This window comes from Eumetopias jubatus, unplaced genomic scaffold (genome assembly GCF_037043125.1).
Source record: "Eumetopias jubatus isolate StellerSeaLion01/CBP00866 unplaced genomic scaffold, mEumJub1_p1.0 scaffold_4, whole genome shotgun sequence".
In the NCBI taxonomy this organism is placed as follows: Eukaryota; Metazoa; Chordata; class Mammalia; order Carnivora; family Otariidae; genus Eumetopias; species Eumetopias jubatus.
The window spans coordinates 95,704,923-95,829,399 of NW_028274810.1; the positions used below are offsets into that span (position 1 = coordinate 95,704,923).

Genomic DNA, 124,477 nt, shown 5'->3' on the forward strand with positions numbered 1-124,477 from the left:
GAGACTGGGAGCAGGGCTCTGTCTCATTACTTTCTGGGTCTCCAGCACCCAGCATGATGCTTGGTGCATAGTAGGGACTCAGTAATTCCTACAAAATGCGCAAGTTGGAGATGGAGGTCTTAAGTAGTTGCGTAGGCAAATCACGTAGAAGTAGTGATGGGTAGTGAGCTGTAAAGGGATTGGGCTTTGGAGTCAGACCTCCTTGAATTTGGATCTTGGCTCTCCCACTAATTAGCTCTGTGAGCTTGAGCAAGTCATGGGATCTCTCTGTACCTTGGGTTTTCTCCTGAGGAGACAAAGAAACAGTCAACTCCTCCCAGGTTGCTCTGAAGGCTGCGGGCAGGTAATGCAAATTATGGTCCCTTGGCGGGCTGGTGGGGACTGGAGCCCACAGTCAGCCGCTGGGCTACGTGCCCTACCATCTGTTCAGTGCACTCAACAAGTGGGGAAACTGAGCACAGACAATAACTTGCTCAAGGTCACAATGTTAGTAAATGAGCTTCATTCAAACAGGTGGCCTGGCTCCAGGCAACTCTACTGAACGGGCCAAGTGTGTAGGGAAATGTTTAAAAACCCAGGGGGAGCAGACTGGGCCACATTATAGCCACATAAATTCCCCTCCTCTCAGGCCCCAAGCCTGTGTCCACTTGGGCCACACAGGGCCCAGCCTCCCAGACCTGGCTATGACAACATCGTCTGGGTCTTAATCCCCTCCTGCTCCGGGGGCCTGAACTGACACTGTCTAAGCTGGTTGGTTCCCATGGTTTGCCAAATCAGCAAGGGCTCCAGAGTGAGGGGTGGGCCATGGAGGGGGCTCGAGGCTCCTTGAACCCAGCCTTGAAGGTCAGAGCTCCTTCTCGGACAGAGAGGGGGAAATCCTGGCGTCAGTCAGGTCCCTGAGGGCCCTGAGACTTCCCCAAGCCCTCGGCTGCTGGCCCAGGCTGAGCCCCTGTTCAAACACCTCACTGATCCCGTCCCCCAGCTTGAGCCCCCATCCCCACCAGGAGCCCCCACCCTTGGCTTCATCTACTCAGCAACCCCAGTCCCTGAGACCCCTCCTTTACCCCCAGCTGGCCTCGCTACTTCTCTCTTAGCCAAGGTGGGTTTACGGTGACTGTGTAGGCCTCTTACTTGTAGGGGCCCTTGTGAGGGTTGCTGGGAGTTACAGAGTGTTCTGGGAGGGGAGGCAGCCAGATCGCACTCAGGAAGCATTTTCCATTAAGTGCTCCTGGCATGCTGCCCAGGGAGATGTCAGAAGAAGGAACCCAAGTCTCTAGGCCTCCAGCAATTTGTTATGCTTTTCTTTATCGTTCTATCACTATTCATTTAATACAGATTTTGTATTCTTTTTCCTAAGGGGGGCCCTTAAAATTGGACTGGCCCTGCTCTTACTCCTTCACAACACATCTCCACTGATGGCCGGACCATCTTGCTAGAGCAGCGTGTGATGTTCAAGGGCTCCTACACAGCCCCTCAGGGGCTCCTGTTGCTTTCCGCGGCGGGGGGGAGAATGCCAAGCCCTCCTGTGACCCTGGGTGATCTGGCCACAGCCAGCCTCCGTGACAATGTCTCCCACTGCTGGGACTCTCACCCCCTCTGCTCAGCCACGCAGACCTTTCTTTAGCCCCTCGGGCGGCGCAGCGCCTGGGCTTCCCCACCACTCCCTTGGTCTGGGAACTCCCCCCGAATGTTCAGGATTCCAGGTCAACAGCTCTTTGTCAGTGAGGCCTCCCTGAGCCCCACACCTCATCAAACCTCATAACACCTGGCCTTCCCGCCAATGCTGACCGCACCTGCGAGACGGTCCTGCTCTGCCCCAGATGCCTCCCACCTCATTCACCAGGTTTTCAGGCCAAAAAGCTAAGAGCCCTGGGTTCTTCTCATTCTCTCATACCCACATCTAATTAATTGATCAGGAAGCCCTATGAACTCATCACAATACATCCATACCCATCCAGCCATGTCCACCCATCCAATCCAATCCATCCACTTCTGGCTACCTCCATGGCTACCATCTTGGTCCAAGCCCTGGGTTATTCCCAGGGTTATTATCATCTCATGTGGGTAATTCCAAATGCTCCTAAACTGGTTTTCTGTCTCTGCACTATTCTATAAACAGCAAGGAGAGGAATCCTTTAAAAATGTAAGTCACATTATGTCACTCCCTTGTACAAACTCTCTGCTACCCGTCACGACCCTCACTGTGGCCCTGAGTGAGCTGGTCCCTGCCCACCTCTGCGACCTCATTCCTGCCACTCCATCCTCTCTGATACTCCAGCCACACTAAATTTCTGGCTGTTTCTACAATACTCTCAGCTTGTTGCCACCTCAGGGCCTTGGCCCGGGCTCTTCTCTCAGCCAGGGATGTTCTTCCCTCAGAATCTGCTTGGCTTGCTCCCTCAGTCCATTCAAAGAAGCCCTCGGTGGAAGGCAGCTTCAAAGATGGCCCCCAAGGTTCCACACCTTCTGCCCTGCCCTTGTGTAATCCCTCCTCTCAAGGGTGGGCAAGACTCAGGGATTTGCTTCTAATCCATGGAATACAGCAAAAACAATGGGTGTTGCTTTTTCACATCGGGCTACAAAAGGATTGTGACCTCTGTCCTGCTGTCTTCTTTCTCTGTCCCTCCCTGGCTTGCTCTAAGGGAAGCCAGCTTCCATGTTGTGAGCTGTCTATGGAGAGGCCTATGTGTCAGGGAACTAAGGACACCCCCAGCCAACAGCCAGAGAGGAACCGAGACTCTCGGTCCAGTAGCCCACAAGAAACTGAACCCTGCCGACAACCATGTGAGTGAGCTTGGAAGTGGATCCTACCCCAGTCAAGCCTTAAGATGACACCAGAGCCTTGGCCAACAACTTGACTTGGTCTGTGAGGAGAACCTGAGCCAGAGGACCCTTCCAGGCTGGGGGACCCAAAGCACAGAAAGACAGTAGGGGCGCCTGGGTGGCTCCGTCGGTTAAGCGTCTGACTCTTGATTTCAGCTCAGGTCATGATCTCAGGGTCGTGAGATGGAGCACCATGTTGGGCTGGGTATGGAGCCTGCTTGAGATTCTCTCTCTCCCTCTCCACACTACCCCCCCACCCCCCCACCCCCGCTCAAGCACATGCACTCTCTCCCCAAAAAAAAAAAAAACAAAAAAGAGGGAGACAATAAGTATCTGTTGTTTTAAGCTGCTAAGTTTTGGGGCCACTTGTTACGTGGCTGTGACTAACAAATACCCTCTCCTTAGCCTGCTGGACCCAACCCACTCTATCCCCTTACCCAGCTTTATGTTTCTTTATAGCACAGTTGTTACTTCTGCATCTTTTCTGGCCCAGAGCCTGCTGGCCCCTGCGGATGTTCAGTAATTACTTGTGAATGAGCAAACAGGGGAAGGCATGCAAGATGCCCAAAGGGACAATGCCATAGCTCAGAAGAGCCAGAAGTAGGGGGCTCAGGAGGGAGGAGGCTGGCTCACCGCAATCCCAGCTGCCCTGGAGGTTAGTTACCATCCTCTCTTAGCAGAGACTGGGAGTCCTGGTCTCCCACCTCTTCAGAAGGATGCTGGTCCAGGCCCAGGATTCGGGCCTCTTATAGTCCCTGTAGGAGAATGAGTCCCAGCTGCATACCCCATTCCAGACTGTACCTTCTGGATTTCCTCTGCTCTCTGGACTTCAGGCCTGTTTTTCTTTGTTTGGTATGGAGATTTGCTAAATGCCTCACTTAGAGTGATCTAATTTTTATACCCTTGTCAGACTTTTCACAAAAATAATTTAATAGATAAGAAAAGAATTCTATTCCAACCCATGCGGCCCAATTTTTGTTTGGAAATGGTCCCCACGTCCATAAAAAGGAAAGGACCGCCAAATCCAATCCCCTCCCAGCCCTATCCCCACCGGATCCCAGGCTGTTGGGGGCCAGGAGGCCAGGGAACCTTCCAGCAAAAACATCGGGCCCGAATCGGACCCTGGTGCCTGGGTCTGGCAAGGGCTGGCCGTGTGCCCAGCTAACTGAGCCATTTCCTCCCAGACTGGGGCAAGTTTCCTGCCCAGAGGGAACTGAACACACTCCCAGGCGGAGCAGGGGCTGGGTCCTGGATTGGGAGAAGGGGCAACCACAGGCATTTCCCCCACCTCAGCTACTTTGGAGCTGAGAGGCCCTCCTGGGGGTAGAGCGTGGAGAACAAGGGATCAGAGATTGGGCTTGAGCTGTCACTGGGCGGCCATTTCTGAAGGAGCTGAAACCACCCTGTCCAGCCTTGGGGCCAGCCTGCCGCCGTGTCCCAGGTGTGCCCTGGGGTGGGGAACAGAGAATCCTACACCAGACTCTGTCTGCTTCCAGAAGAAGTATCCTCCGGGTGAGCACGGTGGCCTTTGCTGAGAAGCAGGGCTTGCCAGAGCCTGGAATCCTCCAAGAAACTTCTCGCCTCACCTCCTTCCTGGTGTGTCCTCGGTCACTCCCAGACAACCTGACCCTCGTAGCCCCCTGGACACCCCCTAGCTAGCAGTCTTCTTTGCCCTGTGGGGCCCCTCCTCGGAAAGGGCCCTCATTCCCTGTGGGCCCGGTGCCCAGGCCAGGAAAACATGGCTGTGATGGAACCTCAGGCTACTCTGCTCGCAAGGTGGCTGGAACCACATTCCAGAAACTTCCAGGAATGGACCTGCCATATTTTTTTATATGCACCTCTGTTGGTTTCCGTGGCCCCAGCTCTTCAACAAGAAGAAGGTAGCAGGAAGCATGCAAAGCACTTGAGCTTTGGGGGTCAGGCCACCCGGGCTCCAGTCTTGGCTTTGCCCCTAACTAGCTCCGTGACCTTGAGCAAATTACATAACCTCTCTGGGCTTGTTTCTGAATCTGTTAAAAAGGGATAACAGTACCTGTCTCTGCGGCTGATGTCAGAACAAAAAGAGATCATAAAAGTGTTTGGCAGGTGGTAAGCATCCTATACATGGCCATTTTTCTTCTGACTGGCTCAGAGAGTGGCAGCGACTCACCCAATGGCACACAGCAAAGTAAGGAGAGGAGCTGGTACCCAACCTTTTCCCAGAAACTCAGTGGCCTCCCTGGGCTGGGCCCTGCAGGGGAGTCAGGGCTGAACGAGGCTGAGCTAGCAAGGACCCTCATGGTCTTAGACAGCCTAGGATGGGGTGGAGCACGGACACCGTCCACCCACAACTGCAAGTGGGTGCTAGACCACGAGTCCATGCCACTGAATCCTCAGCCACCTCAATATTGAACTCCTAAACCCCAGGGGACCCAGCCCGCATGTATCCCCGGAACCTGCCCCAGCCAGAAGGGCTGTGTGGCCCCAGAAAAGCCTCTTTCCCTCTCTGTGTGTTCATGATTCTAAGCACAGGTTGAGAAAAATCATCTTTATTGTTGTTCATGGAGGAGGAGAGGGAGGCCAGTAAAGGGGGGCCATTCTGAGGATGCAATTCTCCCCTATTCCCCAACTCCCCTGGGAAAGGGGGGGGTCTGAGGGGGCTGTATCCATTGTCCATCCTGAGAAAAACAGGGCTTCACCCACTGGCCTCCAGGTGCCCCCCTTCTGAGGTCCCTAGCCCCAAGCCTTCGCCTCCCTGCAGGAGCCCCCAGCGCCCACCTTTCACTCCTGGTGGGGCTGGCCCCTCTGCTGCGGGGCAGTGTCCTGGAGTCAAGGCCTCCAGATGAGCCTGGGTGGGCCTAAGACGGACTTCAAGTCCTTGCTCAGGCAGGTCAGGAGGGGGCTGTGTCCTGGGGCTGGGCAGCTGCTGAGGGCTGGGGCTGGGACTGCCTTGGAGCTGACCCCGAAGGCCTCCGGGATGGAAAATCCTGAGGGAAGGTGGGGAGGCAAAGATGGAGGACACCACTCAGTTCCCCCATCCTCTGGTGGGGGACTTCAGGCCTCCGATTACCCAGGCCCTTCCTCCCACTCGGGACCTCTGAGGGGTCAAAGGTTAACACTAGGAGGAAGAGGGGATTTCAGCTCCTTCTGCCCCCACCCCAAGAGAGGTCACCCCAGCTCTTTGTAAACTTGGGGCGTGCTGAGGCTCCTCGCGCAGTCTGGGGCAGGGCTCAGTGTCCGGGGGACGCTCGGGGTGGAGTGCCCACCTGTATCCGGCACAGGTCCAGCAGAGTGCGGCTGCCTGCCAGGCACCAGAGCTCACCCAGCAGGGACAGGAGGACCCCCAGGAGGTCCAGCCAGCAGCCCACGGTCAGCAGCAGCACGAAGAGGCCACCCATGCGCACCAGCAACGTCTGGACCTGGCTCTGCAGGCCGGGGTGTTGCCGCTGTTCCTCTGGGGGGAGGGGGTGCTTGTCACCACCTGCCGCCACGCCTGGGGCCCCAGGTCACTCTCCCCTGCTGACAACCTGCAGTGGCTTCTCAGCTGCCGGCCAGCCTGGCTGATGAGGGCTCCCCATCAGGCCCCCATGAAACTGGCCAGCCTCATCCCCTCCCCATTCCCTCCGGGTGACAGCCACACTCAACTTTTTCCAGTTCGACAACGTCGTGCCTTCTCTCACCTCTGGGCTTTGGCATGTGTGGTTTCCCCTGCCGGGACCTCCTTGCCCCCACCCCCCACCTCTCCCAGGGGCTCCTACTTATCCTTCAAAACCCAATTCAAGCTCCATCTCCTCAGGGCTCCCGCCGCACGCCACACCCTTCCCTGAGCTGTTCCCTATGGCTTCTGTCACTAGACTGGGTGCCCTGGGATGGCGGGGAGGGGGGCGGTGTCTAAACAGGGCTGACCTCCCCAGGGCCTAGCGTGATGATGCTGTGCCCAGGTCCCCAGCTGTGGCCCTCACCCTGCATGTAGATGACCAGCAGGGTGTAGCAGATGATGAGCGGCATCCAGAAGCGCACGGCGTCCGAGGTGGTCGGGAAGTCCCGGTTGACGAGGGCCACGGCTGCCAGGTCGCCCACAGCGAAGGCCACGGCCAGGGCGCGGGCCAGCAGCCGGGGGAGGCCGTGAGCGCCAGCCAGCAGGCCCAGGCAGAGCCCGCAGCAGCGCAGGCCGCTGTGCAGCTCGTCGTAGAGCTGGCAGACGTGGCGGCAGAGGCGCCGGGCACCCGCGCTGAGCAGGGTGGCCAGCCAGAGGCCCAGCAGCAGGTTCAGGGTGCGGTGAGGGGCGCCCTCTTGCAGGAAGCTCAGGCCGCAGGTCAGCCCACAGCCCAGTGAGTACTGGCTCAGCAGGTACAGCTGCAGCCTCTCCCTCTCGGAGCCCTGTGCAGGGGGGAGGTGGGGGGAGGGAAGGAAGCGGAAGAGGGGCCGCAGTGGCGGGGGGGGGGGGGGGGGGGGGGGAGGGGGGCTGCCTCTCTCACAGGGGCGGGGGATGGGCCCAGGCGGCTGTGAAGGCACACAGACCACTCTGTAGGAGGCTGGAGCCAGAAGGAACCTTGGGAATCGTCCCCAGAGAAGGAATACTGCCTTCGGGTCAAGCCCTTCCTGGGACCATTTCTTTCTGCCTGATCTCCTCACGATTGTTTCTTTCTGAAGGTTGGTGGTTCGGAGCCTTGAAGACCTGGGTTCAAATCCTCACTCTACTTCTTGCTGGTTGACCTGGGACAAGCCGCTCACCCTCTCTGAGCCTTAGTGCCCCCATCACAGCAGAGCTTTACCCCCTATGATTGTGAGGATGCGCAAGATGACGCCCCCAAAGTATCTGGCACGGCGCCTGGCGCGTGGGGAGCTCCACAGCCCGGAGCTGCCACCGCCGTCTTCTTGGCCTGGGGCTTTGGGCCACTGTGGGCCGGCGGGGACTGGGCTCCCAACCCCCGGAGGCAATCTGCACTCTCCAGTCTCAGCCTTACAGGAAGGGGGTGGTGAGGAGACAGAGTGCTCCAGCTGGGCCCAGGTTCCTGTGTTCTAGGGGGAAAACTAGGGCCCAGGGCTGGGTCGTGACTCACCTCCTCTGGAAGCCTTACCTTACCCAGGGAGAGCAGTGAGGAGACAGCCCGGAGGGAGAACTCAAGCACCACCAGGGCGGCCACCCGGGCCCCCAGGATGGTCAGGATTAGGGCCAGCCCCGCCAGGTGCACCATCTCCAGCAAGGCCCACTGGGCCTGCAGCCGCTGCTTCTCCTGCCGCCGCTCGGAGTTGCTGTCGGGCAGAGCGGGCGTGGGCAGGGTCAGAACCACCAGCCTGGGCCCAGGCAGCGGACCCCGTGCCCCCAGAAACGCACCCTGGGGACGGGGTTCTCTTCCTTCCAGCCCTCCCCCACGGAGGCCGGAGTCAGCTCAGGGCCCAGGGCCCAGGGAGGGGCCGGGAGTGGGCTGGGTTGGCAGTCACTCACTTGGCACAGTTCACAAAGAAGTAGACCTTCAGGAGGCTGTTCAGGACCGAGACTCCACTGGCCCCGATGAGGCCTGAGGGGCAGGAGGGAGGGCAAGCGAGTTTGGCAGGGTGAGAGGTGGTGCGAGACCCACGTGGGGGGTCCACCCTGCGGGGGGCCCAGAGCTGCGCGGGATGAGGAGGCGGCGCTCACCCTGAAGGACAGAGTCGAGGAGGCCGGAGCCCCACCGGAGGGAAGGGAAGCTGGGGAGCCAGGAGGGGAGGGATGGCAGGGAGAACATGGCTGCCGGGATCAGCCCCGGCCTCAGGCCAGGTCTGCACCAGAGAGACCGACGTCATGGGGCAAAGGTGTCAGTGGAGGGAGGGGAGGGGCGGGGAGGGGTCAGAAGTCCGGGAGGGGAGGGGTCAGAAGGGGGGAGCGGAGGGGAGGACAGGGGAGGGCCCGGGAGGGGAGGCAGGGGTCTCACACCTTCAGGGCTGCAGGGTTATGGGCCCAGGGAGCCAACCTGCTGCTCAGGGGCTCCACATCTGGGCAGCATGACACGGGGCGGGCATCTCCAGCACTGGTCTCTGGCCTCTGTCCGCGCTCAAGTTGGGGGCCCACTTTTTCAGGCTCGGCTAGGGCTTGCCCCACAGGGCCTTCGTGAAGCCCCAGGTGTCGCTGTTGCCCCAGCCCCCAGCCTGGCAACTGGGCTCTGCCCCCTCAGCCCCAGTTCTGGAAGGCGGGGCTCTGTGTCCCCACAGCCTGAGGCTCAGCATCCTCAGCCTGAGGTCTGGAGGGAGGGCATCTATCCCCCAACAGCCTGAGGTTGAGATCCGGGTCTGGGTCCTCTCCCTCAGCCGCGGGGCAGCCTTCCTTGACGGCCCTCCCCGTGTCCACTAGGTGGCAGGCCTCCGACGGGTTGGATGCGGTGGGGTGCCACTGGCCTGCCCCAAAACTTGTGGATCCTCCTTTCCCAACTGAGGAGAGCAAGCCAAGGGTGGGGGTTCACGGGTGGGGGAGACTGAGGCTGCCAGCAGAAGGGAGTCGTGGAAATAAACAAAATAGAAAACTTTATTGGTTTGGAGTGTGCGTTGGGGAGCCGTGCCCTTGGAACGGCAGACGTGGGGTGTGGCGGCTCAGGCTGCTGGACCTGGGCCAGTCCTGCCCCTTCCAGGTACTCGGTGTCCATCTCTGAAGCACAAAGGTCAGCGCGAGCCTTAGGAACATACTCAGTGGGGGGGTGTGGCTGCAGCTTGGGGAAAGGGCCCGGGGTGAGGACACCTTAAGCAAGTCACTTCCCTGCCCCGGGCCTCAGCCTCCTCATCTGAAGAATGGGCATCACAAGAGCTCCCTTTCAGAATGGTCATGAGGATTTGTGCAAACGCCACCAGTGCTGGGCATCTAGGAGGCCCTCAGTAAAAGCTCTCAGCTGATGTTACAGGCTGAATTAGGCCCCCCCTCCCCCACATTCATATACTGAAGTTCTAACCCCCAGTCTGTGACTGTCCTTGAAGACGAGGTCTCTACAGAGGTAATTAAGTTAAAATGAGGACATTAGGGTGGGTGCTAATCCAACACGACTAGTCTCCCTATTAGAAGAGATTCGGACACAGGCACAGAAGGAAGACCGTGTGAGGACCCAGGGCCACCAAGGACAGAGGCCTCAGAGAAACCAACCCTGCTGACACCTTGATCTTGGACTTCCAGCCTCCAGACTGTGAGACAAGATCTGTTGTTTGAACCCCTGGTCTGAGGCGCTTTTTATGGCAGCCTGAGCTCATGACGCAGGTGTGACATGACAGCCTCCTGGTGCATCCTGGAGCCTCCCCATGAGTAGTGACACTCGGGGCCTTCCAGCCCCCAGGGTCCTGGCTCCTGCCAGGGGCACCAGTCTGCACTGGGCAGAGCTAAGAGCCAGCCCTGGTTCCATCCTTTCAAAGCTGTGTGGCTTTGGTCAAAGCACTTTACCTTGCTGAGCCTCAGCTTCCTCTTGGTACGAGAGGATTTCACTGTCTCGTACTGTTCGAGGACTAAGCAAGCGGATGCATGTGAGCGACCCGGCTCGTGGTGACGGTTATGCCCCGGAGCGGTTATTGTAATCATGGGTAAGGTCCTGGGATGAGGTAACCCAGGCAGGGAGGGAAGAGAACTTGCAGGAGAACAGAGTGGCTGGTGATCCAGAGCAGAGGCTCAGGCCCTGAATGGGCCAGGGGTCGCGGTTGACCAGAGCTGTCCACACTCTCCTCGGACGTGTGGCAGGGTCTGGGCCTGTGGCCTGCTCTGAGACGGCCATTCCCAGCCGGAGCGGGCCGTCGCTTCCTGCCAGGTCCCGGGCTGTGTCAGGATACGGCGATGAGGGATGCCGCCTAGGTGCCCTGGCGCTGGCCCCGCGCGGCCAGTTTCCGGAGCTCATCCCAGAAGAGCATGCTGAGGATGGTGTGGGGGCCCAGGCGCAGGTAGGCCGGGCCCAGACCCTTGTAGAGTGCCAGGGGGCCCTCCTGCCGCCAGATCTTCACCAGGCAGTCGGCAAGTCCACCATACAGCCGGCCCTGGGGACAGACACAGGGCGGAGGTCACTGCGGGGTCATGGAGCCCTGGCGACCACAAGCGGGTGTGTCTGTGTGTAGGGGCCTCTGCGGCACGTCAGTAGACAGACTCTCCCCAAGCTGGCAACTTACAGAAAGGTGGCCCTTTAGGCTGTGACATTTATGAAGAGACCTCTTCCTCCAGGCAGCCACAGCCCATGCCCCGGGGCCGAGCTTTGGCTAGTGGCACATGAGTGGATTTCGTCCCGAGCTCAGCCTTTGGAGGGCACCTTTGTGTTGAGCACAACCCGCGCCAGGGTACGGGGTGGCCCGTGTGTGTCTGCCGGGCCGTGAGTCCAGCCTGGATTCCTGGCCAGGTTCCTGCACTCAGCAGCTGGGTGACCTCAGGCACGGCACTAGATCTCCCTGACCTTCCGTTTCCTCATCAGGAAAATGAAGGTGGTTGTGAGGCTAGAACAAAATGCAGGTGTGAACATGCTTAGCCCGTGCCCGGGACATGGGTGCTCGGCAAACAAGCCGAATCAACGTGTTGGTGTGTGTGTCACACGTCTGCATGTCTCTGGCTCCGTGTGTGTGTGTATGTGTGTGTGTGTGCGCGCGCGCGCTGGGGCGTGCTCTCCAGCTCCCCACATTCTCCCACACCCTCCCCTGCTCACTCTGCCGGCTCCATCCACGGGCTGATTGTACAGCCGTGTGCTGACCACGTCGAAGGGAGTCATGACGGCAGCCACGGCGACACTGCTGATCATGCCTCCAGCCAAGGCTACCAGCCAGCTGTCTTCCGGGAGCCACTGTGGGGACGGGACAGACTCTGACCCCTGCAGGTGCCCACCTTCCCCTCCCAGCACTTGGGGGCCGGAAGAGCTGGGGGTAAGGGGGCAGACCAGGCCCCTCCAGCCATTGCCCCGGCCCAGCTCCTTCACAGTTCAGGGCTCACTGCCAGGCCGGTCCCCACCCCTGCTGGGCACAGGGGCAGAGCCGGGGTCCTCAGCTTTCTTCGGGTCCCTGTCCGTCCCCTCCCCCTGGGCTTCCCTAGGTGGGGGTCCAGCTGGAGATGTCGGGGTGTGATGAGGGCCCGCACAGGGAGGAAGGAGGCAAATGGCTCTGACTTTGTTGTGTCTGTGGGCAGACTCAGGTGTCCCTGACTCACCTGCTGCTCCTGCACCCAGGCCTTGGCAGAGGCAAAGGTGGCCAGCTGGGCCGCTGAGCCAACCATGACTCTGGGCACGGCCCCACCCACGCCCCGCCACAGCCCTGCCAGGCCCTGCTGCCGCCAGACGGTCTCCAAGGCACCCAGAACGCTCTGTCGGGGAGAAGAGGGGCACCGGGTCACTGGGCAGCCCCTCCAGCCCACCCGGCCTGGGGGGCTCTGGGGAGTGACAGTTCCTACCTGGTGATGGTGCTGGTGCCCCACGGCCATCGCGGCCACCGTCTGGGCCTGCAGCTGCGTTTTGACCTGTGAGAGCGGATGTGACGGAGGACTGGACGAGCTGTACCCCGACGTCCAGGCCTCCAGGAGCCCACACCCCCAGCTTAGGGGGCGTGGGGAATAGGGTTGGGGGGGGGATCTGAGGTCAGCCTGGGTCTGCATTTGACCTTCTCCGGGCCTCTCTGCTCCGCTGGACAAGCTGTTCTGACTATGGGATCATGACTATTCCTCCTCCAGCCTAGGACGCGGGGGCCTCGCTTATTCTTAACTTGCTCAGCCACACAGGAAGACAGGCCACCACGCTGGGTTTGAGCCAGCACCGGTCCTGCCACCCTCTGCCCTCCCCCGCAACCCCGGCCCAGGTCCAGTGGAGCAGGGACCCCAGGAGAAGGAGCATGGGGGCAAGACCCCTGTGGCTTGGGCCCAGGGGCGGATTCCAATCCCCGGGCAGGGGATGTGCCTGGAGCGGCCCCACCCGGCCTGGCCCACCCGACCTGGTACCAGAGTCAGCCTGGAAGGCTCCAGAGCCCCCGAGGGAGCTGGGTCATGGGTCATGGGGTGGTGGAGGATGGGGACAAGGCACTCACCAAGTAAGCAGGGCTCCCCACAAAGGCTCCCAGTGCCCCAGCCACGGCGCCCGCGACCACGGTGCCACCAGGCTGCTGGGTGAGGCCAGCCTGGCCTGCCAGGCTGTAGCAGTAGAAGCGGACGCCATTCATCAGGCCCTGGTAAAGAAGGCCGGCGGCCAGCCCCTTCTGCAGGCCACACAGCCCGTCCGCACGGACCACAGCTGCTACGGAGCCCAAAAAGCCCCTGTAGGGCCGTGGGTAGGTGCCGCGGGCCTGCAGCTCCCCCTGCAGCTGCAGCCTCGTCTTCACCACCTCTAGGGGATTGGTGAAGACGCAGGCCAGGCAACAGGCCGAGGCCCCCAGCACCAGGTCCACAGCTGGGGCAACTGTCTCCATGGCCTCTGCTCCTGAGGCCGGCCGTGCCTGGGTCAGGGACATGGGCACAGGCCCTGGGGTGGTGGCGCTTAGGCTGCCCGCACCCCTGCACGGCCACAGGGCTGGGGACCAAGGGGGCCTGGGGCCATGTCTGGAGGGCAGAGGTCCCAGTCGGGTAGGCCGGTGGCTCCTGGTCTATCTTGGGAGTCCACCTGCTCTGCTCAGCCACCAGGGCTGGCGGAGCCTGGGACACGTCCCCCCTGGCTCTGACCAATCCCAGCCGTCGCTGTTGTCCGCACCTCCCGGCAGGGGTGTGCCTAGACCCTGGGATCTGGGGAAAAGGTCACCTGGGGCAGGAGGGAGATTGGGGGGCGGGGAGAAGCTGCCAATCAGCTGAGACACCTCCTCCTGCTTTTCTGGTCTTCCGGTCGTCCCTCTGGCCCCAGGGCAAAGGGCTGGTGGCCCTGGCCCCACCTCTGGTCTAGCCAGTCCTGCGGCAGCTCAGAGCCCTAGGCCCAGGGGCGACCGCCGGGGAAGGCTCCTGAAACCGCGTGCCCAGGCAATGCAGCAGCTGTCCGCAGCCACCCTGCACCGTCCTTGTGGCTCCCCTTTCCCGGCCTCAGTCTTCCAGTCTGGCTCCCACGGTCTATGGTCCCACTGTCAGGGAGAGCAGAGGGGGCGAAGGGCTCCTCGAGCCCTGTGAAACTGATTTTGAATCCCAGGCTCTGCCATCTATCATGTGTGACCCTGGGCAATCACTTCCTCTCTCGTAGCTTCAGTCTGTTTGTAAAATGGGCATATCAATACCTACCCCAGAGGATTTCTGGAGGACTAGAGGTGTGTGAAGAACATGCCTGGCACAGGGCTTCACCGGTAAAAGATGGTTCACATTCCCCACCCCCACCCGCCCCCACTTCTGGCTCCTTTCACCCCGTCCCTACCTCCCAGGACTTCAGGACCCTTGAGCCATGTGTCTCAAGGAGTGGCCCGTGGCTTCGGTCACTCACCCCATGGGGACTTGCCCCCCCCCGCCCCCGTCCTGCCCCAGTCATGGAGGGAGCCCCTTCTGGGCTGTAGGTTTCCAGAGGAGAGGCCCTGGCATGGAAATGGCCCTTTGTCAGAAGGGACCTCACACCCCTGGGAGCCAGCACCACCTTGCCCTCCTTGGCCTCTGTCCCCAGGGCAGCTCCCTCCTGCCACGGACAGCCCGCATCACCCAAGTCCTAGTCAGAACCAGAGGCAGAGCCACCCTGTCTGGAACCCACCTCGATAGCCTCCATGCCCACCCTTCCCAGCACCCACCCCTTTCCTCCCAGGTGTGAGGGCCTGGAGGTGGCAGTGCAGGGTGCTTGAGCGCCTCAGGGCACCTTCCCCTTCACCACCTGCGCCTGGTAAGCCTGGCAGTACCCTCTGGCCAGGCCCCAGGGCAGCAGCTCAACAAGAAGTCTGGGGACAGCTTGGACTCTCCTGAGTTTATCCCAAATGGCTGGCCCTCGTCCCCAGAGCTGGGGAGGCTGGCTGTGGACTGCCTTGCCCTGGCCGTGCAGACAGGGGACTAGCGGGGTGGCTTCCCCTCCCCTGGGCACTGCAGGAAATAGGGAGAGAAAAGGTCAGGCCAAGAAACCCTCAGGGCCTGAGCTCCAGAGAGCAGCATGGGGGCAGCGGGTGATCGGGCGCCCAGTGTCAGCACTGCACAGCTGACGGAAGAAAATCAGGGAATGAATGGCCGAGGGGCTTTAGAGGGGGGCTGGAGATCCCCCACCTCCCGCCTGGTCACAAAGGGCCCGTGACAAGTCTTGGCAATATAACATGTCTATTTTATTTAAAAAAAAAAAAAACAACCCCAAACCCAGACCATCTGACCTCTTCCCCCAGAGGGCCCGACTCCAGCCAAGCAGGGGATGGTCAGGAGGCCCACCCTGGGACGCCAGGCTGGGGGCTTTGCTCCTCTCCAGGCCCTCCTCCCTCCCCTTTGCTCCCGGCAGAAGGACATGGCCTGCCTCCCGGGTCCTCCTGGATCCGCTGGGCACTGCGGGTTGGGAAGAGGCAGGGGCCGAGGACATGCAGGGCCTCCGAGCAGCCAGGGAGGGGCCGCCCAGCCTACCCCCCCTGCCCCCCCCCGCCCGGTCCCCAGCGGGGGGGTGGGGGGGGCCCTCGCAAGGCAGACAGCAGTGTGCCTGGGGATGGAGTTGGTGAGGAGGGAGCATGCACGGAGGCCTGAGCGTCCAGGTTCCCTGCACAGCCAGCTAAGTGGTCAAAAGTGAACGAGGACGGTGGGGCGCCGGTCCGGAGCCCCGACCCAGGGGAGGAAGGGGGGACTCCTGCTCTCTCAGTCCTTCGCTCCTCCTCAGAGTTGCCATGACCCTCGTCGCTACCCGGAAGAGAGGCATATGCATCTGCATGTGCCGTGCGTACGCAGAGCCCATAGGGCTCAGACCCTCTGCCCCAGCGCCCTCCGGTCACCACTGGCCGGGCGGGATGCCCGAGAGCGTGGAGCACCCGCTCTGCATCCCTGGGAGGGGAGAGACCCTGTCTCGAGCCCCGGCCGATGCTTCTGCCCCCCAGGGCGGGAGTGGGCTATGAACACGGTTGGAAGCCTGGGCCGGAGCGAGGACAGCAGGTGCTGCTCGGCAGGCCTCTCTCGGCCCCCCGGGGTGCCGGCTGGCTCTGCCTCAGCACCAGGGGTCCCGGGAGGCTCTGCCCCGGCAGAGGCTGTCGCTCCGCTGCCAGGCACTGTGGATGAGGCTCAGGGCATCCTCGAACTTCTTGTGGGAGGCTTCCTGGATGGCCTTGTGGGGGAGGTCCACCTGTGTGGGGGTACGGAGGGAATCTGTGAGGGCTGCGGCCGGGACCCCACTCTTCCGGGGAGCCGTGGGAACCCCAGAGTCACCCCCACACCATGGGACCAAGGTCAGGAGCGGCGTTTCCTGGGTTCGACTATCAGCTGTAGCCTCAGGTGCACGGAGCTGCTGGTACAGTGCTGTCCCCAGGCCCCTGACTCCAGCCTCTGTACCGTGCAGGGCACCCTTCCCCAGGGAGTGGCTCCATTCACTCCTCGGGGCCCTGGGCGGCCAGGTACCTGGTAGATGGTTTTCCACCCCGAGCTCAGTGCAGACAGGAATCGGTCCAGTTCAGATGTGCAGCTCAAGTAGATGACCCAGGGGGGGAGGGGCTGCTGGCTGTCGGGGGAAAACTCCTGGGGAGAGCAGGTCCCCAGGTGAGCAGATGCAGCGCCCCTCCTGCAGGGCCTGCTCCCCCCTCCGGCCCAGCTCACCAAGACACAGTACTCCTTGCCCGGTTCAGTGGCCACGGCACTGATGTCAGCCAGCTTGGCCGTGCCCAGGGAGCGGAAGAAGCTGGTCTGGCAGTCCTCGTGGCACGTGAAGAGGCGGTCCTCGGTAATCACTAGGCAGCAGGGGATGCAGGGGCTGGGAGTTACCCCCTGGGGGATGACCTGAAGGGCATTGGCAGAGGGGAGGGGAGAGGCAAGCTGGCGCTCTTCCGGGCTGGCCAGCACCAGCATCCCCCCGCTCCGGCCCGGCCAGCCATCAGACGGGCTCCACCCACCTCAGAAGCGGAGGCGGGGACAGGGGTGACAGTGGTGGCCCTGAGCACTCGGGTCCGCCCCTGGACCCCCCTGCCCTGGTCCTCACGGGCTGCTCCCCGAGCGTGTGGGTTTGGGGAAGGGGCCCCCGGGGATCCTGAACGGGGCCAGGCGGCCGGATGGACGGCGCAGGCCGGAGGCGCTCACCCCTTTGGACACAGCCTGGCAGAGGTGCTGCATCCAGTCGGCCATGGCGGCCTCGCTATCGGCGCTCAGCTCCAGGCACGGCCGGCCGGCAAGGATGACCTGGAAGGCGTGGGGCCGATCCGTGGTGCTGGCTCTCCGACAGCCACCGCACTGCTCCCCCCTGGGCCAGAGGAGGAGGGTGAGAGAGGGGCAAGGAGGGGGCGGGGGCGGCCGAGGCAGGCGGACGCGGCGGGCCTGCACCCGCGGTCCTGGAGGCGGGGGGGCACCAGAAGGCGGTGTGGACCCCTTGGGCTCTCGGGAGAGGCTTACAGCGGCTGGCCAGGCCCACCCCTTTCTGTGGAACAACTTCTGTCTCCAGAATTGCCAAGACCCTTCCAGCTGCGTTAGCCTGGCCGGGCGAGGGGTGAGAACGGGCCCCTAGCTCTGGCCCTCTCAGGATCAGGGCACATTCACTCACACTCCCTCTCTGGGCCCGAGGCTGTCCCCAGGCATGTGTGTGTCCGTCTTCTGTCAGGTCGGGAGCTTCCCAGGGGAGGGACCCCCTCCCCGGCCTGACCAGATCCTCTCCTGGCAAGGAGTTCCTCTTGCTTCCCTGAGCAGGAAGCCGTCCCTCCTCCCCTTGCTCGGGGTGCTTTAGCCCTCAGAGCCCAGCAGACCCCCGGGTACCAGTCAGGCTGCCGGACCGGGGGGGGGCTGAGTGGGGTGGGCTGAACTGACGCACAAGAGGGGGTGTCAGCTCAAGCCAGGGAGGACAGGAGCCCTGCGCCGCAGGCTCAGCCAGAGTCCCCACCTTCGGGCGGCGATGCCAGGCCCCACACCTGCCCAGCCCCCCATCGCCAGGACACTCACCCCATGTTCACCGAGATCAGGGGGGTGACATCAGTGCGGTCGGGATACTGATAGAGGATCCCGTTGCTGCAGGGGCACAACATAGCAGGGGTGAGGCCTGTCTCAGGAACTGGGGGCCAGGTGGAACCCAGATCCCAGGGACGCCCCGCAAGCTGGGGCCTCATGCCCCAGAGGCCAAGGGGCCATCTTCTGTGAAATGGAGGGTGAAGAAGGAACCAGAGGCATAGGAGGGCACGCTAGCCCCTCAGCAGACCCGGGACAGTGAGAGCCTTGGCCACAGCCCAGCCCAGACCTACATCTGTTGCCCCAGATTTCCTTAGGCCCCGAAGATGGCTGGCTTTACACAGAAGCTCTAATATCCCCAGGCAGGTCGACTCTAAAACCCTTGTGGGGGTGGGAGGAGGCCTCCTCGGGCTTCTCTCCTCAATGGCTGGCCCAACAAGCTCCAGGCTGAGCCTGAGGCCGACGCTGCGGGGGTGCCCACCTGAGTACCACGAAGCAAGTCTTCCAGTGCTCTTTGCCCAAGTAGGAGGTGCCCGCCTTGTAATGCAGCATGCCTTCTTTGGTGATGGTGCCCTCAGGGGGTGAGCAGTGGCAGGGGATGGGACCCAGGGATTCATCCATGGGGTCCTCCCAGTGGACAAGCCCATAGAAGTGCACGGTGACAGCAGTGGCCTGGGAGGGGCAACAGACAGAGCGGTGAGGTCTGGGCCCGGCTCACTGATGGCCCAGCACCAGGATCGGCCACTGAGGAAGCAAGGACATGCCCTAGTGGGGCGGGGGACAGGACCCAGGGGTAGGAGAGCCCCGCCCGGGTGGGGGTCGGACAAGCGCTAAAGACCTCTATTTGCCCTGCCTGACCTCACCTTGACACCACAGCTGGCCTCTCGGGGACGATCCCTCCTCTCCACTCCTGGCACTTACCTCACACTTAGACTCCTGGGCCACAAATTTGGCCAGTGCTAGCTTCTCCATGGTGGCATCAGTCAGGACGCTGGGGTAAGGTGGTTCCCGGCAGCCTCTGATCATGGCAGACTTCAAAGAAGCCAAGAAGAACCTGCACAGGGAGTGGGGTTTGCTGTCAGAGGCCCGGTGGGGGGCCACCCCTCAACTGGACGGGATCCTGGCCTGGAGAGGGTCACAGAAACTTCGGGGAGGGAGCTCAGGGCAGCAGGTGGGGCAGTGACATGCAGCAGGCTGAGGGAGCCATTCCCAGTGGCCCTGGGGGCCTGGGGTTGCCGGTGAGGGCAGACCAGATACGCTGGTGCGGATGGGACCCGAGTCAGGATAATGACACCATCTTATTACGGGTCATTTCTGTATGCACTCTGTGGCCCCCGTTTCTTTTTTCTTGTTCTAAAGATTTTACTTATTTATTTGACAGAGACACAGCGAGAGAGGGAACACAAGCAGGGGGAGTGGGAGAGGGAGAAGCGATGCGTGGCTCGATCCCAGGACCCTGGGATCATGACCTGAGCCAAAGCCAGACGCTTAACGACTGAGCCACCCAGGCACTCCTGTGGCCCCCCTTTCTTTCCTTTAGTAACTCATGCCAGCCCCCTTCCTCTCTGGCGGCCACCTAGGGTCTCGGGTCCCCTGAGCTGAGGACAAGAGTCCATCAGTGTGCGTGTACACCCCCCGCAGGTTCCAGGGGGAACACATTTGTTCGCCACTTCTTTGTATCCTACTGCCCACCCCCACCCCACCCCCCCACCCCCCCGCCCCCCCGCCCGCCCCGGCCCAGGGCTGGGGAGTCCAAGCCGCTCTCCAGTCCCATGCAAACGGGAAGGGGGCGGGGGGCGTGTCACTCACTCGGCCAGGGCCCCGTCGGCCGTGTCCAGCAGGAACTGCTTCCTGCGGTTGGTGCACACCAGCTTCACGGTCTGCTGCCCGAGGCCCACCTGCCAGAAGCAGTACCTTCACATGTGCACGGGCCTTGGCTGCTCCCTCGAGGAGGCAGCCGTGGCCGCAATGAGGGCTGGCTGGGGAGGGAGGAAGCACACCCCGGAGTCGCCCAAGGCAAAGCCCCAGAGGCCCGGGACCCTGGCATGAGTTAGGTAGGGACGGTCAGAAATATGGTGGATGGAGAGGCGTCCTCAGACTCGGTTCTTCTCCCCAGCATCAGTGTGGACGCTGCTCTGAGAGAGAAGCTGATGCCTGAGCCCGGGGGTGGTGGGGCCCAGGCGGGGACACGCCGGCGGGAGGCCGAGGAGCCCTGGCCTAGGGTATATGCCAACTGCCGAGCCTGCACTCACCGACACATAGTCAAGTTCATTGTAAGAAACGGCCTCTTCCACCAGGTATGGCTTCTCCGTAGCCCCTGAGACAGGAGACCCCAATGCCTATGACTCACAGTGGCCTCTTTTCCCTCCCCCTGCCCCGTTTTCTAAGACCCGGCCTCCACACCGCGGAGGAGAATGACACGGGGTGCTGTGGCTCCTGGGATGGCGAGCGGCCGAGAGCCGGGGGTGGGGGGGGCGGTGCAGGGAAAGGGAGGGCGGCGGGCCTCATGCTCACGCTGCCCCCAGCAGTGGCCCTGGCCGGGCCCGGGGTTGGGGGGGGCGGCGGGCACCTTTCCGGAGCAGGTAGACGTAGCAGTCCGTGAGCAGCACGTACAGCAGCTGCAGGTTGCCCTCCATGTGCCCAGTACTCATCCGGATCATCTGAGGGGCCGCGACAGAGGAGGGTCAGGCCCCCCCGGCCCCTGCCCGCCCCACCCCGGGCTGCACGCTTTCCCGCTTGCCCTGGAGTTCCTGGGACTGACCTTGAAGAGCTGCTCTTCGTTTTCTCGAAACACATGGATCATCAGCAGGAGTAAGTGATTGTTGTCTACTCTGTGAGAGGGACAAGTGCGGGGGGGTGTCAGGCGAGGGCAAGGGTAGTAGGTGACACAGACCCACACGGCCACACAGGCACCCAGACGGAGCACAGCTGTTGTGCCTCTGCCCCTGACCGGGGGCCAAAGTGTGTGTGTGGGGGGGGGGCGGGGGGGAGACTTACACCCCATCCCACCTCCCAGCCCAGGCTGGTCCTTCCGGGAGTTACGCTTCGTTTATTTGGAGGACAGACACCCACTGTCACCGGTTTTTGAGGTGAGCCCTGCTCACCTGAACTCTGCCGAGTGGGTCATCTCGGATGGGCTCCCCTGCCCCTCATCAACCCCAGAGTCCTCCGCGCTGCTCAGACACGGGCTGGGCTGGTCTCGCTTGAGCTGGCAAAGAGTCTCGTGGGTCCCAGGCTCTGGCTCTGGCACAGGCCCCTCCCCGACCAGGGGCAACGCAGCGTCCACCTCCCGGGTCTCCGGCTCCCGGGGCTCCCTGGGGGCGTCCTCTAGGGGCCCAGGCGTCTGTCCCTCTCTTCCTCCTCCTCTCTCTTCTTGGCCAGCAGTCGCAGGGCTACCAGGAACATGCAGCGGTTGGCCAGGCCCTGCAGGGTCATGGTGGCTGCCACCTGATGTAAGAGTGCTTGGACTCTCGACGGTAAAGCGGTAGAAGTCCATTGGGGCTGGAAGCCCCTCACTAAAGTCGCAAAATGGCGGCTTCTCCGGGGCTTCCCCGGGAGAGCCGGTCCGAAAGGACTGGTCTGGGGACTGGACATGGGAGCACCAGGTGCTGGGGTCCAGCTGCCCGTTGAGCTGGTCAATCACCTTACTCAGGGGCCGCCCCAAGCGCTCCATGGAGGTGTCCTTCATTTCGGGGATAAGCAAGCCTATCTGGCCAGGCTCTGAGAGCTCGCTGCTCTCCGCTGTGCTGCTGGGCCCCTCTCCCTCCTCCTGGGGGGAAGTAAAGTTCGCGTCTGGGGAGGCCCGCCCCAGGCCTGGGCTGCTGACCAGGCTGTCACCATCCCCCCGCCGGGCACAGGTGTCCTGGGTCGAGGAGGAGTGAAGTGGACCAGCTTCCTCATCCGACCTCGTCTTCTTCTTCTTGCCAGTTTTCTTCTTCTTGGTGACCCTGGGACAGTGGTGATGGGGAGACATTTACCACCTGAGTGCCGCAGTACCGGAGAATTAGGCGGGCTGGGTCCAAAGGGGTGATCCTGGGCGTGTGACCTCTGAGGGCACAGCGGGAGCTTCGGCGGTCCTGGGTGATGGGTGGGAGGCCCTAGGCCGGGGGGCGGGGGCGGCAAGAGCAGCTCAGGCCCTGAGGTACCCCCGCTGCTGGCAGAGGTGGGGACCCGAGGAACCCCTGAGCAGGTCCTGTGACTTCTAGCTGACGACAACTGTGCTAGCTGCGTACTGGGGACAAGCACGGGCCATGGTCGGTCACGGCGCCTCTACTTAGCCGTCCCCTTGGGTATGCTGTGAGCTGACCTCACTTCCCATCAGGTATCACTGTGGATAATTCAACCAGAAGTGCACTCAAAGTCTTCTGGGCTCAAACTTCCTTGGTGGCAAGTTGGCTGGGATGGGCCTGGCAAGGTGACCCCAGGTCTGAGCCATTTAAGCGGCTCAGGCCTTGAACCAGTCTGCAGGGTGGGACCCCTGACCCCTGCCTCGGGCCAGTAAGCCTCGGAGGGTACAACATGCACATCTTCTTCTTCGGCGCTTATAGTCTGAGGGGCAGGAGTCAGAGCAAGTCAGGGAGCCCAGGAGGCTCTGGGCCAAGAGCTCAATCTGTCTTGCGCCACCTCCTTCCCTTCTTTTTTTTTTTTTTTTTAAGATTTTATTTATTTGTTTGTCAGAGAGAGAGAGAGGCAGGCAGAGGGAGATGCAGGCTCCCTGCAGAGCAGGGAGCCCCGTGTGGGGCTCGATCCCAGGACCCTGGGGTCATGACCTGAGCTGAAGGCAGACGCTTAACTGACTGAGCCACCCAGGGGCCCCTCCTCCTTCCCTTCTAGGTAGGTCCCTGTCCACATGATGGAGACACTTTTCTTTCAAGGAGCCATGCTCAACTAGGATCAGTATACATCTCAGGAACTGTTCGGTGACATCCAAGAACTGGAAGAATTCCAGTCCGAAGGGGCTTTCTGGCCCTGGATGAACCTGACAAATGCCCCAGCAGCCCACGTGTGGCCCCAGCCGCCAGCCGCGGCTGTCTGTGTCACACCGCCTTCTGGGCTCAGGCCCTCTGTTTCTTCTAGCTCAAAGAACCACTGGAGAACCCCTTAGTCTCCAGGAAGATCCCGGTCCCTCCCCGGGGTGTGGGGTCCCAGTGTGCAAGGACTAAAACGTGATGCTGGGAGCAGACAGGATAGACACCCGGATGCTCCCCAACCCCCAGTGACCTGATGACTTCGAGCTCCGTGCAGGGGTCTGGCAGGTCGACAGCGTGGGATTCGCCCTTCTCCTGAGAGGTGGTGTGCACCGGGGTGGTGTCGGAGGAGGACACGGTCTCTGCCTGGTCCTCACTGAAGGGGTTGTGGCGCTGGGTGGGGCTCTTGGTGGAAGCTTTGCTGCTGGTCGGGTCCGAGGCGGTGGAGCGGGGGCCACTGACAGTGTCTGTGAGGTCTCCATCTGGGAGAGCAGGAAACAGGAGATGGCCTGTCAGACACCATCTGGGGACCCCAGGCCCCCAAAGCATGCCTTAACTCATGAGGGAGGCAGGTGAGCTCCTCCCGGGGCAATCTGATCAGGGTGGCCCTGTTTTAAGAACAGAAACCCCACACCAACAGGACACGGGATTTGTGCTTTAAGAGTGACTTGGAGGGACACCATCACCACTCCACTGGGAACCCGCAAGAGCTCATAGCAATTTGGCTAAGTTCGAGGTAAGAGCCCCAAGGTTAAGCAGCCTCCAGGCTGAAGCCCCTCAGGGACGGTGACTTGGTGCCTCGAGAAGAGATGGGCCACAGACGTCTCAGGTTAACCCTAGAGCCTTCCGTCAGAGGGAGCGAGGGGGGTGCTCGGCAGCCCCTGTAGCGCCGCACACCACTGGCAGTGCTCTGAGGGGCCCCCCTCTGCCCCGCGCCAGAGGCAGATAAAAAGCAACAAAGGAAGAGAGAATAGAGGGAGACGATGGGGATCAGAGAAACAGGGGTGCAGAGTGGGGGCAGGGGCTGAGAGACAGGACAGGGAGTCCAGAGGGTGAGGAGCACGGGGGAAAGGCACAACAAGGGCCCAGAGCACAGTGGGCAGAATGACAGACCAGGGCCACAAGGAGATGCAAAAGGGAGAAGAAAGGTGTGCCAAGTGGCCGCTCCCCAACAGCTGCCTCGCGGGCCCTTCGGCGGCTGCTTCTCTCCCCGACATCGGCACACTCCCGGAGCGGGGGGCAGGACCAGGCACCCCTTTAAGGCAAGAGCCTCCACCTGCCTACCGGTCCTCTCTGGGTCTCCCTCACCCTTGGCTCCACCCTGGGGAGAAGGCGGGGGGGGGGGCACTGCCTCTCCAGAGAGGGGCTGGCCAAACTGCTGCCCCTGCCCCCAACCATCCAGCCCAGGTTACTGGAACAGGAGCATGAAAAGCACACAGGGCATTTATCTGGTGGCAGATGGGAGCCACCCCAGCAGCGAACTGAGGCCCAGCTGTCAGAAGAGGTCGGGTGAGAGGTAATGGCACGGGACATGGGATGTTCACGCCCCATTTGCCAGCTTACACGCATCTTGTGGGCCATTATCTGCCCAGAGGAGACATGGCAAACATGCTTCCCATCCTCAGCCTCATCTGGAAGGGCCCAACCTGCTGTCCGCTTCCTAGTGGGTCTTGGAAACACTGGGCAGCTGTCTGCTGATGCAGCACATCATCCATTTTTTTTAAAAAGTACAGTGTCTTTTAATATAAGGGCAAAGGTAGGGGCCAAAGGCGATCGCCAGCCCTGCCAAAAACAAAACACCAGCAACATACGACACTTCCTTCAGATGTCCTGGGCCCCCAGAGCCTTAGTTCTCAGAGGTAGAAAACCTTGTCCTTCGGTCTCAAAGAAGGGTCCTGCGAGGCCATACACTCTTGTTCCAGCCCCTGGAGATCTGCCGTTGCTCGTGGGAGGAGTGCTGAGCAGTGAGTGAACAGGCCACGGGACGTGGTGGCTGTCAAGGCTGGTTACCCACCAGCTCTGTAATGAGCCAAGGACCATGGAAGGCTACTCCAACCCCCCCCCCACCCCCCGCAGGGCCCTGAGTTTGGAGCTGCCCCCAAATCCTGCTTTCCTCCAGGTGGAAGAAGACCAAGCCTCCCCAGCGGAGCTGCTAGAGTAGGCTTGGGAACTCAGGAAGCAGGAGTTCCCAGGGGGACAAAGCTCACCCTGCCTGGGAGCCCAGCCCAGCCTGAGCCAGCAGCACGAGCCGGGTTGTTAGTTCTCAGGCCACCGGGAGCTCTGAAGGGCTGCGGAGGAAGGTCAGGCCCTGCTTGTCAAGTGACTGCAAAGAGCAGCGAGGAGCTGGGTCAGGAGGGGGTTAGTGGTTAGAATCAGAGGGGGAAAAAAAAATCAATGCCCAGCATGTGCACTGCAAGAAGAGAGGTTGAGAGGATAAATGAAGTTACGATGGAATTCTGGATTTCGAGCTCATCTTAACTAACCTGTGGCACTCTTGAGGGCTACTCTCTTGGCCAGATGACATCATTAATTTTCCCCAAAGCCCTGTCTTATTTCCCTCAAACTAAGCTATTCATATGTTACTTGGAAAAAGATCATCTGTCATCCATTACTCAGAGATCCTGGCGCTAATAACAAAGGGACCAGCTCTGGAGCAGTGGAAAGGGCACCTAAGCCTCCTGCCCGGGTGAGCAGTCAGCACCTCCTCCCTCGGGGGCTGGCTCCCAGCCCCACCCGGCCCAGCCCCGGGCAGAAGAGGACCCCAGGGCAGGAGGCTCTTTAATTAGGGGTTGGGCGGGGGTGGGTATGGCCCCAGATCTAAGGAGGAAGCATTAACCCTCTCAGAAACAATGCCATGTGCTTTAAGTAACCACAGGAATGAGGGTGAGAACCCCATGGGTTTCCAGAAGCCTAGAAGTGGAGTCCTGGGCAGGAGAATGCCCAAGCACGGCTGCCGCCTAGTGGACAGGTGGGAGGGTGGACAGATTATATTTTAATCTGCCTTAAAACCTCAAAGAGAATCTCCCTGTAGGAAGTTTCAGGTGTACCTGGGCCGCTTTGACCATCGGGCCCTCAGGCTCTTTCCACGATACCAGAGAGGAAGCCACCGAGACTGGACTGGAGGAATTGAGCCCTCTGCCTTTACTCCCTGACGCTTCTGACACAAGAGCACATCTGACCTAAAGGAGCTTATGATCCACAGGTTCAACCCACGCTTTCCAGAACAAGCCTCTGCTCGCTGGATCAGGCCACTAGCGCCCCACGAGCTGGCGGTTCCCTACGCACAATCTGGTGCTTCCACTGGCATCGGAATCGGGGAGGGTGACCCACGGGTCCCTGAAACGTGGTCACTTGGTGACTCCACGAGGCCACTGCATAAAGGCAGAAGTCCTGCACTAGGAGAAGGGGGTTTGCCTAGAGCTAGAGGTCAAGTTCTCCTACCGCAGAATTCCATCTATTAGAACACCAAACTTGGCTTTATTATGATCACTGACATTATTATAAATAATGAGCTGATTTCAAATCATGCAGCAAGCTTGGCATGGAGACACAGCAAAACCGGAAAAGAGGGTAGCAGCGGACTCTGTCCCACCTTCCCAGTCTGTGCTGGGTACAGACGGCACTGCTGGAAACACATCTCCAAAATCATAATCTATAAAAACGAGGGACAAAACTGAAGATTAGAAACAGGTCGTGGAAGGACAGGGAGGGTGGGGTCGGCAGGGTGGGAGACATGGGGAGAAAACAAGAGAGGAAAAAGTTAAACTTTCTGCATTTTCTCTAATAGCCTCAGGGAACTTACTATGCTTCTCAGCTCCTGTGCTGGCCCAGGAGCCTCTGACCAGCTGGAAAGATCCTTGAGGACAATCCTTTCCAACCCCAGGACCTGGTTCTGGCTGAGAAGAACGTACCTAACCTTCACCATCCCTTGCCTTCCTTCCCTCTGAACCCAGCATCGGAGGTAAAGGGAGCTCAAGGGGACACCTCCGCCCCCGGGCGGCCTGGCTTGCCCCTTCAGGGCCCTGCCCCTGACTTCTTGGAGGCAGCCCAGGAGCCCAATCCAAGGAGACTGAGCTGCCACCTTCCACTTGTACAAGGAGCAATGCCAAGTGTTGCTCACAAGGCTAGAGCGGACACGAATAAAGAGGAAGGCCAGGACCTCAATGCTAATGCACTTCCAGGGGGCCCCGGGGACTGAACTTGTGCTTGGGGTGCCCGCTTCCTGGAGGTGAGGCGGGGTACAGTAAATGAAGAGCTCTCCTTTCCCACATGGGATGAACGAAGGTGGAGAAACAGCCAGCTTTACAGATGAACACAGAAGCTTAAGGTTTGAAAGAAACCAGGCTGTTCCCATCAGTTGTTGGATCCAGACGACAGAATGACCTACAGACGTGATGACAGCCTTTTTCAGTCTTGGATGCAGTGGGTGCAATCAGCGCTAACACACTAGCAAGTGCAGGAGGGACTCCGAAACCCGATGGGCTCAAGAGAAATGGGGACAAGTTTCCCCTCATCTTTGGACCCATCTGGCTCTCTCTTGTCCTTCCAGGGGCTGCTCAGCCTCTTTCTGCCTGGAATCAGAGTAGGACGACCTCCCCAAGCAGGCCGCACTCACCCCTGTAGTGGCAGGAAGAGCTTCCTCCTCACCTAGAAAACCACCCCGCCCACCCCCGCCCTGGGCATTAGGGCTCTAGCCTTCGGGAAAAGGGTCTAACATTCGTATGATCTCATTTTGGCTTTTTGTCCCCAGAATCTGTGTGTTACCCACCACGGAGATGCTGAGAAAATGAGTGAGGATCTGGGAAATGGTCGGCCCTGTTGAACTTCCAGTCTCCCCCATCAGACGGCAAGGAGCCCAGAGGGTTGTCACCACGAGTGCCAAGGCGGAGGCAGGGCTCCCTGCCGCCCGGGGCGCTTACCCTCACTGGATGGGGCAATGGCGCTGTCATCCCACTCCAGGTTGGTGGAGGTGACGGAGTTGAAGGAGTTGAGGGACAGGCTGTCCGAGCCTTGCACGGAGCTGGGGAGGCGGTCTTCGAAGTCCAGCAGGTACTGAGGTTTGTAGTAGTCGGGCATGTAGGGGGCCAAGTCTAAGTATGGAGCGTCCTGAGATGAGAGCACAAAGAGCCGGCTCGGCTGCGGGAGCCTCGGGGGCCCGGCGCAGACCTGCCTCCGACCGGCCTCCCCTGCTAGCTCTCCTTTGGGAAATCGGTGGGCTAACAGCACGAAATTCAGAAATAAGCTGCTAAAAGGAGTCATGGGAATGGCTGTGGCTCTTAAAGCTCTGGACTCGAAGCAGACAGAGATGGCAGATCCCAGCTCTGCCTGCAGCCCCTCCTTGACCTCCTCAACCACAAGGGCGGCTCATTTTCTCCAGTTTTGACCGCTTTTCCGTAGACGGTCCGTGCTGCTGGCGCAGGGACCTGGGAAGGTGCCGGGACTGGACGGGGCAGCGGCGTGCCGAGGCACCCGAGTCCGAGGGACGCTCTGGACCCTCCTCAGCCCTTCCTGGGCCCGCGTCCTGTTTCTCTAGTGCATGACAGTGAGGGAGACCGGGGAGCAAGGAGCTGAGGACACTTCTAGGGTCCCAAGAGGCACAGGGATGAATGTGCCTTGTCTTTCTCAAACATTCACGCCCTAAACACAGAGGAGAGTACATTAGCACTAAATACTCCAGGCAATGTGGCTTTTCCCCCAGTTTGGACAGAGGGGCAGGGAGGAGTCACCTGCACTAGGCATTTGGCTTAGATAAACCAAGAGAGGATCACCCCCTTCCATCCAGTTCCACTGTTCTGACCCTGAACAAACAAGGTGTTGCTCAGGCTCAGTCACACCCAACAGGCTCCCTGAGAGGGACCAGAAGAGGGAAACCGCACGTCCAGCCCGCCCACCCTGCCACCCCCAGCAGCGGCGAGAGCCAGGGGGTCTCACTAGATCCAGGTCGAATCGAATGAACTCCAGCCCAGACACCAAGGTCAGGAAGAGAGTCAGGTGATCGTGGCTGCAGACCAGGGCATTCCTGCGAGGCACGAGGAGGGACGACGGTTAGTGGCTTGGCCCCTTGCTCACCGGCAAGCTGGCTGTGTCGAAGTGCTTGGAGGGCGCCCAGCTTGGGGCCGCCCTCCCCCACCCTTTGCAGCATTTTCCTCCGGCTGTGGAGCCTCGCAGCTCTTCCCAGCCACTGTCTTCAGTCATGGGGCCTGCAGCATAAGGCTCATCTAGCTCTTGGCACCACAGATACTTTGTTCCTGCGGCAGCCCAGCTGAGGCTGAGCGTTCTAGAAAGGTCTGACTCCTGCGTGGAGGATCGGGCAGAGGCAGAGCCGTGGGAACGCCCGTACTCCTGGCAGGGCCATCAGAGGCAAGGTGCTGAGGGCCCTTTGGCCACCACTGACGTGTCCTCGGCATGCCATGCCAGGCTAGGCCTCTGACATGGCACACCGCGGTGTCTGCATGTGGCAAGAGTCTTTGGGACGAGGTTCAAGGGGAGCTCCGGGGCTGCATGAGACAGACTGTTCTGGACACTCACTTGACGTAGTATTTATGCAGCAGACCCAGGTTCTCCTGGAACAGCCGCAGGTAGCTCTCCAGGGAGTTCTCGTTGAGTGCCAGGTATAGCCAGGCCCTACCTGCAAACAGAGCGGGGGAGTAACTGGAAGGAAGGTCTGTCAGGGGGCTGGCTCTTTGGGCCAAGTGAGGGCAGGAAGGACAGCAAGAGTAGCTAAGGGGGCCAAGTGCTCTGATAGCCTCCTCTCTTTGGGAGGGCTGGAACCCCTGAAACCTGTGGTTTTCTAGTCAGGCCCTAGCTGATGGCAGCCCAGGGAACTCAGACCAAACTCCAGGTGGGTTGAGGAGCCGAAGGACTGGGCCCCGATCCTGCCGGCTAACACCGGTCCTGGCTCAGGGAGAGAAGCCAGGCTCCCCATTCTGGGCTCGGGCTGGGATCTGATAGGAGTCAGTTTCTCCTCAGCACCTCACTCTCCTTCCCCCCACCCTCGATGCTCCAACGAACTGTCAGGCGCAGGGCGGCGGCACCTGAATGCCCCTCTGCCGCGGGACAGCACAAGGGGATCAGCCTCCCAGGGCTGACCCTGAGGCCACACCTGAGCCCTGGGCCCCCCGCAGCATCGTCCTGGTGCTACTCACTGCGCCCCAGGTTGGTGGCCACGTGCTGCAGCACCTCGATCTGTTTGATGGCCTCTCTCCGGGTGAAATGCACCACGAGCACCCAGTAGCCAGATGAGAGGTCTTGCAGTCTGAGAAAACAGGACAGGAGATGCCATGACCTAAACGGGGCCACCCTGGGAAGCTGCAGTCAGCCGGCCCAGCAGCCTTCGTGTCGCTAATGAGCTCCAGGCTGAAGGCGATGGGCTCCCCGCAAGGCCCACAGGCAACCACTGCACCTTCACCCAGCGGCTCATCTGCCGCTATTTCTTCCCACAGCCGTTCATGCCTGCTCAGAGGCCATTTATGGGCCAGCTACAGGCAGCCTGCAGTCTACCTGAGTGAGGCAAATCTCTTTCTGCCAAGAGAAAGCAGAAATAAAAGGCAGGCACGGCGGGGGACTTCTCTCTGGAGGCTCCTCGCGGGCTGGGCCGGGCCAGGCGGCGCCCTGGGGTCTTCTCCAGAGACCACCTCCACCTTACCCGTACAGCAGGGCGTGGTCCAGGTGCTCACACAGACGCTGCAGGACCTTGTCATGGTTCCGGATGGCGGGGGTCTCATCCTCACACGCAGCAAAGTAGCTCTGCAACTGAAAGGAAAAGGGACGCACCCGAAATGAGAAACAGATAAAGAGGAAGGCTATAGGAGATAGCTGAGACACCAGTCAAGGGGCGCCCGGCTGGCCCCCTCGGTGGAGCGCACGACGCTTGATCTCGGGGTTGTAGGTTCGAGCCCCACGCTGGATGTAGAGGTGACTTAAAAATAAAATCTTAACAAAAAAGAAAAGAAAGCAAACCAGTCAAATGATAAATCCGTGGTGACCACCCGCTGCTTACCCCGCAGGCTCCAGAGGGCAAAGCTGCATCCTCAGAGCCCAGGCCCCGAGAGGCACCCAGTGCATGCTCTGCACAGTGACAGCTTGATGCTGGGAGGGACCCACCGTCCGTGTGTAGGTCTCAGGTGGTCCTGGGCTTCGAGTCAGGGCAGCGGAGCCACACCCCCCAGGGGCACTACATGAGGTATTATCTGTATAAATGTCCCCTGCTCCGGAGTTGTACAACATCCCCTGCTTGGAGCAGCTCCCCTGCACAAACTAAGGGCTGATGGACTGGGGCCCTGGCTCCAGAGGCTGACGTGGGGCCCTGGATTTGCCCGAGGACACGGACAAGGTTGGGCATGGGTTGGGGTCCAGGCCAGGCTCATGTCCAGCCCTACACCAAGAAGGACGCTTGTTTCCAGGCTGGGCAGATCAAAGGAAGGGGGCAGCAGGCGAGAGGAACTGCAGGGCTGAGCATGGGCTGAGCACGGGCTGAAGAAGGTGAGGGCAGCTTTCTCTGGTTAGTTAAAGCTTAGAAAGCAGGGCCCTTTTCAAGTAAAGCCCTAGGAGACAAGTCTTTCAAACCTCGTTTAGCCATATTCCGGCCCGCTGTTGCCCTTCTAATGGCCAGACGGGGGACAGACAGACAAGAAGAACACTCATCTCAGGTTTAAGCGTGGCACGGGACAAATGTGTTCTCAAGTGTTTTCTGGAGGCAGTGGTTGAGACGGCAGCAGCAAGCTACATCAACCACACCAACAAGCACGCGCTCCTGGCGAGCGGCCAACCATTCAGCGCCCACAACAAAAATAGCCTCTCTTCCCTGTGGCCCAGGGTAAGCCCCGCAGCCCTGCTGGCCAGGGACAGACCCCAGTCCTGCGGGGTTGCCCTCCCTCCTGAGAGGCGCGCAAAACAGGCCCGGGAGGAAGGTTCCCAGAACCGAAAGAAAGCAACGAGCCTATGCCAGCCACCCAACTCCCACCCAGTGATGGCTGGAAGCTTGTCTCGCTCCCTTCAGTACTGAGAACCACCACACGGGTGTCCGGCCTTTTCTTCTTCTTCTGAGATCGGAGAGTCTTAGATGACAGAGCTGGCAGGATCTTTTGAGATCTGGCAAACTCCCTCATTAAGAAAGCAAAATGGACGTTCACCCATTTTCTTGATTATAAAAGTAGCCACACCCACCACAACACTGGAGAGACACGGAAAAGCTTTAAGATTTTGTTTATTTTATTTAAACAGAGAAGGGGGCTAAAACCAGTAGAAGTGAAGTTCTTCACGGTGAGTGTCAGCTTAAGTGAAGGGGAGCCAGAGCTGGGACTCAGACTCCTTTCTCGGGTCAAGAGACCTTTACAACCGTTAATCCAAAAACAACATTTGCTCACCATAAAAACTCAAGTAAGACAGAAGTGTGTATAAAGGATAAAGGCCTCCTGGCCCCCTGTTCCCCACTGTCAACAGCTCAGGTGTGTGTGTGTGTCCTCCCAATACGCTTCCTGCATACGCAGACTTAAAAAATTTTTTTAAAATGTGAAACCGGGTCATGCTATACTCATTGTTCCCAAACGTGCTTTTTCTTAACAATGTACAAAGCGTCTATTTCTGTACCATCACATACCGAGCGACTGCATTTTCTCAGTCCACACTGCACGCTGAAATAGGACATTGTCAGCTAATGGCCACTGTCTCTACTTCTTTGATGCCACACGATACCACAGTGAACATCCGTGGATCCCTGTGTGGGTATTTCTGAACGGTGAGTGCTTACAACGGACCCGCAGACCTTGATTTGCACTCCCACGGTGCCGGCTAACCCTGGACATAATTAGCCTAATTCTTGGCAGTCCAACTGGGGAAAAACAGTACCTAATTGTTTGGGGGTTTTTTTGTTTTTTTTTGTTTTTTTTAAGATTTTATTTTAAGTACTCTCTACGCCTAACGTGGGGCTGGGAACTTACAACCCCGAGATCAAGAGTCGCATGCTCCTCCAACTGCACCAGCCAGGTTCCCCCGGTACCTGATCATTCTAAATTGGATTTCTCTCAACACTAGTGCAGCTGAGCATTCTTTTTTTTTTTTTTTAAGATTTTATTTATTTATGAGAGACAGAAAGAGAGAGAGAGCAGGGGGAGGGGAGGGGGGAGAAGCAGACTCCCCGCTGAGCAGGGAGCCCAATGCAGGGACCCGATCCCAGGACCCCAGGATCATGACCTGAGCTGAAGGCAGATGCTCAACCGACTGAGCCACCCAGGCGCCCCCAGCTGAACTTTTTTTTTTAAAGATTTTATTTATTTGACAGAGAGCGACACAGCGAGGGAGGGAACACAAACAGGGGGGAGTGGGAGAGGGAAAAGCAGACTCCCCGCCGAGCAGGGAGCCCGATGCGGGGCTCGATCCCAGGACCCCGGGATCATGACCTGAGCCGAAGGCAGACACTTAAGGATTGAGCCCCCCAGGTGCCCCCCGGCTGAACATTCTTATTAGCCATTCCTACCATTTCTATTTCTTTTCCTGTGAACGACCTGTTCAATCTGCTCGATGTTCTGTCTGCTCGCCTTTTTCCTGATAGTCTGTCATATCTCTTTGTTGGTGGAGGATTTAATCCTGTGTGTTGCTTTGAATTATTATTTTTGCCCCATGTCAACTGACCTTTAAGTTTTCCTTATGGTGTTTTTTATCCTATTGAGAAACTTCTACGTTTTAGGTAGTCAAATCTGTCAACCTTGCCCTTCACCGTTTCCTGTTTTCCCCAGTCTAATACTACAAAATTACTTCTTTCCCTCTATAGCTTTCGGACTTTTTTGGTTTCCTTTTTTGCGTTTAGACCTTTACTTTATATGTGGCATGAGGTAAGGATTGAGCCTTATTACTTTCTGGATGGAGAACTCATTCCCACATTTATTAACGGTCCCATACTGATTTGTGATTTCATATGCCACCTGTCCAGATTATTTTAATCAGCCCATTGCCTATTCCTGGGCCAGTCTCTAATTTTTATTATTTTTAAAAAGATTTTATTTATTTATTTGTCAGAGAGAGAGAGAGAGAGCATGAGCAGGGGAGCGGCAGGCAGAGGGAGAAGCAGGCTCCCCACTGAGCAAGGAGCCTGATGCAGGGCTTGACCCCAGGACCCCGGGATCTGACCTGAGCTGAGGGCAGACACTTAGCCGACTGAGCCACCCAGGCATTCCCAGTCTCTGATTTTTAATTATTTTCTTATTCATCATTTTCATATGGGCAGAACAAGTCCACCCCACCCTCCAACTATTCTTTTTCAAAACTGTTTTGACTATTCTGGCATAATCTTTTAGAATCAAATTTGGAGTAGAATTATACTGAGTCTAGGGATGATTTGGTGGGGAGAAACCGTATCTTTGTAAGTCTTCCCATCCAGGGACGTGGAATTTTCCCCCATTTATGCAGGTCTTCTTTTCTATCATTGGGCAAGTTTCACAGCCTTCTTTACGTAGGTCTCGCACATTGACTGCAAGGTGGGCTGCATACACACCCTTATACTATGATTTCGGGAACAGTCTGACAACCACAAAACCACTCCTGCAGAAAGTACAACAGAAAAGGCGTGTAACACGGTGGCAAAGAGTGGGGGCTGGGGGCAGGAAGCGGGGGTCCAAAGCTCGGCTGTGCTACGATGGAGCCGAGTACCTTTGGCAAACTGCTCAACCGTCTAAACTCTCATTTTTGCTCATCTGTAAAATGGGAGAGAGCTGAGCTGTCCAGTATAGCAGCCAGTAGCTAGCTTCACGGGACTAGTTACATTTAAATTAATTAAAATTAGACACAATTAACAATTCAGTTCTTCGGTGGCACTAGCTACATTTCAGAAGTTCCACAGCCCCATGTGGTGCGTGGCTACTGAACTGGACAGTGCAGATATAGAACATTTCCCTCCTTGTGGAAATTCTATTGGATGGTGCTAGTTTGGGGGATGGAATGATATAAAGCATGCAAAAGGCTTACCATACAACCTGGTAAGCAGCCAGCACTCAATAAATATTAGCCAAGCTTATAAAGAATAATGAACCATATTTTTTATTTTTTTAAAGCTTTCTTTATTTAGGGACACCTGTGTAGCTCAATTGGTTAAGCGTCTGCCTTCAGCTCAGGTCATGATCCCAGGGTCCTGAGATCGAGCCCCGCTGAGCAGGGAGCCTGTTTCTCCCTCTCCCTCTGCCCCCTGCCTGGCCCCTGCTTGCTCTCAAATAAATAAATAAAAATCTTTTAAAAAAAAGATTTATTTATTTGAGAGAGAGAGAGAGAGACTGTGAATGGGGGGAGGGGCAGAGGGAGAGAGAATCACAAGCAGACAACCCACTGAGCGCAGAGCCTGACACGGGACTCGATCCCATGACCCCAAGATCAAGACCTGAGCCAAAATCAAGAGTCCAATGCTCAACCGGCTGAGCCACCCAGGCGCCCCAAACCCATATTCTTAGTCAAACCAATAACATAGCACTTGGCTAAACCTAACAGCACGTGCAAATAAGATATAAGGAAGTGCCCTGCTCTCGAGAACTACCATTCTGTTCACTGGTTCGCTAGCGGGGGCTCCAAAGCCTACTCTTTAAACACCTTCTTACAGCAGGTTGATAAAGATTTGCCATGATCTCAGGGGACTAGGTGTTCTCGAATCAGTGCTGCAGCCCAGCATGGTTCCTCAGAGGAGGAGGAGGAAGAACCAGTGCTGGAAGAACTTTAGGAGTTGTGTCCACAGCTTGAGCTCATACTTGGGGGGTTGGGTCAGCCAAGCGCGGACATAAAGGTAAACAGCAGGGGTATATTCTTCCCTTTACCGTGGAGAGGCCACAGCTGGTAGCCACTCACCGCACCAGTAAGATCAGCAGGCTCTGAAAGAACTGGGGAGTGGAAGGGAAGCAAACATCGCACAAACAAGGGCTCTGGGGCAACAGAATGTAGGGAATGAGGATAATGAACACAAGCCAGCCTGGAAGCACAGTTACCAGCCTAGGACTCTTCAGTTACGTGTGACACCTGTTGCTGGAACTCACACCAGGGTTTGACACCATCATTAAGTGACTGCTTATTCCAGGCACCAGGAAGCACAGAGTGGAGAAGAGTATGGATTCCGGCGTCAGACAACTTGGATTTGAACGTGGGCTCTGCTGCTGACTCACCGTGTGACACCGGGCAAGTGATTTCACCTCTCTAAACTCAGCATCCCCATCTGTGAAATGGGCTTAGTGATGGTATCCTCCCTATAGGCTGCTGTGAGGGCTCAGATACTATTTACACTGGTTTTATCAAAAGGACGATGACACACTTTACCAACACTGGGTAATCACCACAGCAATTGCATAAAGTAGGTCACAGAGCTAGTAAGTGGCAGGGCCAGACTCTCAATCCAGGTCTTTCCACCTGGGCTCAAGATCCCCGAATGAATAATGTGTATATAATGTCATGCTCTGATCTAATTGCTGCAGGAGAACCCAAGAAAGAGAAGTGAGGTCTCTTTTTCAAGCCACAGAACTAACCTTTTTCACCACGGGGTAGAAATGAGCTCAGCGTCTTGCGCAGCAGCTCTTCTTCTTGGAAGATGGGCCAAGAAGAAATGCCAGGGCAACTTCTGTTTGAGAAGAAAGCTTGCCTCTGACCCTCGCCATCCCTCTGCCCCACACTGGCACCTTCCCAGTGGTGAGGAAGTATATTGTCTGGTTAACACAAGCCACAGTTGCTCCAGGAGGAGACTTTTCCCACTTCTGGGGAGAAATTCATCCTGCTGATCAGATTCCCAAATAGTTTTGAGTATTTCCTTTCTGTCTGTGTAGGTTTGGGGGAAAGGTGGAAAATGTCAGAGCAGGGGCCAGCAAACTATGGCCAGTGGGTCTGCCTATTTTTGTAAATAAAGTTTCATTGGAACACAGGCATGTCATGTATTTCTGTATTATCTACAGCCGCCCTTTTTTTTTTTTTTTAAGTAATCTCTACACCCAACGTAGGGCTTGAACTCATATCCCCAAGAGATCAAGAGTCACATACTCTTCCAACTGAGCCAACCTGGAGCACTTACTTACAGCTGCTTTTGCACTATGATGGCAGCACTGAGTAAGACACAAGAGAGACTATACGGCCCATGGAACCTAAAATGTTATCTGGCCCTTTACCAAAAAAACTTGCTGAGCTTTGGTCTAGAGCCTTGAGTAGAGGTGGAAAGGAGTGCACACCTTGGCAGGTTGGGTTGAGAGGTGTCTCTTGCCCAAAGCTCAGTTCAGCAGTGGCCAGAGGGGAGGCTCAAGCCTTGAAGATTCATATATTTCAACAAATATCTACTGCGCAACTACTATATGTATATCAGATATTAATCTTTTTTTTAAGATTTTATTTATTTATTTGACAGAGAGAGACACAGCGAGAGAGCGAACACAAGCAGGGGGAGGGGAAGAGGGAGAAGCAGGCTTCCTGCTGAGCAGGGAGCCCAATGCGGGGCTCGATCCCAGGACCCTGGGATCATGACCGGAGCCGAAGGCAGACGCTTAACGACTGAACTACCCAGGCGCCCCTACCAGATACTAATCTTTTTTTAAATAATTTTTTATTGTTATGTTCATCACCATACATTACATCATTAGTTCTTGATGTAGTGTTCCGTGATTCATTGTTTGTGCATGACACCCAGTGCTCCACGCAGAACGTGCCCTCTTTAATACCCATCACCAGGCTGACCCGTCCCCCCACCCCCCTCCCCTCTAGAACCCTGTTTGTTTTTCAGAGTCCATCGTCTCTAATGGTTCGTCTCCCCCTCCGATTTACTCCCCTTCGTTCTTCCCCAGATACTAATCTCACACAGAAGTTCTTACCCTTGTAAAACTTACCTCCTGGTGGCAGATGGAGAGAACTATGTGCATATACATAATATCACGTTCAGGAGTAAAAATGTTATTTAAAAAACACAGGGTACAGGTAATCTGTTATAAATATGGGGTCTGAGAAGATCTCGCTGAGGAAATGACTGTTGAGGTATCTGGGGGAAGAGTTACTCTCATTAGAGGGACAGTAGGTACAAAGGTCCTGAGGCAGGGGCAACAGTAAGGAGACAGGTGTGACTGGAGCTCAGGAAGCGATGATGTGAGTGGTATGAGATGAGGTCGGAGGGCAGCCAAGGGCCACATCATGTGCGTCGTGCAGGCCATAATAAGGACTTCATATTTCATTTCCAGTTTGATGGGAAATTATGGGGAGGTTGAGAACAGGGAATTATCATAGTTCAATACACATGCTATGAGGCTGCTCTAGCTTCTGTGTCGTGTATACACAGACTGTGGGAAGCCACGGTAGGGGCAGGGAGACTGGCTGGGAGGCTATCACCAGTGCGGATGGACAGTGAGGCTTGGAGCTGGCTGTAGTGGTAGAAGTGGGAAAGGGTCAGGTTCAAGATCTCACGTGAAGGTGGTGCCCCAGGGATTTATTTATGGATGAGATGTGGGGTATGCAAGCAAGGAGGGTGCCAGGATGATTCTAAGCTTTTCCATCTGAGCAACTGCGGGGGGGGGGGGGGGTTGTGCCATTTGCAGGTCAGGTGGAATTCTGCTCTGGACAGTTAAGTTCAAAACACCCGTCAGACATCTAAATGGAGATGTCAAGGAGACAGCCCTATAAATGGGTCTGGAGCTCAGGGAGAGGTATTTAAAGCTGTGGAATCGGACGAGGTCAACCCTGGGAGTACAGGAAGCACAGCACCTGAGCACTGAGCCCGGGCACACCAATGTGAGACCGGGGGTCCTCACCCAGTCTGCATAGCAGAACCACTTGGGATAGAAGGAAAATAATCATGCCCAGGTGCCTTCTGAGATCAATTAAAGCAGAAACTCTGGAAGTGGAGCCCAGGGACCAGCATTTTTAAAAAACACTCTCCAGATAATTCTAATGCCCAGTCTGGGCTGAGAATCACTGCTTTAGACTGAGAAGGTACAGCTGAAGAGGCGGGTAGAAAATCCAGACAGTGTGTGCTCCAGAAGCCAAGTGAAGAAAGTGTCCAAAGGGAAGGAATGATCCCTTCTTCTTTTTTTAATTCTTAACTGATCTCCACACCCAACGTGGGGCTCAAACTCACAACCCTGAGATCAAGAGCACATGCTCCTCCAACTGATCCAGCCAGGTGCCCCAGGAATGATCCCTTCATCGGGGTCATATTCCCACAAAAAGGAAGGTGCTGGGAATCCCGATCAAGGCAACGTGAGTGGGGTGCTTGAGTGGCTCAGCAGGATGAGCATGACTCTTGGTTTCAGCTAGGGTCATGATCTCTGGGTCATGACCTTAAGCCCCATGCTCAGGGCAGATTCCGCTTGGGGCTCTTTCCCCCTCCCTCCCCCTCTGCTCCTTCCACTGCTTGCACGTGCATGCTCTCTCTCTCTCTCTCTCAAATCAATAAATTAAAAAACTTTTTTAAGGTGTAATAGTGGTATTAGGTTATGTGAGAAAAGAATCCTCACCTTTGAGCAATGTTTACTGAAAAATGTATGGATGTCTGGGATCTGCTTCAAAAATAAGAGGGCTACGGTTGACACAGACAGTCCCTGATATAAGAGCTGTGCATGGGACTTCAGTTCACCTTACCACCTACGATTAGTTGGAGAGGGGGAAAGAGGACGAGGAGGGAAGGAGGGAGGGAGGGAGGGAGGGGAGGAGGGAGGGAGGAGGGAGGGAGGGGAGGGGAGGAGGGAGGGAGGGGAGGAAGGAGGGAGGGAGCAGAGACATTAATACAGAAAACTCCTTTGTCCAGTTCTGTCAAGAGTGGCAAGAAAATGGGAGTGGAGTGAAGGAGTCGAGTCCTTGAACAGGAAAGACAGGATGGCACCCACTGCCCCAGGGGAGGGTGGCAGGGATGGGCGCCCAGATGCAGGTGGGCAGGTGTGCTCAAAGGCGGTAGGATGAACTATTCTCATCAGAAGGAAATTTTAAAATAAGCAAGGTCCTTAAAAATAGAGAACAAACTGAGGGTTGCTGGAGGGAGGTGGGTGGGGGAGGAGCTAGATGGCTGAAGGGCATTAAGGAGGGCACTTGTGATGAGCACTGCGGGGTGTATGTAAGTGATGAATCGCTGAATTCTACTCCTGAAACCAGTATCGCACTGTATGTTAACTAACTAAAATTTAAATTAAAAAAAATAATAAAGGGGCGCCTGGGTGGCTCAGTCGGTTAGGCTTCTGCCTTCGGCTTGGGTCATGGTCTCGGAGTCCTGGGATCGAGCCCCACGTCAGGCTCCCTGCTCAGCGAGGAGCCTGCTTCTCCCTCTCTCTCTGCCTACTTGTGCTCTCTCTCGATCTCTCTGTCAAATGAGTAAGTAAATGAAATCTTTAAAAAAAAGATATTAAAAAAATAACAAATAAATAAAAACAAGCAAGGTCAGCTGAGAATGAAGAGAGGGATTAAGATTTAAAGTAATTTTTTTAAAGCCACGGTCTCCCTAAAGTCCTTTAAGGCAGGCATGTTCCCAGACCACACCCTGGGTCGGCTAAGCTACTCGCCTTTCCCCACTCCTGATTCTTGGGGTGTACTCAGGCACCAGTGCTGGGGAGTGCTGGGCTCAGCCCACTCACCCCCTCAAAGCCAGGAGGACGGCAGGCAGGCCCAGCACCCTGGGAAGACTGGCCACCACGAAGCCACGCCAGACCCCGTGGCTGCTGGGAAACGTGGGTGGCACACTCCAGCAAGCCAAGAAAGGCCTGACTCAGGACATTTTAATTAGGGTTAGTCCCACTCTCCACTCCGAGCTGCAGCCAGCCCTCTTTTGTCTTCTCTCTCCCTTACAGACCCATAACCAAGAGACAATTTCTAGTTCTGTGGTTGGTACCGAGAAATCCTTCCAGAACTGGTCCCTAATAGGTTAACTCAAAGGTGGCTATGAAAGATTATAAATGGCCAGAGGAAAATAAAGACCGTCACTGGGGCCCTTCCTTCTTTCTCCCTGGTCAGTCAACCTCAAGGGTGCTGTGATGCTGCCCAGCAAACAGACGGGAGGCCTGGACTCTTAACTGCTACCTGTTCACGGGCTGTACTGGGCAGGGCAGCGGGAGGGTCCCCACCCTTATATTTACAGAGCGGGATAAAAATACCTGCCCCAACAACGGTAAGGGGGTCCGCAGGGCGGGCCAGCCACAGGGTGGCAAACTGCCTGACCACTGGGGGCTCCCTCCCTGCTTGGCACACAGAGCACGCAGACCTAGCAAGTGGGAGCGACCGGCTCCCTGCAGACCAGGTATATTTAGACCACAGAATGTTTAGAACAGCCTCGCACTCCAGGTCCAGGAGGTGGAAATCCAAAGGCAGGGAAACCCCATGGAATGAAGGGTGGACTGCCACCTGCCCTCAAATCACCTCTTTTAGAGATGAAATCCACAATGGCCCTGGATGCAAGAGCTCAACTCAAACTCAGAGCCATCCTGAGTGGCATGGCCCCCGCAGGGCCACCGGTTCCCTAAGCTGCCTCTCCCCACTGCCCCTGCTGCTGCAGGTGCGCTCTGGGTGAGGGACGAGCCTTGTGTGCCTGCCTGGCCTTTGGAATTCTATTCATAGTGTGAGTCCTGTGGGGTCGAACTGGCCCTGTGGGCCTCATGGACGTTCGCTCTTCGTTCCAAGGCAGAAACTCGGAGGAGAGGCAGAGGTCAAGCCATGTGCTACCATTTATCACCTACCTTTGGGGTTGGGATGTCCCTAAACCTTGATGCCTGAACTCCCCGGGGAGGGGGACCCCACGATGGCTCATCCATAGCAGAGACCGCTGGAGAAGAGTCGGTGTGGTTAGAACTACCCAGATCCCCTCAGGGAGCCCACCAAAACAGGCCCCCACCCGGATCTTGCACTAGCATTGTGCATTGGCTTCTGGCACAGACTCGTGGATTTGAGGCCAGTGCTCATCATCCATCCCCTGCAAAATAAACAAGTAAGCAAACACACAAACAAGGCAGGCCAACCGGGGACTTTTAAGTCTTAGCAAAACTTCTTAAGAATAATAATGTCTGACCCAAGGACTAGAAGGCCTGGGCCAACAGCATCTCTGCAGAGAAGCTCCACTGGAATTGAAGATAAGCCTGGGGGGCGCCTGGGGGGCTCAGTCGTTAAGCGTCTGCCTTCGGCTCAGGTCATGATCCTGGAGTCCCGGGATCGAGCCCCACATCGGGCTCCCTGCTCGGCGGGAAGCCTGCTTCTCCCTCTCCCGCTCCCCCTGCTTGTGTTCCCTCTCTCGCTGTGTCTCTGTCAGATAAATAAATAAAATCTTAAAAAGAAAGAAGAAGAAGAAGATAAGCCTGGGACTGGCCAGCTGGAAGACTTTCAGAATCTAAGAGCAGAAGGGGCCCTAGAAATCGCCTAGTTACAAAGCGGAGTTTTCTGGGGTCTCCCCCATTGTTGGGGGGAGTCAGAGCGAGGCTATCAGTGAATGCAAGTTTGACTAAAAAAAAGGAAAAGGGGACGTCTGGGTGGCTCAGTCAGTTTAGTATCTGCCTTTGGATCACGTCATGATCCCAGGGCCCTGGGATGGAGTCCCGGGTCAGGCCTCTGCTCCGCGGGGAGCCTGCTTCTCCCTCGGCCTGCCGCTCCCCCTGCTTGTGCTCTCTGCCAAATAAATAAATAAAATCTTTTTTAAAAAATTAGAATGAAAATGAAAATAAGAAAAAAAAGAAAGAAAGTCTGACTACTGAATGTGCTGAAGATCAGAAACATGATCTGATCCTTACTTTGCTGGCAGGGAGACTGGGGCCCGGGGAGGTGAAGACACTCCCTGCCCCTCCTGTCTTTGTGCGGCTGTCCTTGCACCTGACAGCACTGTTTTGGCCCCGGTGTGCTCAGACACCATGGAAGTGGCTGTTCCTGGAGGCCCTTCTGCTTCCATCCCCGGCTGGGGTACCTGCTGTAACCATCTGGGAAGTGCTCCTCCCCACGTCTTACTGAGGAGGGCCTTGGGCCATTTCCAGGGCTCTGCAGAAGGGGACCTGGGGTGTGGGGACAATGTGAGGGGCGTCCTAGTTACCTCCTTCCTAGACAACATTAGCGTGTTGACAGAGGCTTTGGCCCGCTGCGCGCCTGCCGCTCCAGCAACCCCAGGCACCTCAAGTGTTTCTGACTTACTCTCCTAATTTTATTTTATTTTCTTCTTATTTTTTAAGTAGGCTCCACACCCAGTGTGGAGCCCAACGTGGGGCTTGAACTCACGACCCTGAGATCAAGACCTGAGCTGAGATCAAGAGTCGTGGATGCTTAACCAACGGAGCCACCCAGGCGCCCCATGACTTAACTCTCCTAATTTTAAAATCCCTAACCCGAGATCCCACCCCACCTTAGCCTGAAAAGTATGGCATTCCTGAGGACAATCAGTTACTGTAGATTACAGAACCAGAGATCACTGCTACATAAGAACCAGAGATCCTGCAGCTCAGAAATGATCAGCCTGGTTTCTTGGTAGGCACGAAAAACACTGTCCATCTGTCAATTCCCCTGCCCGGGAAAGGCTCGTGCCCAGGCTGGGTGGCATCCTAGGGCTGACCGGCCCCATATGCAGAGTCACCATGCAGGGTGTGCTGTTTGTTTACCACGAGTCTGCATTGCTTCTTAAGCAACGTGAGTGAAATCAATGCTTCTTAACCATTTATTTGCTACTAAATACACCCAATTATAACGGCTTTCTTTCCCACCGCCCAAATCGTTACTCATTAGCCCCTTTGCTGGAGAGTTGGCACGCTCTCTGCTGTTTTGGCAGCCCTGCGGAAAGATATGGGGGGGTGGGGAGGGAGAAAAAGCTAAAAAAAGCAGGTACTTGAATTATCCATGGATTTCATTTTTTGTGTGTGTGCTTTCTTTGGGGTGTTGGAACAGTGATAGAAGGGGACAGGCCTAGTTGGGCACAGATCTTTTGGGCAATTTGATGGAATATGGTTTCCAAGAGCAGTTAAGTGCCTCTCCTTCCCGAAGAAGGAGTGTCCCAGCCCCAAGGTCCTGCGATTGTCCTGCCTCTGAACACGGCACAGGGCTTGACCTCTCATGGGGGGACAGAGGACTCCTTTCAAAGTGGGGATGAAAACGGCAGGAGTCTCTGCTAGGAGGTGGCTGGGCAAACACCAGAGCCCTAGAAGCCAACCAATGGCCTGAAAGAACAGGCAGCACCCACGACTCTAGGCCACACTTTTACCCCTGGGATGGAGGTGAGGCAGGCCCTGCTTTCTCAGTGCTCCGTGTTCAGCGGTGTGTGTGGCACTGGCAGGAAGAAGGGAGGTTTTCAAAGCCTCTTTCAGTCAGTCTTTCAGAGCCCGGGGAGCCTCACTGGTTCTGCATTCAGCTTTCACTTCCCCTCTCCTCAGCTGTATCTGCAACATGATCTCACGAATGCACCCCTCACCCGACAGCCATTTTGTTGCCATGGGAAATGTCATCAGGTCACTGTCTAAATCAAAATATTAGGTTTTGAGGACACTGGGGGGACCCCTGCTTCCACCCCCATGGTCCGTGCAATACAGCCAGACAGAGGCTAACAAGGTAAATACAGGGTCAGGAAGCATGACAACAACTCCATGGATGACACACTCATACGGGCCATCAGCAGACACGGGGGACAGCTGGGTGGACATCTATCCCGTTGTGATGTGTTGACTGTCTTCTCTCCCAGAGTACCAGCCGCAGGGGGTAGGGACTCGGGGGGTTCTGTTCACTGCTGGTTCCTAGTGACTGGAAGAGCGTCCAGCACATCACCATCACTCAGCAGATATTTGTCCAATGAACACGTGGTTTTAAGGAGGCCTGGCTGACGAGACTGACCCGAGAGGATGAATTATCTGTTACAGTTTCCAGACAAACATCATGGGGATGGAAAAGACCCAGAGAAATGAAAAGAGCAACAGCCAGCGACGTGGTTCAAATCCAGCTCTGTTCCTAATGAGCATCAGAATCCGGGGCAAGTTCCTTCTCCAAACCTCATTTCACTCAGGTATTAGATCGGGTTCATGGCCTATCCTGCAAGTGTGTTGTGAGCCTGACTCAGGAAATGTGTGTAACCAGCAGGTGCTGAAGAAACTCAATGTAGGGACTCCTCTGGTATTATTACCCTGCTACGTCTCGTGCACTTGGCCTTTTCATGCCTCGGTAGTCTGTAACACCCAAAATAAAGAACCTAGGGAGAAAGTGTGAACAGAGGTTGGCTACTTACTAAAATTAACTTCGGAGATTTTTGTGGATTTCAAGGTTACACTAGTCCCTTCCTTGTTCTCATATATTACTGGGTTTCTTAGAATCTGTTAATTCCAACCCTTAAGCACAGTTATCCAGGGAGGAGAGGCGATTCTAGGACACCAGCACTCCCTCCCTCCCTCCCTCCCTTCTTTATCTAAGTAATCTCTATACCCAACATGGGGCTCAAGCTCATGACCCCAAGATCAAGAGTTGCATCTCCTGTGACTGAGTCAGCCAGGTGCCCCTCATACTTCCTTATGTTTTTTTGAGAGAGAGAGCGTGCATGCATGAGTGTCAGGGAGGGGCAGAAGGAGAGAATCTCAAGCTGACTCCACACCTAGTGCACAGCCTGGTGCCAGGCTCGATTTCACGACCCTGAGATCATGCCTGGAGCTGAAATCAAGAGTTGGACGCTTAACCAACTGAGCCAGCCAGGTGCCCCTTTCCTTATGTTTCTATAATGCTTCTAAAGCACTCAAGAAAAGGGGGAAACGATAAATTACAAATACATAAACCAGGGGGAGAATGGTTGTGTGGCAGGACCAGCTGCTTTGTGAGCAAGATGGAGGAAGCGCTCTCGGGACCCTGGATGGTCACAATAACCAACAGACCAAGGACCTGAACTTTCAGCTCCAGCCAAAGGGACTCTCCCAGAAACTCTCCTTATTCTCCTGCCTCAAAGGGAAGTTCTAGGATGTTCCCGCCTTAAGCGAGCAGCCATAAGGACAGGGCTGGAAAGGAAAGTTCACACGCACCAACCAGCCCTGATGCCTCGTTCAGACTCCCCTGGAGGAGAGCCATGCGCCCAGATGTGGTTGCCCCCCCTGCACTGCAGGTCCCAAGCTCAGACACCTGTTTCATGGTTTCTCAGCCAGGCCACCGGGAGAAGAGCCCCACGGTGCTCCTTGGACCTAAGGGCACCGCCAGCTTCAGCGGCATCATACTCTTGCCAGGGTAGTGCATCCCGATGCCCGAGGTGAGCACCAGAGACTCAAGCGGGGAGATCGGCCCACCCGAGAGCCCCATGGTACCTCCAAGTGCCAGCCTTCTTCCCACAACATTAACGCTCCAAACACCACTCCTTTCTTTCCACGTTCCAACCTTTTTTTTTTTAAATTTTTTATTTGTTTTATTTATTTATTTGACAGAGAGAGGCACAGCGAGAGAGGGGACACAAGCAGGGGGAGTGGGAGAGGGAGAAGCAGGCTTCCCGCTGAGTTGGGAGCCCGATGTGGGGCTCGATCCCAGGACCCTGGGACCATGACCTGAGCCAAAGGCAGACGCTTAACGACTGAGCCACCCAGGCGTCCCCCACGTTCCAACCTGCCTTGACCACTCTACGTTAGCTTTCAGACCAAGCATGTTTTTCAGCTAGCAGCAGATTTTCAGTTTTGCTGGCGACTTCTTGTCACAGTGGGCTCCAGCTGGATGAGCTCTGAGGGGGACCCGCAGGAATCACCACTGCTCCGACTGAACTCGAGAGTTAACTGTACCGCAGAGCGCCTAGAGACACAGCGACAGCCCACCCCACGGTGTGTGTTGGGCGGGGGGGGGGGGGGGGGGGGCTTGCTGCCGCCAGAGCGCCACCTGCTTCTGTCCAAGCCCAGGTGCAGGTGAGTTTGTGCCCCGCCCCCAGTCGTCAAACAGGGCTTTCAGTCTGGACAGGCCTCATGCTAGAGCCAAGCCACAGAGAAAGAGAGGGGCCAGGGCCAGATGGCACAGATGGATGGACCCACAGTGTCACAAGGCTTCAAACAGAAACCTAACGTTGTAAAAGGAAAACCATGTCCTAAAATTGAATGGGCAGGCCTCTGAAAAGACAGTTACGGCTTCTCTCCTAGTATCTCATGCTGGACCTGGGTGGGATCACCCATAGGATAGGGTCAGGTGCACGCTCCTGTGCTTCCTGGTTGGGGGCCTTCGGGTCCCTGGTGTCCCTCAGTGGAAAGCCTCTATTCTGTGAGAGAGGAAAGGAGCTCAGACTAGTTACTGCCAACATTAGGACAAAGGCTGGGGGAGAGGAAGCGAGGAGAAGCAATCCTGACCCATAGCACTTCAGTTTATAAAATGTGTGCATAGGTATTGTTTTCTTTAGCGTGCTGCCCCAGTGACTCAGGTCACTGGGGGGTTTCAGAACTCTTAAGGCTTTTATTTATTTATTTATTTATTTATTTATTTATTTATTAAGTTTTTATTTATTTTTGACAGAGAGAGAGCTAGCACAGGCAAGGGGAGTGGCAGGCAGAGGGAGAGGGAGAAGCAGGCTCCCCATGGAGCAGGGAGCCCGATGCGGGGCTCGATCCCAGGACCCCGGGATCATGACCTGAGCTAAAGGCAGACACTTAACCACTGAGCCACCCAGGCGCCCCACTCTTAAGACTTTTTTTTTTTTAAAGATTTATTATTTATTTTGAGAGAGTGAGAATGAGAGAAAGAGAGCACATGAGAGGGGGGAGGGTCAGAGGGAGAAGCAGACTCCCCGCTGAGCAGGGAGCCCGATGCGGGACTCGATCCCGGGACTTGATCCCGGGACTCCAGGATCATCACCTGAGCCGAAGGCAGTCGCTTAACCAACTGAGCCACCCAGGCGCCCCCCACTCTTAAGACTTTTAAACTCAAGGGTTTTTCCATGAAGTCAGAGAGCACAAAACTATTGAAACCCAATGGTTAATATACTTCCTACATATATATAAATACAAGGACCTCTCTAGAAATCAGCTGCCCTAGCGAATTTTTAATGAGCTGGCCGACCTAACCGATCTCAGGGATGGGAAAAGCGGGGGGGGGGGGGGGGGGGCGGTGCCCACCACCCTTGCCAGTCTCTTCAGCCACACCCACAGGCTAGGCTGAACAACACAGCTACAGCCCCTTCGTCAGTGTGAGCAGACCCCGACCAGGAGACCCCTGCTCGGGGTCCCTGGCTGGAAACAGAACCTCACTCAGGGCCTAAGCTGATGGGGCAGCACGTCTGTGCTGGGCAGGAGACCCAGGTGAGGGGAAGTTGTTGTCCTGACCCAGGAACATTCATTCCCTGGATGGTTACTTTATCAAAATCCAGGGGCACCTGAGAGGCTCAGTCTATTAAGTGTCTGCCTTTGGCTCAGGTCATGATCCCAGGGTCCTGGGATGGAGCCCTGCGTTGTCGGGCTCCCCACTCAGCGGGGAGTCTGCTTGCCCCTCCCCCGGCTCATGATCTCTCCCTCTCTCAAACAAAATCTTAAAAAATAAATAAAATAAAATCCACTTATTTACCTTGTTTAAGGACAGCCAAATTGGAGCTGAGGAGACAGAGAACAGAGGCCCCTTACTTTTTATTTTACACATTTCTGAGCTCTCTGTGTGCTTTTTAAAAACAACTACTCATTTTTTTTTAAGATTATTTATTTGACAGGGAGAGAGAGAGCACAAGCAGGGGGAGCAACAGACAGAGGGAGAGGGAGAAGCAGACTCACTGCTGAGCGCGGAGCCCGATGCGGGGCTCGATCCCAGGACACCAAGATCATGACCCGAGCCTAAGGCAAACACTTAACCGACTGAGCCACCCAGGCGCCCCACAACTCCTCATTTTCTTAGAATACCGCTTCATTCTCCTACCCTAGTCAGTGTCCTTTGTTGGATGCAACATCACCTCCTTAGTCTTCTCTGGTCACCTCCTCTATATAGCAATCTCCCCTGCCAATTCTCTATTACAGTATCCTGCCATTAGAATGCCTTCGTATCACTAATCATGATCTGAAATCACCTTTGTACTGGTTTATCATCACTTGTCTCTCTCACTGAAATATCCACTCCATGAGGGCAGGGATCTGATCTGCCTTGTCACTACTACCCCTACCCTCCTAGGGCCTAGGACAGTAGGGACATATGCGTGGGGGGGGGGGGCGCTCCATAAATATTTTTGAAAAATGAAACACATGGACATGTGATGGGATTTACCAATGTCCAAATTCATTCCACAAGCCTGATATAATACACAAAACCACAGTTGCCATAGAGATTTGATTACCTGTAGGACCAGTCATACCAATTTCTCTGAAGGTGACCTGCAGCCTACCCTGATGACCATAGCCTACCCACCCCCCCTTTTTTTTAAGATTTTATTTATTTATTTGACAGAGGGAGATAGCAAGAAGGGAACACAAGTAGGGGGAGTGGGAGAGGGAGAAGCAGGCTCCCCCAGGAGCAGGGAGCCCGATCTGGGGCTCCATCCCAGGACCCTGGGATCATGACCTGAACCGAAAGCAGCTGGTTAACCAACTGAGCCACCCAGGCGCCCAGATGAGGACTTCTTATGCACGCAGGCAGGCACATATCCAAAGTACGGCCTGCTAAATGCAGCCTGCCTTTGTAAGTAAAGGTTTATGGGAGCACAGCCGCTCTCCTATTTGGATGGATTGGAGCTACAAGGGTAGCAGTGAGTAGCTGCAACAGAGACCATATGGGCTGAAAACTACCCGGCATTTTATGAAAAGGTCTGACAAACCCTGAGCCTGAAGAAACCGAGAGGAGGCGTCTGAGGCTTTGACTGCAGAGTTCACATAGGCACTGGCCTGGCGGTAACCATAGCTGGTGTTTCATCCGGGCCTGGTCTTGAGCTATATACTGTGCTAAGTGCTTGGAGTGTGTTATGTCCTGTGATTTCATTCTCATGACATCATTATCAGTAAGTTCTGACGGCAGAGGCTGCTGGAGGCCCAGTTCTTTGCCAGGGTCAGAAAGGTCAGTGACACAGGCAGAATTCAAAGCCAGACTCAGGTCTGTGCCCCCCGGAAACCTGCACCTGCACCCACTATGTTCTACAGCCTCCATGCAACGCGTTTTCCAGCTACATCCAGCAGAACCCTGAGCACGCTAAAGACTGGTCTGTCTCCTCAGAAGACCGCCGGGGTGTCCCCACGTTCTCGGGGGTGTTTCAGCCGTTCCTTCTATCTGCAATGGCTACTTTTTCTCTTTCTTGGTAGAAACCAATTTGTCAAGCCTCAGTTAAGCCCTCCTTCCCTGGGGGCTTCTCCTTGCTCTAGTGATTTTTTTTTTTTAAGATTTTATTTATTTATTTGAGAGAGAAAGAGAGAGAGAGCACAGAGGAGAGGGAGAGGGAGAAGCAGGGAGCCCCAAGTGGTGATTTTAGAGCCCCGCTCTAGTGATTTTTTTAAATTCTCCCTCCAACCATCATACAAACTGTTGGGGGACAGAGGCTGCTTCTTACTCATACTGCACATGTATGCATCAAACACGCTCCTCAAAAACAAAATAGAACTCTCATGAAAACCACTGCCTTGGGGCGCCTGAGTGGCTCAGTTGGTTAAGCGTCTGCCTTTGGCTCAGGTCATGATCCCGGGGTCCTGGGATCGAGCCCTGTATCGGGCTCCCTGCTCAGTGGGGAGCCTGCTTCTCCCTCTCCCTCTGCCCCTCCCCCTGCTTGTGCACTCTCTCTCTCTCTCTCTCTCTCTCTCTGTCAAATAAATAAATAAATAAAATCTTAAAAAAAAAAAAAGAAAGAAAAGAAAACCATTGCCTTCCCTCCCCTGGAGAACATACTGTATAGTAGAACCACATGCCAATTCAAAATGCCAACACTGTCTTTGACTTGGACAGCTCTTTAACTATTAACAAATCAGCAACCGCAGGCTTTATTATCTGCCCCTGGGATGTTTCTGCCTCCTCTCCCTTTCTAGAACCTATGGAACTTGCTTTTCATGTAACTGTGCTATTAAACTCTCCAATTCTCTTGAACCCCCTGAACCCCGCCTTCATATCAAAAACACAGGTTCCCCTGGATCCAGGTGGGCTAACAGCCCTGTCACCTCTCCGGGGTCACAGTGCATGCTCCTCATCACAAAACCTGTGAAAATGGCTGAACTCAACAAGACTCCTTGGGAGAGTGGTTATGCTTGGGCGTGTAGTTTCTGGGAGGGGGACAAGGGGGGCTTTTGGATGATGGTTATGTTCTGTTTCTCAATCTAGGTGCTGGATGTGTGCATATGTTCACTTTGTGAGAACTCATACACTTAGGAGTGTAAGTATATTCTATTTTCTGTAAGTATGTTCTATTTCAATAAAAAGTTCTAAAATACCCTTTGCCAGGGCACCTGGGTGGCTCCAGTTGGTTAAGTGTCCGACTCTTGGTTTTGCCTTAGGTCATGCTCTCAGGGTCGTGGGATCAAGCCCCACATGGGGCTCTTCACTGGGCGTGGGGCCTGCTTGAGATTCTCTCTCTCCTCTCCTTCTGCCCCTCCCCCTGCATGCTCTCGCTCTTTCTCTAAAAGTAAATACATCTTTAAAATACCCTTTGCAAACACAGTAATACACAATGGATCTTTTTTTTTTTTTGCAGAAATACACATCTAATTTTCTTCAGGGAACAACCTTCTAAAAGGATTGGCAAGACCATTTTACTAGCAGAAGGATGAATGAAAGAAGAAAAGGCAAAGCAACTCTCAAGGCGCTAAATAACAAATTTAGGTGAGACTGGTGTTCAAGGACAAATGTGACCCCAAGCCTGCTAGCCCTCAACACCTATGGCTGTAGCCCATCCAATTCCTATTAGGAGCAGATACTCTGATTCAGAAAACCAAATGCACTTCATGATGCAAGAATATAAAACAGTTCCCTGAAACACAGTATACAAAGAAAGTGGGTAACAAGTCCAAATGATGTTGTATTAACAACCCTTAGGTAGTGAGGCACTTAGCCATCTTCAGAACCCTGTAGAAGTGAGGAACTGGTTCTCCCACACACAGAAAAAGCTACCACTTGTGCTATGGACTGAATGTGTCCCTCCCCCCAAATTCGTAGGCTGAAATCCTACCCCAGGGTGTTGGTATTAGGAGATGGGGCCTTTGGGAGGTGCTGAGGTCACGAGGGTGGAGCCCTCACGCTAGGGATTAATGCCCTAATAAAAGAGCTCCAGGAGAGGTCCCCTCTGTTTCCCCGATGTGAGGACTCAGGGGAAGTAAGCAGTCTGCAACAGGAAGAGGGCCCTCATCAGAACCCAACCAGGCTGGTCCCCTATTTTCAGGCTTCCAGCATTCGGAACTGTGACAAATAAATACCTGCTGTTTATAAGCCACCCAGTCCATGGAAGCTCGTTAGAGCAGCCCGAACAGACTCGGACAACTTAACTAAGACTGGGTGGAGCGCCCTGCTCAACATTCTTTATGTGCTCTCGTTAAATTTTCACAACCCTAATTTTATCCCTGCTTTTATAGATGAGAAAAATGAGGCGTAGAAAGGTTAAGGAAACTACCTAAGGTTAGAAGGTTACTAATTTCCAGGGCATGCAGCCACGCTCCAGAATCCATGTTCTTAACCGTGATGCTAGAGTCATGCCTTTGGTTGTGAGGCACCCAGCGACGGGTTTCCAGTTGCTAGTGTGGGACTTCTATCTTCCGGCATGCATTACAGCTCAATAAAACTGTGCTTGTCCGACGCGTACGATTACAAGAATCTTGACAAGCACACCCAACTCTTTCATAAATGGCATCCTGATTTACAGAGTGAATCTCTGTCTTGAAAAGATTCATGCTTACACAAATGACAGTGTCCATGTCTACCCACTATCTACCAGAACTTTCCCCATTTACATGTTGGAAATCCAGAGACAAAGTGCTTGGCCTACCTGAAGCCATTATCAGCCCAGATTAGATTAGAAGCGTCAGCAGTCTCCCTTTCTCTTCCATTATGAAAGATCTATCGCTTTTTAACAAAGCATTTGCTTATCCTGAACTCCTTGAGTAAGCAAAACCTATACCCCAATTGCATCAGCAAAGCTCAGGAAAAGTAAATAAACAAAACTTTTGTCCCATGTCTGCAAAGTTACTTTTAGTTGGGCTTTTAGAAGAACATTTCAGTAAGATCATTTTGGATCTACTTTTCTTTTAAGCCACATCGATCTCAGTGAAAGGTGAAACTGCTCAGCCTGTGTTACTTCTGAGAAATTTAAGCGTGTGTGTGGGGGGGGCAACTGTTTTAAATATAATAGTTGATTTAATGAATTCTCTTCATCTTGGTTTGTTGAATTAAAATAATCTGATGACCCTTTCCTCGCCCTCTAAATCATTACCAGTTTCTAAAACTGTATCAGGGGAGCCAGGAACTCAAATGGGGGGATATGTATATATATTTACCGCACACATATATATATATATGTATATGTGTGTGTGTGTGTGTGTATATATATATATATTATTCACCGCATTCCTCAAATGACTGTCAATCCTGGTTTGGTTTTAAGAAAATAGGACCCTTTTCCAGAGGAGCTGACTTCCTCACACATACAGTGACATACCCTTAATAGGCAGTATTTTTTCTACCTGGAACTGGGACAATGATGTCTACTGCAGGGAGCCCCAGACAGCAGGGTGTCTGTGTGCCACCAAGTTCCATGTGTCACCACCCAACTGCAGTCCCCGGGCACTTGGGGTTCTCAAAGCCCTGAAAAGAGCCGCTCCTCCCACTGCCATCCTTGAGCAAGACCATGCAGGGAACTTCCCGGGGTCAGAGGCGGCGTCCCCTAGAACCCGGAGAAGCGGAGGCTGCTTATGCCCGGCCTCCGCGCCCCGAAGGGGCTCCGGGTCGCGGCCCCACGGAGTGACGCAGGGCCCCCCGCCGGCCCCGGGGGAGCTCCGGGGATGCTGACCTCAACTTTGTTCTTTACAAACAGCTCGGAGGCCGCGGCGCTCACGTGAGCCGCCCCGCTTCCCCCGCAGCGGCCCCTGGCCCCCGGGGTCGCGGAGGGGAAGGGCGGTGTTCCCGAGCTCCGGGGGCGGGGGGGACTCCCTGGCCCCGGCGAGCGACCCGCGGCGGGGGAAGGAGAGAGGAGGGGGCGCCGGATGGGCCGGGGGGCTGGGTGGGGGCGGTCCGGCCGCGGGGAGAGCAGGCCACGCTCACCTTCTTCACCGACAGCGAGATGTTCTCCAGGATCCGGTCCTTCACCTCCCGCGGCTCCATGGCGGCGCCGCCGCCGCCGCCGCCGCCGTCGCCGCCGCCCCGCCGCCGCCGCTTCCCGCGCCGGGGGCCCGGGGCCGCCGCCAACCGCTGCCGCCGGCCGTGCGGGGGCTCCGTCGTGCCGGCCGCGGGGCCCGGCGCCCGCCGCCCGGCCCTCGCCTCGCCCGGCCCCTCGCTCCGCCGCGGCGCGGCGGCTCCGGAGCGCGACCGGCGGGGAAGAGGCCGCGGGCTGTGCGCGGCGGCGGCGGCGGCGGCGGCGGCGGCGGCGGCAGCGGCGGCAGGAACTGATGTCAGGCGGGGCGGCGCCAAGGCCGGCGGTCGGGCTGGGCCGCCGGCGCCCGGACCCCCGCCGGACCTCCGGCTCCCGTCCCCGGGCCCCCCGGCGCCCGTCGGCCCCCAGCCCCTGCGGCCGGGGACCCCGGACACCCCCGCAGACCCGGGGCCGCCGAGCCCCAGCCCTTGTCGGCTCACAGCCCCTCGGGCCGCGGGCCGCGGAAACCCCCTCGGCCCGCAGACCTCACGGACCCCCAGATCCCCGCGGACCTCGGGCCCTCTCCGCTGCCCGTGCCAGCCCACAGACCCAGGTCTCCCGAGCCTCCTCAGCGACCCCGAGCCCCTCCACCCACTCCGGCCGGGGACCTCGGAGGCCCCCACAGATCTCAGGGATCCGGAGAGGCCGCCGCCCCCGCCGGGCAGAGACATCCCCTCAGCCCACAGAGCCCACCTGTACCTTCCCTTTCCTTGGCCCAGAGGCCCTTGCCATGCCCGGGATCCTGAGAGCCAGCCCCCCACCCCCCACTCAGTGCACAGACACCGGCTCCCCTCACCCCAGAGACCCAGGGCCCGGGGCTTTTGGCAGCCTAGAGACCCAGGCACCCCCACCCCGACCGACCCAGAGACCCCAGCCCTCTGGCCCTCACTGGTGGCCCTGGCCCTCACCAGCCCAGAGAAGCCAGCCCCTCTCCTCAGTTCCTTAGCCTCCCGGCCCAATCTGAAACTTTCAGGCCATTTCAGGTCCCCGGTGCTCCTCCCCACCTCCAAAACACACCCTCTGCACTTCCCCCTTCAGTCGCAACACCCACTCTGATTCTTACCCATATCCAGTTCTTCAGGGGGTCCGCTTGCGCTGGGGACCCCAACTCCCTCAGCCCTGAAACCCACCATAACAATTCCCCTTATCCCCACACACCCCCCTCTCCAAATTCCCCTAAAGCCACCTACACTTAAAAGAGTTTTCAGTCTCCTACCTGGCTCACTTAGCTCATTTGGTCCCCAAATAAATGTATCCTGATACATCCATCAGTCCCTCTTTTTTATTCTTAAAAAAAAGTCAATATGTATTCATTTTTCTTCACTTTATGAAATTGAGATAGATAACATTAGTTTCAGGTGCACAGCATAATGATTCGATATTTGTATATATTATGAAATGATCAGTACCCTTTTTAATCTTAAGACACCCCAATTCTCAACTTTAGCTCCCTATTTTCCCTCTTCTCTACTCAGGCTATCCCTCCCTCAGCCTCCCAGACCTGGTCACCTCAGCACCATTAAGAAACACTGATTCTACAGCGTATCCTAGATGGACCTCACCCCATACAGAACCAAAAGATCCCTCTCCATCCCTCAGTTTCCCCAGGAGAGACCCAAGATGGTGGTAGTTATTTGTTTGTTTAAGATTTTATTATTTTCAAGTAATTCTACACCCAGCGTGGGGTTCGAACTTACAACCCCAAGATCAAGAATCGCATGCTCCACCCACTGAGCCAGCCCGGCGCCCATTGTTTTGTTTTTAAGTGACTGGATAGGGGGACAAGATGATGTGTCAAGAAAAGGAAAGAAAACAACTTGAGACAATGCAATATTGCCACTTCAGGATCTGGGTCAAGAGTTTTCGATACTGATGATGATGATGGTGGTCAGTATTGAGTACTGACTATGTGCCATGAGCTGAACTAAGTGCTTTATATACATTTGTCTCATGCATTCTCACACAACGATTCCTGTACAGATGATGGAAGCCATTTGCATCCTGAGATCCCTTTACATTTCTTCATACTATTCTAGCCGGTGACCCTGTAGGGGCTTGGGCTAACCCTGGAGGAAAAGAAGCAAAGTCTCTAAACTGAGGGCATTTCTTATTAGTACTGAGTTCAGGAAAATAAGAAATAACAGCCTCCGTGGCGTCGGGCTACGACAGAATGACAGGTGGGGAAGAGGCTTCAGTCGCTGGGCAGGTGGAGAAAAGGCTGAGAACAGAGGACTCATTACTTTGAATGAGGGAAGAAATAGTAACGTGTCCAAAGGTGTTTGTGGCAAGGAGGAGGAAAGCTGCTTGGATGAGCAGTCTAAAAGCTCTGCTGCACTCCCTTCCCACGGGCTAGGGTGCCCACCTGTCGGAGGCAACTCTGGTTCATGAGAATCCATTGAGCCCAAAGTGGAACCAACTAGCATTGGGATACTTCCTTGCTGTTAAACAGTAAGACATCTTCTGGGCAGCAGCTTCTGCTGGGTGCCACCTTCCTATAAATGGCTACTCATGGCTTGGGCACATGACGGCTTCAATGGACGTTTGGATTACTGGCTACATACCTGTGGTGTAAGGTGGTGGCATTTTGCCATACTGTTTTCTTCTTCACACACTGGGGGATGGGCACATTCAACTTTTTACAACATTCAGGAGGAACATAGAGGCTTACTGCCTACCAAATTCCTAAGGTGGGCGCCTGGGTGGCTCAGTTGGTTAAGCATCTACCTTTGGCTCAAGTCATGATCCCAGGGTCCTGGGATTGAGTCCCATATCAGGCTCCCTGCTCGGCGGGGAGCCTGCTTCTCCCTCTCCCTCTGCCCCTGCCCCCCTACTCATGCTCTCTCTCTCATGCTCTCTTTCAAATCAACCAATTAAAAAAAAAAAATTCTGAAGGTTTGCATGGGTAAATGGGTAGGAGAAAAGAGGCATATTTTAGTCTCACAAGACTTCTTACAGGGAACAAGAGGGGGCCAAGGGTGTGTTCACGTGCAGATAATTGCCCCATGCCCAGAGCTCAAATATGGGATTCACTGTTGCCCACCAAAGACAAGGTAACTCAGGGGGCACCTTGTGGGCTCCGTTGATAGAGCAGGTGACTCCTGATCTTGAGGTTGTGGGTTTGAGCCTCGGGTTGGGTGTAGAGATTACTTAAGAAAAAAAAAAAGGGGGCGCCTGGGTGGCTCAGTTGGTTAAGCGACTGCCTTTGGCTCAGATCATGATCCTGGAGTCCCGGGATCGAGTCCCGCATTGGGCTCCCTGCTCAGCGGGGAGTCTGCTTCTCCCTCTGACCCTCTTCTGTATCTCTCATTCTCTCTCTCAAATAAATAAATAAAATCTTTAAAAAAAAAAAAGAAAAGAAAAAAAAAGGCAACCCAGAAAAGAACAAAACTAAAAAGCCCCAGGATGCCTATCAATTCTGTTATAGGGAGTCACTGAAGCTCATCCATTTATTGCACAAGACTTCTGATCATGTGGCAAGTGCATGAGACTCTGAGGCATCAGGAGTCAAAAGCCTCAGTTGACTCATGCTAAGGCCTCGGGCAAATCACTGTCTTAGTTTCCAAATCAGTGGCACAGGAAAAATGACTTTGTTCTTCTTCTTCTAAATATTATCCCGACCTGTCTCCCACTGCTCAGCTCCATCAGGCCAGGGATGAAGTAGGTTAAGAAGGCACATTATAAAGAGTCCACAGACCTGGCCACCCACCAGGTCTTCTTCACTCTTCTTTCCAAATATGTGTGCTCCCTCAGAGAGGAAGGAGATAGCAAAAAATTCTGGCAGGCTTTATCCTGCCACATCCTTAAAAGGTCACTGGACAGGATCATTTTTTTTTTTTAAAGATTTTCTTTATTTATTCATGAGAGACAGAGGGAGAGAGAGAGAGAGAAGCAGGCTCCCAAGGAGCAGGAAGCCCGATGCGGGACTGGATCCCAGGACCCTGGGATCATGACCTGAGCCGAAGGCAGATGCTTAACCATCTGAGCCACCCAGGCGCCCTGGACAGGATCATTTTTTAAAAAGGGGGAACAGGGGAATGGGTTAAATGGATGATGGGTTAGGGAGGGCACTTGGGGTGAGCACTGGGTGTTGTACGTAAGTGCTGACTCACTCTATTGTACACCTGAAACTAATATTACACTGTATGTTAACTAACTGGAATTTAAATTAAAATGGGGGGAAAGGGGGAGGATAGTTTAAGAGACTCGTTCCTCCCTTGCCCCTTAACTCAAGGCAAATGTATTTGTGTTTCTGGAGGAGGGAGTGAATATTTCCTTGACCGTCAGGCTTGTGAAGCTGAACCCCATCTGAGAAGGGGAGATAGCAGGGGCTGGTTGTACATCACAGCAATGCTTGGTTTCCCTTAGTTTAACTCCAGCACCCACAAGCGCAGACGATCTACAGCTCTAAGACTGCATAAATCAAAACAAGGCAGCTTTACTACTGGGTATTTACCCCAAAGATACAGATGCAGTGATCCAAAGGGGCATCTGCGCCCCAATGTTTATAGCAGCAGTGTCCACAATAGCCAAACTATGGGAAGAGCCCAAATGTCCATCGACAGATGAATGGATAAAGATGATGTAGGGTGTGTTTGTGTGTGTGTATGTGTGTGTTTATAAATAATGGAATATTAGTCACCAAAAAAAATGAAATCTTGCCATTTGCAACGACGTGGATAGAACTAAAGGGTATTATGCTAAGCGAAATAAGTCGATCAGTGAAAGCCAATTATCATATGATTTCACTCATATGTGAAATTTAAGAAACAAAACAGAGGATCATAGGGGAAGAGAGGAAAGAATAAAACAAGACGAAACCAGAGAGGGAGACAAACCCTAAGAGACTCTTAATCGTAGGGAACAAACTGAGGGTTGCTGGAGGGGAGGGAGGTGGACGGGGAATGGGGTGGCTGGATGATGGGCATTAAGGAAGGTACTCACGTGATATAATGAGCACTGGGTGTTATATAAGACTGATGAATCACTGACCTCTACCTCTGAAACCAATGATACGTTATATGGTAATTAGCTGAATTTAAATTTTTTAAAAAAGGCAGCTTTAGTCGAGGTGATTTTATTTTATTATTATTTTTAAAAGATTTTTATGAATTTTTTTAAAGATTTTATTTATTTATTTGACAGAGAGAGAGCACAAGCAGGGAGAGGGGCAGGCAGAGGGAGAGGGAGAAGCAGACTCCCCACTGAGCAGGGAGCCCGATGTGGGGCTCGATCCCAGGACCCTGAGATCATGACCTGAGCCAAAAGCCGACGCTTAACTGACTGAGCCACCCAGGTGCCCCTATTTTTAAGATTTTTAAGTAATCTCCATACCCAATGTAGGGCTCAAACTCACAACTCCAAGATCAAGAGTCGCACCCTCCACTGACTAAGCCAGCCAGGTGGGACTAGGTGATTTTATTTTTAAAATGTTGAACATTCAGGGGCACCTGGCTGGCTCAGTCAGAAGAACACATGACTCTTGATTTTGGAGTTGTGAGCTTGAGCCCCACACTGGGTGTAGAGATGACTTAAAAAATAATAATAAACTTTTTTTTTAATGTTGAACATCCAGTTCCTTCCTCATAACTGTCCAGTCCCAGCAAGATGGGTTGGTGAAAATTGGGAAGTTGTTCAACCTCCTAGTTTAAAAGCCTCCAACATCTTCCCGTGGCGGCATCTGGAATGACATCCAGACACTTCTCTGGCCTCCAAGGCCATAGCTGACCTGATCCAGCCTCTCTCCCTGACTCATCTCCTAATCCTGGTGTGTGTAGGCATGGCTATATTATCAAGTGCTCTCTAATGGAGCGTGAATAGAAATAAAGTGATCCACTTCTAGGCTGGGCTTCGAAGGAGATGGGTACTCCTCCTTGCTGTTTCTTCTGCAAGGTAGGATGAAGCAAAGGGGATGTCTGATTGACAGGATGTGAAGAGGGTGGCTCCCTACATCACTGCAGGGAGCAGAGCTGCCCATCAACCGGGAACACTTGTCTTGGACTATAACATAATCAAAATGAAAAACTTCTTTTGTAACAAATTATTGGAATTTTTGGCCTCTTTGTTCCCTCAGTCTAGCCTAACATTATATATTCCGAGTCTTCACCTGGGAGGACCCTTCTTGGCCTGTTAGGTCTCAATTTATTTTTCTTTATTTATTTTTAAAATATTGTATTTATTTATTTGACAGAGAAAGACACAGCGAGAGAGGGAACACAACAGGGGGAGTGGGAGAGGGAGAAGCAGTCTTCCCGTGGAGCAGGGAGCCCGATGCGGGGCTCGATCCCAGGACTCCGGGATCATGACCTGAGCCGAAGGCAGACGCTTAACCAACTGAACCACCTGGGTGCCCCGAAAGCTGCCTCTCTTTACACCTGATCTGGGCCTTTCCGTTCCAGAAGGTAAAGGATGAGGAAATATAGTCAAAGCCCATATGACCACTGGCTGAGGGGTGCTGTTTGCCAACATCCCAAATTAGTTGTGTATGTGGGTATAATAAAAAGTACTACTTCACATGGAAGCCTGGAAACTTACTAACCCCAGAATGTCATCTGTCTTTTAAAATCTACATTAAACTCAGGGAGCCTGGGTGGCTCAGTCAGTTAAGCGTCTGCCTTCAGCTCAGGTCATGATCCCAGGGTTCTGGGATCGAGTCCGGCTTTGGGCTCCTTGCTCACTGGGGAGCCTGCTTCTCCCTCTGCCTCTGCCTCCCGCTTCCCCTGCTTGTGCTCTTTCTCTCTGTGTCGAATAAATAAATAAAATATTTAGGTACCGGGGGCACAGCAGTGAGAAGGACAGGCATAAATCCCTACCCTCCTGGGGCTTACATTCTAACGGGAGAGAGAGACAGTCAACAGAAGTGAAATGCTGGTATGTTGGGTAGTGCTTAGCGCTATGGAGAAAAATGAAGGGAAATGACAGAGAAGGGGGTGGGTGGCTTGAATTTTAGATGGAGTAGCCAGGGAAGGCCTTTACGGAGATGATATTTGCATAAAGACCCAAAGGGATGTGAAAGAAAAAGCCATGAAGGTGTCTGAGGATGGGGCCTTCCTGAGTAAGGAAATAACCAGTACAGAGGCCCTGACGTGGGAAAAATCATGGTGAGCTCATGGAATACGGAGGGCCGGGTGGCCTCCGTATGGAGGCCATGGATGAGTGAGGGGAAAGGAGGAGGAGGGGAAGGCAGGGAGGTGCATAGGGGCCTTGGAGGCGTTAGGAGGACTTCTGCTTTTACCCCGAGTGGGATGGGGACCCATTGACAGACAGGTGTGATTTGGTTTAACAGAATCGTGCTGGCTGTATTTACCACAAAGATACAAATGTAGGGATCCGAAGGGGTACGTGCACCCCAATGTTTATAGCAGCAATGTCCACAATAGCCAAACTGTGGAAAGAGCCAAGATGTCCATCGACAGATGAATGGATAAAGAAGATGTGGTATATATACACCATGGAATATTATGCAGCCATCAAAAGGAATGAGATCTTGCCATGTGCAACGACGTGGATGGAACTGGAGGGTGTTATGCTGAGTGAAATAAGTCAATCAGAGAAAGACATGTATCATATGACCTCACTGATATGAGGAATTCTTAATCTCAGGAAACAAACTGAGGGTTGCTGGAGTGGTGGGGGGTGGGAGGGAGGGGGTGGCTGGGTGATAGACATTGGGGAGGGTATGTGCTATGGTGAGCGCTGTGAATTGTGCAAGACTGTTGAATCACAAATCTGTACTTCTGAAACAAATAATGCAATATATGTTAAGAAAAAAAAAGAAGAAGATAGCAGGAGGGGAAGAATGAAGGGGAGTAAGTCGGAGGGGGAGACAAACCATGAGAGACGATGGACTCTGAAAAACAAAGTGAGGGTTCTAGGTGGGGGGATGGGTCAGCCTGGTGATGGGTATTAAGAGGGCACGTTCTGCGTGGAGCACTGGGTGTTACGCACAAACAATGAATCATGGAACACTACATCAAGAACTAATGATGTAATGTATGGTGATTAACATAACAATAAAAAATTTAAAGTAAAAAAAAAAAGAATCATGCTGGCTGTTGTGCTAAGGAAGAATAGAATGTAGGTAGAGGTGCCTGGGTGGCTCAGTCGGTTAAGTGGCCTGACTCTTGATTTTGGCTCAGGTGGTGATCTCAGGGTCCTGGGGTCCAGCCCCACCACAGGCTCGTGCTCAGCAGGGAGTCTGCTTGAGGACTCTCCCTCTCTTTCTACCCCTCCCCCCTCTCTCAAATAAATAAATGAATCTTAAAAAAAAAAACCCCAAAAACTGTAGGTAGGCAGGGGCAGGAGCAGAGAGACCCAGGGGAGAGATGATGGGGCCTGGGACCAGGGCTCTAGAAATGATTGAATTTTTAAAAATTGAATTTTATTCATTTATTTGAGGGAGAGAGAGAGAGCACGAGCAGGGGGAGGAGCAGAGGGAGAGAGACAAGCAGACTCCGCACAAAGCGCGGAGCCCAACACAGGGCTTGATCCTGCAACCCCAAGATCCCAGCAGTAATCAAGAGTTGGAGGCTTAACGGACTGAGGTTATAGTGGGATTTTGAATCTATTTTGAAGTGCAGCCAATAGGCTTTAGGATGAATGGGATGTAGGTTGTGAAGGATGAGCCAAGGTCGTAGAGCGAGCAGCTGGAAGGATGCTGCTGCCCGTTGCTCTTGATTTCTCAGGGAGGACGGAGACGAGCAGGTTTGGGGGTGGGGGGTGCAAGGGGGATAGTTCTGGTTCAGGCCCTGCAATTTCAGATACCTGGAGTCGAACAGGCGAATTTTCTAGGAGGAACCAAACCATTCTAGCTCTAATCTTTTTTTTTTTTTTTTTAGGACAAAATCCATACATAAAGATTGGTATGGCTGGTTAATCCCATTAGTACACTAATAGGTCTGAACAAGGAAGCAGTATCCGGTGAAAATTTAGCCCTTTTATGTAAGACAGCAATAAGCTGGGGCACCTGGGTGGCTCAGTTGGTTAAGTGACTGACTTCGGCTCAGGTCATGATCCCAGGGTCCTGGGATCGAGCCCCGCATCGGGCTCCCTGCTCGGCGGGAAGCCTGCTTCTCCCTCTCCCACTCCCCCTGCTTGTGTTCCCTTTCTCGCTGCCTCTCTCTCTCTCTGTTAGATAAATAAATAAAATCTTTAATTAAAAAAAAGATGGCAATAAGCTCTGCTTACCACATATTTTGAAATTTAGAACTATGTTCTTTTTTGAACTTTTTTTCTATTTCTTTGTATTTCTACTTTTAAACGAATATCCTACCCTTTTCTTACATTTTCCTCCTCCAAGCTATAGATAGATTCATGTCATAAACCCCCAATGCATTTACTTCCCTGATACTTTTATTTATTTAATAATCTCTACACCCAACATGGGGCTTGAACCCTCAACCCCAAGACTGAGAATCACAGGCTCTTCCAACTGAGCCAGCCAGGCACCCCACTTCCCTGATACTTTCAAAGTTTTGTTTTTAATAAAGATGCAGTAAATTCCCCTTTCTTTGTGCCAAGGACCCATAATTCTTTCCACTAATAACTAATGTCTCACAATTTCTATCACTCTATCAAGTACTAGAAATTTCATTTCAAATGAAATGATTATCAAAGGATTGAGATCTGAAAAATGGCAATATAATTCTTACTTCCAACTAGAAGTAGCCTTTGCTCTCATTATTCTTTTTTTTTTGAATATTTTATTTATTTATTTATTTATTTAGAGAGAGAAAGAGAGGGCTCGATGAGAGGGAGGGGCAGAGGGAGAGAGAGAGAAGCGACTCCATGCTGAGCATGGAGCCCAATGCAGGGCTTGATCCCATGACCTGGAGATCATGACCTGAGCTGAAACCAAGAGTATTAACTGACTGAGCCACCCAGGCACCTCTGCTCTCATCGTTCTTCTTAGATAGGCAAGGAACCCTAACAGAACAAGGGGGATATGTCTAAGCTCCTCCCCATATATACCAGCTTTTCCAGGTACATTGAAATCTTCTCAAGTAAAGGCCCCACAATACAAACCATACACAAAGCAATGACTCCACATTGGTCAACACCCTAAGGTGTTTCTAAGTTACTCATTAATCTCAAAATGGTTCATTTTAAGTCTTAAGATTAAGATTTATTTTAGAGAGACAGAGACAGAGACAGAGAGAGTGAGCATGCACAGAGGGGCAGAGGAAGAGGGAGAGAAGCCGACTCCCTGCTGAGCATTGAGCCCAACATGGGGCTCGATCCCATGACCCATGAGATCATGACTTGAGCCGAAATCAAGAGTCGGACACTTAACAGACTGAGCCATCCAGGCGCTCTAAGTCACTTAAATTAAAAAAAAAAAAAAAAAAAAGTTAACACACAGCATTTCCAAGCTTTAGGACAGAAAAGAGATTGTCCTGATACCCTCAACAAGAAATTGACTCTCAGTAGTTCAGAATGAGGGGTCTCAATTTGTGAATATATAACTGGGAGTCAAGACAAGGCTCTGTCCCCACCAGACATTAGAAAATGGATATTCCCTTTGAGATGAAAACTGGGTTAGTTGATCTCTTCTTACTGGGCACAGAGCTAGCCTACATTTCTCTGCCTCTCCTTCAGCTAGGTGTGGCCAGTTCCTGGGGTTTTCACTGATTTTGTGTGGGAAATGATAGGTACCGTTTCCAGGTCTGGCCTATAAAACCCACTTGAGCTCGATTCTCTCTTCCATTATTTTCCAGTGTGATGTTGAAGCCAGGGCAAGCTTGGAAGCCAGGTGAAATGGCAGAGCTGCTCCAAGCCTGTTTCCCAAATGACAGTGTGAAGAGTCCTCCTATCTCCACTGACTTGGGCCCACACAGTGGGCTGTTAGTGAAGGAGAGATAAGGTTCTTTTATGTTAAGCTACTGATAGTTGGGTTGGGTATCTTACAGCAGTTAGCTTATCTTAATACAGAAATTGGTACTAATTTTATTTTATTTTTTATTTTTTTTAAAGATTTTATTTATTTATTTGAGAGAGAGAGAATGAGAGACAGAGAGCAACTAGAGGGAAGAGGGTCAGAGGGAGAAGCAGACTCCCTGCTCAGCAGGGAGCCCGATGCGGGACTCGATCCCGGGACTCCAGGATCATGACCTGAGCCGAAGGCAGTTGCTTAACCAACTGAGCCACCCAGGTGCCCCACTAATTTTATTCACCATAAAAACCTAAAAGAGACCTTGTCTTGGTGGTCAAGAAGAAAACTGATGTACGGAGGCTGGAAAAATGGAGGTGCTTCTTATCCAGGGGGTGAAACATCTGGTAGAACTCCCTGTGGCACCTCGGATGGTCCGCTACATTAACTACATAGCCTGAAGCTCAGGTCCACAAGGAAAGGTTGAAAAGTCAGGTTAGTGTGTTGACTTTGACATTATGAGAAAGACACAAGTTTAGGAAAGAATTGGCTTGTTGCAAGCAGAATTGAAAAGGAATGGGGCCAAGAAACTTGGAGCCTTGAATTCAGGGTTGTTCGAGTGAATTTCCTTGTTCTGGACTTCAGATAGTAAGAGCTAAGTTTGAAATAGCCTTTGAATACCAAGGCCTAGTAAGACTCAGCCCTGTAGTAAAAATCATATTAAGTTTTTCCCATTCAAACCTATTTCAGATAAACTCTAGATGCCCGAGGGCAGACTGGAAGTGAGAAAGCAAAGAAATGAATCATGCTTGAGGATTGTGTACATGAAAGAACCCTTGAGTGTGGTTACTGGCAATGCAGGATTGACTGGAGCAAATAATCAGAAGCCCCTTAAGTGTTACTGAGTAAATTGTTTTGCCAAAAATCTCCAAATCCAGAGTTCAAAAGCCATGGACTCTTTTCCTTTTTTTTTTTTTTTTTAAGATTTTATTTATTTATTTGAGAGAGAGAGAGAATGAGAGATAGAAAGCACGAGAGGGAAGAGGGTCGGAGGGAGAAGCAGACTCCCTGCTGAGCAGGGAGCCCGATGCGGGACTCGATCCCGGGACTCCAGGATCATGACCTGAGCCGAAGGCAGTCGCTTAACCAACTGAGCCACCCAGGCGCCCGCCATGGACTCTTTTCCAAGCCTTTACACAACCCCTAGTCCCCAGACCTGTGCCAGCGTAAGCTAACAGAGGCGCCTAACTCCCAAGGAAGGCAGACGGAACACCTGCTTCAGGTGGGGCCATGGACAATGGACAAGGGAGTTCCCTCCACAAGAGGTAGATTTTTAAGTAGAGGAACTTCCCCAACCACCTCACGATGGCTGCATTTCTTATTCTCTTTTCTGAATGGGATTTGCCATCGCGGTTATTCTGTCCCTGGGTCAACACGGGGGGTGCGGTGGGAGCACAGAACTTGACCTTGAGTTCGATTTGCTAGACCATAAAGAGGCACAATCAAGACCTGAAGGACAGGGCATCACAGGAGATTCTGGACTGAGGTTGGCTGAGTGCCTGAATGGGATATGGAGCCATCTTGTGTGTGTGGGGGGGCGCGTTGAAGCACTGCTGATACCTCACTGTACCACTCACCCTGGGCACATGAGTAGATTAGGTTTCCCAGCCTCCCTTGCACTTTGGTCTGGCTGTGTGACTGAGTTCCAGTCAGGGAAACGTGGGTAGGGAAGTGACATGTATACACCACTTCCAGGCCTGGTAGAAAAACTTCTACGAACAGCCCTCATTCTCTTCTCCTGGTATGTCATTGGAAGCCACATGTGGAAGACAGCAGAGCCCTGGCAGCCTAGGACCCTGAATGACTGACTGCATGGGGCAGAGCCAGATCCGAAGGTTGGGATTGCCTAACTTCTAGAAACTGCATTCAGCATCCTCAAATCCTTCCCATGACACAATGAGTATTAGCTAATATCTAAGAGCACTTAGCATGTGCCAGGTGCTATGCTAAGCATTTTACATGTATTAACTTGTTTAATCCCTACAACCATCCAGATGGTCCCCATTTTGTAGATGAGACAGAGGCACAGAAAGGTTAGGAAACTTACCCAAAGTCACATAGCCAGCAAGTGGCAAAGTGGCCTGGCTCCAGAGGCTGGTCTAACCACAACACCCTATCACAATGTCTGTCACTGTGCATTGGCTGCCCACGGGGTCACAGACGCACATCTCTGACACGAGCAGGCGGCTGTGCCCCTGCAGTGGTCATCTGGAAGTCACCTTTAATGGCTTGGAGATACCCATTTCTTGTGAGGTCCAGGCAGATGGTTGCAAATCACAGTACCTGGGTAGGGGTTATTTAAAGGGGCAGGAAGACAGACAAAGACTAAAGTAACCATCTCAAAAGAAATTGATCAAACAAGAGTCTTATGATAAAAACTTTATTGTCTTAAATATCAAATGTTTTACACATCACTTTTTCTTCAGAAAGTTCCTATTAAAAAAAGAAAAATAAAGTGTTTCGATTATTTAGGGCTGACTTAACATTTCAGTATGTGACAAAAAACTCAAACCCAAATGCATCTAGTTCACTCAGCTGCAGACAGGTCCTATGTCCAGCCCCTAAACCAAGGGCACAGTGCAGCCAACTGTGGGATTCCTGAGTTTGGTTCTCTTAAGTTCTCAGAGTTTTCCCAACTCTCAAAACCAAAGCACTATGGGAGTGACTAAGCTATTGGCAAGCCTGTTTTGCCAATCCGCCTAGTTTTTTTAAAGATGCAGTAGTCTCAAAGCTCAAAGAAAAGTCAGAAAAGCAATACATGAGCAATTGCGAGAACAAAGGGGAAAAGAAGGGTTTCTATTTGCTAAGATTTGCCAAATATGGCTACAAAACTGGTAAACAAACCTTACTCGAGAGTGAAGGCCATTAGCCCAACTTGCCATGAAGACGAGATTCTGAATAAAAATGAGCAAATCAATTTTCATTGCAGGTGCACAGTGAAGAAAGCAATATAATCGGTATGTTCAACTGCTCTGAGTGCATCACTATTTCAAAAGGATGATCGTGAGAATAGAGAATGGAATATAATAATTCAGAGAGAAAGGTCTCAAGATAGGAGGCATACACTCAGAAAGCTGTGGGGCCTTCAGGGAAAGAAAAAGAAGTCTGGTCAGCATCAGGTAATCTCAGGCTGAAGGAATCTGGAAAATCTGGAAACCAACTGGCTGATCTGACTGCCTCTGGTAGGAGATTGAGAGAGGTCTCCTCCCTTTAAGCCACAAACGCATTCATTCAAGGTTGTGTGTAAAGCAAGCTCCTGGTAAACAAAATCTTTTCCCATCAGACATGGATTTTCCCAGGGAAAAATATCCAACATGCCCCTTCCCCAAGTTGGCTAACGAGAACGTTCTTATTTACGTATTTAAAGAAATACAGTTCTGTAAAAATCTAATTTTGTGTTCTACGCCCCCACCACCCCAGGTCTTCTGTCATCTGCCTAACTTTTTTAGATAAAAGAAACATTCTCTAACTCCTACACCCTTGAACCATTTTCTCTGTAGATTTCATTCCTCAAAATTGCGCCCTGAAACTTACCAGCTAAATCCCTCTCACCTTTTACAGCCCCGAGAGGGTCTAGATTACCAGTTACCAATACATATCTGATAAACTTTTGAGTTTTCTAATTTTAAGCCTCAGAAGTCACTAGTAGTCAGGTCCAGAAATTCTACCTGTATGCCTCAGGATTACAACATACATGGTGACATTTTAAATAATGGGTCGAAGAATGTCCTTTTGATGGACCTGTCCTGTCAAAGATTTGGTAGAGCCTTGGGTAATCTTGTCAATAATCCTGCCCACCATCCGGTGCCATCGCTTGCTACGTTTTCTGCTCTAGATTCCCATTTCCACATCCTGCACTCAGCTTCTTTTAAAACAGCAAATCCTGCAGGATCCTCTGCTAAGTCCTGTTGGCCCAGATGGTCTGTATTCCAGAGCAGCCGTGCTCAAAGGGGGAGTGGGGAGGATGCTGCAGCACACTCCACATTTCTATCCTGCGTGGAAGGGTGTCCTGATGGGAGGAAAAGCTGTCACTGGTGTGTACTTGCGATCATCTCCCATTTACTTGCACTTCTATCCTGCCCATTTCCCCTTGTCCCCCGGCAGCATAAATTATTTCCAAATCATTTATACTGATCTCTTCAAGTATTTCTATCAAATGTTGGAACATTTTTTGTTGGTTTCTGATTCTATTAAAAAGTAATGACTTTTTAGAGCAGTTTGAGGCTCACAGCATCTTATTCCATTTGGAGCCCAATTTTCCCAATCTCCTCTGAATTTGAACCAGATCATTCTAATATGACTTTGGAAAATAAAACCATGCTAACAGGCAAAAACAGATCTTGCTCTTCTTAAGGCTAAAATTTGTTTCATGTCTCTTTACTAGACAGAACTTCATGAGGGCAGCCTTCCAATCTGATTTAGTCACCCCTGTATCCCCAGTGCTCCCCAGTACTGGGCACACAGGCACTTAATGTCCGATGAATAAATCAATACACTTTTTTTTTTTTTAAAGTAAACTCTACCCCCAATGTGGGGCTCAAACTCACAATCCTAAGATCAAGAGTTGCATGTTCTAATGACTGAGCCAGGCAGGTACCCCATGAATCAATGAAATCTTATTTAAAGACTCATACTGTATAGCCTTCAAGAGTACCAGATTTTCTTGAATTCTGTCTTAACCACCACAATATAGATAGTGCAACAAACAACATAATAAACATCTAGAAACCATTTTTTTTGGTACTCTCGATGCAAAAAAGCCCTATTATAATTCTTCTATCTAGGGAAGTCTAAAGATTTGATGCAGGATAATTCTGAATTAACAATGAGGGTGAGTCTTAAGACCACTCCATGCATAGCCTCTATCTTTAGGAAGGACATTTTCAAACTTTCCCTCCGATACTTCCACTTTTATTTCCCACCAAAATGTGATGCTTCTGCTATTTGGAGAAACTAAGGCACAAGAGAAAATCAAGTACATCAAAGGTTTACCCCTAAATTATTTATTCAATGAACTCCTAGGAACACCTCACTAACACTGAGAGGCCTCTAAGGTACACAACTTAAGCCATGATTTTACATTTCTAGTTCTCAAGGACACGCTTTGAATTTACTCCGTTGTTAAGAGGAACTGGAGTTTTTTATTCTTTCAGAAAAAAAGCTATTTTTTATTTTTATGGAACTCCTAATACAAAAAGGTTAACATTCCATCTTCTGGGAAAGGAAACTCCTAATAACTTGTTTCTTTCTAGTTCAGCCACAGACTATACTAAGTCACCAAATTCAAAGGAGAAATTTGGCGTTTTGGTATTTGTGCTAGAGAACAGAAGAATGCATAATCTAATTAGCTTATCTTAGGATATGTTACCAGTGATAACAAGTTTGAAATACATCGCAGTTCAATTATCCTGCTTGCTCTCATTACAGGCGGCAAACAGGTAGGAAAAGGAAGTCAGAATGCACTGGAACTTTCCTGGCCAGTTATTTGCAAGGCTGTTTTTATATATATCGTCGGATAAAAGCCACCGTAAGTGGAGAATATATCTGTAGATACAAAAAAACTGTTTGCTTTTCAGTCTATGTAAAATTAACTGTAGGATATTTGTCAATCACTCACACACACACACACACACACACACACACACACACACACACGAGCTGATGGTTAAATCAACTAAGTTTTTATGGCTTTTACTAGAGATAGAAAGCTGTGCTAAGGGAAGAACAGGCAGATTCCATTTTAACTAGTTATAAAATCGGTGACACAGAGTCTCATGTATCTTTCCATTTTTATGCAACCCTCTCTCGCTAGAGAATTGCTTTGGGAAAAAACACATGGGTTGTGTCTTCCTTTAGTACATATGGAGACGAGGAGCTCTGGGAGGTTTCATAGGCTCCAAGGCAGAACAGTTTTAACACACACCCACCATCTATCCCGTTCTCTTTGCCAAGCAACTGGTTATCTTTATATGTTAATGGCTAAGGCCCAAACTGTGGGATGAAGGCTACTGGCTGATGTCTGGAGGCCTAAACAGGTCCAAGTGGAAATCATTCTTATCAGCTCCAATGAGCAAAATCTACAGCCTCGGCACAGCTGTCAGGTCACCAAGCACATTGCTGCACACGCGCATCAACTTAGGGTAAACTGCAGAAGTCATACAGGACAATCTTCTCCTCTCTTTGGTGAATAAACAGAGACCACCCTTGGACGTGAGTGCTGACCACAGAACCGTCCATTACTGGTTGTGGCAAAGAAGCTGTCAGTAAAGTGGCCCATTACTGCTTATGGCTGACCAGTATCAGTATTTTAGCAACCAGAGGAGTTCACAATGATTTTATCTTACTTTAAGAGAAGTTAATCTTGAATTTCTTCACTTTTTAAAAAAAGGTTATTTTAACTTTTTTTTTTTTTTTAAATAATCTCTACACCCAACCTGAGGCTCGAACTCACGACCCTGGGATCAAGAGTCGCATATTCTTCCGACTGAGCCAGCCAGGCGCCCCAAATGTCTGCACTTTCAAAAAAACTGACAATGAAGGTTCACTAGTGTCATGTTCCTTAATTCCCTTTGTGTTTTAAGAACTGCAAAATTTAAGAATGATTCAAGATCCTAACAATGTCAACAACTTCACTTTCATACAAATGATGGAACAGGAAATAAGGTTTTAAAAATCGAAGCAATTATACACTGAAAAATAAATGATGAAAAAGGACCAGGATATTTGGCAAGTGGGTTCAGCTCATTCATTCAAAGCACTACTAACAAGAATACATGTACAACTATAGGCCTATTCAATTTTCTCCTAAAAATAAATATACATATGTAGTAAAAAGCTATTATAATAAAACCTTTTCCAGGCTGATATTCTATATTCCACCTGGGATTGATTCCCAAATCTCTGCACTGTGAAAACTGAGCAGCCAAGCCTCTGAGCAGTACGTCACTACCCAGACAGAAGACTATGAGGCCCATCTTCACGCAGAGGCCTTTTTGGAGGAGTCTGTTGTCATCGATAACTTCCCCCACCTCACACCAAACCCACTTTGCAACCTTAAAGATTTATAAGCTTAGAATAAATTCCCAATTACCACCCATAAAGCAAATACAGGGGCCATTGCATTGCTACTAGATTTTGCTTCAATCATAGCACCAACTACTTAATTACAATCACAGCTCTAAGAGTCGGTTGACAGAAATCCTATATGCAGTTTCCTAGTGCATCTTACATCTTTGGTGTGGGGCAGGCAAAAGGGTCTGCGACATGTGATTGTCTAAAAGAACATCTTAAAGACAACCTGGCTGACCCGCTGTTCTGAATGCCCTCTTGAAAACAGTAAACCACAACTCCTTCTGTCAACCATCTCCTAACTTCAGATCATGATGAATCTATGTGACTTTCTATCACATCACTAAAGTCTCATTAACACACAGACAAATATCACAGCAAAAGGAAAAGATGGAATAGGGTAGAAGAGAAACGTCTCTAAGTGCCCCCAAATAAAAATTTCAAAAACTCCTGAGATATGAGCCTCCATTTTGATTGTGCTCAATGACTCGAATTTTGATGGAAAGAATAAGCTTCCGAAGAGAGTAAGACTTTAGACAAAAATCATTTAACACTAAGTTCACGAATCACCCTTTCAAAGCATCTGTTTCAAACACACTGCGAACCACAACTTGGAATCGGGAGTTATTCTCAAGATTCTTTTCAATAAAACCAAGATTTTGGATTCCTGCTAGGTACGTAAGAGAGTTTATTTTCCAGGAAAAACTACCTAAAACCTATCCAGTAGGATTATTGCACAGTGGGGCCCACAGGACAATGGTTTCCAAGGGCTAGTCCTCATATAAAAAAAGGCCACAATAAATACATCTATATACTATGCCCCACTCTACCTTGACATGGTAAACACAAATATGATGCATCTTGCTTTAAAAAAGAAACTCCTGAGGAAAGAAAGGGATGGAAATCTCTACCCAAGGCCACTTGAGTCAGAAACTGCAGTTACTATTTCCGGTGCCATGAAGGACACTCAACAAAGAGACTGACCATTCCAAGCACCAAGATGAACCAGTGACAAGGTTATCCCACTTCATAATATTTCACTCAGATCACAGCTCAACCTGAGCTTTACAAGTTCCTAGTAGATGAGCTTCCAAAGGAAATAAACTTCTGGCAATCAACCCATTAGCAGATCTTTAAGTTCCTCATTAATCACTAAAGGTTGAGGTGTGATCAGTAAGATGCTAGCAAACCCACTCTCTAATCAATTCCAGTGTTTCGGCCATTTTTCACTCCTAGTTCTTGAAACATCACCAGGACATTTGCAAATGGAATTACAGACTCTTCCCTTTTCTTATCTGGGTAGCACCATGTTTCACTCTGATGTTGACTCCCCCGCTCCCCCCCCAGTGTCCCACCCCAAATACTTGGCAATCCATGCAGCAGCCTATGATGCACAAAGCAGCCCAAGTTCTAAACCCTCCCACCTCATCCCATAAAAAGGTCAAATCCTAACCAAACAAATAAAAACATACCACTCTAAGAGATATTATTCAACTATTCTTCAATTTTCTGTTATAACTGATGAATCATCAATACACAGAGCACTAAGTGTAATTCCAAACACCAAACCATGTGATCCAGTTTGTAAACGGACAACCGAGCCAACAAGCCATACCTTGCCTACAGCACATACACAGCCAAAATGGGAAGCTGATTTGCTTCTAGCTGCATGGGAGGTGGGACTTCTCATGGCTTCTGCTTTTTAAAGCATTCACTCTCATTCTAAAATGGTATGCTATACACAAAACCATCAATTTTATTCCAGAATACATCATCTTAATGATAATAAAAAGCTTTTGTATGCACATTACTGCCAATACATTTAAAAAGGCCCAAATTTTAACAAAGAGAATAGACAAATTCATCAGACAAGAGATAAGTTACTTTGGCCGAAAAAAATCCTTAAAAAAAATCTGGCTCAACATTCTGCTTGCAGGTTTCTACATATTCTGTATATGTGGTGAGTGTGTACGTGTGCGTGTGTGTGTGTGTGCGTGTATAGCTTTTTTAAAGGGAATGGAGTATGGTCTAGCCCCCTTTTCCATGGTTATGTAGGAACTACAATGTTCTTTGCTAGCAAAACAAGAAGTGCAAGGTCTGCATTTCCACCAACTCGATGCAAAGCCCCAAGAGCTTCCTGCAAAGTGAAGCCGGCACGGAGAATGCGGTCAATGTCTGCGGCGGGAAAAATTAATGGTGAAAGAATGGAGGGACTTGATGATGGCTGGCTGGCAGGTGGTTCAAATTCAAGAAGTGGTCTTGCAGCTTCAGGACAGACATCTTCTCTGGTCTCAGGCCTGTCTGGCACTGGCTTCTGTGTGCCCTGGCCCAAATCTTGAACCAGTATGAAATTGGACAAGGACTTCGCTTGCTCAGAAGTGTGACTGACTGCATCCTCCTCACCAGCTAAGCGTTTGGGTGGAATGTCTACACCTAAGGTGCAGTGTGACTGATTAGACGTTTTAGCTGAGGCTAGAGTGGCAGAGCTGCTCTCCTTTCCAGATTCCCTAGGCTCGGGGACACTTTCCTTATCCGGTACTAGGCCATCGCCCGGATCCCTTACGGTACTATTTTCTACTGCATCTACTCCAGCACCATTTGAAGTGTCTGGTAAGTTCTCTGCCCTCACTGACACAGATATGCTCTGACGAAGGGTGACCTGTGAATGCTCTTTATCCTGGGTAGCTGTAAGATGTTCACTTTGGGTCCATCTTTCAGAAAGGTCCTTAATAACTGTTGGGCCCTCAGTTACCATTTTGGACTGACAGATAACTTCCCCAGATATATTTTCTGAAGCTGGTTTACTACTAATGACCAGAAGTTCATGGAGTTCCTTCAAGGCTGCTGTTAAAGATGAGCAAGATTCCTCTGCTGACTCCACAGAGGGCTGAGAACTGCCACAAAGACTTAAAGAGGGGGAGCAATCCCCATCTTCTTTACTTGTTCCAGACATTTCAACATTACTGTCTGGGAGCTGTAAATCCTGAGTGCAAACTGAATTACTCAAAATTTCAGACGAAGGGTTACATTTTGATGTTTCTACTTCCATCAAGGGATTATCTAAGGTGAGAGCAGATGCACCGATGTTCTTGACACTGGCATGCTGACCATCTGCTGAATTAAGCACAGCAACTAGGGACTCTTCAACTGTATCTACTTCCATAAGTGTTTCTGAGTTTGAGCAGCCAAAGCATCCTGAAGGTAGAGTATTTTCCTCTGTACCTGGAAGGTCCACATTCTGTTGTAGCCTGTCTTCTTTCATGGTCGATTCCAAATCAACACTTCTTTGTTGATTCTGTTGCCTTTCTCCAAGAAGTTCAAAGTCCTCTGTGTTACAGAGATGTTCTCGGTCATTTAGAGCACTCTGTTGTCCAACCCCGTGCTGTTCACTCCCTGGTTCTTTGTGCTGCTGAAGGCCATTCACCTGACACAGGTTCTGATTTTCTGGATGCCAACCCTTTTCACCTAGAAACCCCGGTGGTTCTTGCACCCTAGTAGTTGTGACAGATACACTAGCTTGCTGTCTTGTGTGGAGATGAGATCTGAGGCCCTGGGTGCTTCTATCAGCAGATTTCTCCATATTATCGGCAACAATGGCTTCTTCAGAGGAATTCCGCAAAGGCATGGCTGGACTCTGATCTGCTGGAGCACTGTCTGCTGAAGAAGCACTATCAGAAAGATCCTGCAGAGGAAGATGTTCTTTCTTTTCAGAGGTTATCTGGAATTCAGCTGAAGCCTTCAAAGCCTTCACAGCTTTAGGTTCGATGCTGTTGGGGTCACTGGGCTTGATAGGGCAGACTGAAGCAGAGACAGAGTGAGCAAGACTCATAGGATTACCAATCTCAGGACTCTGTCCTGAAGGATGGGCTGGATGGTTAAATCCATTTGAAGTTGGTAATGATGACATTCCCAGTGAGGTAGTTTCTTTACCGCTTTTCTCTATATGGAACAAAAAGGAAAGGAGATTAATCAGCAGATTACAAAGGCCACTAAATTATCAGATGATAAGATCTAAACAGGACAGAACAAAATCAGGTCCTTAAACTTGGGTTTGTCTTATATTCATAGACTTATACAAGAACCATTCTCACTGGGGTAGACAATTTAACATCACAGCATCAGAATAAGAGGTAGGTACATTCTTAATAAAAGATGTGTACTCGAATTCAGTATTTTTCTTTAAGTACCATTAATAAACATCCACATAGTAACTGGGTTAGTGCTCAAGACTGAGGGAAAAGGATGTATCTTTATGCTCAGTGAGCTCAGAACTCTAGAAGAGTTTCTCCAAGTGTATTCTATCACTTGCCCTGAAATCACCTGGCATGTTTGCTAAGCGTGCACATTCAGGGGCACTCATCCTTGGGAGGAAACCCATGAATATGCATTTTCAATAAGCTCCTCAGGTGATTCTTAAGCATGTCACAAATTTTGAGGATCTCTACACTGAACAATTCTCACGTCAATGCACTTTTAGTGTTTCAAATGTGAACATGAAGGTTCTAAACGACAAGTCTAAATCCGGGTATATCTGGAACAGAGCAGGAATTATAATGAGAAAGGAGAATACGCTTGGGAATCTCCAGAAGACAGAAAAACATTCCATTTAATTCATTTCTCTCCAAACTTCCTGAAAATCAGGATAAAACTGTGTGAGTGTGGAGTCAAAGAACAAAAATAAGGCTAAAGGTCAAACAGATTAAATCCAATCATCACCTTACCAAATAGGGCAACTTTGGAAAGGATTATCAGTTACTTTATCACATTAACATGGTACAACTAAGTGAGAACATTTAAGTACTTTAAGGGCACGGTAGGGGGTGGTCCTGGCAGTGGAAGGAGATAGTTTGTAATGGTTTTTTGCCAGGCAATGACAATTTAGATTGACTGCAACTAACTGAGCACTCACAGGACGGCAGGCTCAAACACCACCTCATGACACCATTAATCATCACTCCAACCTGCCTTTTGCCACCGATCCAGTTAAACATCGACCTCTATGCAGTTACTATAAGATCTTCAATTAAATGTCAAAGGCTGGTAACAAAGATTACTTCACAATACAATCTCTTAGGGCAGATGTGACTCAAATGCTTCATGCTGATTAACATCCAATGTGGGGGGCCTGATCTTAAGAAGGCATGAAGCAATCCAGTTAGGATTCAAACAGCTCTAAATCATTCTAATGCGACATTGGTTAACAGCAGGAGAAGATAAAGCATTAACTGCGTCAGGAAGTTACTGACTTCTTGCAAAACAATCTGATAGCTTAGAGGTAAACGGGAAAACAGTATTTATTTCAGTGCAAATTATATCCATTAGTGCCTAGAAACACAGTGATTAATTTTATTTATCAATCTCTAGAGCTGACTCTGAAAGAGGTTCAACTGCGAGTTACTGCCAACAGAGAAGATGCGTTACAGTGAAGTATCCACGTGAGTGGCATAGGGTATGTGATAATGGCTTTCTGGCACCAGTGTGCCAGTTCGGACGACTGAGTGACGTCAAGGAGAACATGGCCTCCATGTGTTTGGTGCTCACTATGAAAGCAGCACACAGTCCTCCTATAGCTGAGACGGTCAGTCCACTGGCCTAAGTCCTAGCTGTAGGGGAGCGCTGGGTCAGTACTACAGGGCAGGGTAAGGGGATGAGGGCAATGGATATGAAGGCTAATTAAACCGTGTCTTTTACCCCACCTTTGTAAGGAAAAAGGAAAAAAGAAGAAATTGAGTGCTAGGCATCTAATTACAACCAGCCTGCAAACCCCTAATAAAGTCTAAGGTTGGTAGTTTAAAGACTCTTTCTTCCCCTTGAGAAATCAGCCGGTACGCTCAGGCTGCTGTCCCCCAGATTTACACTCTAGGGAAACGGGGACAGAGCGCCTCCAGGGGAGAGTCTGTCAGGCTAGGGAGCGACGGAAGAGCCAAGTGTCAGCTCTTCTTTCTGGGAGAATAAAGCCTAAGTTCTGCCCACATTAGTGAACCTGTGTCCCTAGACAAGTCAGCTGGTCTAGGGTTCCACTTCTTCCTCAGTGGACTGGCAATTTCTACCTGTTTCTAACTCTATGTGGTTGTGTGCAGTGCTAGGAAAAAAGAACTTCCAGGTTTTCAGAAGAAACAGACTCAAGAAACCCCTGATGGTGTAGTTACCTCAACAACAATGCACTGTGGTGCTGACTTTCTTGATTTGATATATTCACCATGGCCAGATGGGCCGTTTTTCCTGGGATTTCCCTCCCCTCCTTGGACTGTTCCAATGGTTGAGAAAATTTTGCATAGGAAATTGTGCTCAGTTACGTACATATGCCAACACACAGATGCATATACAGGCTAGTTGTAACCAGATTAAACAAGGTGAAATGGATGGCAGAAGTTAAATTCCAAAACTGCTGCAGATACAGAGACTTTCAGACCACAGACGATAACTGGATGGAAGGCTTAACGTGGTGTCTATAAATACCTGGTCTGGGGCCCACTCCAGCTGCAGTACACACACACTACATGCATCATGGCTTCTGACGCTCTGTTTGAATTAGGAAACAGACAAGCAAACTTGGGTTAACAGTGCAAACCACACAGCATGCAGGGTTTTGTCTCCATTCCTCTGCCACCTTTACAATCAGGAACTGGTAGAGTCAAGCTTGGGGAATGTTTCTGTAGTCTAGTTGGTTTAATTCTCTCACAATACATAAAGCAATGTGTCAACTTCAACAGATTTTTCAAAAGAACTTGGAAAGAAATGAACTTCAAACACCCACACACACAGAATTCACGGGCAGACATGTGGGACGGGTGGAGAACAGGAGACCCATAGATGGAATCACACGGTATGGAAATCTTAAAGGTGAGCGAACGCTTGTAACAGTCACTTTCCAAATTTCCTTCTCAGTTGAGATTTATTTTTAGAGGAAAAACAAACCAAACTGGATTATCCTGGCTTATCTTTTAGCCAGTTTTTAGAAGATGTATTAGATACAGCTCCTTTCGGATTTAGTTTTCCATTGATAGAAAAGATAAAGACACGCTGGTATAAGGTATCCACCAAAGAAACACTTTTTAGCAAAAATACTTTCACCTACTATGTCCAGAGTTTTGATTTTGATGATACTGGGAAGTCGGTGTTCCAAACAAACAGGACCTGATGTAGAATTATTTCACTATTTAAACATTATAAAAATTAGCACAAGCCACGTATCATCAGTAACAAAAAGGCACGTGGGAAAAAACCCATTTCCTTTTAATCCTTTAAAAAAATATTTTTATTTTTTAATTTTACTTTTAATGTCCTTAAAGTAATCTCTAAGCCCAATGTGGGACTCAAACACATGACCCCAAGATCAGGAGTCTCACGGTCCACCGACTGAGCTAGCCAGGTACACACCTCCTTTTAATCCTTTCAATTGGTACATTCCTTTCACTATGCTGAAAACACCTGTGGTTTCTATTTTAATTCCCTGAACTTTTTATTACAAGAAGGTAATTACCCAAAGAGGGTAACTGTTAGTAGGTTAGAAAGCATTGCTATCATCAGCTAGTGCTTCTCAAATAAAAACACCAAATTGTGGGGGAAAAATGGAGATTTCACAAGATGGTAATACATCTTCATTTTGTTAATACCCAGTATTATGACTAAGCTGACAAGTTACTAAAAACAGGTAAAACCTTCTAAGTGGGTATGTCAAACTCAGTCAAGCTTGCCTTGCAGGGAAGATTAAAACTATTAATTTAGTCTCTGTCTGGTTGTTCAGAATTCTCCCCTTCCTGCAAAACAGTTATGTCACAACCAAAGCCGTACTTTATATGTAAAACTCAAAGGTGCCAAAAGGTGTGGTGATTAGGAACAAGGCCAGCTTGGAAAACTCTGTCTGCTACCCACACCCATTTTAAAGAGGCTCAGGGCTAGACCTCCGGGTGTTCTCTAAGTAAAAACACTGGCAAAATCTGGCTGCTTATTTTTTAAAGATCCTATCTTTTTTGTCTTTAGGAGAAAGCTATTCCCTGGACTTGTAGCTCTAATACATTTTGCTATACCAGAAAACACAGTGTGTGGTATTAGTCACTGATGAATAATTACAGCTCAAGACTTTAAAATAACCCCACCTTAAAAGTTAATTCTCTTCAGCTTCTAGAAAATGTATCCCAGAGTCACTGTTTTATAACAGATGGGGAAAAATTATGCCATGAAGGTAGGATTTCAGCAAAAATGTGTCCTTCTACTTAGCCCAGAAAACTTGGCTTGGTCTTTAGATTTAAACAAGCCATGACAATTGAGACTTAACGAAAAAATGACTAGGTATCCCCATGTCAACAGCTGATCTACTGTTCTAATTTAGCCCAAGGACACACTATGCAATCTCATTAATAGCATAAACACTGTAGTTTGATTAGTGTTCAATTGTGCATCTTATCGTCGATTCCTCTATGGTGGCAGCACTTTCAGTACATATTAAAAAGGTCAGGACTGCTTAGTCACAACGACAATGCTATCCTTCTAAGGAAATGGGCCCAAGAAAAGGAAAATAAATTTTCAGGGAAACTGTAGAACTCAAAAGGAAATGTCTGCTTAATTTTTTTTTTCTTTTTTAAAGTAGGCTCCACACCTAGCATGGAGCCCAGTGCGGGGCTTGAACTCACGACCCTGAGATCAAGACCTGAGCTGAGATCAAGAGTTGGCCCTTCAACCGACTGAGCCAGCCAAGCGCCCTGTAGTAATTTTTGTTAGGAAAAAAGAAACAAGATTTTTTAGAAAGCCTACCAAAATGTGCTTAAGCAAATAACTCCCTGACGTACCTGGTAACACAGCAATGGATCTGTCGAAACACCAAGGTTTTCTTTATTGGACTCAGAGATAGGAAGAGGTGGTGAGAGGACAAGGAACACATCCATGACAGGACAGTGACACGGATTAGAAACTGAAAAGGTCCCCAACCCCTCTGAAGATCCAACCTCCCCCGCTCACCAACCAGTAACAAGAAAAGTTATTCGAGAGCTTGGCCACTGCAAATACCTGCATCCTCTACGGATTTCTGAAGAGCTTCTGCTAATTCTTGGTCTGCAATCTCCTCCGGCCGCACGTCCTCTCGCCCAGCCCCGTATGCCAATCGGGCACACTCTGGTAACTCTCCCTCGGGAAGGAAGGTGGTCTGAGAGCCTGTGGTGCCGATCACGAGCACATTTTTCTTGAGGTCAATGGAACACTTAGAAGGAAGAGACCGAAGACAGATGACAGTGGATAAAACGCCATGCAGAAAAATTATCATGAATTTAAATATTTATTTCATATTTAAATATTTTTAAGTATTTAAAGTTTATAGCAGAATCATCTTCATTGGATGCGGTAATGTAATATGTAATTAAATGTAATGTAATACATGTTCATTGTAAAAATTTGGAAACATGCCGGGCATAATCAGCAGCCCCACTTTTTAGAAACATGTAAGTAACTTTTTCTTATAAAACTGAGACATACTATTTATACATTCACATTTACATTACTATTTACATTTTGCTTATTGCATAAAGTACAACTTATATTTAAACTTTATACCAATGATCTCAAAAGTGGTATATGGGCAAGGCCATCTCTACAAAAGTATTTTTTTTTTTTTTAAAGATTTTATTTATTCGTTTGCGAGAGAGACAGAGAGAGAACAAGCAGGGGGAGAGGCAGAAGCAGACTCCCTGCTGAGCAAGGAGCCCGATGCGGGGACTTGATACCAGGACCCTGGGATCATGACCTGAGCCAAAGGCAGACGCTTAACCATCTGAGCCACCCAGGCGCCCTCTACAAAAGTATTCTTTATTTCATACTTATGCTGCCCTCCTTTTTTGTATATTTTTCTGTGTATATGACATAGGACAGTACACACATGCATGTTTTATATCTGTCAAGTTGGAGAGTACTGGTCTATACCAAGACTAACAACGGAGAAAGATGGTGACGGGTTAAAAAACTGGGTTTTATTAAAACATGCATTCACTCATCCCTTCTACTTAAAATTCTGCACCTTCAGTAGAATATTAACGCCGTATGTTTTATAGGAATTTAGTAATAAAAATCTTTTTAAAGAGTACTAGTGACATAAAAATATTGACTAGATATGAAATATTGCTGTGAAAAATCTTATTACCCAGTGGACACTAACTGCTTCTTCAATCAGAAGAGTTTATCTTTAAACAAATTATTAGACTTCAGAGTGGAAATATAAATATCACTGCAAGCAAATATATTTACAAATCCTCCTCCCTGTACTAAATAAACATTCCCACTCCCAACATCTCATGTACACCTTCCTTAATCCTGCAGCTCTTCTTACTGAGCATCGTCTGCCTAGGTAGTAAGGATTTACTAAACGTATACTTGCAGTAAAATCACCATCATGATGGCACCTGGGTGGTTCAGTCAGTTAAGTGTCTGACTCTTGACTTCAGCTCAGGTCATGATCTCAGGGCTGTGAGATCGAGCCCTGAGTTGGGCTCTTTCCTGGCCATGGAGTCTGCTTAAGATTCTCTCTCCCCTTCTCCCTTTGCCCCTCCCCCACCTCTCAAAAAAAAAATTACCATCATGTGTTGTTCAGATCCCGCAAACCTGTCAAAAATTACCTGAGTTCCCATCAAAAACTAAAAATAACACAAGAGAACAAAGTTGCCCGTTATAATCTCAAACAGATGGCAAGATTTAAAGATTCAGAGAGATTTCACAAGAAGAAATTCTATTTCTATGGATACATAATTTCAAACCATGCATGATGACATCCTCAATTCAGGACCTTTCCAGGTTGGAGAAGCCATGGCCTCTCAGTTTTCCGGTATACACAACCGAGGGAGATGATGTGCTAATAACCATGTAACACACAAAATACCGATGCAAAAGGAAAGCGAAGCTCTAACTACCTGATGCCGCTTCAGCATGTCCAGTCCCAGAAGCATGTCCATGGGCTGTTCCTCAAGTATAGAGAAAGAACACGCCAGGAAATCTCCTTCAATCTGAACCTGAGCTAAAGCACATTAAGAGAAGAGATTGTGGATTTTTATTTTAATCTCTACTTTTTATTTGATTTTATTTTTTTGAGATTACTGATTTTTGCTTCAAAAGCCTCACACAAGCTTCGGAAATGTACCTATCATTCTGTGCCTTGCTCCCTGTAATCAGCCAAAGCCAGGGCAAGGCATGAAACGGGTGAGTTAAGTATCAAAATCCAGTAAGCCCAACGATCGGTTTGAAAGCCAATGAAGGCACCAGCTTGTAAAGTGGCTAAGAGTGGAACGACACTACCCAGAATACCCGGCTAGATACATGGTACCATTGGGACACATGCTCAGGTGGTAAGGAAAGCTGGCCCTAAGTTCCTCCAATATTAACCACTTGCTTCCTAAACGCTTACAAAAGGCTTTCTAAAAGGGAAATAAAATCTGTACATAAGTTAGCCTCCAAAAAGTAAACTGTTTATTATTGCCTGTTATAATCAAGTTTCTATTTGCAAAAGCTGAGACAAACCAATGCCTGTGTTTGCCTGGAGCCTCCTGCTTTGCCTCTTTCCTTAATTAGTCCTATATATATATATACATATAATATATTAAAATTACTTTGTTGGGGCGCCTGGGTGGCTCAGTTGTTGAGCATCTGCCTTCGGCTCAGGTTGTGATCCCAGGGTCCTGGGACCAAGTCCCACATCGGGGTCCCTGCTCCGTGGGAAGCCTGCTTCTCCCTCTCCCACTCCCCTGCTTGTGTTCCCTCTCTCACTGTCTCTCTCTGTCAAGTAAAAAAAATAAAAATTACTTTGTTATTAAGTATATCTTTTTTTTAAAAGATTTTATTTATTTTTGAGAGAAAGCATGAATGCACTGCTGTGGGGGAGGTTGCAGAGGAAGAAGCAGGCTCCTCTCTGAGCAGGGAGCCCAACTCGGGACTCGATCTGAGCCCCCTGGGATCACGACCCGAGCCGGAGGCGGACTCTCAACTGACTGAGCCCCCACGCACCCTGTTCTTAAGTTTATCTTACAAACAGAAGAGTATATGAAATGTGTACAGTATAAAGCCTAATAGAACAAACACCGATGCATTTATTTCCCAGGTTAGAAAACACAAAAGCACAGAAATTCCCTATATATTCTACCGATCAGAACTCAGTGACTTCTCCAACCTTCCCCACTAACCTGGTTTTTGCGTTCATCATTCCCAGCTTTTTAAATAATCCTTACCGGTTCTGTATGATTTCTAAGCAGCATTACTGTTTAACTTTGTGTTTTTGAACTACCATTTGCTTCTTTACTCAAAAAATATTTTGAGATCTATCCCTGTACATGGGACTCTGTTTCTTTCACTTTAAATCACCCCTTAGAGTACTGTAATGTCTAATATACCACAACTGATTTATCGATTCTATTGCTCCGCGACTTTCTGGGTCGCTTTCAGTTTTCTGCTGTCATAAGCAATGCTACCCTGAATATTCTGGTACTTGTCTCCTGGTGTGTATTCAGTTTCTCTAACGGGGTGTGTGTGTGTGTGTGTGTGTGTGTGTGTGTGTGTGTGTGCGCACGCGTGCGCGCGCGCGTGTGTGTGTGTAAAGTGCTTGTTTAGTCGTTTCTGCAATTTTTTTATAATTTTTTTTTTTTTTTTTAAGCAGACTCCATGCCTAGTGTGGAGCCCAAAGCAGGGCTTGAACTCATGACCCTGAGATAAGACCTGAGCTGAGATCAAGAGTTGGACCCTTAACTGAGCCACCCAGGTGCCCCTATACTGTCTTTTCTCCTGAATTGGAGGACAGACAACACACACATAATGTACATATTCTGAATCTGAATCCTTTATTAGTCATATGTGTTTCAAAAATTCTTTCCTACTTTGCATTTGTTCACTTTCTTTATGCCTTTTGATAAAAAGTTCTTAATCTTAATGTGGCCAAATTTGTCAAATAATTTCCTTCTTAACTTTTAAGGAACCCCTTCCCCATGCAAGATATTCTCCTATATTTTCTTCTAAAAGCTCTGACTGCCTTTCACATCAAGGTCCTTCATCAATCCTGAACTGACATTTGCGTGCGATGTAAGACAGGGTCCAATCTCCAATTCATTTTTTCCACACGGACACCCAGCTGTCCTAGCACCGTTTCCTGAAAACTTCCCTCCGCTCCGTAAGATTTCCTCTCTCATGTGTCAAGGTCCACGTAAGCATGGGTCTGTTTCTGTTCTAGCCCTCTGGTCTTGACACCTAGAGAGCGAGTTATCCCAGAGTGTCCTGCCCATTCCTACAGTAAATGGCCCATGTAGAATTTTAAGTTAGCACATCAGGTCTCACAAAAAAAAGAAACCTACCGGGATCTTAAGGGCGTTATAATGACCCTACTGCTGATGAACGTGCGAGAACTACCACCTTCGACATCCTGAGGCTTCTTATCCGTGACGTAGCGCCCCTTTACTTAGATTTCCCTTATAATCGTAAGGTTTTCTTCCTCCCTATCAGAGCCAAAGCTGCAAATGCTACAGCTTGCCCATCCACAAGGAAGGACACAAGAGACTGGTACTTACATTACTTCCTCCTATCATTTTCCTACTTAAACCCACAAAAATTCTGAGAATTTAGACTCTGAAGCAACCATTGTGTGATAGTTCAGGCCCACTGTAGGTAGGGAAGTATATGTGAGGAAGGTATTTAAACTATTCTTAGTCTATACAAATCGACAAAAGAAAACACAGAGACTCTAATAGACAAATATATTACAAAAGAAAGAGAAAAATGGGTAGAAACTATCACCGGCAATAAAAGAAACTTACAGTAAAAAAAAAACAAAAAAAAAAACACCCTTTTTTAATCTGTACATTAAGGGAGTAAAAACTAATAACCCTTGATTGCATAAGGACCTCAAGATGAATACTGATTCATTGCTGGGAAAGCTGCTTTGGTACAAGTTAGAAATACATCAAGAGCTTTTAAGTATTCATAACCTTTGATTCAGTAGCTTCACTTGCAGGAATTCTGACTAAAAAAAATTAAAATGTGCACAAAACTACACAAAAATCCACTGCCGTATTATAATAATAAAATATTGGGGGGAAATTTTATCCTAAGAGTTGACCACTAAACCCATATAAGAGAATGCTATGCATCTGAATGGTGCTTATGAAATATATAGTAACAGTAGAGAAATATTATGAATATCATTTTTTCATAAAACAGGGTATAAAATTCTATACATTATATGACCACTTTTTTGCAAGAATAAAATGCATGGAAAAAAAGGCCAGAAGGAGATGAAGTGGGACTTGGTGGTTAAGTCTCACTCAAAAGGATTTAAAGTATTAAGAAAAAGAACAATTTTGGTTAGAGATGAGGGACTGAACACATGTATTTATCTCCATTTACTCCTAAAAGATTCATAATAAAAGTTTATTTAAGGTACAAATCACTAAGGACAAAAATAATGGAAGAAACAACTGAAACACAATTTTGGAACAGAAAGCAGAGGACAGTAAGGAAAACCAGGAAGTAAGCCAGTTCACATGTCAGAACTCGCCAGAGGCTGATGAACAAGGACCTGTGCAAACAGGGGTAGAGGTGGGTCCAAAGCAGGAAGACTGGGTGAAGGTCTCTGTAGGAGGCACAGTTAGATCTTGGGGTTCCCTCTGGCCCTCTGCTCAGTCACGTGACTTCTTCCCTTCACCCCCACAGTAGACCGGAGGTTTATTTTCTCAAGACGGTAAAACAGAGGTGGGCACGGAGGAAGACAGAGATACAACAAGCATGTAACTGAAACCCAGGGGGATGAAGTTCAAGTTTACTGAGCATCTAGCCCTTTTCTCCCTTCCAACTTCCAGATCACCCACAATTGCCATGGCTGCCCACCCAAGTAATCTTCCAAATAGCCTTTTGGTGTCCCAGTCTTCAATATGAGCAGATGCCAAGGGTCAGCAGACATCTGGGAAAACCATCTAACACAAACATCAAATAAATGCAAAACATAATAGAAAGGTTGGGAGGCAAAGTTGAGGAAATCTGCCAAACAAATAACACACCCAGGACACATGAAAGAGAGAAATAGGAAAGAAAGAATACTAGAAGACAAGTCCAGGATAGGAGATTTATCCCACCCAAGCAACAGACATAGGGCAGGGGGGTGCAGGGAGTGAAAAGTACCCAGTGCAGTGAATGAAGACAGATCTACACCCCAGTACATCACTGTGAAATTCCAAAACACTGAGGTCAAAGAAGATTCCACAAGCTTCAGAAACGGAAAAGAAATCTTTCACATAAAGGGTCAAGAATCGGGACAGCAGCCAGCTTCCCTACAGCAACCCACTGACAAAAACTGCGGAAAACAGAAATGATTTCCAACTTAGCCACACTGGTAGAATATAGTGGAAAAAGACAAGTTCTGGTTCTTAAGGACTCAGTTTCCACCCTTACACTTTTTCTCAGGAAGCTACTGGAAGGTGTACTCTAAGGATGAGGAGCAAAATTACAAAGAGTGAGACAGGGGATGCACATAATCCAATTTACCACCAAGGGGAAAGGAGCCTTTGAAATCCAGGCAAGGGAGATTCTAAACAGCAGCTGTGAGGCAACTCTGAAGCACCCGTCCAGTCTCTAGAAGAATCTTCAACAGGATGAAATGCATAAAGAAGATTTACACAACTAGGTAAGTGGGTTTGGGGACTGAGTAACACACAGAATCCCAAATGACCAAAACAAAAGAATTATTACGAGAAAAACAATACTAGACACAAAAGGAAAAGCAATCATTTTCAATTAGATGGCTCAGCTCTCAACAGTATTTACGTATCAGTAACAGCACAATACGTGCGTTATTTTGAAATATGGAGGTAAGCACCAAAAGAAATGAGCTAAAATAGTTGAAAGGGATCTCTAAGGCACAGGAACAGAGAAGTACACAGCGACTGATTTTTCATAACCAGCTAAAACATGTACATGTGTAATTCAGACAAAACAGAGGATTTAAAATTCCTGGCGATTAGGCTTGCTGGATCAGATATACCTAAGCAAAATGAATTTTTTAACAATCTACTATTCTGAAAAGACTCCCGCGGTGCCTTTGCTCACCTAGATGTACCCTTCCAATAATCTTCTGAGTGCCCACTCCTTTGGCGATCCCTGCCCACCGACGGTCCACCAGCCTCATTATATTACACCTTTCTGCACAAGCTTGGCTCATAATAGTCATCTGGGCACCTAGAAGTGGAGGGAAACATCAGATAATAAAAACAAAGTCCACGTTTGTGCTAAGATTAAAAATGTAGCCTGAGAGAACAGGGCAGAGAGCAAGTTCACCCCCAGGCTTTTGTCTGTGTAAAATTATTCATACCTAGCTTAATCTAGCCCTTAGTTGTTCCTGTCACACTTAATTCAACTTCCAGTTACACACTGGAATCTGAAACGCAGTGTAGAAACCTGACAGGGAATGAAAGAATATTTTGTTTAAATGTAGTAATTGGAAGACATTTTCAAACTTTACCGACAGAAAGCAAAACTACCTGGAGAGGACTTTCAGAAAGTCAAACCATGTCTACAGATGGAAACACTAAGTTAAGCACTACTTTACAATCAGATCCACCTTCACCAAGTACCTCTAAACATCTTATCAGATTATTTTTCTTTCGAACTTTGGGACACTATAATTTACTAGGTAAAACGTGCAGTCTCTCAAATAAATACGAGCTGAACTCGCCCTCTCTGCGCCAACAATCACACTCTGGCAAAGAGGGCAGTCAGGGTCTTTTCTTGCATGTATTCACCCATGCGGCCGAAGCAGGCCCGTGCAGGAGACAGACACATCTCTGTTTTCCCCTACGGTCCTAATCTCTCCCAAGACTCTAGTCTACATGTCCGTGTGCTCGACATTTCCATCTCCAAGCCAACAGGTATTAAACCCTTTCTCTCCCAAGTGATTCTCACTTTGGATTTCTCTCCTTACCAATGAAGTTACTTTCTTGCAACACAGAACTTCATACTTGTGACCCCTTGTCTTTTAGCCTTCTCCCCACTCTCAAACTCGGCTCCAACCCTCTGAGTAAGTTTTATGCAATTTCTATTTCTGACCTTCCTTCTTCTAACTATAGCAATCAGCCCAGCTCACACCCTATTCCCCTCGCTAGTGGACAATTTCTCTGGTTTCCAAACCACTCTGTGGAGGTATAATTTAAAGCAAGGGAATAGTTCTGACCCTGAGGGATACGTAATTTTCCAGATCTGTCACTGTCGTCAGTCTTCCTCAAATATGACCTTCAGATCACTTATTCATCTGCTCAAAAATCCTCAATGCGCTCCTCCTCTAAGATTAGCTTCAAACCACCTGCCACAGTTTCAGAGTCTACCTCATCCTGGCCAGACTGCTTCCCGTTGCTCCAGACCGGATGTCTGTGTCCCTCCAAACCTCCTTTGTTGAAACTATCACATTCCTAATGTGACTGCATTAGGAGGTGGGGCCTTCAGGAGCTGAGTAGTCATGGAGATGAAATCCTCGGGGACGGGACGAGCATCCTTACACAAGAGCCCCCAGACAGCTCCCTCACCCTTTCTGCCATGTGAGGACACTGAGAAGATGAATGTCTGGGATGGAGGAAGTGGGTCCTCAGCAGACACCGCACTTGCCCGCACCTTCGTTCTGGATTCCCAGCCTCCAGAACTATGAGAAATAAACCTGGGCTGTTCATAACCCCCCAGTCAGTGGTATTCTTTTATAGCAGGCCCAACAGATGCAGCTGTCAGCCCCATGCTCTGACTGTTCTAAACCCTCCACTTGGACAGGACCAAGTTGCTCCCTCTGCCTCTCACTCCCGCTGACCCTCCTGCAGAGTGCCCCCCTCCCCCGCCTTCACTTTCTCTGAACTCCACTTAGGCGGTGGGGCCCAGCTCAAACCCCGCCTCCTCCCCAGCTGGTCCACCTTGCCCAGTGATCTCCCCTCTCATTCAATTCCAACACTTCCTGTTCGTTTTACTCATTAGGCACCTTACGCTTTGTGGGCACTGAAAGCTCTTGGCATTTGAGGAAGCTTAGATTCAAGAGGGCCCAGGAAAAATGAAGGAGAAGAAAATTGGAGAAAGCAATCTCTTCTCTTCCTCTCTCCCCACACTACTCCACAAAAGCTACTTATTGTTGTAACGTAAGTGAGCCCCCCAAGACAAGAAAGGGCACCTTTTGCAATTCTCCTGCCTTTTCTCAAGCCTTGGCTAGAAGCCCCTTCCTTTGCCCGTGGAGGCAGGGCAGTTCAGATGCCCGCTCTGTGGGGAAGCCATGCCTGAGCACCCCAGTCAGAGGGAGAATGTGGTGTCGATGGCTATCCAACATGCATCTGATTTTTGTGGTCACTGAGTTGTGGCATCAAACAGATCTGGAGCTGAATCCAAAGTCCACTACTCGTGAACTCTGTCTACCTGGAGTGACATCGCCTCTCTCAGTTTTCTCATCTACAAAATAGGGTTAATAGTTGAACACGGTTCATAGGGATAACCCGAGGATTAAGTGAAATTAAGATGATTTATATTAAGCACCTAGTATAGTGCTTGGCACAAAGTAAGGGCTCAGTAAATGTTGAGTGTTACTTTTAGGGTCTCTTATGTATGTATTTGTCTCTCACTCATAGGAGCCCCATGAAGCTCCAGTTAGTGAGTTTTACTCCCAAACACTCAGCACAAGTGCCCTGCCTACAGCATTCAATGGACTTTTTTTTTTTTTTAAGATTTTATTTATTTATCTGACAGAGAGAGACACAGCGAGAGAGGGAACACAAGCAGGGGGAGTGGGAGAGGGAGAAGCAGGCTTCCCGCCGAGCAGGGAGCCTGATGCGGGGCTCGATCCCAGGACCCTGGGATCATGACCTGAGCCGAAGGCAGACGCTTAACGACTGGGCCACCCAGGCGCCCCTCAACAGACATTTTTTTAAACTGAATAATCAGCGAATGTGCTTCTCCCAGGAATGTATGCATCTCAAGATACAAACACCTAATGGCAGGTGAAACCTAGCATGTGCTCAAATAATTGTGGACGAACAAATGAAGGAAAATGTTCCTTGAACAGGGCCTTTTACTACTCTAGGACTCATCCTATCTTAAGAGTCTGGGTGAGCTACACAGAATTAAGACATGTAAGACCACTGAGCCGCACCCACACGGTGTTGTGTGTGGTCTTCCTACAAAGCAGAGTTATTACCGCGAGGAAAGGTGCCGGCTGGTACAGGGATTATTTAAATCCTCAAGAGGGAAACTCCCTGTCTCCTGACCTGGCTGCTAAGTTCTTTAAGGGCAAGAGCCCTGATTCAATACATGCTTCAACTCCTCATAGCTCCTGGCAAAGTGATGCCACACAGACCACGCTGAGATATTTGACCTATACTCTATACAGTTGCTTCTTACGGCTCCTTCTCCTAAACCATTTATTCCCAAATTTCTTACAGAGGTATCCTAAAAATTCAGGATGCCAAATAAAGGAAGGTAGGAAGATAAAGGACATACTGCACAATACAAAACCAGTTAAGAAACGATTAAGAAATAAACCTGTTACAAACAAACAAACAACAAGATCGGCAAGTGAAGTAACCCCCAGGCTTGTTAGCAGTCCAGTAGACTCCTGCCAGCTTTAACAGGCACCAGGCTCCCCTTCTCCCTGTGTCAGGTCAGAATGTCGGAGAGATGGAGAGACTGAGCTGGAGACGTCACCTGAGTCAACAAAGGCTTTCACAGGATGTCCATTCACTTTGCAGTTAATATAAAGCATCACCACTTGACCAAAACTTTCAGGAGCCTCTTCCATAGCTATTGTCATGTTTTCCTCAATGTTCTGTTGCCTGTAACAAACCAAAACCAAGTACAGTAAAAATCATTATTTCCAGGAAGGGAAATCTGTTTCAAAGTCACAATATTAAAAACAGACTTGGCTTTCTCTTCAACAGTGGCAGACGCAGAGACGCCGATCTTCGCGAAGACCCTGGCAGGCAAGACCATCAACCTCGAGGTTGAGCCCAGTGACACCAGTGAGAATGTCAAAGCCAAAATCCAAAACAAGGAGAGCATCCCACCTGACCAGCAGTGTCTGATTTTTGTGGGCAAACCGCTGAAGGATGGCCGCACTCTCTCAGACTACAATATCCCGGGAGACCCCACCCTGCACTTGGTGCTTTGCCTGCGGGGTGGCACCATGGAGCCTTCCCTCAGCCAACTGGCCCAGAAATAAAACTGTCACAAGATCATCTGCCACCAGTGCTTTGCTTGCCTGCACCCCTGCGCTGTCAACTGCCTTGGGAAGAAGCACGGCCACACCAACCCCCAGTGTGCCAAATAAGGCCCCTCCACCGGCTCTTCCTTTGCCTGCAGGGCAGCCTCCTGCCTGAGCCCCCAAGGCCTTGGAGTGTCCGTGGTTTCCCTTTCACTGACTAGGGGAAAAAAACCCCAACAGAACTGTACACCTCTTTTGCCCCTGTTATAGCAGTTGAGTCATGGAAATGAAAACCGATGCTCTTTCCTGCAACAGGTGAGGTGGGGATGCAGCCGGCAGAAAATCAAAAGGCATACACATGGCTTTCTCACGCAAAACAGTTCCTGTCCCTTTATGAGCTCAGATACAGGAAGATAAACCTCTGGAGAGTAAGGGTCACAACCTTTTAATTCTGTAGAATGTGAGAATTTCACGAATGCTTAAATTTTAACGGGTGATTTACTGGGTATCTGGGTACATTTCCTATGTCCAGTGCCTTAGAAAGAGTTGGCAAATATAATACATGGGTGTTAACGGTCTGGGCTGTGTCTCTGCTTAACTCCCGAGACTGGGTTTTCTACCTGTGAGTGAGGGTAATGACTCCTGTTGTAGTGTGGCTACGAGGCGGAGAGCATCTAGAACACAGTGATACAAAAGCAGATGCTCAGCAAATGCATGCGTCTCTCTAGTTACCGCTCTCACTTAGAAAACCACACACACACTTATCACGGCTCACGTGGGCCGTCAAACCGTTCCTTCAAACGTCACACATATTCTAGTTCCCACATGAGAAAAGGATGTAAAAGGGGGTTCTAGCTTACTCCAACATCTCATGCCTTCATTCCCAACCTTTTAAAAACATGTGCCTCGGATAAACCTCATTGGCTACGATACTGCCACTGTGCAAAGTTATCAAACACTACCAACATTAATGGGAATGAGGGCAGGGGCTGGGCAACGTACCTGAAGATTGAGACACGAACAGAACGGGGCCCCAGACTGGGGATAAACTACAACCACAGACCACCACCCGTCTGTGCAAAGAAACTTCTACGGGAGTGCAGCTGCATGCTCACTTCTGTGCTGTCGCATTACGTATGGCCGCTCTGGTACCGGCACTGGCTTAAACGAGCCTCGTGACAGAGAGAGCAGGGCCTGCAAACCCTAAAATATTTACTCTCTGGCTGACCCCTGCTCTAACTTGTAGTGCCTGTCCTTTTTGTAATAATACTCTACCTCAACTGATCTGATGATTTCATCAGCCATTCTGTAATATATGAAACTTTTCAGGAAATCAAAGGCACACTTGCTTAATTTAGTCAGGGAAATATGCAAGCTATTATACCCCAGTGTACATATACCCTGAGTAATCACTGATGCAGCGTACCAAATAAAATTTTAGGAGGCATTTGACAGAATTACACAGCTTTTCTCTTATGCCACATTCATAAATTTAGAAATGAACTAAAATTAGTTGTACACTCCTGACCTTGCATTGACTCCAACCAAGATAAATTTCAGCAAAATCAGATTCTGAGATAATACCAGTCACTTTGGCTCTTCTGGACCCTATATGTGAGAGTCTCTTGAGAGGCACAAGGTCTTCTTTAAAAGAGTGTACACATTACCCCATTTCCTTAATCTCCCCTGGCCCCCCATGAGCCACACGAATGTGCCTCATCTCACTGCTGCTCTGCCCACAGGGCAGGTCAGGGTTTGGCCACGATGCCTCTCCACTCTCCCTCCCACCACTCCTACTTCCTGGGTTGTCTATTCTTGAGAATTATGTCAGTCAGGTTCCCTAAGAGCTGCAATGGGGTCTAGTTCAGAGAACACAAATTTCTTCCTGTTTCTCTGGGTAGATTTAACTAGCGAGATGTTTTTTCAAAGATATTCATATACTAATATACTGATGCAATTAATGGGGGCGCTTCATCAACGAGAACACAAATGGCTTGGGGCTGACAACTGATTCTGACATACAATTTAAATTTCCCTAATTTCAAATGTAGTTACAGAAACAAGAAATAAAATAACCATTATTTGACTTCCAAGCTGACAGTTTAACGTAACGACCAAGTGGGGCTTCATTCGAGTAACAAAAGATTATGACAACGAAGAACATAATTCTTAGTTATACAGCAGTCCCCCCTTTCTCTGCAAGGGATACATTCCATGACCCCTAGGGGACGCCCGAAACCACAAAGAGTACCAAATTCTATACATACTATGTTTTTTCCTGTGTATACATACCTATGATAAACCTTCGTTTATCAGTGAAGCATAGTGAGATAGAAGCAGCAATAATAAAATAATTATAATATTGTGTAATAAACATTATGTGAATGCGGTCTCTCTCAAAATATCTGATTGTACTGTACTCACCCTTCTCATGATGATGTTAGATGATAAAATGCCTACGTAATAAGATGAAGTGAGGTGAATGACAGAAGTTTTGTGACGTGGTATTAGGCTACTACTGATCTTCTGATTTATCTGCTTCTGGACTACAGTTAACCGCAGAAAACCGAGACCCTGCATAAGGTGGGGGAAGAACTAAGGCCTTAACCGTTTGCAACAAAAACTGAATGGGGGTGGGGGGGGGCAGCTGTTCTTTCACTCTAAGGGACTGAAGAGCATCTTGCTCATGACTAGAAATGTGGCCAAGGTTGGCATTAGCATCACTGTACCTGCTCTGGCCCCACCTCTTAAGATTCTGATCCATCAGATTTGGGAGTGAAGCACAAGCATCTACATTTTTAAAGCTTCTTTTGTGATTTTAACGTAGCCCCTGGTGAGAACAACAGCATTAGAGATGTGGGAGCTGGAAAAGCGTCCGGCAGTCAGTTTATCCACTGAGGCCAGGCAAGAACTGAAGGAGGAAAACAGACCCAGGACTACAGGGTTCCATCTGTCCAGAGCTCTCTCTAATCCAATCACGCTCAAGCCTGGGTTTAACCAGGGCTCCCGCGTTATGTCTAAGGACTGAGATTCCAGTCAGTCAGCCTAACAGTCTCACCCAGCTGGGGCTTCTGCTCAGCCCCGGGGTCATCTACCTGCAGCTGCTTTGATGATGCACTGTGGGCTGGTCCCGGAGTTTTCATATTCAAGTTTTGGAAGAGAAAGCCATTAAGTTAGGTTTGTAGTGTTGAATCAACGTGTGAGGAGAGAATGACCTAAAAGGCTGATGCTGCTCTCTCAAACACAAAAAACAAGGACGCTGCTTCAGAGCAGATGCCCAACTGATACGGGGTCACCTGTCATTCGGGAACTCTGGATTCTCTAAAGCTCGCTCTTTAGGTAAAGGGTCATTACCTTATATCTTCTTCTATTTTTGCCTGAGCTTCAAGATCAAAAGGGTCAGCAGAAAAGAGACGAATCCTTTCTTGCTCTCTCCGGGCTCGGTCCTGCTGCTGCTCCACCAGGACCCTAGAAAATTTCTCTACAAAAATAAGGGGGAAAGTCTTCAGTACCACTCTATTTCCATTCTTTATTAGTATTTCCCCAGATCAAATAGTTTCTCAAGATACAACTGTAAAGAGATGCAGAAAGGAACCCTAAGAATTATTTTAAGTGAGCAATTACATTTACTTGCTATTTGCTGAAGCAAGACTACGTCACCCAAATTCAGTATAAAGAAATCAAGTCTTTGCAAAAATCATTTCTTCCTGTAAGAAGTTATCCATCGTATTGTTTCTACCCGGAGACAACAATAGTTCGACTGAAATCAGCGGGAATGACTATCTGTGTGGCAGGTAAATGGCTGCACTCTCCTCCCCAGCTGCTCTTATGAACCTATTACCTAGAAATAAAACAGAGCACGACAACAGGGAACGCAGTCAATGGTACTGTAATAGCGTTTGTGTGGTGACAAATGGTGTGCCTGTGGTGAGCACAGCATAAGGCACAGACTTGATGAATCACTATGTTGTACACATGAAACTAGGGTAACATTGTGTGTCAACTATAGTTCAATTAAAAAACAAAAATCAAACAAAAAAACAGTGCACTACAACCCTGTTTCTCCTCTTCTAGTTCCATTCCCTTTGTAACACCCTCTGCCTTAAGCCAGGTAAGTTAAATGCAAACTACTGTTAGCCTACCTATCTAACCTGATGAATAATAGGAAAATGAGTAAAAAGAAAATATTGCTTGCTTTAAAATGTATGTTAGAAGAATCACCTTAATTTTGCTATTTCTTAAATGGGGGTGCATATAAGTGTATAAACTTAAACATGCCATCATTGTGGTCTTTGGTGACTAGATCTGCTACATAAGAAATTAAAGACACCAAAATAACGGTCATAGGAACTATTAATACACACACCATGAATGAATCTAAAACACATTAAGTTGAGCAAAAGAAGCCTGACATGAGAGAGGACATAGTATATGATTCCATTTATGTGAAGATCAAAACCATGATTATCAGAATGGCAGTAGCCCATAACTGACTTGTTGCAGAGAATATACTGGAACTTCTGGAGTGAGAAAAATGTTCTGTATCTTGACTAGGGTGGTGGCTACATGAGTTTGCCAAAACTCAATGAACTGTATACTTAAAATCTGTGCATTTCTGTTAGGTAATTATTACCTCGATCTAAAAAATGGTCAACTGAGAAATGAGCTATTAAGTATCTGTTACGTTTTAAAATTTAATCAGTACCACTTCATAAGCCCAAGAGTAAAACTAGAGAAATTTACAGAGAAAAACTTTATTCATGAAGCTGACTAAAAATATGCGTTCTGTTTAATATAAGAATGGCCCAAATACAGCTCCAAGCAAACTGTTAGCAACAACCCCACTCTCCTTAAAACTTGGGGTGGGTGAAAATAAAGGGGTTGGTTCCGTTTTACCATGCAGGCTGATGGCACTGGACATGTTTTCTGTAACTAAAAGCATTTCACCTGGCAGCAAGCTGGCTTACTAGTGCGCTCTCAAACTGAGAGTCTAACCAAACAGGTTAAAATATCAGTTCCTAGGTTATGCGCTGTGAAAATAATTTGAAAAAAAAAAAAAGTCAATGGAGGGGGCTGGTCAAGCTGGATTTCAGAACTCTATGCAGTTGTAAAATTCTCTCACTACTGCCAATCGACTCAGCCTTTGATACTAGCACTAATTTACCTAGAGAGCAACTGGTAGGTTCAAGAAACCACGTGACGCGGTGGGCTGAACACACCAGTTGCTTGAGTTTCTCCACACATGCTGCGACAGAACTACTTCCCCTCAGGTCAGCTTGACAGTCTTCCATATTTATAAGCTTACCAAGGTCTCCACTGAGCAGAGCATCTGCCAGGGGTGGATTGCGTTCCTTCAGCAAGGACAGCTCATGGGGGTTGGCCAGCAACATGTCTCGGAGCAAGGCTGGATTGTCCAAGCCCTGAGGAGATGAAGCTATGTCTCCAGGAGATGAGTGGGACTGCTGGGCTCCTGGTGGCTGGCGCTGCCGGGAGCCTGACGTGCCAGGCACGGCTATACTACGGAAGTCTATTCGGGGTAAGTCTGTTGGGGAAAATCGGTTCAAAGTTTACTTCCAGTGACTCCATAAAAACAAACATTTGAAGGGAACAGCGGAACATATGCTGGTACATGGCAGGTAGTAAATGGTAACTGCAGACATCTGACCCTTCCCCTGCTCTCTCTCTCAACTAACTAAATATAAAGACAGCAGTCCGAGAGAGAACCCACAGGCAAGAACAGAAAAGGGGTGCTGACAATGGAAGTAACCCTAGACTTTTGGCTTATACAGTATCCCAGAAGAGATGACAAGTTTTTACTTATTTGTGTGTGTGGTTTTCTTTTAAGATTTTATTTACTTGACAGAGAGAGAGAGACAGAGAGAGAGGGAACACAAGCAGGGGGAGCGGGAGAGGGAGAAGCAGGCTCCTCGCTGAGCAGGGAACCCGATGAGGGGCTCAATCCCAGAACCCTGGGATCATGACCTGAGCCGAGGGCAGACGCTTAACGACTGAGCCACCCAGGTGCCCCTACTTATTTGTGTTTTTAAAACATTGAAGCTAGTCTCAGTAAACATAATCACATAATTCTGGATGTAATTCTTGAGAAAAATCCCAGTCCACTTTGACATGTTTCAAAGAGCCTGCACACCTTGGGTAAAGAATACTATACAAACCAAGGGAACTGCATCAATTTTAGATGTAAAATTCTACAAGTCTCTGCTAAACATATTCATTCTTGGAATTTACACTTTCACTCTGTGCATCACTGCTAACTCTTACACCCCCGGGGAGCTAGCAGGTATAATCATTTTACAGGAGAGACAAACAGAAGAAAAGGAACATGCTCAGGTTCTCAGTGCTGAGGTCACCAAAAGATAGAACAGATTTAGAGGCTACAACACCCAGGTTCTATAATCCAGGCTGAGCTGACCTTATTAAAATGAAAGGAAAATAAAAGGGAGCCTTACACAAAGGACCCACATATTATATGATTCCACGTATATGAAATGTCCAGAATAGGAAAATACACCGAGACAGAAAGTAGACTGATGGCTGCCCAGGGCCAGGAGGCTTGGAGGCAGATGGGGAATGACTGCTAACAGGTACAGTTTATTTTTAAGGTGATGAAAATGTGCTACAATTGATTGTAGTGATGGCTGCACAACTTGGAATATACTAAAAATCAATGAACTGTATCTTTTAATGAGTGAATTATATGGTATACGAACGGTATCTCAATAAAGCTGTTACTTAAAAAGGAGTTTTACCTTAGCAAAGAAAAAGTAGAGCAGAGCGAGAATGGGGGGCTAGAACTGAGTGAATCTGCATCTCCTCAATCCCAAAAAAGTATCTGATGGTCACTCCTGTCCCAAGTCTGAGGCCACCCTGAAGCTTACGGGACATCAATAGAAGAAGGGAATCCTTAAATTCCAGCGTCAGTTTCTGCCTCTTAGCACGGGTTCAAACTAGACACTCTCTTCAAACAGACCTGAGCCGGCAGCTAGTAAATGCGTATGTGGGCGTGTACGTGCATGAGGGAGTTCATCTATACCAACCAGCAAAACACAGGGGCAGGCCTTCTCTGTGGGTCAAGAAACTTTATCTCTAACCCTGTTACACTTATCTTGAGAGTCCATTCGCTTCAGAGTAATTCTGAGAAACCGGTTTACCTGATAGACGAGATCACCTCCCCTCCCCCACCTGCTGGTTCTCTTGTCCACATGGGACAGTACAGAAAAAACAAAACAAAAAAAAACGGTGAATCTCCAGAACTAACAATTTCACCAAATTAACCAAAGGAAGATTTGGTTTTTGTTGACTGGCACGTTCGAATCACAACTCTTTCTAAAGTTTCACAGTAGCCTGGAGGGACTCGTGTAACTCCGATCCGGGAAGAACAGTGCATGATGGTCTCTTAGAGCCCCAGTCTCAGGCTGACTGGAAGCTTGTGTTCTAAGCTGGAGTGTACCATCCTCACCCAGACACCCGTCAGCTGTTACCACAAACTATAAAACCAGCCAACCTAAAGACTAAACACTGTTTAAAGAAATCTATCTGAAGATAGCAGGGAATGGAAAACACAATTACATTTCATCAAACAGTTCCACCTCAGAACCTTGTCAACTTTCTACAGATCATGAACCCCTCCGAGTATCTGAAGAAAGCTACAGATCCTCTCCCCATTAAGTGCACACATGCTCACAGCCACGCAATTCTATGATTATTTCAGGGACACAGAAACGTTCTAAATCCCAATGCACAGATTCCAGATTATAAACACCTCCTCTGGATGGAACATCAACAACGACAACAGCTTCCTTTCATGTGCTTAACACGGCCAGCGGGGAAGGAACAGAATTCGGTGGTCCAGCTGCTTAATGCTCCTAAAGCTCAGTATAATGGAAAAAATACCACATTTTTGTTCCCATGCCTTCACTTATTAGCTATGTAACACTGAAGACATTACTTAGAATCAGAGCTTCATCTATTAGTGGTAACAAATTATAAAAAGGAATCTCTTCCCCCACAACAGTGATGAGACCCATGCGATGTGGGTACGAGTGCCTGGCTGACTGCTCCACACAGGCCTGCTAGCCGAGGGCTGGACACGGAGTAGCAAAAGTCAGTCAGGAATCACGGCAGAGGTGGCCTCCTAGGTCCTTCCCAAGGATAAAGTCATTATTGATAACAACAGAAGCAAACATTTATTGAGGACATGCCATGTGCCAAAGCTTGCACGTGCACTATTCTCACAGCCTATCTCACAGCTGGTGATGAACCGGACGTAGGGAAGTTAATGCATCCAATGTTACAAAGCAACCAAGGGGCAGTCGGAGCCTGTCCCCTGCACTCTGAACCCGAAGCCAGTCCACAGCTCTGGCCCACCGTGTTATGCCCTCTCTCCTGATGCTGGTGTCAGGATGTCTTACTTGGGAACTGCACTGGAGGTCGAGGGTCGGCGTTCTCCTTCTGTCGTAAAATCACAACGTCCCCATCTTTCAAGCCGTAGGAAGCCAGCGATCTGTGGTTGTCTGTGAGTGGTCTTTCAGCATAGACAATCTACAACCAGAAAAGATTGCACAGTAGAAAGTACTGAGAAGTAACATGGCACAAAGCAGGAAGACTATGTACAGCATCCCTTCTCATCCGATGTCAGTCCCTGCTCAAAACCCCCCAATGGTTTCCTATCACATCTGGAATAAAAGCCCAAGTCCTTCCTGTTACCTACTAGGTCCAAACCATTTGGCCCCTGGCTCTCCCTCTGACTTCATCTCATACTGTAATTGCTGTTCCCCAAATAACACGATCAATTTCCCCCTTGGGACTGTTTCACTTGCTCTTCTCTCTACCTAAGGAATGTTCTTTTCCCAGTCATCTCTTTTTTAAGTAGGCTCTATGCCCAATGTGGGGCTCGAACTCATGACCCTGAGATCAAGAGTCGCACGCTCTGCCAACTGAGACAGCCAGGTGCTCCCCAGTCATTTCTTTTAAGGTCTCTGATCAAACATTACCTTTTCAGAGCCCTTCACTCATCACTCTATTAAAAATGTACCCTCATCTCTCATATTATAAACCTCTTTCTTTATTGTCTTTCTGCCCCACTAAAATGTAAGCTACTTGAGGACAGGATTTTGTTTTGTTCACCATCTCAAATGCCGTGTGTGTGTGTGTGTGTGTGTGAGATGAGAACTTCTAACATTTTCTCCCCTAGCAGCTTTCAAGTGCGTGATACAGCACGGTTAATTACAGTCACCAAGCTGGACGTGACATCCCTGTGTGTCCACCTTTAAATGACCCTGCACACTGGCAAGTCTACAAGTTTTCCAAATACCACCCGTTCTGCATCCTTCCTTCTCTCCTACTATTCCCAAAGTTTGGTCGCACTTATGAGTGGAAAACGAAAGGGGAAGAAATTCAGAAAAGAACAACTAAACACAGACGGCAAAAAGCATCACGGAGGTACTGCTACTACTACTGTTTTTACGAGATGCAATCAAACACTGAAGAAACCCTGACAGCAGAAAAGCAGATGAAACACCGCGCTGCAGAAAGCCAAGGCACAAAGGACGTGGGGTAATTTTACCATGAAGGAACATAAAACCTACCCTGCGCTATCACATACTCCAGAGGGGCATTCAGAATAAGCTCAGGCTTTGAAAGGTTTTTCTCGCTAATCATTTGCTTTGCACCAGGCCACATGCAAACTGAGGAGCCTGAGTCCTGTCCTGGCTCTGACGGTGGCCGTGTCACTCAGCTGGTCCAGGCTTCACATTCCCCATTTGTCAATCAAGCAGTTGGGACTTGAGAATCACTACAGCTGTCCCTTCCAGGTCTCTCTACTCCACTACCATTTTACAGCGTTTCCTCATGTGCCCTCAAAGCTTTCATAGTTAAGACTGCCTGACACAGAACCTGAAAAATACAGGATTTATACTGGGAAAAATGATCTGTCACATCTGCTCGCAGAATTTGCACTGATGTGAGGAACAGAACAGGAAACCGAAATTCCAAAACCGAATACTTCTGGGGATGCACAAAAAAACTGATTTCAGAGTTTGTAGGGCTGACGATACTTCGTAAGTTCTCTACGTGACTAGAAAATGTAATGTTGGGGGCACCTGGCTGCCTCAGTCGTTAAGTGTCTGCCTTCAGCTCAGGTCATGACCCCAGAGTCCTGGGATCGAGCCCTGCGCATCGGGCTCCTTGCTCACCAGGAGCCTGCTTCTCCCTCTCCCATTCCCCCTGCTTGTGTTCCCTCTCTAGCTCTCTCTCTCTGTCAAATAAATAAACAAAATCTTAAAAAAAAGAAAAAAAGGAAATGTAATGTTAGTTCTTACCCTCAACCTAGAGTTCAAACATGCTACGACAGACTGCAACTATCATTCCATCAATCCATTCACACTCTCTTCTTCTCCCTTATTTAAGCACATATCACACAGTAAGGTACAACAGAATCAACACAGACTGTTTGCAGTAACAACCTCAGAGTCGTATCGTAACTTGTGGGATTGTTGGGAAAACTACTGGAAATCTGAAGTGACAAGTGTCCTGGGTTGAGGTGTACAGCAAGAAGAGGTATGCCAAGAGAAACGCCACGCAGGCAGCTCTTACAAGCTGGCGGCGACACTGTGAAGCCACCACAATGAAGGGACCAAGTGGTCCATGGCCCACTCCTTAATTTTCCAGGTTCAGAAACTCAACTATCTGTATATTTAGAGATACAGTCAGTTGACACATTCTAACTGTACTTATAAAAGAACATTTATCTACAAGAGGAAATCAAACTCAGGAGCATCAAAATGCTCCTGTCCACCAGATCACTGAAATCTCTTCAGCCTGAAGGGCCACAATAAAACACTACCATTGCATGCGCTTCTATCAGAATGGGTTCTCACGGTCCTTACCGACAGCCTCACATTGAATTGTCAATCATTTTATGAGGTGGGCCTTATTTGTCCCATTTTATGGACAGGGAAGCAGATACAGAGAGTTCGGTGACCTGAGACCACACAGCTGTTAAGACAAGAACTATGACTGGAACGTCTGCCTGAGTACAGAGCCCATACATAATCTTCCCTAAGGACCACATACAACTTCCCCAAACTTAAGTCCAAAGTGGCCTGGTGAATCAGCTGGTGACCTGAGCAAGAGCTATAAAGCCGTCCAATAAGGGCCTATACTAACCGGGAGGATGCAAACCCTATCCACTGCTCACTGTAACCCCTACCCCGAACACTAGCAACTTCTCCCTCTTTGGACTCCCACCTTGTAGACGCTGTATGTCACTCCACAGTGTTAGTTAACACGGTCTTTCCTCAGCAGACAATATAATTTTTTTTTAAAGTAAGACAGCCTCATCTAACAATAAGATCCAGGTAATAACTACCACCAAACACACATATGAAATGTGGAATATTGCTATCTGCCCCATTTCCTAAAAATACTAGACTGGAGAATGTGGGTGAGGAGCAAACATCTTTCACACTGACAAAGCAGCGGGCATATTCCATTTTAGTCAAGGACACAAAGGAGATAAACAAAAGCTTAACCAAAATTATAACTGCCACAAAGAACTGATTTCTTTTTGTTAAAACAGGTTTAAAAGTCTAAGAAAGACAATGATTTTATAGCTTTAGTCCTAGAATAAACCTGAATGAGCTTCCAGCTTAATAGGAGTATATTAGGCCAATGGTTTCAAATTTCTACCAGTCAAAACAAAATGAGTTTCAGTAATAGCACTGATGATGCTTTCTACTAGAACACCCAACTCAAAGGCACAAAGGTAAAAATTCTAGTTTTGCCAGTTATGAAACACACAACAGGAAAACTGATACTGCTGCAAGTCTTTAGGTGCAGAACTGGCCCACCTGTGAGGACGTACTCCAGAGGAGGCGCCCTCCAGACAGAATTCTCCTCTTAGTCAACATTCAACAATAGTCTAATTAAAACAACTCCGGGTCTTTTGCTCAGGCCCGTGGCGCCGGCAGGATGGGCAAGTGTCGCGGTCTCCGTACTGCCAGGAAGCTCCGCAGCCACCGACGAGATCAGAAATGGCATGATAAACAGTACAAGAAAGCCCATTTGGGCACAGCCCTGAAGGCCAACCCTTTTGGAGGCGCTTCCCATGCAAAAGGAATTGTGCTGGAAAAAGTAGGAGTTGAAGCCAAGCAGTCAAATTCTGCCATCAGGAAGTGTGTCAGGGTCCAGCTGATCAAGAATGGCAAAAAAATCACAGCCTTTGTACCCAATGATGGTTGTTTGAATTTTATTGAGGAAAATGATGAGGTTCTGGTTGCTGGATTTGGTCGCAAAGGTCATGCTGTCGGTGACATTCCTGGAGTTCGCTTTAAGGTTGTCAAAGTAGCCAATGTCTCTCTTTTGGCCTTATACAAAGGCAAGAAGGAAAGACCAAGATCATAAGTTTTGATGGTGAAAACATGACAATAATAAATTTTCATAAGCCAAAAAAAAAAAAAACACAACTCCGGGATCTTTAAGCATGATGTCAAATGTTTTCCAGTCTCTGAATGAGAGCCTTCAATCAACAGAAATTGTAACAATACATTTCTAGCAGTAAGGACCAGACACTGGCCACAAAATCTTTGGACTCACATGTGAATGGCTACATAATAGTATCTACCGTTAATTGAAAGCCTACTATATGCCAAGGGATCTACATACACTATCTCATGCAACAGCTTGACTTTTCCAACTTTCTGGAAAACCATTTGGCAACAGTTACTAAAAGCCTTTCAAAAGACCTGGCAATTCCATATCTAACAATATATCCTGAGAAAATAATCAGAAATGGGGACAAGGCCTTAAGTATACAGATATCCATGGAAATGTTACTCATAACTGCTTCCAATTTTCCCCAATTCAAATGCCCAGCAACAGGGAAATTGTTAAATAAATTGTAGTATATCCATAGGACGGTATATGATATGGCCATTAAAATGATAAATTTGAAGAATTTGAAATGCGATGGGAAATGCTGACAATGTAGTGTTGACGCAACAAAGAAAGTTGAAACTGTTAGTATAGTTCAGGGCATCGTGTTTAAAAGATACATATAGGGGCGCCTGGGTGGCTCAGTCATTAAGCATCTGCCTTCGGCTCAGGCCATGATCCCAGAGTCCTGGGATTGAGCCCCGCATCGGGCTCCCTGCTCAGCGGGAAGCCTGCTTCTCCCTCTCCCACTCCCCTTGCTTGTGTTCCCTCTCTCACTGTGCCTCTCTCTGTCAAATAAATAAATAAAATATTTAAAAGAAAAAAAAAGATATATATATAGGGGCGCATGGGTGGCTCAGTTGTTAAGCGTCTGCCTTCGGCTCAGGTCATGATCCTAGAGTCCCAGGATCGAGCCCCGCATCAGGCTCCCTGCTCAGCGGGAAGCCTGCTTCTCCCTCTCCCTCTGCCCCTGCTTGTGTTCCCTCTCTCGCTGTCTCTCTGTGTCAAATAAATAAAACCTTAAAAAAAAAAAGATACATATATCAAAGGAAGTAAGCTTAGAAAAAAAATACACTAAAAGGTAAACTGCAGGGGCGCCTGGGTGGCTCAGCTGGTAAAGCATCTGCCTTCGGCTCAGGTCATGATCCCAGGATCCTGGGATCCAGTCCCACGTCAGGCTCTCTGCTCAGTGGAGAGCCTGCTTCTCCCTCTCCCCTCTGCTCGTGCTCTCTCTCTCTCTCTCTCTCGCCATCTCTCTCTCTCAAAAAAATAAATAAAATCTTAAAAAAAAGTAAACAGCAGTTATTTGAGGGTTATGAGGTAGTAACTTACTGTCCTTATTTTTTCCTGCAAGTTACAAATTCTCTATAATGAATATGCAGTATTTATCAGGAAAAAAAATACATGAAAATTACCTGCTAAAATAAACACGTCAAAACCAGCTACAATAGAAAATTTCAGTTTCTACTAATTTAAAATAGTGTTTTACAAACCACAAATCATGCTGTGTACAGAGCTGCTTTTCCAGGATCATACAGTCACCGCTATTATTTGGTATTTAAATATGCCTTTCATTTGAGAGTCCTTACACATTCTGCACACATCTTTACCACATGCCACCTACAGGGGTAAATTATAATGATGTTTCAAAAATACAAAGACATTAATTTAAAGTGAAGCTAAGTTCTGATAATTCTTTGAAGTTTGCCTGGCCAAGTCTGAATCAAAGTATCAAACAGAGCCATGACTGGCTTCCAAGCCCACACTTGTATTAAGAGATGGAACATGCCCAGCTTTAATCACATGTACAAGCAGAGAAAGTTTCTAGTCTAAATTTGTTATCGTCATATTACAACTACTATAATCAGACTAGAGCTGTTAAAAATTAACACCTTTTCCAAGTGCATACTTATGCACAACTGATGCTGATGTGGAAGACTGAATTCTAAACCAGTGATCCTCCATGTGGGGCAGGCATGCAAAGCAACTCTTTAAACATGAAGGAACAGAAAAACACTAGAATTTTCATTTCCATTTATTTTAATTCATCCTTCCTTAAATTCTATCCTATGGCTGTTCATAATGTACATAAGGTATTACTTCATGTATATTACATAATTGATGTTTCCAGTTATATACATATACGTGCATATATATATAAAATGCATATCACATTCGTTCATAATGTTTGTAACTTTTTATATATCACAAAGATGTATGTTCCAAAACATTTTACTCAGAGGAATACATAACCAAAAAAGTTTGGAGATTAGTGGTGGAAATCTTGACAGGAAAGAACAGCCAGGAACATTAAAAAAAAAAAACACAAACCCCTTTAAGAAGGTAAATAAGTGGAGTGAGGTAAAGAGACCAATACAACTGCGAGAGGGAGAAAGGGAAGATGAGTAATAGGGGAGAACCTGGGAGATAAAAGGGTGGGAGAGGGGGCCTCAAGTAAGTGATATTTTTGTAGGTAAGAACTATAATGATGCTTACTATTATGATTTGGTGAACGGAAATGACTCAAGTGTCTAGGGTGGATCCTGTTCCTGCCTGATGGACAAACAACTGAAAAGACAACCGACCACCAGTCATCTTAAAATAGATACTGTGTTAGGTTACAAGGGAGCCAATGGAACAAACTTGAAACACAGGAGCTGTTTAAGGCTCTATTAATACAGGGTTCACAGTACTTGGAGCCCAGTTTTGCATATGCTAATTTGGCTTGGGAAGGAAGTAAATGCCCAAAAGGTGACCTAAGGAATAAGAAAGAAATTTGGAGTTAGCCTAATTGTTCAATTAGTGAGGTACTCCTCACATCCTGAGCTGTGTCAATCTGACACACTCTTCACTTAAATTTTGTTACAGCCCATCTCAAAAAGGGTAGAAATTGAGGCAATGTCAATTTTCATCTCCCAAGCCCTAATAACAACAAAATCAACTTACATCTTAATTTTTTATTTCCCCCACCAGCTGGTGATTACAACAGGGTAACAGAAAAGCCACCTTCAAATATTTAAGAGTTGAGTGTACCTCCCTACTTAAACTGTCCCTTCCTAGCTCTCCACTTGAGGGATTTCACTGGCAGGAACTGGTTCCTCAGTTTTTGTGGATTAGCTGTTTATAGAAAAAGGTGCAAATAATCCCTTTTACCAATTTCTTTGTAACTTTCATCAGTCTGCCTATTTGAGTGGCACTTTCCACCCTGAAACAAATTCTTTCTTGATATTCAGCTTTATGCCAAGGTTCTAAAGTTCACATACTGTCAAGGAATCATACTCACTTCTGAACAATATTGACGCATCTGTTTACCATAACACAGGACAGAACACGCTGTAGTTGGGCAATAGTTTTGGAACTATTTCATAACTGCAGTAGGAAATCAAGATTTACACTCTGGGGCCTTGGAGGACTTCTATAATTTTCTTCATGTTTAGACCATGTCCTCCAAGGTCTACTTATCAAGTTAAGATTTAAATGTTTTGGTGTGAAGGCCAGAGTTATCGTCACCAATTCTGTTTGGTGGCAGCCTCACGGCATTTTGAGAATAAATTACTTTGCTTATTTAAAATATTAGAGCAGCTAAACTTCCTTCCAACAGGGTAGGGAAACGAAACAGGCAAATCACACAGAGAAGCACTAGGCCATTTTTACAAAAATCTTCTAATAAAGTACTGAACTTTGAACCTATCCAAACTCTGAATTGTGGCCTGAAATAAAAAGGGATTCTGGCCTACTCCCAGTGAAGAAACCAGAGAAACAAACAACATGAATTGAACTAATAACTGCCATCCCGGGGGGGGGGGGGGGCGGGGGGACGGGGCGGGGGGGGGGGAATAGCCTTTTTTTTTTTTTAAGAATTTAACCAGAAATGCCATGTGGGAGGGAAAAAGGAACAGGGCATTTCCAAAAGCCTCAAAACAAGGTAATGCAAGTCTCAAAACTTTTTCCTTCACTTAGGAGTGCAAATCTCTACATTTAAAGGTAAATTACGTTTGCTTAAGCAGGAGCCCTCTCCAAAAAAGCAGATGCACATCAACCTACCACAGCGATCCAAACTGGTATTTCTGGTTGGGGAAACAGGATGTATGAATTCCTGCAAAACTCGAGCTGCTTCTTCTATTCTATGGTTGTTCATAATGTGCATAGGTCCCCAACATCCCAAACTCGGGATTATTAGGGGAGAAAGGGCCAAAGAGCCAGAAGGTGGGGCGGGCCGCCCAACTGTCCACGCGCCCCTCAGGCTGCAGTGGGTGCGTCTGCGGTCAGGTTCTCCGCTCCCTCCCATGGCACCCCACCCCACGCTCCGCGTGTGTGGGGGCAGCTACCGATTCCAGCTCCCTCCCGGACGCGGGGGCGAGCTGGGAGAGGCCATCCTGCTCCCCCACCCCCAATTCCTCACCAGTAGCAAAGGGAGGGCGTGAGACTCGGAGGCAGGAGGGTTAGCCCCGGAGGGAGACCCCGCTCGCTGCCCAGCATACCTGGCTCTCGGCTGCGGGGATGCCGGACTCGAGCTCGCACAGCGCGCGGAAGTTGTGCAGCTCGAAGTCGGCGTCGACCTGGAGGGAAAAGGTCACCTCGGAGAGGTCCCTCCGCACACAGTACACGGTGAGCAGCATGGCCCGGGCCCGACCCAGCTCGGCTCGGCCCGGCCTCGGCGCTGGGCTGCGGGGCGGCGGCGGGGCCTGGCTGGAGCTGCGGGCGAACGGCGCGGGCTGCTCGCTCGCCCGCTTGCTCCTTCCCTCCCTCACACACGCTCAGTGACTCACTCCCTCCCGCCCTCACTACCAAGCACAGCCGCCGCCACCCGCCTGCGACTCCGTCTGCCTGCCTGCCGGCCTGCCTCCCACCGCTGCCGCCAAGCGCGCCAGCCGCCCAGCGCCCCGCCCCGCCGCAACGCGGCTGCCGTAAAGCTTGCCTCACCCTCTCTGCCTTCGCGACGCAGAGAAGGGGCGGGCCGGGAAGAGGAAGCGGGAAGCTAGGAGAGGATTGGAGGGAAGGGAAGGCCTGGGAAGCCAGAGGGAGGAAGGGCGAGAAAAGGGGAGGGAAGGAAGGGACTGAGGGAAATCGATGAGTGAGTTAATAGACGAAGTCGGTGGCGGACACCACGATCTCATTCACCCAAATGAGGCATTTATTAAGCGCCAACCATGTGGATACAAGAATGCGTAAAAACACAGGTCTTTCTTTGCCCTTAAGGAACTCTCACGCAACGAAGCAGAGTTCTAAAATGTATTTACCAAGTAGAAATTGAGGCTGAGAGAGATTAATTCACTTCTTGTCCCAATGATTTAGGGTTAAAACCAAAATCATGACCCTGCCTAGTCTATAGAACCGAGCTTACTCTGGTCCCTGCAGACATCTTCAGACCTGCCTCTCAGCCCCTTCCTGCACTCTGCCCACCCAACCACATTGGGACTTTCCGTTCCTCCGAGGCTCCATTCCCCTGCCTTGTAAAGTTTTCTTTCTACTTGGGACTGTCTCCTTCCTAGACCTAGCATGCCCCCAGCGCCTACTGCAGAGCCTTTATTGGGCACAGCTTAGAATCCACTCGATAAAAGTATTGGCTACTTTAATGGCCTGTTCATGGCCAAGTAGCTGATGACTGGATAGAGGCCCAGAGCATGAGGATAAGGTCAGAAAACCAAAACTGATGCAAGAGTGGCATCTCCCTACTTAACCACTGCCCAATTCCCCATCCGTGGAGTAGGGACCCCTCTTTTGGTATAAGAGGAGGGAGGGAGAGACAGTGGCATCTGTTCAGTGAATCAATGATATCAGGGCCTGTATTTCTGTAAATATTTTGACCTTTCCCGGAGGGTCACAATATGCCTGGCTGCCTCCACTCCATGCAGCATTTTCTTGTTTAAGGCAAGAGCTTGGCCAGAAGTCCTGCAGCAGGTTTCTATTTACATCTCTCTGGCCAGGACAGCGCCACAGAGATGCAAGCAAGGCTAGGAAACTGACTGTTTAGCTTTTCTCACCTCTAGGAAACTGATTGTTTAGCTTTTCTCACCTCTTTAAAGGACATGGACACGAGTAAAAGGTTTTGGGAACAGGTGTTAGGTGAGACCTACATAGTCTACTACAGCAGAGAATATTTGAAATAACCATTGCAAATTGAAGCAAGTTGAATAGAGAAATGATGTAGAATTGTCAGGTGGTGTTAAGGATTCAACTGAGGTTGGAATCACAAATTGATTAATTTTTCTGTGTTACATCTTTTTTTCTAGTGGTGCTCATGTGCTCGGGTGTGACAGATTTTATTTTCCAAAGATGGCCACGATAGTATCTCCTATCTTACATGTTCTTCGTACAATGTGACCGTAACATTCCTCCTATTGAGAGATGGGGTGTATGTCTCTCCATTTGAATCATGGCTGACTGACCCTGGTATAAATGTCATGGTGTGACTTCTGAGGCTAGATTATAAATGGCAATATAGCTTCTGCCTGGCTCTCTGGGAACACTTGGTCTTAGAACCCAGCAGCCATGCTGTGAGGAAACCCAAACCACATGGAGAGAACATGTGTGGACGTTCCAGGCAACAACCTAGATGAGATCAAAGCCAATTCCTAGGAAAACCACAAAAGATACTTGCAGTTTGTTTCAACCCCAGACATTGAGCCATCTCCGGCATCTGGGTCTTTCCAGCAGAGGTCTCAGATGCCATGGGGCCATCTCCACTGTACTCTTTTTGAATTCCCAACCCACAAGTCTGTGAATATAATACAATGATTATTTTGCATGACTAAGTTTGAGGTGGTTTGTAACAAAGCAACAATAAATGGTACACTGAATACAGTCTCTCTTTATATATGTATAAACATAAATATGTATACACACATATCACATCTTCTTTATCTATTAATCTATCAACGGACACTTGGGCTGCTCATAGTTTGGCTGTTATTTTTTTTTTAAGATTTTATTTATTTATTTGAGAGAGAGAGCATGAGTGGGAGGGGCAGAGGAAGAGGGAGAGAATCTCAAGCAGAGTCCCCACTGGGTGTGGAGCCCGACATGGGGCTTGATTCCGAACCCTGAGATCATGACCTGAGCGGAAAACAAGAGTTTGATGCTTAACCATCTGTGCCACCCAGGTGCCCCCATAGTTTGGCTATTGTAAATAATGCTGCAACAGACATAGGGGTGCATGTATCCCTCTGAATTAGTGTTTGTGAATTTTTTGGGTGCACACCCAGTTGTGTGATTACTGGATTGTAGGATTGTTCTCTTTTTCTTTTTGAGGAACCTCCATACCATTTTCCACAGTGGCTGCACCAGTTTGCATTCCCACCAACAGTGCAAGAAGGTTCCTTTTTCTCCACATCCTTGCTAACACGTTTCTTGTTTTTGATTTTAGCCTTTCTGACAAGTGTGAGGTGATTTCTCATTGTGGCTTTGATTTGCATTTCCCCAATGATGAGTGATGTTGAGCCTCTTTTCATGTGTCTAATTGGCCACATGTATATCTTCTTTGGAGACATGTCTGTTCATGTCTTCTGCTCATTTTTTAATAGGGTTATTTGTTTTTTGGGTGTTGAGTTGTATCAGTCCTTTATATATTCTGGATACTAACCCATTATCAGATATGTCATTTGCAGAGATTACTTACTTAAATTAAAAAAAAAAAAAGTGGTGAGAGAGAGGGGCACCTGGGTGACTCAGTTGGTTAAGCATCTGCCTTCGGCTCGAGGTTATAGTCTCCGGGTCCTGGAATCGAGCCCCACGTCGAGATCCCTGCTCAGCAGGGAGCCTGCACCTCCCTCTCCCTCTGTGCACTTTCTCAAATAAATAAATAAAATATTAAAAAAATGGTGAGAGTGGACATCCTTTTCTTGTTCCTGACCTTAGGGGAAAAGCTCTTGGCTTTTCACCATTGAGTATGGTGTTGGCTATGGGTTTTTCATATAGAACTCTTATTATGTCAAAGTAGGGATCTCACCCCTTTTGGACTCTGCTCAATTGCTTCTTGATCTGATTCAGAGTGTGGACTCTCACTTCTCTCATCACTCTATGAGACTTTGCATCTTCATTACTCATGATCACAAATGGCTTTGAGACATCTCCAGGCCATAATTCTAAGTGAGGTTGGGTTGGGATGGACCTTGAGAGAAAGCCTAGACAAGAAGGATACCCTTGAATCCCATGTATCAGTCAGTACTGCATGTCAAGAAACTTGCAAATGATTGCTAACATTTACTGAATGCTAACTTTGTGCCAGGCACTCTTCTAAGCACTTTATGTGTTGAGTCATTGAATCCTCGCAAAAATCCTATGAGGTATTATCTCCATTCTACAGATGAAGAAACTCAGGCATAGAGAGGTCAGTCCTTTGCCCAAGGACATACAAGTAGTAAATGGCAGTCCCAGGATTCAAACCAGGCAATTTGACTTGAGTCCACACTTTTTTTCAAAGTTTATTTATTTATTTAAGTGATCTATACACCCAATGTGGGGCTCGAACTCACAACCCAGAGTTGCATGCTCTTCTCACTGAGCCAGCCAGGCGCCCCACAAGTCCACAGTCTTAACCACTACTTTACACAGCTACATGTAAGACCTCATTTCATCCTTCTGAAAGTCCTCAGAGATAGGAACTACAGGTTTCCCCTGTTATCTGAAACTAGATGGTTCCTATGAAACCTTTTGTAAACTGAAATGGTGCAAAATGAAGAAGTGATTACCATTTCATAAAATCAAAAATCCTTTTCAGATTTCTTTTGGTCAGTGAAAACAAGTACTAATGTGTGTCTTCTGTAAAATTGAAGTTTCATAAAGCAAACTTTTGGATAGCAGGGGAATCCTGTATTTGTATTCATTCCCATTTCATGGATAAGGAAATTGAGGTGTGGGAATTTTAATCAACTTGCCCAGGTTCATACAGCTAGTGAACAGCAGGTTCTCCAAGCTGTAAAAAATTTTAAGAACAAAAACATCTATTTCCAACCTTTAACTAGAGCACCAGCATTCTGCCTGCACACTACGTGTGGAGACACCTGGCTGTGCTCCAAAACCCTTTCAACACCATATGGTCACCACCAGCAAAGTTTCTGCCTACTTCTAGGTTCTTGCCTAATTCTTCTCTACCAGGAAGAACAAATTGGTAAAGGCATTTACCCTCATTGATTTTTAAAAGTCCTACAATTGGTGGGCGCCTGGGTGGCTCAGTCAGGCGTCTGCCTTTGGCTTGGGTCATGATCCCAGGGTCCTGGGATTGAGTCCTGCATCGGGCTCCCTGCTCGGCGGGGAGTCTGCTTCTCCCTCTGCTCCTCCCCCACCCCCACCCCCACTCATATTCGCTCTCTCTCTCTCTCTCTCGCAAAAATAAATAAAATCTTAAAAAAAAAATAAAACTCCTACAATAGGGACTAAATCCCCAAACACTCTAAGTACTTGTTTTTGTTTTTTTTTAAGCAGGTATATATTGTTCTTTGAATTTTTCCCTCATCATCAGTTCATGGTTGCTCAAAGAAGTCTCTCTTACCTTGCTGTTCCTGGCATGTCAACTAATAGCGGATAGTGCTCCATTTTACTCATTTCACCTTAACACAAAAACTCTTCTCACTCGGTTTCCTATTTCTTAGGCCAGGATCATGTGCAGAGGTATAATGCAATGCCTCCTCCCTTTCCTGCTTATCTTTCCTAAAATCTGATAGCATTTCAGTTCCACTATATTCTAGGTCAATTCTTCCTCTTCGTTTCCAGTGTAGCGTGTACTCGTTGGGTTATCAAAACATTGCAGGTAATTATGGTTGTAATTTCAAGCACCATAATTTGCCTACTCAGAAGTTTGTAGCTAGAGATCAAAATGTACTTTGATTACCAGAGTCAGCCTGGGCAAAAGTACAAAACAGGCCAAAGTTTGTCCTTGGCAAGCTCAACGTGATGCTCCTTCTTTGGCTCCCTTTCTCTCCACCTGTTCCTCTTAGTTCTCATGGGTCCTACTTTCTTCATTTGCCTTTTTAAAACCTGCTCTCAAAAAGGAGCTGGACCGATTCACGCTAAGGTACTAATGGCTGCTGAAACTCCATACGGTCTCTCTTAGGGTAGTTGCATTTTAATAGGGATAAAGGTATCAATCACCAGCTACAGATTTCTAGGCTTCAGGGAATTTGGTGGGGAAGGCAAATTTTCCCAAGAACCTCCGGATTGACACAAGCCTACTTTACCTACTCTGTTGACATCTGACCAGGACTTTGTTGATCTATCCTTGATGTTACTGGTTTAATACCCACCTTGGTAGTTAAATTGCTTTTCTATTTTTTCCCTTCAGGAAGCTCCTAGTTTTTCATGAAAAACGTGTGTCTTTCTTCTTGGAACACCACATCACAGTTGTGGAGGAATCTCAGGTATCATAGCTAAGAATATAGAGCCATCTTTTAAGATATAAAGTGGATACAAAACATTTTGAGTGGGCACTGCCAATGTGAGAATCATTACAATACCAAGGATATGTTCAAAGTCTTTTAGCCACTTGGAACAACTTTGGTCCACTCACCATAATCAGCAATAGAACCATATTGGACATAGACCACTCATTAATTTCTTCAACAGTTATTTTTTTGGGGGGCGCCTGGGTGGCTCAGTCGGTTAAGCAGCTGCCTTCGGCTGAGGTCATGATCCCAGGGTCCTGGGATCGAGCCCCGCATCGGGCTCCCTGCTCAGCAGAGAGCCTGCTTCTCCCTTTCCCTCTGCCTGCCGCTGTGCCTACTCGTGCTCTCTATCTCTCTGTCAAATGAATAAATAAATCTTTAAAAAAAACATTTTTTTTTAAAGATTTTATTCATTTGACAGAGAGAGACACGGCGAGAGAGGGAACACAAGCAGGGGGAATGGGAGAGAAGCAGGTTTCCCGCGGAGCAGGGAGCCCGATGCGGGGCTCGATCCCAGGACCCAGGGATCATGACCTGAGCCGAAGGCAGATGCCCAACGACTGAGCCACCCAGGCGCCCCTAATTTCCTCAACAAGTCTTAACACCTACTGAATGCCAGACATTGTTCTAGGTACAGCAGGGAACAAGACAAGGAGCCTATCCACGCGGAACTTACATTCTAGTAAGGGGTCACAGAGAACATACAAAATGTGTCAGGTGTGATAAATGCTATAGAGGGGAAAAGAGCAAGCAGATGATAGGGAGTGTTGGGGAGAGGTGTGAGGAATTTGCGCATGCAGTGGTTGTTACTTCACAGAGGGTGGTCAGGGAAAGTCTGTCTTATTAGGTAACATTGGAGCAGGATGAAGCAGAATGAAGGAGTAAATCATGTGGACATCCAAGGAGAATACTCAGCACAGGCAATAGCAGGTGCATAGACCTAAATATGGAAGGATACCTGCTTTGTTCCAGAAACAGAATGAAGAACAGCACTTCCAGAAATCAATGAATGAGGAGGACAGTAGATAGGAACCCATGGGACCAGATTATGTGGCAAGTGATTATAAGGACTTGGCTGTCACTGAATGAAATAGGAAGCCACTGGAGTTTTGAGCAGAGAGGTGACATGATGTAATGCGTGTGTCAAGAGAGCACTTTGGCTGGGGCGCCTGGCTGGCTGAGTCGGTGGAGCATGTGAATGTTGATCTCAGGGTTGTTAGTTCAAGCCCCAGGTTGGGTGCAGGACTTACTTAAAAGAAAAAAAAATCACTTTGGCTGACTTGCAGAGGAAGGCGTTGGTGGTCTAGTTAGAACCAGCAATAGAACTAGCAATAACCCACGTGACAGACAGTGGGGAATCTGACCAGGGTGCAGGTAGTGAGAAGCTGTCAGATTCTGAATTTATTTTGAAAATAGAACCCACAGGGGCGCCTGGGTGGCTCAGTCATTGAGCGTCTGCCTTCGGCTCGGGTCACGATCCCAGGGTCCTGGGATCGAGCCCGGCATCGGGCTCCCTGCTCAGTGGGGAGTCTGTTCCTCTTACTCTGCCACTCCCCATGCTTGTGCTCTTTCTCTGTCAAATAAATAAAATCTTTAAAAAAAAAAAAAAAAAGGAAAGGAAATAGAGCCTACAGGACTTCCTGACGCACTGAATACAAGGTGCGGAAGAAAGAGGAATCAAGGATGGCCACAAGGTATGTATGTGTCAGTATTCCAGAGTCTATATAGTACTTTAAACTCCTCTGCTCCTTAGCGTGAAATTTATAAGGAAAGAATAGTATTGCTAGCAGCCTCCTGGCAGTTTTAAAAATGAGTTGGGCCGTCCCAATTATCTCAAATCCCTTTCATATAGGACATTTTTTCGGCCCAGCCTCAGAGGCTTGTCGCGGGGTCCCCCAAACCCTGGCCTGCACGCGGGGACCTAGAATTTATGAACTGACATGTGGATAACTAGGTTCTGAGAAGCAGGCTCCGTTCTCTAAATTCACAGTGGAAGTTGTACCTGTCCAATAACTACCTCGGCAAGACAGTACTCCCCACCCCGCAAAGAGACGCCTCTTTCCCCAGATGCAGGATCTCTCTTCTAGCCAGTGCTGAATATGAGAGCCTGAATGAATGAATAATGAATATAATAGCCTTATAACCTAAACTTTACCCCTTATTAAATATTCCAAATTTCACACGACTCTTTCTGTGCCCACAGGAGGCCGACTTCAGCATCTGACGAGTCTTATTCTCAGGAAATGCTCCTGCACGACCAAACGAGCCTCACGGGCGCATTTGGCACCGTTTTATTGCTTCACCGTCGCCGGTGCGGAATGGCCCCAGCTGCCTGTTTGGTCACCCTCTGGCCACCCCATCTGAGGCCGGGGCCGAAACCCCAGTTCGCAGTCCTGCGGCGGCATCACCACCGCAGTTCCCGAGCCGTGCGGAAACGCGCCTGCGCCGTATCACGTGACGGCAGTGTAATCTTCCAGTGAGCCGGGGTGCCTCGTCCCGTGACACGCGCAGGCCAATGCCTGGCGTCCGCGCTCTGGGCTCCTGGTTGCTAGGCGACTCCTGCCCAGCTCCCGCGCCCTGGGTGCATCCCGGGAGGTAGCGTTCCACGCCTCGGACTGGCCCCGGCTCTTGGAAGTGCGGCAGCGTGCGGGGGCGTTTCGCGGCTGCCGCCTTTTCTGCAGCGGATGGCCCGGCGGCGGTTTCTCCTCCCGTGCGCCCTTCGGGGCTCCAGCCCGGGTGTCCCGGCATCCGCGGTCGGGCGGGCTCGCGGTCGTCTGGGCCCGAGCCGGCGGCGGAGGAGCCGAGGAGCCGCAGAGCTGCGCGGGTTAAGCCGGGTGCACTCGCAGGCTCCCCGCGTCCGCCAGCTCGGCTCAGGAGAACTGGCTCAGACTCCAGCTGGGGCGGAGGTGTACCTGAGGCAGTGGCTGCGGGAGAAACTGGTGCCTGGTGGAAGTCCCAGGCGTGGGTGGCTTCCTGCAGCTTCCTTGCGCCTTATGTCAGGGCTTAGGCTTGTCGCCTTGACCAGAGAAAGGAAATGGGCAGTGGGACCCTGTGTACTGCTAATGCGTCTTGACCGAAAAGATTGTGCCTTGAATAGTCGTACACCGAAGGACAACAGATTTCCAGTAAAAAAAAAAAAAAAAAAAAAAAAAAAAATTCGCAGAAGGGTCAAATACTTCTTTAAAAAACTTTGTGGGGCGCCTGGCTGGCTCAGTAGGTGGAGCATGCGACTCTTGATCTTGGGTGGGTCCTGACTTCTAGCCCCACATTGGATGTAGAAATTACTTGGAAGAAAAAAAAAAGTTTTAGGGATGCCTGGGGTGGCTCAGTCAGTTAAGCGTCTGCCTTCGGCCCAGGTCATGATCCCAGGGTCCTGGGATCGAGTCAGGCGTGGGGCTCCCCGCTCACCAGGGAGTTCGCTTCTCCCTCTGCCTGCAGTTCCCCCCCTGCTTGTGCTCCTCTCTGACAAATAAATAAATAAAATCTTAAAAAAATAAAAGTTTTATATATTTGCCTTTCTAAAAAAATTTTTTTTTAAAAATATTTTATTTATTTGAAAGAGAGAGAGCACAAGAAGGCAGAGCGGCAGTCGGAGGGAGAGGGAGAAGCATGCCCCTCGCGGAGCGCGGGGCTGGATCCCAGGACTCTGGGATTATGACCCCAGCTGAAGCCAGTCCCTTAACCGACTGAACCACCCAGGAGCCCCCCCCCTTTTTATAAAGGCTTTGTCTTTGACATTTCTATTAACAGTGGCAGTCTTTGGCTGTTCAGCATTTTCAGTCCAGAAATACTTGTGGTGGGCTTGGGAATTGTATATAGCTCGGTTCTAAAAGTTCATTTATAATCTTTTTTATATTTCCCATGACACTACTCAATATTTTGAAGATAGAGAATACAGTTATAATCGTTTTAATGTCTTTGCTAATTCTACGCTCTGTGTCACTTCCAGATCAGTTTGTATTGGTTAGTTTGTGTCTTCATGGGTCACATTTACCTCTCTACTTGCCCAGTAATTTATGATTGGATGCCAGATATTGTGAATTTTACCTAGTTTAGTGTGGGATATTTTTGTGCTCCTGTAAATCTGGAACTTTGTTCTGGGGTGCAATTAAGTTACTTGGAAATAGTTTGATTCTTTGGGGTCTTGCTTTTAAGATTTGTTAGGACCACAGCAGTGCCAACTGTAGGGCTGATTATTCCCCCTGAGGCAAGATCTTTATGAATATTCTTCCCAATGCCCCATAAATTAGGAGCTTTTCTAATCTGGCTGGTGGGAATAGGCACTATTCCCAGCCTGACTGGTTCGTGAAGCACCTTTCCCTCTAATCCTCTCAAGTGGTTCTTCTCCCAGGCTTGGGTAGTTTTCCTACTTAAATGCCCTACGCAGGACTTGGTGAATACCAGAAGAGGGCCTTCTACAGATCTCTGGGGTTCTCTCCCTCCGTGTGTGTGTGTGTGTGTGTGTGTGTGTGTGTGTGTGTGTCCTCTCTGGTACTCTGTCCTGTAAACTCTAGCTGCCTTGGTCACCCTGGACTCTCAGCTCTGTCTTCACAACTCAGGGGACTCCACTGAGCTCTGCCTCAGTTTTCCTTTCCTGCACTGTAGCCCGTCAACTCAAGGTAGTAAACCAGGGCAAGTATTAGGGCTCACCCTGTTTATTGTCCTTTATCAGGGATTATTATCCTTTGTGGCTTTATGTCCAGTGTATTGAAAACCATTGTTTCATAATTTTTGTCCTCTTTTGGCTGTTTTAGGTGAGAAAGGAAATCTGGTCCCTGTTTCTTTATCATGACTTCTGGAAGTAGAAGTCCAAATACCACACCCATCTGGAAAACTTTTATGTCTCAAAACCATTGAATCTTGAAACTCTGCATACTATTGAACTCACACCCAATTTATTCCAGGAGAAGACAGCTATTATCTGTCTTTATATCTCCACAGACTTAACCAAGAGCCTGCTACTTGGCTGACACTCAGTAAAAGCTGGAGTGGATGAATAAACTATTTTGAGCAAACAGCTGTCGGTCAGCTTATGGTGTTTTCTTCCAACATTTGTTGATGGGCTTTTGCAATTTTCTTCTTGCCTGCCAGCAGCAAGTGAAAGCTAGGCAAAATGGAAATTTCTGGGACTTATTATTCATGATTGTAATTATCCACAAAAATGCACCCTTTAAAAAAGCTTATTTGCAGGCATGAGGAAACTTTTAGGGATGAGGAAAATGTTCTAAAACTGGGTTGTGATGGTTGCACAAGCTTACAAAAAATCATTGGATTGTACACTTAAAAATAGGTGAATTTTGTGGTATATAAATTTCACCTAAATAAAGCAGGTTTTTTTTTAAAGATTATTTATTTTAGAGAGAGAGAGAGAGAGAGAGTGCATGCAAGCAGGGGGAAGGGCAAAGGGTGAGGGAAGAGGAGAAAAGCAGACTGCCCCTGAGCGCAGAGCCTGACTCAGGGCTGAATCTCAGGACCCTGAGATCATGACCTGAGTGGAAATCAAGAGTCGGGTTTTAAACTGACTGAGCCACCCAGGCACCCCTAAATAAAGCAGTTTAAAAAAAAAAAACTTATCTTGAAAATTTCCAAGGCAGTTTAAGGTGAAAAAGGAAGTCATCAACCACTTAATATAAACAAAATCCAGTTTTTATTTTTTCAAAAGCCTCCTATGCGTTGAAATACAACCTTGATTAGGTGGGAGTAGACAATGATGGACTCTCACTTTGTACAATACACACGTATCACTTTTGTAATCAGAACAAATTAAAGATTTTAAAAGGAAGATTAAAAGAGAAAATCAAGTCAAGGGTGACACCAAGAGAAAAAAGGTCGATTTGACCCATCCACAAGGCAGTGAACAGGATATTAAATTAGAAACCAGAAAGCCTGGGGTGCCTGAGTGGCTCAGTTAAGTGTCTGCCTTCAGCTCAGGTCATGATCCCAGGGTCCTGGGATCCAGCCCCGCATCGAGCTCCGCATCGAGCCCCACATGGAGCCCTGCATCGAGCCCTGCATTGAGCCCTTGCTTCTCCCTCTCCTGCTCCCCCTGCTTGTGTTCTCTCTCTCGCTGTCTCTCTGTCAAATAAATAAACAAAATCTTTAAAAAAAATAAAGAAACCAGAAAGCCTGAATTCTGTTCTTGTTCTGGTCTTTGAACTCTGAGCTAAGAAAAATTACATAGCTGCTGGCTATTGTTCCAGAAACCAGGTTCGAGTAATGAAGTGAATATTTGGAGTCTGGATCTTAAGTGTCGAAAGTGGAACTCTGAAACAATTTTGACAGCAGTTATGGGAAGGACGTCAATTCAGGGGGATTTTTTTTATCCTCTTAACTGTCTGATAAATGATGAGACTGAGACTCACTTCCTTCCAACCACTCTGACTGAAACCTTTAACAGGTAAGACCATCTCTAATCCTGGATTCTGGGGAGGAAGTAGCCTTGCAATATACGGTCACATCATTGGCTTAGCACTCCAGTTTCCTTATCAAATATAAATGTTTTATTTATAGGATAATTGAAAAGACAAATGAGGTAAAATACATCAAGTATTGAATATAGAAAAATTGGGATGGAAAAGTAAGTCATAATGAAACAGAACACATACTTTATCATCCCATTGACTTTATGATACTGCAGGAAATATTGTAACATACCTGTTTTATTGTATGAGGTCTCTGTACTTCAAGCATTGATCCTTGTCCTCCAAACATGTAGTATAATGATGTTCTCTTGGTTTGAATTGCCTAGCATGAATTGGCTTACAGATGGCTTTGTCTCAACAGCATTTTCCCATGTGTCCCTGAGCTTTGCGTCACTCTGGAACCTTGGTTTTTAGCTACAGTCCTTTTGGTCCTCAATTACTGAGTATCCAGTCTCACTAGAAACTTGTGTCAGATCTATTACCCAGAGTATATAGTTTATAGTTAATAACCCTGCATTTACCAATGCCGTTCCCACCAAGGACCAGGTTGACCATGTGCTTTCAGCTGTGCATCATCACCAGGAAGTCAGGAGAAGTTAGCTCCTCCAGTCTCCATTTTGCAGGCGAAGGAGAACTACTCAGAAGCAGCTGACTTCCTGAGAGAGGCGAAGAGGACTGCCATCTAAAAGAAATACAGAGGAGGGGCGCCTGGGTGGCTCAGTTGTTAAGCGTCTGCCTTCGGCTCAATTCATGGTTCCAGGGTCCTGGGATTGAGCCCCGCATTGGGCTCCCTGCTCTGCGGGAAGCCTGCTTCTCTCTCTCCCACTCCCCCAGCTTGTGTTCCTGCTCTTGCTCTCTCTGTCAAATAAATAAATAAAATCTTTAAAAATAAAAATTAAAAAAAAAGAAATGCAGAGGAAAACTGGCTGGGGCTTGAAGAAATCTGAACATTTTTTTAAAGATTTTATGTATTTGACAGAGAGAGACACAGCGAGAGAGGGAACACAAGCAGGGGGAGTGGGAGAGGGAGAAGCAGGCTCCCTGCTGAGCACGGAGCCCGATGCGGGGCTCGATCCCAGGACCCTGGGATCATGACCTCAGCCGAAGATCTGAACATTTTCTTCAAGAAAGAATTAAATGTTGCAAAGAGCACATTAAGCTAGCCTACTGTATAATTAAATTGTTGTGGGTTTGGGCGCCTGGGTGGCTCAGTTGGTTGAGCGTCTGACTCTTGATTTCAGCTCAGGTCATGGTTTTGGGATTGTGAGATCCAGCCCCGAGACCAGCTCCATGCTCAGTGCGGAGTCTGCTCGAGATTCTCTCTCCCTCTGCTCTTCCCTCTGCTTGCGCTCTCTCTAAATAAATAAATTAAATCTTAAAAAAAAATTGTGGTCTGATGAAATCAGACCGACTAAATGACCTGGACTATGTCCGTCACCTGATGGAAGATTGAAGAAGCGCTCTGTCCATTTCCTGAAGTTCATCTTTCTTGTTAGACGATCAAGCAGAAGTTTTCTGTGCCCTCTCCTGGCTTGACTTTGAAACTGCAAGACAGTGATCTTTAAACTTCACCAGGTGGGTCTTTCCTTAGATAAATTCATGCTCTCCCCTCCCTTTTCTCTTGCCCCAGGAAGCTTATTCGGACCAGAGAGAGACTGAGCGGGCCACTTATTTGGCGTCCGGATAAAAGTGGTCAGATTAATCAGGCTCCAGATGTCCATCCGACAAGCAAATAGACCAAACAACCAATCTCGCGTTCAAATAGTACATACCATTTTTGAGATTCAAAAATGATGCCATGGGGCGCCTGGGTGGCTCAGTCAGTTAAGCGTCTGCCTTCATCTCAGGTCGTGATTGCAGGGTCCTGGGATCGAGTCCTGCATCGGGCTCCCTGCTCAGTGGGGAGTCTGCTTCTCCCTCTCCCTCTGCCTGCCGTTCCCCCTGCTTGTGATCTCTATCTCTCTGTCAAATAAAAAAATTTAAAAAATCTTTAAAAAAAATGACGCCATTATTTGGAGGTAACTCCATGTGAGTGTGTAAAGTATTCCCTGAAGCATTGTTGAGTGTGTAACTTTATAGGTAAAATAAAGAGTGGGGAGTTTGAATGAAAGTTTTCTGAACATGCTAAAAAATACCTATTTTTCTTTAGGGCCGGGGACAAGGAAGTGTAACAGTGTAACTGTGTGACAGTGAGTAGAGTGTCCCAGAAAGCCCCCGGCCAGGTGTCTCAGGGAGGCTGGAGTTGATGCAGGATCATTTCTGAGCCTCTGCAAGCACAGACAAGTTTGTTGACTCCTTCTGTGGAACCCTTATATCATTCTTTAGGCCAGAGGGAATCCATGCAGACAGCCAAAATGTACACAATGTCTTCCTCATGTCCTTTGGCTGTCACAGCTTTTTGGCTGAAATAGCAATCAGCCTAGAGCTGCCCTCAACAGCTTCCAGAAGGTCCACTCACTCACCCACCAAACATTTATTCTGTTACTTGTTTTTTGAGGCACTGCGATTAGAGGCTGGCCAAAAGGACAAAACACATATTGGAATTTAGAGTTCACTAGAATGGTGCTTTGGAATCTTTTTCCTGTCAGGGCACACACTGAAAAATCATACAATTTGTATGTCCCATTGAGGTAAATGTGGATGGTAGGGAGCGGATTTAGGGATCTGTATGGGATTTGGTAAAAAAAAAATTAATTACATTTTCTACATATTATATGATTATGATTTGGAAAATGAAAGTATTAGACAGCATTAAATATTGAACTTATATAAAATTTCCAAATAAAATATTTTCCAAATTTTAGCTTTCCTCTGTGAATATCGCTTTTTATTATCAGGTTTGAATTATGTTTGAATTGGCTATATGCAATAACTACCAGGACTTTTCAAGAAGGATTCCTTCAAGGGGTGCCTGGATGGCTCAGTCGGTTAAGCGCCTGACTCTTGATTTCTGCTCTGGTCATGATCTTGGGGTCGTGAGATAGAGCCCTGCACTGCCCCGCGTTGGCGGGGAATCTGCTTGAGATTCTCTCCGTCTCCTTCTGCCCCCCGCCCCTCACTCGTGTGCTCTTCTCGCTCTCAAAATAAATAAATAAATCTTAAAAAAAAAAAAGAAGAAGGATCTCTTCAAGTAGCCACGAACAATTGGAAACTCAGGTAAGTAATACAAATTTAAAATTTTAATATTAAACATTTACAGAA

General features: G+C 49.4%; 4 protein-coding genes and 2 pseudogenes across 8 annotated transcripts; 2 read left to right on the forward strand and 4 right to left on the reverse strand.

Moving 5' to 3' along the window:
- Positions 1-5,370: 5,370 nt before the first annotated feature.
- On the reverse strand, positions 5,371-8,537 carry TMEM82 (transmembrane protein 82). The gene is made up of 6 exons (XM_088022601.1): positions 8,444-8,537; positions 8,252-8,324; positions 7,884-8,058; positions 6,765-7,182; positions 6,069-6,256; positions 5,371-5,789 (listed from the first exon to the last, which is right to left on the reverse strand). Exons 1-6 carry the CDS (start codon positions 8,529-8,531, stop codon positions 5,694-5,696), a joined length of 1,038 nt encoding a protein of 345 aa, XP_087878727.1. The 5' UTR covers positions 8,532-8,537; the 3' UTR covers positions 5,371-5,693.
- A 749-nt stretch (positions 8,538-9,286) lies between these two features.
- On the reverse strand, positions 9,287-14,029 carry SLC25A34 (solute carrier family 25 member 34). The gene is made up of 5 exons (XM_028108392.2): positions 12,796-14,029; positions 12,170-12,235; positions 11,930-12,082; positions 11,436-11,570; positions 9,287-10,782 (listed from the first exon to the last, which is right to left on the reverse strand). Exons 1-5 carry the CDS (start codon positions 13,213-13,215, stop codon positions 10,600-10,602), a joined length of 957 nt encoding a protein of 318 aa, XP_027964193.1. The 5' UTR covers positions 13,216-14,029; the 3' UTR covers positions 9,287-10,599.
- Positions 14,030-14,948: 919 nt separating this feature from the next.
- On the reverse strand, positions 14,949-53,878 carry PLEKHM2 (pleckstrin homology and RUN domain containing M2). Of its 2 annotated transcripts, XM_028108232.2 has the most exons (20): positions 53,782-53,878; positions 30,368-30,474; positions 29,868-29,977; positions 29,251-29,350; positions 28,654-28,741; positions 27,642-27,828; positions 26,315-26,374; positions 22,976-23,204; positions 20,860-21,702; positions 20,517-20,586; positions 20,325-20,415; positions 20,008-20,072; positions 19,565-19,653; positions 18,677-18,809; positions 18,237-18,427; positions 17,753-17,818; positions 16,904-17,063; positions 16,427-16,606; positions 16,232-16,348; positions 14,949-15,959 (listed from the first exon to the last, which is right to left on the reverse strand). In XM_028108232.2, exons 1-20 carry the CDS (start codon positions 53,839-53,841, stop codon positions 15,825-15,827), a joined length of 3,081 nt encoding a protein of 1,026 aa, XP_027964033.1. In that variant the 5' UTR covers positions 53,842-53,878; the 3' UTR covers positions 14,949-15,824. The 2 variants fall into 2 exon arrangements, with proteins under 2 accessions (XP_027964033.1, XP_027964034.1); XM_028108233.2 differs by lacking the exon at positions 26,315-26,374.
- Positions 53,879-67,157: 13,279 nt separating this feature from the next.
- On the reverse strand, positions 67,158-109,293 carry DDI2 (DDI proteasomal shuttling factor 2). Of its 4 annotated transcripts, XM_028108167.2 has the most exons (10): positions 108,957-109,293; positions 100,455-100,584; positions 97,331-97,567; positions 95,380-95,506; positions 91,530-91,657; positions 87,918-88,046; positions 82,754-82,857; positions 80,868-81,057; positions 78,321-78,383; positions 75,714-75,800 (listed from the first exon to the last, which is right to left on the reverse strand). In XM_028108167.2, the coding sequence occupies exons 1-9, from the start codon at positions 109,092-109,094 to the stop codon at positions 78,367-78,369; spliced, it is 1,200 nt and encodes a 399-aa protein (XP_027963968.1). In that variant the 5' UTR covers positions 109,095-109,293; the 3' UTR covers positions 75,714-75,800; positions 78,321-78,366. The 4 variants fall into 4 exon arrangements, with proteins under 4 accessions (XP_087878728.1, XP_087878729.1, XP_087878730.1 ...); XM_088022602.1 differs by lacking the exon at positions 78,321-78,383 and having other exon boundaries at positions 67,158-75,800; positions 108,957-109,288; XM_088022603.1 differs by lacking the exons at positions 78,321-78,383; positions 108,957-109,293 and adding an exon at positions 103,893-105,134 and having other exon boundaries at positions 67,158-75,800.
- LOC148164562 (ubiquitin-ribosomal protein eL40 fusion protein pseudogene) lies at positions 91,759-92,151 on the forward strand (annotated as a pseudogene).
- Positions 103,990-104,494, forward strand: LOC114213144 (small ribosomal subunit protein uS12 pseudogene; annotated as a pseudogene).
- Positions 109,294-124,477: the final 15,184 nt, after the last annotated feature.

Coding starts and splice junctions, on each gene's coding strand:
- SLC25A34 (XM_028108392.2), bottom strand. CDS start 13,215: ATGTCCCTGACCCAGGCACGGCCGGCCTCAGGAGCAGAGGCCATGGAG. Junction 12,083..12,169: donor GGCACCAGCACCATCACCAG/GTAGGAACTGTC, acceptor TCTCCCCGACAG/AGCGTTCTGGGTGCCTTGGA. Junction 10,783..11,435: donor CCGTGGATGGAGCCGGCAGA/GTGAGCAGGGGA, acceptor GTCTGTCCCCAG/GGCCGGCTGTATGGTGGACT.
- TMEM82 (XM_088022601.1), bottom strand. CDS start 8,531: ATGTTCTCCCTGCCATCCCTCCCCTCCTGGCTCCCCAGCTTCCCTTCC. Junction 7,183..7,883: donor CACTGCTCTCCCTGGGTAAG/GTAAGGCTTCCA, acceptor CCCCCTGCACAG/GGCTCCGAGAGGGAGAGGCT. Junction 5,790..6,068: donor TGGACCTGTGCCGGATACAG/GTGGGCACTCCA, acceptor ACCTTCCCTCAG/GATTTTCCATCCCGGAGGCC.
- DDI2 (XM_088022602.1), bottom strand. CDS start 109,094: ATGCTGCTCACCGTGTACTGTGTGCGGAGGGACCTCTCCGAGGTGACC. Junction 81,058..82,753: donor ACATGCTGAAGCGGCATCAG/GTAGTTAGAGCT, acceptor CTTCCTTCTAAG/TGTTCCATTGACCTCAAGAA. Junction 75,801..80,867: donor GAAATCCGTAGAGGATGCAG/GTATTTGCAGTG, acceptor TGTTCCATATAG/AGAAAAGCGGTAAAGAAACT.
- PLEKHM2 (XM_028108232.2), bottom strand. CDS start 53,841: ATGGAGCCGCGGGAGGTGAAGGACCGGATCCTGGAGAACATCTCGCTG. Junction 30,475..53,781: donor TCTCGCTGTCGGTGAAGAAG/GTGAGCGTGGCC, acceptor TTTTCCTTTCAG/TTGCAGAGCTACTTTGCTGC. Junction 29,978..30,367: donor GACCACGCCCTGCTGTACGG/GTAAGGTGGAGG, acceptor CTGTTTTCTCAG/ACTGCAAGACCTCTCATCTG.